The 144,179-nt window shown below is 45.9% G+C and overlaps 2 protein-coding genes across 3 annotated transcripts in view; one reads left to right on the top strand and one right to left on the bottom strand.

Annotated features, from left to right (window-relative positions):
* The window catches only part of SLC9A1 (solute carrier family 9 member A1), a gene marked incomplete at both ends in the record, with an annotated part of 47,099 nt that extends 16,255 nt beyond the window's left edge, over positions 1–30,844 (bottom strand). The window contains one exon of the mRNA XM_082832995.1: positions 30,493–30,844. Coding sequence (XP_082689121.1) covers positions 30,493–30,844 — 352 coding nt within the window. The remainder of the gene's footprint in view (positions 1–30,492) is intronic.
* Positions 30,845–71,534: 40,690 nt separating this feature from the next.
* WDTC1 (WD and tetratricopeptide repeats 1) lies at positions 71,535–143,113 on the top strand. Of its 2 annotated transcripts, XM_082832539.1 has the most exons (16): positions 71,535–71,832; positions 90,317–90,464; positions 91,859–91,942; positions 123,377–123,423; positions 123,864–123,975; positions 126,743–126,930; positions 129,376–129,558; positions 130,725–130,819; positions 131,152–131,267; positions 132,580–132,655; positions 133,243–133,351; positions 134,150–134,323; positions 137,407–137,642; positions 139,075–139,255; positions 140,196–140,388; positions 141,813–143,113. In XM_082832539.1, exons 2-16 carry the CDS (start codon positions 90,417–90,419, stop codon positions 142,008–142,010), a joined length of 2,040 nt encoding a protein of 679 aa, XP_082688665.1. In that variant the 5' UTR covers positions 71,535–71,832; positions 90,317–90,416; the 3' UTR covers positions 142,011–143,113. The 2 variants fall into 2 exon arrangements, with proteins under 2 accessions (XP_082688665.1, XP_082688666.1); XM_082832540.1 differs by lacking the exon at positions 71,535–71,832 and having other exon boundaries at positions 90,402–90,464; positions 140,254–140,388; positions 141,813–141,979.
* The last annotated feature ends 1,066 nt before the right edge of the window (positions 143,114–144,179 follow it).

Raw genomic sequence — 144,179 nt, 5'->3', positions numbered from 1 at the left:
CAGTCTGGCTCCAGTCTCTGTTCTTAGCCACTCCCTACGTTATCCCTGGTTTTATTCTTATTTTGTTTCTAAGGGGAGCGTCAGAACCCAGGACTGAAGAGCCCCAAAGTGGTTCCCAGGGTGCCAGAGGTGTTTCTTCCCAGGAGCTCTTCTCCAGGGAAGTCGCGCCACTGCTCCTCTTCCACTCTAGAGGCCAAGGAAAGACCTTGGGGAATCCTTCCCATCTTTTAAGCCTGCCGCCTCACTCCCCAGTTAACTCAGCCAGAAGGGGTCAGTCTTCTCCTGAACTCCTAGGGTAGGAGGAGGGAATTGTCAGCCCCTGCCTGCCTGGTCTGTATTCAGCTCCGGTCTCCACTGGGGCCGAAGGGTTCTTTGGGGTAGGAGGGGCTCTGATTGTTCTTGAGTCAGATTCCTCTCCGTGTTGATTCTTCCCACCATCAACGTCAGCTCTGAGGACCAGGGAGAAAGATAAACCAGATGCAGTTGGCGGCGCCTCAGTAGGTTTGCAGCCAGACCGGCAGAGACAAAGATGTGTGGCGCTCGCCCCTCTGCCCTTGGTTCCAATCAGGGTGTAGCCACTGACTAGCTTGGTGGCCTTGAGCAAGTTACATCTCCTAACCTCAGTCTCCCCATCTGTGTAAAAGCCTATTTCAGAAGGTTTCTGGAGCACAAGAGGACATAATCAGGGCAAAGGATGCCAAACAATGCTAGCACTCAATGCTGGCAAAAAGCGGTGAGTGCTATTATTATTAGAATCTTCAAAACCCAGGTATAGCACGAATCACTCTACGTTATCATGACCTGCTGGTGCGCACCTGTCCATCACTTAGGTGTTAAGCTCCCTAAGGGTGGGAACTTTCTAGAGTCAGCTGGGTCTCCAGCTGCCAGCATAGAGTAGGCATAGTAACTATTTGTGAATTGAGATAAAACTGACTTTCAGATGTGAAGCGTGGGAAAAAGGAAGGGGGCTCTGAAATTTCAAGAGTAGGTGATGCTCCCAGAGCAGGGACCATCTGAATTGGGCTTTGAAGTTTACCAGAGAGAGAAGCAGGAAAAAAGGCCTTCTAGGGTCTGTATCCTTTAAAGACCCCAGCATAAGTACCCTGCACATAGCAAATGGATGTATGGGTAATGAATGAATGAAAAACAAGGAAAGAAAAAGACAAACAGGAAGGCTTGACTTCGCCAAGACTTTGCCAATATCCAAATAGGAGTGTTGCTGAAAAGAGTAAATGAGATGGCGTATGTCAAACACTTAGCACAATACCTGTTACATTTCTCTTTGAGTCTTGGTTCCTCCTCTGTCGCTGGGGTGATGACTGACCTGGTCACCCAGTGACCAGGGTGGCTGTGTCACTGAGATCATTTATTTAGAGCTCCTGGCCCACAGGAGTCACCCAATGAGCGACAATTTTAAAAAAATGTAAACCAACAGTGCCCACTCAGTAAGACTATATTTGATCATGATTCACTTTAAGATACAATCTCCAGCACAGAGAAGGAGAAAAACACTTACTGGACACTTAGAGTGTCTGATGCAAGGCTTTTACATAGCTCCTCTCATTTCATCTCATATCCTGACCCCCATTTGACAGATGAAGAAACTGAGGCTCAGAGAGGTGAAGTGACTTGCCCAAGGCTACCTAGCTGGGAAGTGGCAGAGTCAGAATTAGAACCCAGGTCTCCTAATTGCCAGTTCTTTGTGCCAGGTTGCATCAATGAAAACTAAACGTGTGATCACCAACAGGAAGAGAATTCAAGTCTGCAATATGCCTCCTCTGCAAAACAGCCAAAAATAAATCTGTTCCAAGTACCTGGAGAAGAACTCTTCCCCATGCTGGTGGAGTCTGTCTCTCTCTGTGCCTTTTCCCATCATTCTTCCAAATGGTACCTCTATCCCTTGCCTGTTTCAATCCACATCTCAGGGAGACAGGGTCCCACCCTCTGGGAACATCGAGTCTGGGTGGGAAATTAGCTAATAAGCTAGCTGAGAACACAACAGCATACGCTGGGCCACCTGAGGCATGGGGAAAAGACGACTGAGCCAGGAGGTCAAAACCTGGGTTTGAGGCCCAGCTCTGCCCTTTAGTAACCAGGAGGCTTGGGCAAATCACCACAGACGACCTCAGTTTCCTCAGGGGTAGACAAGTGAGAATCAAGGGACTGGATACAGAAGCACCTGTACATTGTGATGTGGCAGACAAACTTCAGAGATGATTGATAAAGGGGAGGTAAGGACAGAAATGCCACATGGGCCGGAGGGCAGGGGGGACAAGGAGACGCGAAAGCAGTAAGCAGAGTGATGCTGTGACTTGCCGGGCCCTCTCGGAGACCTGGCAGGAGAAGCTGTGATCAGGATTCCAGGTTCGTTAACCCTTACCACTTAACCTCCCATCCCTATCAACCCCTGTCCTCCAGTTGCTAGAAGTCCCCAAACCCCATCTCTGTGCACACAGAGGGAAATCCTTCACCTTGAACTTCTACCCACCTTTCAAAACCCAGCGCAGGTGTCACCTCCTCTGGGAAGACTTCCCTGAACCCCCAGGCTGAGTCAGGTGCTCCTGCAAACTGAGGAGTGAGAGCTCTGTAGCTGGTATTCTAGCCAACTTGGCAGCCCAGCACGCGGGGCTGGCACTAATCTTGTCGAATGGATCTGAGGTGGCTTTCCAAATATCCTGAGCCCCATGAAAATAATGCTCAGGATGAGTGGGTTCAGGGAATGATGGAAGCTTCCTAAAGGATGTGGAATTGAAGTTGGGTCTGGAGGGCAGGGGGCTGATGGGGGAAGAGTGAATAAATGCACAGAGAGGGCGTCTCAAAAGCCTTCCAAGGACCCTGAGGCCTCCAGCCAGCCTGGAAATGAGACTGGAAGTGAGGAAGGTGCTGGCACACAGCTGGAGGAGGCAGGCATGCGAGGACCTAAGTCAAGGGGCCCGAGCTGATGCTGCGGGCCTTAAAAGGGCCCCTGACCTTCAGGTCTGGCCCTTGAGCCAGGTTCTATTCCTGTCCTGCCTTTCACTCCCACCAGACTTCTCCCTGGGTCTCAAGTCCCATTTCAGTACCCCCTACTCCCCCTCACCTCACCCTGAGCTGGAACAGCAACTCTAGGTACCTAGTCCAGCCTCCCCAATCACCCAAGCTCTCCATAAACATTTGCTGAATGAATTTCACTCCCGCAGATTCTCCCCACCCCCCACAGCATAGATGCTGGATGGAGTCCCCATGCGGTGAGGTGGAGGATGACTCACGGAGGGGCGGGGAGGTAGGGACAGGGACAGGGACAGGCAGTAAACAGCCTGTGCGTGTTGACAAGATACAGAGCCCCAGCAGGCAACGGCAGGCAGCAGAGGTCTCCGCGCAGCTAGAAAGGGCAGCAGCTCAGGGGGGTGGGTAGGACCTCAGGCTCCAAAGACTCTCGTGGCTGGTTTGCGTCCCTGGCGGGGGACCATGGGATACACACTGGTTTCTTCTGATTTTTTTCAAAATGGAAATATATTACTTTGGTGATTTAAATGAAATCATGGTCATTTAAAACTTTTTCCCAAAAGTATATGAGTTCATTAAGTCAAAGGAGAATAATCCGCCGGTGATTCTCCGTTTCCTACACCCATTCGACGATCCCCCAACCCCCGAAACAGACTGATATATAAACTTCGAAGCTTTTCTGTATCTGTAAGTTTAAAATTTTTGTGTAAATGGTGTAAGCTACACACTGTGCTGTGACTGCTTCTATGGGGCAGAGACTGCACTAAACATTTCACTGCAGCATCTTGTTCAATTCTCTCAACAGCCCTACTGCAGTAGGTACTATTATTGTCTCCATTTTAAGGTGGGTAAAGAGAAGGTCAGAGGGACGACCACTTACGTGCCCCAAGGTCAGAGAGCCAGGGTTACTGAGCAGTGTTTCAGACCCAGGCTGACCCCACGCCCCCAGCCCCCCACCCCTGCCCCCTGTGAAGCAACCTCACTGTGTGTACGGCCTTGCCTGTGCCGTCATGTATTGGATGGTCCCTCCAAGATGGCATTAGGCTGAAGCCTGCTTCCTTATACTCTGAGATCCTCCACTAAGAGTTCCAGGGAGGCCTCACCTCTGCGGCTGGCAGGGAGACCAGAGGGCCTCGGCTTCTGCTTTCTCCTGACCCTGTGGTGCCACTGGTATCAGAAAAATCTAAATCACATCCCTTTCAAAGGAGGCCTTTCTGCGCTCCCCAGATTTCAACCACAGAGTGTGGAGGAGAGGAAAGCACAGAGTGCTTGAGCTGGGAAAGAACCTGGCATCAGTCTGGTTTCAAGCCACCATCCCCTTCCTTTCCTGGTGCCCCAGGTGTGCCACTCCCTAGCTCGGGCTCTGCCCTCCCTGCCCATCCCCAGCCCCAGCCCTGTCGTGGCTCCTGCCAGACTGCTCTCAGGACTTACAGACAGCAGCAGGAGCTCCAAGCACCAGTCTGCCCCACACCTGGGGTGGGGAAGAAACAAGAGGTTCAATAATAGAGGTTCTATTTCCAGAAACCTTAGAGCCCTGGGAAAGCTGGGTTTTTCTTTTCCTTTTGGTGGGGGTAGTGTGTAGTGTTTGCAAAATCCAAATTTAAGAGAAAACTGAAATTGAGTATACCAAATACCTGCTGTTCTTAATGTCCCAGCTGAAAGTCACTTAGCTTAGAAGCACAACAATGAACTAAATTCATTAGATATAACTTGAACGTGCTCACGATATCATCGTACTCAGATATAGAGAGGTGGAGTACAGAGAGGTGGCCGTAGGAAAGCAACACAAAGAGAAATTCTACCATTTCCAGGACAACAGCTGTGCAGAAAGCAAGTCCTGGCGCCCCATTTTCAGCTGCCGCAGAGGAGGGAGGGGGAGCTGCAAAGAGAGAACAGGACTTAGGTGGTGCTGGCTGGGCGGGGAAGAGGGAACAGCGCCCTGGGGAGGCATCCGGGGCCCCTTCTACCCCTCCCAGCTCAATTGGCTACAGAGTCTACTATGTGCTTCACAGCATCTGGGGGTGGTGATGAAGAAGGGGTGCCTGGCAACCCTCAACTAGGTTTTGGTGACCACTGAGAAAGGCCAGAAAGACACTGATGAAAGAAAATAACTCTCAGAGGACAGAGCTTGGAGTGAGCCTGAGAAGATGGGGAGGCTTCCGGTGGGATGGGCGTGGGGTGACCCTGAGGCTGGTGTGTCTGGGTGTGCACAGGGTGGACCTGCAGAGTAGCAAGGGCACAGGAGCTGAACTCTCACTTCCCCACCCCCAAACCTGCTCCTCCTCCCACGGTCCCTGTCTCCCCAGCATCACTCAGTTGCTCAGGCCCCAAACCCTGGGATCATCCTGACTCCTTTCTTTCTTTCACAACCCATAACCCAGTCCAGTGGCAAACACCGGATCTGGCTCCACTCACTCCCTTCTGGAGCTACTGGCCTCCTTGCTTTGCCCTGGATGCAAATATGATTCCACCCCAGGGCCTTTGCATTTGTTGGCTCCTCTGCCTGAAACGTTCTACACGGAATACGTGGACGTGGACAGCAGATTCCCTCCCTTCTTACGGGTCCCTCCTCAGGGAGGCCTTCCCGTACCCTCCTATCCGCCTACCCTGCTTTATCATTCTTAAGAGCACTTATCACTTCCTGTTTGTGCTCACTGACGGTTCCCCTGACCCAGAATGCAAACTCCATCAAGGCAGACTGTCCCAGTCGCTGTCGTGTCCCTAGCACCTAGAGCTGTGCCTGGCACACAGTAGGCTTGCAATCAGTATTTGCTTAGTGGATGATCGTCTCCTGCCTCAGTGGCCTAACAAGGTTGTTGTGAGGACCACATGAGACCCAGACATGGGAGCACTGAGCAGACCCAAAGAGTCTGCTCACACCGTGTGGCTGGTTGGCCGTCTCCCGTCCAGATTGCTCAAGGGCAGGGACCCTGTCTTACTCACCGCTGACTCTCCAGCACTTAGCACAGAGCCTGGCACAGGGCAAGGGTAAAACTTGTTTGTTGAGTCTGCATGACTATTTGAGGGCAGAATTCCTGTCCTAATTTAACCTAATCTCCAGTGTTTGGCACTAAGCTTGTGTGCACTAAACACTAGCTGAACTGGCCTGAGTCTGAAGGAAGGGCTGGGGTTAGGGAGACACGGGGAAGGTCTTCCAAGCAAAGCCCCAGCGTCCGAAAAGGCAGGACAGGCGGAACGAGTGTGGTGTAGGCAGAGGACTTCTACTGGGCGTAAATGACAGTGAAGGCTGAAGAGGAAACCATCACTCGGATGGTCATAAAGCAGCCTTTTCTCTGGTCCTCACTAAAACCCAAGGCCGTAGACAACAGATGAGGAAACAGAAGCTCAGAGAGACCCAGACATGCACCCAGGATCACGGGTAACAGCAGAGCCAGGTCACAAAGCTGAGACCACTGACCCAGTCCAGGGCTCACCCAGGGCCAGACTGTGAAAAGGCCTTAAGCAGCCTGGAGAGAGAATTCTGGGTCAACCTGGTGAACCAGGCAGAACTGCTGGAGGGCTCTGACAGAGGAGGCGAAAAAGTCCTGCCTGCAAGCACCCTGGGGACGGAGTCAGGGAGATGGTGCTACCCCCAGGCTCAGCACCCTGGGGTGGAGCAGGCCTCTCCAACTGCCTAGCCATCAAGTCTAGGATCCAGGGGCAGCCGGCACTGCTTCCTGCAGATTCCAGCAGGTGGACCAGCCCAGCCTCCATCTCACCTCCAAATGCCTGCAGAGACCAGGAAGCAACACTGGGAGAGGAAAAGGGCCTGAGCCAAGCCCAGGGTGGGGCTCAGGAGATCCGGATTCCAGTCTAGATCCTGCCACCACCTCACTAGGTGCTTTGAACAAGCCCTTGCCTTTCTCTGGCCTCAGCTTCCCCATCCTCAGAGGCATGCTGAGAGCCTTTCCAGCTCTGACATCTGACCGATGAGGCCCGCTCGTGGACAAAGCTGGGGCTCTGTAATACCGTCTCTGTCCATGCCAACAAGCATGATGTCTGGGCTCAGAACAGTCTTCATGCAGAGCAAGACTGCACAAGCAGCATGGGGCAGTGTACAGAGTCCTGGTCTGCCAACAAGGGAGCTGGCTTCTGTTCTAAACTTGAACTTCGCTGTGATCTCTGGCAAATCACGGTACTGCCCTGAACCCCACTTCCTTCCCCTCTAGCATGGGGATAAAGCAATACCGTGGCACAGGGTGGCTGTGAGAAAGAGGAGGGAATGGAAGTAAAAAGACTGAGAGGAAAATAAAACAAACACCCAGAGAGCTGCGGCAATCACCGTGACGACTCCGCTTTCAAGGAAGGTGCAGAGGGAAAGGACACATCTTGGAGGGAGGGGTGGGATGGCAAGGGGCCTCTCTGCTCCTGGGGAGCAGGGCATGTCTGCACTCCAGGGCTCAGCCTATTGTGTGGCCCAGCGTGGCTGCCACCTGACTTGGGTTCCACAAGAGCACAGCAGGAATATGGTGACACCAGAGGTGCTGGGCCCTCCGCGGGAGTAGAGACTCACTCTGAAGCCTTGGCCCAGCCAGGCAGCCAGGCCCTAGTGAGAGGAGGAACCCCGGTCAGGCGGCAGTCTGCACTAGAGGCAGCTTCTCTTGGGGGCCCGGCACAGCCCTCTGGAGGACTGAGGCAGAGGGGCTGGTCCCGTGCTTGTAGGAGGGCTGGGCCAGGGGAGGCAGTCCAGGTGCAGGCTGGGAGCAAGATGGCTGGGAAGGGAGACACTGAAAAAACACACCGGGGTGTCGCCTCAGAATTCTGTCCCAAGTTTCAACTCAAGCTCAGTTACCAGAGGAGGCAGGGAGGCTGGTCTTTAGAACCCAGCAGCCTGGTTTCCTGGCTCTGCCACCTACTAGCAGGCACTTAACCACTGAGTCCCCATTTCTTCATCTGAAAAGTGGGGCTCATAATCATTTCTATGTCAAAGGGCTGTCCTGAGGGTCCGAGGAGGTGATGTATCTGGAGCAAAGGGCTGCCAAAGAAAGTGCTCAGCAAAGGGCGTGGTCCCATCGCTGCCTCCCCAGTCCCAGGCCAGAGAGGGCCCGCTGGCACCAGAGCACGGCTGCCAGGGATGCAGCTGTCAGGAGACCAGGGCACCTTCTGAGGCAGAGCTTGGTGCCCTGTCCCTGCCATCACTGGTTCCAGGCTGAGTCTGGCTGGCAGGAGTTTCTAGAGGTGCTGAGAGAAGACAGAGGGGACGCTGAAGAGAGGCAGAAGCCCCACTGAACCTGCTTCTCGTCCCCCATAAGACCTGTAAGGCTTTCTCCCAGGGCACCTGAGTACAGATCTTGAGAGCTGTGGGTGTGGCTGGGGCCCTGCAGATGCAGGTGCCCTGAAACCTCGGCAGCAGAGTCCCTGCGGTTAAGCTGCTGGAGCTTCCCCCTAAGCAGGTGTCCGAGGCATCCATCTCGGGTCTGCCCTGAAAGTCTCCACACACTTCTCCTGAAAACAGCCCAGTCGGCCGAGCGTTGCGAAGCGTTGGGGGCGGGGGGGGGGGGGCGGACACAGAGGGAGCATTGGCGGGCCTCTCCCCGCCTCCTCTCCCTGTCCACTGGGGACAGTTTGCCACCTCAGGCCTCTGGGAGCCAGGAGATATGCGGAGGAGATGGGAGAGCTGAGCATGCTCAGAGGAGGCTGCCCTTTAGAGGACACTGCAGAGATGAGGACACAGCCGGCTGCAGGCCTTGGTCCTGGTGCCAGGAAGGCCTGGGGCTCCAGAAACATCAAAGGGAAGTTGGACCTCTCCTGGCGAAGAAGATGGGCAGCAAAAAGCCACAGGAGGTTAGAAGAGGCAGGGCGTCCCCAGACCATTTCAATCTGACCCCTCCACTTCACAGATGCAAAGAATGAAGCCCAGAGACAGGCAGGGACTTGGCCAAGGTCACACTGCAAAGTGGTGGCAGAGCCAGGATTCACACCCAGGACTCAATATTCCAAAGCCAGTCCTCACGTGGGACACAATACCACCCCTCATGCTACTCCCACCTTTTTTCAAAGAACCACCTTTTTTCTAGCACTTCACTGTGACGCTTTGTACACATTAACTACATGGTTCTCCTGAAAGTTCTCTGACACAGGTATTGTCATCCTCATTCTGCAGCTAAGAAAACGGAGGCAGAGAGAGGTGAAGGGACGTAGCCCAGGCCCTACAGCTGGTCTTTTTGACTCCAGAGCCACGGCTCAGCTCGGCTGCCTCCATCTCTGAGCCCTGGCTTTCTGTCCTGCTGGCTGGGAGCAGAAGCCTCAGTTTACTTCCAGCTCTGTCACTCCCTTGCTGTGTGACCTTGGAGGTAAGCCACCCACCCACTCTAAACCTCTGATTCCCTCTAGGTAACCCCTAGCAGTACCCACGTGCCCTGGTTCTGCGTGTGCTTTGCTTGCAGAACCAGGAGCCATCTGGTACCCTAGTGAAGACGAATGGAACTCTTGCAGAGGTACCTCCCAGGCCTGGGTGGGGCCTGTGCGCACTGCCTGAAGGGGCACAGCGTAGCCCTCCAGCTGCCCACCAGCATAGGAAGGGAGAGTCACACCAAGCCTGTGCTTTCCCATTTCGCCTTAGTAACGCCATGAGATAGGCAGTGTTTCCATTTTCGGAGGAGAAACTGAGGCTCAGAGCCTACAGAACTTGCACACAGCAAGCAACACAACTTGCTCGCTGTATTTGATCCCAGGACCACCTGATCCCCGAAGACAAGCTCTGCCCTCAAGCCAGGCTGCTCAGTAGGAAACGACCTGCAACAGCTTCCTACTGTCTATCACTCTCGTCCTCAGGGCACAGGTTCCAGAGTCCGGCTCAGATTGTGCGGGGAGAGCCTGGCTGGAGGCTGGGAGCCCATCAGTGAAGAGCCAGGCATGGAGGGGCAAGGTCCCAGGCAGGCTGAGAGGCTGCCCACCTGCCTACTTGCCTGCCACCAGCCCGCCCCATAGAAGGCAGTGCCCCGTGCCCAGGGAGGAGTAAAGAAAGTCTCCATGAACACCTGCTTCCCCCTGGGCAGGGCCCATCGTATGATCCTTCACATGGTACAGAAGTGGGGATACCTGTGGCAGCAGAAGCCGGGAAAGTAACCCCTGCAGGGCAGGGCACGAAGGGCCTGGAACTCCGGCTGGAGCCCCAGTTCTAATCAGCTAGCTCAGTGGCCAGCTTCCGCCTGAGATGGGGATGTTAATGATGACAGCCTCGCTGAGGGCTCCTTAGTCCTCACAACTACCCAGCGCGGGCGGCCCTATCATACCCACATCACAGATGGGGAACCTGAGGCTCAGAGAGGCTGGGTTACTTGCCCAAGGCATCCTAGCCGGTAAGTGGCAGGGCCAAACGGGACTCCAGCCCGGGAAGCTGACTCCAGAGCTGACAGGTACTCATCCTCCAGGGCGTTTCTCAGCCAGGTTCCTCATCTGAGCCACAGAGAAAATGATCTGGATACCATTTTCTCAATTCTCTGAAGGATGGACCTAACTAGAACTGTCTCAGAATGTTCAAAGGACCAGGCTGGGGGCCTCAGTATGAAATAACTATTGTTGTTATCAGTGAAAAGGAAAGAACACTGTCCCTGAATGCCAGTCCCCACACCGTCCTAACTATGGGTCTCGGGTTTGCTCCCCTGTGAGCGGAGGGGACCAGGGAACCTCCAATGGGTCTTTCACTCTGGCTTCCCAGGATTCAAGGTCACTCAGTTCTTCCACTTTCTGGTGCGTGTGACCCTGGGTAAGCTAGTTAACCTCTCCAGACCACAGGGTCCTCATTTATAAATGGGGACACTTCCACCCACCTCACAGGGTCAGGTGAGCCCCACTGTGTTGCTGAAGGCAAAGGGCCCGTGAGGTAAGGCTCAAGCACCAGGTGGTGGTGCCCCCTATTCTTTGAGCAGGACTCCCGTGACGTCACCACTCACCGCCTCTAGAACACATGTCGCTCCACAACCTCACCCTGAAAGCAGATACCAGGGCTCAGAGCCCCTCCCCAAGCCCCACCCTGGACCAACAAGGCACTCCCAGGCAGGGCCTTGCGAGCTCCCTGATATCACTGCCCTGGTGCTTTCATAATGAGCTGCGGCTCCTAGACGGATGGGGGCCAGAGCACAGGAGCCATTTCCGCCGCTGTGTGCCTAGCACCACATGCGGTGGCTAAACTCTGAGGAAAGTGGGGCCCTCCTGGGCTGGTACCGTGCAAATCTTATCATGCCAAATTCTTCCCGGGAAGGGGTGGGTAGTGAGGCAAAGGCCCAGCCCATGCTGGTCAGGGTTTTGTTTCCGGATTCTTGACCTCAGCCTAGGCTGTAATCTCACAGGCCTGGATGATCCCCCTCTACCCTCTCGTAGAAGTTGTGAGGGTGAAGCCTCAGGAGACCTGAACACTGAGCTGGAAGCTGTCTGAGCGACTACTCAGATCCAGGCCTTTGTCTACCTGAGGACAGGGGCAGCGGTGCTACCTTGGTTTCTTAGGAGGAGGAAGTGAGCTCCATGGGGCTGGGGGACTCACACAGCCCCAGGTTTGGGGGTCCTAGACCAGGGCTGCATCTCCTATCCATCCAAGTCCCATCCAAGTCCCCGCTCCTCTGCCCCACCTCCCTGCTTCTCTGCTTTCTTGGACCAGGGGAGGGTGGGGACAGATCAGTGCCTGGAAGATCTAGTCCCCAGTGGCCTCAGTCAGTAACCAGGGGGAGAGCACCCTTCCTGCCTAGCAGGGAGTCCCCACAGATAGGAGGTGGACCGGTTAGAGCCAAGCTCTGGTCCAGAGAGAGTGGGAACGGTGGGCAGGGGGCGGCGGCGGCAGGCGGGGGTGAAGTGGGGTGCTCTGTGAAGCTGTAGCTCCTACGCCTCCCTTGGTTCAGGTCTGGCTCCATCACTTGCTGACTCTGTGACCTTCCCGAAGCCACTGTTTCCTCAGATGGTGGGCTGAGTTAGATTCTCAGAGGCCTCCTTTAGCTCTGACAGCCCCTGAGTTTACATAATAACCAGCTCACACGCATCACTTTCCATTTTGCTTTGTACTTTCGCATACTTCATCTCATTTAAACCTCATGGCATGCTTCAGAGGCAAGTATGGGTTCTCCCAGGTTAAAGATGAAAAAACCAAAGCTCAGGGCATTTAAGCCCAAGAACACATCCAGATAGGGCGCAACAGAGCCAGAACTTGCACCCTGGGCTCCACATTGAGGAAAGCTGAAGGCAGTCCAGCCAGGCCAGGGTGAAAGGCCCGAGAGAGCCTGTCTCTCTCAAAGCTGCTCCACTGACACAGAGAAGGGGACTCTTTCAAAAGATCAGATTTAATGACAAAAGTAAGTTGCAAAGGATTACGGACAGCATGATTATTATTGTGACGCTGTTTTCATTAAAAAGAACTTCATACAACTGTAGGGAAAAGTCCAGGCAGACACACTGAACTGTGAAGACTGATCAGCTCTGAGGAGCAGCTGGGGTGAAAGGTATGATTTGCATTTTTTTCTTTAAATACTTATGTAGTGTTTGTTGGTTGTTTTGTTTTTTTTTTTTTTTTTTCCTTTTTACAAACGACAACAACAAAAATCTTGGGGGGAATTTTCTGGGCAGCAGCTCTAAGTCAAAACTCAGCATTAAACATGTTACTGTAATAGATTATCTCACTGAATTTTCAAAAACCCTATGGAGGATAAGAATATTCATAGCAGCTTTATTCATAATTGTCAGAAAAGGGAACCAACCCAAATGCCCACCAACAGGAGAATGAACCAACTGCAGCTTACTCACACGAGGCGATGCCGCAAAGCTATGGAAAGAACAAACCTCTGGGACATGCAAAGATAAAGGGAAACCTCCCAGAAATGCTGAGCAAAAGAAGCCAGAAACGAGAGTACCTGTGTCTGACTGTGGGTGTCTATGGAGTTGAAGGACAGGTACAACCAAGTGACAATGACGGAAGACAAAATGGTGGTTCCCACAGGGGAGAGTTGGGGTACAGATTGGGAAGGGCAGAGGGGACTTTGGTGGGGTGCGCAGGTGTCCTTTATCTCCATCTGGATGTGAACATTTGTAAATAATCAGCGAGCTATCTGTACACTTTAAGATCAGCGTACTCTACTGCGTGTATGTAATTCCTCGATTAAATGAACAGAGGGAAAAAGGTTTAAAAAAAACAGGCAGGCGAGGTACTTCCCTGGTGGCACAGCGGTTAAGAATCCGCCTGCCAATGCAGGGGACGTAGGTTCGATCCCTGGTCTGGGAAGATCCCACATGCCGCACAGCAACTAAGCCTGTGCGCCACAACTACTGAGCCTGCGCTCTAGAGCCAGTGAGTCACAACTACTGAAGCCCATGAGCCTAGAGCCCGTGCTCCGCAACAAGAGAAGCCACTGCAATAAGAAGCCCATGTGCTGCAACAAAGGGTAGCCCCCGCGAGCCACAACTAGAGAAACCCTGCACACAGCAACAAAGACCTAACGCAGCCAATAAATAAATAAATGAATAAAATAAAATTTTAAACAACAACAACAACAACATGCAGGCGAGAATTATTTCCAGATAAAAATGATGCTGATGGGTCAGGCACTCAGCCCCAGGTTATACAGCTGGCCGGTAGTAGAGCTGGGATTCAAAGCCAGGTTCGTTAGATTCTGAAGACCTTAAGCTGCCAGGCTATACTGACCCCTGACTGCCCCGAAGGATGCCCTGAATCTCCCAATGGGTCCCTGTGTCACTGCAAAGGCAGCCTTGCCCCTGGGTTCAAGACCGTCTACGGCCATCTGGCTCTTCACTGTTATCCCTGTGGTTCAGTCACCTGCTCACACCAGGTGGATGGAGCCTGGCTCCCCGGAAGGCTCGGCACACTGAGGGCTGCGCTTTAACCGGTGAGGCCAAAAAGGAGCAGAGGCCACACCCACAGCTAAAGTCTTGGGCCCACTGGGAGCTGGGATGCGAGGAGTGCTCTGTGCCAGAAGGGGGTGCCTGGTACACACCCACTTACCATAACAGGCCCTGGCCCACAGTGATGGAATTTCAGATGTGTAAGGATAGCTAAGCAGCAGTGCCGGGCCTGGGCTTGGCTCTGATACCCAGCCCAGCGCTCCAGCCGCGAGGCTTCACTGCCTCACATTCTCCCATTAGGACCCCAGCTCCTGTTGACCCAGAAAAGCCAGACCCTGCCAGTCGATCTCACCCTTCTTCCCCACCAGGGACCAGGAACAGTGGAGCTCTGAGGAACTTGGCTTCCCCAGAGCCACCACATTCTGCTTTAAACTTCCAGCCTGCCCAGGTTCCCCCTCCCCCTCGAAAGGGAGCCACCTCCTGCTGCTTGGCATGGATCTCCCTCTCCCGCTACATCCTCTCCACTCTCTCCCCAACTCCTACACAATCCTTGTCCCAAATCACTTCCTGCAGCTTCCCATCTGATCAGTTTCTTAGGAAGCATAATTAGCCAGGGAGGGAGAAGGTGGAAAATTCCCAGAGCCAAGAACACTGGGGAAAAGTTCATCCAGTTCATTCTCCACCTGCCAGGAGAGCCTCTGTCCTAAACACAAGCCAGTCAGTCATGGTCACACCTCCCTCCTAAACCTCCGCAGTTCCCGCCACTACACTACAGTCCTCGCTGCTCTGCAGTGAATCAGAAGCCCTTCTGATCTGGCCCAACATCGGTGCGGGCCTCGTCACCACTACGTTCTAAGTGACGGCGCCAGAACTGAGACCGTCTGCCACCAGGGCCCACGCTGCACTGTGCCGCCTCCCTGTGTCACTTCAGCCTGCCTTGTATTGAAGCTGTTTACACGTCTATCTCCCACACAGCCCTGCCATTGCGTAGTAGGTGCTCAGACGCAAGCTGAGGAGAAGGTGGGATGCCCAGGGCCAGCCACCTCACGCCTGCAGAAGGGCCAGAGGACTGTTCCAGAGGAACAGTGAAGGAAGGAAGGAGGGAAGGGCCACTCACTCCATCACAGAAGAGCTCCGGACCGGGAGCTGAAGACCTGCACTAGCCCAGCTCTGCCACTGCGCCCTGTGGCCTGTGGGCAAGTCATTTCCTCTCTGGCCTTCTGCTTCCTCCTCTGCTAGATGAGGAGGCCTCGCCGCTGCTCGGTGCTCTGCACGGCACTGTCACCGAACCGCCACATCTCTGCCCTCAGTCACCACACAGCTGCAAGGACAGGAGCCTGGATTCGAGTCCAGGCCTTTTAACCTCCAACGCCCTTATCTTTTTCAATTACACCTCCTGGACTCCTAACTCCGTCTCTAGCATCCCTCCCAACAATCAAGTCCAATTATCTGATTCCAGGCCTGCCCTTTCTGGGCCTGATAACTCCCTAGGCCACATGGGACCGTAAGGTTCAGGCGGTAAGAGGCATGTTAGGGCCCTGGCGCTCGGCGGTGCCACGCCTCCCACATGACAGGTCTGGTGACATCCTGCCTAGAGGTGCTGGGGCTGGGCAGGGGAGGGGCAGGAGTCCAGCAGAGCCTGGCACCTCACTCAGCCCCTCCCCTCGCCACGTGCTCGCGCCGCCCCCCTCCTGCTCTGCCCCGCTCCCTATCCACTCCTCCCTGGGCACGGCTCTCCATCCCGCCCCTGGCCTGGCCAGAGGTGCCTGTTGGGAAGCTTCGCTCTTGCTCTCACAGACCTGGCTGAGTAGCCCTGGGCCAGGGTCCTGCTTTGCTTGGCTCGCTGTGGCCCAAAGCCAGAGCCGACCCTGGGAGCCGTCTCTTGGCCCCTAGGCTGCTCTGCACATCCGTCCCCAGCTCAGTGGCACTGCACGCACCTAGAATCCAATCCGATGCCTAACCCAAGGCCCACGGGCCAAGCAGGGTCTGGCCCCCACCTTCCTCTCCGTCCTCACACTGCACCTCCCTCTTATTCCACCCCAGCTTCCTCAAAGACGCTCTCCTCAGGGGCCCTGATCTTTGCAAGGTGGGCGCCTTCTTGTCATTGGCTCAGCTCAAAAGCCAGCTCCTTAGAGAGGTCTTCGGTGACCATCCAAAGTAGCACATCTTTCTCATATTTATTTTCTTCCGGACACTTATCACTGCCTGACGTTGCGTCCACTGTGCAACGCCCCACACTGGCCTGTGAGCCCCCTGACATCGGGAGCCTCCTCATCTTGCTCCCGGCTGTGTCCTCAGCACCCAGAAGACTGTCTGACGTGGGCTGGGGCGGAGGGTGGTGAGGCGTGGGCTACCTATTAGACTAGGTGGCCAGGGAGGCCTCTCTGAAGAGACAGCATCTGACCCAGAGCATGAATAAGGCAGCCGGCCTGTGGCCATCTCCAGGCAGTCTTCCAGGTTGGGGAAAGCAAGCGCCACGGCCCTACGGAAGGGGAAGGGGTATGGCAGGGCTTGGTGTGTTTGAGGAACCCAGGAAGGTTGGTGTGAGTGGTGGGAAGAGAGCAGCAGGGAGTGAAGGAGAGAGAGGAATAGGCCACACCTCTCCTGGATTTTATCCCAGGTTCATCAGGAAGCAACTGAAAGGTTTTAGCAGGGGAACACCACATTGTGAGTCACGTTTCTAAACGACCCCACTGGCTGCTCTGTGGAGAGCTGATTACAGGCAGAGCGGAGTGGGGCCAGGAGGCCACTGGAGTCATCCGGGTTAGAGATGCTTGTGGCTTAGATAGGGAGAGCAGAAGTGGAAATGCAGGGAAGGAAAGCGTTCGATCCGTGGAGCCATCTGGCCACCGGCCTGAGAGGCCTGGCCGACTCTACACCCCTCTGGCTGGAGTTCTAGACGCCTGGGAATCCAGCCCAGCCCACCTACCCAATCTTATTTCTCAGTGAACCCCAGCCCAGACTTTCCCCCCAGCTGGCTGGGCCTCCTCTCAGCTGCCCAGTCACACCTGCAGCAGGTGCTGCAACCCTCACTTGACCTGCCACCTGCCCTCCCCTTATGAGGGTCTAGTGAAGGCACCTGCGCAAAGGCCCCTGCTCCCTGCTCATTCCAGCCACATTTCTCCCCTCTCTGAAGTCCTCCTGGGCTTTGAGGCAGTGCCACAGCAATCATCAAGCACTTAATTATTCCCTCTTCCACTTTCCCGAGGTAGCTGTAAGCTGGATGAAGGCAAATACCAGGACTCGCACCCTTCGGGGTTGTCGTGACACTCGGACAGTGATGCGCTGTGTGGAGCCCTCAGTACAAGGCCAGGCACTCAGTAGGTCTCACTCAATGGTAGCTTCCTCCTTATCGCCTGCATATGAGGACACCCATCCCTGGTGTTCACTGTCCCACAGGGAAGCTCAGCTTCTCTGCCCAGCCAGGCACGTGGGTTAAGTGCGTTTGGGGGTGAGTGAGGTGGAGGGGATGCAGAACGCCCCAATGGGCTTCAAAAGCAAAACTCAACGGCTCTGCACTATCTATGCTCTGCATTATCCACATCTCGTCTTTCTCCAGCTCCTCCCTCCATGTGAAATGAGCAAACTCCTGCTTAACCTTCAAGCTCTGGGAAGCCTTCCCGAGCCGCCCACCACCCAACTCCTCCCGTGCACCCACAGTCCTGTGGGCCCCTGCTGTGGCAGTTCACAGCACACGGCAAGTGCCAGTTTCCATGTCAGCCACTCCCATGAGGCTGGGATTATATTTATTCATCTTTCCATCTTCAGCACAGCATTTATCACGCGCAAATCAGTGTTTACTGAGGGTGTGTCTCCCCCTCTTCCAACTGAAGGCCAAACTCAGACACTTCAACTCACAGTCTCATTTTATGCCCACCCCATTCCTGGTGACATTCAGCCCTACCCCAATGTCCTCCAGCCCCCTTACCTAAAACCATCCTCCATTGCTAGTCTTCACTCTCATCTCATCTGCCTTTTTTTATTACTTTTTATTTATTTATTTTTGGCTGTGCTGCGCAGCTTGTGGGATCTTAGTTCCCCAACGAGGGATTGAACCCGCACCCTTGGCAGTGAGAGCGTGGAGTTCCAACCACTGGACTGCCAGGGAATTCCCTCCTTTTCCTTTGATGTTACAGGACAGTGGTGACTCCCATTTCTGAGAGCTTATGATGTGCTCGGGGCTTTACAGACATTACCGCATTTGACTGGGAAGACTGAGGCTCACAGGGTGGGGTGGTTACGAAGTGGCAGAATCTTCTGCCCTTAACGCTGGCACAGATCACCTGGCACCTCATCACAGCTGGGCCTATTTTAAAAATCCTCATCTGGGGGCTTCCCTGGTGGTGCAGTGGTTAAGAACCCGCCTGCCAGTGCAGGGGACACAGGTTCAAGCCCTGGTCCGGGAAGATCCCACAAGCCGCGGAGCAACTAAGCCCGTTCACCACAACTACTGAGCCTGTGCTCTAGAGCCCATGAGCCACAACTACTGAAGCCCACACGCCTAGAGCCCATGCTCTGCAACAAGAGAAGCCACCGCAATGAGAAGCCCGCGCACCACCACGAAGAGTAGCCCCCGCTCGCCGCAACTAGAGAAAAGCCCACACGCAGCAACGAAGACCCAACACAGCCAAAATAAAATAAATTTATTTTAAAAAAAAAAATAATAAATTTTATTTACCTGGAGCCACCTGCCCCCTGTGTTTAGCACAGCACTGGATGCCCAGCAGGGCATCAGTAAATCTTGCTGAGTGATTTTTCAGTTGCTGGGAGATTCAAGACTCACAGAAAACAAGCTGGTATTTCTCCTCCTCCTGATCCTAGAAGGACTCCTAAGTGCCACCATTTATCATATGTTCAGAATGTGTCAAGCCTGTGCCATGTATCTTACAAGGGTGCTCTCCCTGAGTCCTCCCAACATCCCTGCCAGGTGTTACCCCATGCTGGGGGTGATCAAAATGAGACACAAACAGGGTAAAATGACTTGCCCATAGTCAAGGTGCTACAGTGGTAGAGCTTAGATTTGAACCCAGGTCTGTCAAGTTGCAAAGCCTGTGTTCCTAACCACCATGTTTCCAAAGGAAACTGCTCTGGGACACTCCTCTGCAATCCAAAGTCCTGCCTCAGGTAGAAGCTTCTGGCTGTGCCCAGTGAGCCCTGATTCACTCGAGCATCTCATCTAAATCCTACCTATTCTTTAAGACCTAGTTCACCAGTCACCTCCATAAAGCCTCCCTGATCCTCCCAAGCAGGAAGGTCTTTCTGCCTTCTCTAAACCCTCAAAAACTTCCATCTTCACCTCGACTCGCACCCACTTTCTACTGCCTGACTCCCCTGCAACTATACTGAACTTCTCAGACCAGTCCTTGAGCTCCTTGAGAGAAGCAGTTCTTGGGCATCTTTGTTTGTTCCACCAGCCAGGCAGGCCCAGAAGGGTGTGGTAGGGTGCCAGCTCCCCTCCCCCACTGAGCTGTAATCTGAGTCTTGGGCTGGGCTCAGTGAGGTGAGCTGGCCCTGCCTCCACACTGGCATCCTGCCTACCTGGTACTGCATCCAGATTCCTGTGGGCCCTGGCCCCAGGAGATAAGATCTCATTCCCTGGTTTGAGGGCAAAGATGCTATAAAAAGCAGAGCACCCAGGCTCAATATTGGTTTGTGAAGGAGTACAAAAGCCTGAAGAATTTGATGGGTGAGGGCAGAAGCTTCTGGGTCCCAAGGCTTGCACTTGGTTCTCCTGCAAAGACCTGTATGACCAAAGCCAAGTGGCTTCTCGGCCAGGAACAGCTCTTCTGATGCACAGTCCAGCACGAAGCTGCCGTTCCTTGGGCTTTTAGGGCCCACTAGAGAGGTACCAATGCTTAGATACCAACATCAAGGCCAAAGACCACAGCCCCTCCTCTTGGTCCAGCTCTTACTGCCTAGAGACCCCTGAGTTAGTTAACAGAGCAGGGAAAGCCCTCCCTGCCCTGCCGTTAATTCACTTGTGAATATGGGCACATCCTCTCTCGGCCTTAATGGGGAGATGAGAGGACTGGATCAAAACATCTCCATCTCTCCTTTGGGCCCTGGGGCCACAGGCTATGATAAGGTTCTTTCTACCTCTAATATTCTACAGGTAGAATAATATTGTCTACTTTCACTCCTGGAAACAGAGTCAGAGCAGGAGATGGGGGTCCTCAATCCAAGAAACAGCAGAGGCCAATCGGGGCTGCCTAGTATTGTGCCCTCAAAGCCTGTCCCCTTAAAAGGCAATGCCTTGTTTCTGCTGCCTCCAAGGTAGCTGCTTCCCGTAACAGAGTCTCAGAGGACGGTCTGGGCCCTGGCCACTTTAGGAAAAAGGGCAGGAGGACTGAGTTACCTCCCAGGGTGTCAGCTGAGCTCACCTTGGAAACCCACCAGAACCAGGGGGCAGAATGAACCCAGTACTTGCCCTGTCTACACTGGGCAGGGGAAGCCTGCTTCATCTGCTTTGATCCCCAATCCGGAAAAGTTTTTCTCTGCTTTACAGAATCATCTTCCCTCCTCTTCTCCTGGGACACAGCTTGTTCATTCTGACTGGATTCATTCCCCTTGTCTAGAAGGAGTTCTGCAGTTCCCTGGGCCAACCCCTCTCATCCCAGAGGTAAGTACCACTTCGTCCAAGGAAAGCCCTTTACCCTTCTTCAGATTCCCACAGGACAAGGGCCAAAGCTCTTAACCTTTGGCCGGGGGGGGGTGGGGGGGGTGGGGGCACAAATCCTGCTGAGAATCTATGGCTACTATGGGCTTTCTTCCTCTGATACAAACACACAAATGTCTGCAGATATTTGGAGGAGGATGGTCCATGGGTCCCCTGAACTCCATCAAGAACTCAGAAAGAATCTCAGAAACCTAGATCTAGATCCTAGAAGAACAGCAGGTCCCCAAGTCCATTCTCCCACCTAAGCCAGGATCCCTTCTAACAGCAAGTCCCCCTGAGAGATGTTCCTCTTCTCCACCTGGCCCACTGCTCAAGATCACCTCCTTCAGGGAGCCTTCCCTTGTCTCTCCCCCTCCTCTCTGAGCCCCTCTGCATCCTAGCCAGAGCCACACAACTTCCCACCCGTGCTTTCTCCCCTGTGTGTTGTCTTACTTCCCCTGCAAGTGAGCTGGCTCTCTGCCGACCCATTCATTTAACCCCATAACCCTGAGCTAGAGTTGGAGATGACCATTACCATGAACTTGAGAATTCTGTGCTTTGAAGCCAGTGCTCATGATAGCAGTGGCCCATTCCCCCAAAGGATGGGGCTGTGGAGATCTCCTTCCGAGGGTCTCAGGCTGCCCAGGCCTCACCAGAGGAGGGGCTCCTCTGGGACCACTGCCTTTCCTGCTGGAAAGTCCCGGAGAGTCTTTCAACAACTGAAATCAACAGACAGGGAAACTAAGACCCAGGGAGGCAAAATGACAATATTCAAGAAAGAGGCAGAGCTAGGACTAGGATCCAGGTCTCTGATTCCCAGCCTGGAGCTCTTTTCCTTACACAAGTGGCTTTATAAAAACTAAATCCAGTTACAATAGCCAGGACATGGAAGCAACCTAAGAGTCCATCAACTGATGAATGGATAAAGAAGATGTGGCACATATATACAATGGAATATTACTCAGCCATAAAAAGAAACGAAATTGAGTTATTTGTAGTGAGGTGGATGGACCTCGAGTCTGTCATACAGCCTGAAGTAAGTCAGAAAGAGAAAAATACTATATGCTAACACATATATATGAAATCTAAAAAAAAAAAATATGGTTCTCACGAACCTAGGGGCAGGACAGCAATAAAGACGCAGACGTAGAGAATGGACTTGAGGACACGGAGAGGGGGAAGGGTAAGCTGGGATGAAGTGAGAGAGTGGCATGGACTTACATACACTACCAAATGTAAAATAGATAGCTAGTGGGAAGCAGCCACATAGCACAGGGAGATGAGCTCAGTGCTTTGTGACCACCTAGAGGGGTGGGATAGGGAGGGTGGGAGGGAGACACAGAGGGAGGGGATATGGGGATATATGTATATGTATAGCTGATTCACTTTGTTATAAAGCAGAAACTAACACATCATTGTAAATTATACTCCAATAAAGATGTTAAGATTAAAAAACAACAAAATCCGGAATTCCCTGGCGATCCAGTGGTTAGGACTCCACGCCTTCACTGCTGAGGGCATGGGTTCAATCCCTGGTCAGGGAACTAAGATCCTGCAAGCCTCGCAGCCACAAAAAAAAAAAAAAAAAAAAAGATTAAAAACTAAAATCTGCCCTCACACTCTCACACTCATATATGCACAGAAGATTTCTGAAAAGATGCAGGAGAAAGTTAACAGTGGTAACCTCTGGGGAGTACGACAGTGCAGGTAGTCAGAGAAGTGAGGAGGAAAACTTTTACTTTTTACCTTAATACCCCTCTCTACTGTTGAACATGTTTTATTTATTCATATTATAAAAATAAACCTGCCACAGAAAGGAGATTCTGGCCCCAGCCCACTCCCAACACACACACAAAAACAAAGAGAAGACATAAGTCAACGTGTCTAGGTACAACTATAAATTTGCAAGACTGCCTTTTTGCATGGTTTATGGCACTGGTCTCATTAATTCACAGTCACAGTGCGGTTGATGACTCGATGAATCTTCCTAGGAAAAGCTTAATTCAATTAGGGCTCTCGGCAGTTCCCTGACGAAGCTCTGGTATCTTGCTTTTACTTATACAAATTGAGGGTAAACCAAACAGATGCAGACTTTCCCAGAGAGACCCCAGCCAGCCCAGAGAGGATGCCCTAGAAGACCCTCCATTAGAGCCAGGCCGAGGGAGGCAGAGGGGGAGGAAGGCGGCTGTGGCAGCAGCACTTACACAGGTGCTGGCTGACGCCGAGAGCATCACTCTGTGTCAAGCTGGTTTCTTGTCTTCCTCAAAGGCTTCACGTGGACACTACCTCTACACGGAAGTCAGTCATGCACTTATTTGTCCCCCAAGTATTTAGGAGCCCTTCCCCTGTGCCAGGCACAGAGAAGAAAGCAAACAAAGGCTCTGCACTCAAGGGGCTTCCATTCTTGTAGGAGTCCTGTCCTAAGAACAGCTCTCCCTGTCCTGCCTGCTTGCCTAATTCCTCTCCATCTTCAAGACTGGCTCAAATTCCACCTCTTCCGAGAAGCCTTCCCTAACCACCTGTGCCCTCGGGGACTGCTTGTTCCCTCTGAACTCTGCCTCTGCCAGGAGTCTGCCGAGACCTCAGCACAGATGGACCATTTTCTCCAAACAGACTGGAAGCTCCTGGTGAGCCAGGCCTGGGTCTCACTCTTCTTGGTTCCCCGATGTGCCACAAGCTCAGAGCCCGCTGGCTGGTTTCAGCTGACCTGCCTCTACGACCCCACCTCGGACAGATGAATTGATTAGCTGCTCTCAGTCCTGGCTGGCCAGCCCAAAGCCAGAGCCTCTGTGAGTCTGCCTGGCACACAGCAAGTGCTACGTAAGTGTTAGCTACTTATTATTTTGGTGAGCTCATAGATTCTGCCTGACACAGCTGTGATGCCACCTCTCTGTTTTTCAGTGGCCTGGTCTCAGATAGGCCCAGCGCTGTGGAAGGGCCAGTCTGGGCTTAGGGGTAAGTGTCCCCCAAGGGACTGGGAAGGGGACTTGGGAAGGAATAGGAATTCTCATCCTGAATCTCACTCAGAGCTGCTTAAGGCTATATGTTTTCAGGAAAGAACTTGCCTGGGTAATTTGGGGAAACTCCAGGTTCTCAGCAAGTCAGTGTCAGAACTCAGGGGTCATGTATGACCTAACAGACCCCAAAACTGGCCCCGCATGTTTAAAGAGCTTTCAGGGGAAGGCAATGAAGTCAGCACGATTCCAGGGAAGGGGGGCAGCCCACTGATCCCGGCCCAACTCAAAACTTAGTTCAGTTAAAATTAGATTAGCCTGTAAGATTAAAAATACCCACATAGGGCTTCCCTGGTGGCGCAGTGGTTGACAGTCCGCCTGCCGATGCAGGGGACACGGGTTCGTGCCCCGGTCTGGGAAGATCCCACATGCCGTGGAGCGGCTGGGCCCGTGAGCCATGGCCGCTGAGCCTGCGCGTCCGGAGCCTGTGCTCCGCAACGGGAGAGGCTACGACAGTGAGAGGCCCGCGTATCGAAAAAAAAAAAAAAAAAAAAAAAACCCACATATAATCACGGCCTGCCTTAAGTATCAGTTGATGTTTGTTGGCATCTAAAGAGATGGTTGGGCCCAGCGCAGTGTGTGCAGACAATCTTGGGGAGACGTGTCTGACTCAGACGTTTACAGGGGGAGCGAGTGCTGCAGCAGGAGGTCCACACAGGCAATGCATGACTCAGGAATAACCCAGGTCCTGGGTTTGCTTAGTGAGCCTTCTCTCCCCACCACGGAAGGAAAGGGGGGGCAGGTGGGGGAGGGTGACAGGAGGAGGGAGGGAGGGAGGGAGGCAGGCAGGCCCGCCAGCTGTGGACAGGCTGGCATTCCCGAAGGGAGCCCAGGGCTATTGAGCTCCAATGTCCTGTCCCTCCTGTGTTTCTGAATGCCACCACCTCTGAGAAGGGCTACTTGCTTCACAGTAAGACTTGGAGTGGGGGGGGGTCACTGGTTTCCCCCCCAAACCAAGAAATGATCCACAGAGAGCAGCCAAGACTTGAAATGCCTTTAATCCTTCCCTGTTCAAAATGATCATGGGAAAAATAAAACTTTTGAACCGAAAGGGAATCAGGGCATGATGATGAAAAGAACAAGAGCTCCAAAGTCAGACAGATCTGGGCTGCAGCCCCACTGTTTTCTAGCTGTGCGAGTACCTGACACAGCCTCTGAAACAGGAGCTGAATAAGTGACAGCTAATATAGTTAACAAATATTTAACATAAATACTACAAATTAGGAAACGAGGGCTCAGAGAAGTAGTGCCTTGCCTAAGGTCACACAGCTAGGCAGCAAAAACCTAGCACCATACCATATCTCAGGGTCTCTTGACCCCTTCCCTCTCCTGCCCCATTCAGCATGTGTTCTGTTGTAATTCACTTCTCTGCCTCTCCTTTCTCCTCCCAGAGGGCCTACAACACATCAAGGGAAAGGAAAAGTTTCCATTTCAAAAGTCTGCTGCTCCACAGACTGTGAGAATGACAGGTCCCAAGGCTGAGTCAGCCTTCACACTCTCACACACTTTCTTCATACAAATACAGGCATGCTTGAGGGGTTAAGAACTTGGAGTTAAGTTGGCCTGGGCTCCAGACCAACCCAAACCACCACGCTCCTTTAGCCCCTCGCTCCTCCAGGAGGAAACAGTGTCTCTCCTGTCAACCACTCAAGTTACCAACGTGGATGTGCCTGGTCATTTACTCTAGTTAAAGACCCTTGGAACCTCTGGTCGCCCTTGATCTTCACAACGACCTGGCCAGGCAGGAAAGAGGACACGGCCTTGGGTTAGAAATCCAGGGATTGTGTCCTTTGCCACTTACTTGCTAAGTGACCTCAGGCAGGTCACAACCTGGGGCTCGGTTTCCTTAGATGTAAAATGGTTACATCAATACCACCTGCTATTCTAACCCACAGGACCATTGAGAAGATCGGAATTAAATACTGTACACGCAAGTGCTTTGGAAACAAGTTACAATACTAATGAGAATTATTACTAAACTCCACTTGCCTTACAGGGCTAAAGAGAGTTGTGCCATCTGCTTCCAGCACAGAGGCTGCCTCTCAGGGGATCCTGCTGGGCCCCAAGGGTAACCAAAAGCAGCCCAGTACCCTTCCAGCCCAGAAGCAGGAGATGGTAATCACAAGGTTAGCCATCCCCTGCTGGGCAAAGGAAACTACTCTTTAAGTGGCATTCCCCTGCCCAAGCAGGGAAGAAACAAGCTCAGTCAGACACTGAGAGAGCAAAGAGACAGCAGGCAGGGTCACTAGCAGAGGATAAGGGATAGGCCCAGCCTGGCTGCGGGATTCAGGTACACATATGTGGACTCACAGGGACAGAGGATGGGCCCAAAGCCGGCACAGAACCCCTACAGCTTTCTCAGGGCAGGGAGAGGGCTTCCACCATCAACAAGTGTCAGCCCCCAGAGGGAGTCCTAAAATCCCGGAAGGCAGGTGCAGTGAGCTGGGCACCCACCCCGTGCAGGGGCCCGGGCATCTGCTGAGGAGGACGTGAGGGGCAGGAGATGCAGCTGCACCCTGAGAGGAGACTGTGCCAAGGCTCAAACAGAAGATAAATGGCAATGCAGCATCACAGCAGATAACCCTTTGGGCTGTTTCCTCATCTGTGAGACAGAGAGCCTTTATCTCATAGGATGATAGTAGGAATTAAATGAGATTACTTTTATAAAGTGCCTGACACCACTCTGTAGATACTCAATAAATGGTAATTCTTACTAAAACACACAACCCCCCCCCCCCCAACAGAAGAGATGTCACAGGGCAGGCTAGGCCTAATGCCAAAGTTGTGGATAAACAATAAGGGATACGGTTTTAGGGGAGAAATGAAAGCAACGGCTGTGGGCTGGAGTGGGCTGGGAAGACCGCCCAAAGTGGAGGAATCTGAACAGGCCCCGAAAGCTGCCACAGCACGTTGGGCTCTGTGCTAGCATTCCCACGTCTGGTCTCTACATCGATCCTGGAAGGCAGAGATGGCATCCTTACCTTCCCGATGAGGCAAGTCAGGTTCAGAGAAACCAGGGGCCTGGTCACACAGGTACCGAGGGGCAGGGGCAGAGCCCAGGCTTTTGTGACAACATCTGTCCTTCCCACCTGAGCTGGAGGGGCTAGGTGGGGCGGGAAGGAGAGGCAGGGTGCACCTCATGGGTGTTCAGCTGAAGGAAGTCCAGGCGATATGACCAACAGAGGCCCTCTAAGTGTCCTGGAGCCTCAGGACACACATGTCCTACCTGAAGCTTCTTCCCAGTCCCCAGATGACCTCCCCTCCCACTATCCTGAAGTCATTCAGCTGTTTTCCCAAAGAGGAAAAGGTCACCTTTTTCTTTTTGGAGAGTTCCATCTGGGCTTCTAGAGACAGTTTCAAGGTGACCTTTAAGTTGTTCCTCTCTCCTTCTGAGAAGGGAGAGAGGGAAGTTCTAGTCTTACACAGGAAACCAGTTGCTGGGTCTGATATCCACGCACGTGAAGTGGGCAATAATGATCCCCATCTCCCCTCCTCACGGGCTTGCTCTAAGGAGGAAATGGCAGAACACTCCTTGCAAACACCAAAACCAGCAAAAGCTATAAGATGTGAAGGGACAAAGGAAGGTTTTTTTGGTCTCTGATGAATACCTGCTTCATAGGCTGCCAGGAGTTCCGGATCCGGGATATGCGTAAACAAACGCACGGGGTGCCAGTGGTGAGCTGGGTTACAGTGAGGTTCTCCCTTGAAACAGGCACTGGACTGGGAGCCAGGTAAACAGAGACAACACGGAATTCATGCCGGGTCCAAACCACAATGGGAGGCGGAGGTGGGGGAGGGGAATGGGCCTACCTAAGGCTTGGAGTCATTCTCAGAGTTCTCCCAATAGTCTAACCCCAACTCACGTCACGAGCCCCTCCTCACCAAGGAAAAGGCAAGAATCCCTGGCTGTCAGAGAGAGAAAAAAGGCCCAGAGACCGGAAGTGACTTGCCTAATGTGACCCACTGAGTCACTTAGAAAAGAATCCATTAGCATCTACTCTAGAACTTCAGCTCTAACCCCACCCTTCCCACACGCATCTCCGACAGTATCTACCTGAGGCTCTGCTCAACGATTAGGACAGGAGTGAGAACTGCGCACAGCACCTTCTATTTTTAAAGGAGGGGTAACTTGCAAGGGAAGCAGCTGCCCCAGATGACAGAATGAGGCCTCCAACATGGCTCCTACCCATGCTGGGGTCTGAGAGAATAGATAAGACCCCAAAATGAACTCCTAGGCTCCTGGGTAACTGATAGTACAGAGGGGGAGCATGGCCTCGGCACACACCCCATCCCCCAAGTCGGTTGGTGCCATGTCCCCTCCCCACAGGACCTGCTCTGGAGGCAGCTTAAGGGAAGGAAGAACAAAGTCAGTAGGACTGATTTTCAGTCCTTCCTGAAACCTTAGGGAGGGACTGCTGGTGGCAGCCTAGGTTGAGAGATTTGTAATCCTCCAGCCTCAGAGGAAGACTGTAGGAGGGGCTGAGGCAGGGATGCATTTACCTTAGGTGGTTAAAATACCAACAGGAGCAGCTGCAACTCACTGAGTGCTTTCTATAGGTACAAAGCCAGCTTTACGTGCGTTGATTTATGTCATCATCACGCCAGCAGCATTATAGCTAGATACTATTGTTTCCCCCTTTTTATATTTGAGGAAACTGAGGCTCAGAGAGGGTGTGTGGCAGAGTGGTGCCAACCTCAATCCAACACTGCAAAGGGGAAGCTCCCCGGTGGCCTAGTGGTTAGGATTCGGGGTTTTCAACTGCCGCAGCCCAGGTTCAATCCCTGGTTGGGGAACTGAGGTCCCGCAGGCGGTGTAGCCAAAACAAAAAAACAAAACAAAACAAAAACACTCCAAGGTAAAGGGAAAAATGGGCTTTCACTTTTTGCCACCTGAACTGGGACCCTTAAGATCTTTTGGCCATCTTTCTCTCTACCCTCTTCCCAGGATGGCCAGATGCTAGGGCACTCCTGTTTTCAGAGGCAGAAAATTGCCCTATCAAGCCAGAGACACAGTCTCTTGGAACTACAAATGCCCTCGGAGATCATATCCAGCCTCCTCACTTTACGATGAGAAAACTGTGGCCCAAGGGTGAGTGACTTGCCAGGGTTACCCAAGTCAGTGGAATGGCAGAAATGTCAGACCTGCAAGAGGCCACAAAGATCAACTGACAAGTGGAGAGGCATGACTGGCCCAAGGTCACAGAGGGAGGTGGCATAAGAGGCCAAGTTTCCTAACTTCTAGACTGATACCCTTGCCATGGCACCACCTCTGCCAGCGGCCCAGGGTCCCGGGCACAGTTCTGGTGGGGACAAAGCAGGCCAAGCCTGACCCCATCAGGATTAGAGGTAATCAGGCCTGCAGAGACACACTCCTGACTCTCCAGAGCAGGGTCTTCATGGTCATGCTGTCGACCCACCAGAAGGCACTGAGACCCACGGTGTGTGCACTAGCCTCGAACGCCCTAACGCAATGCCAGGTGAGGGGGTGGAAAGAGGAGGGCAATGTATAAATAGTGCTTATGAGGCCTCTTCCTGGTCTCACACAGGCAAATGACACATCAGTCACTTCAGCTTCTCACCAACAAATTAAGACACAGGGTTTCACGATTCAATTGAGACGCTTGCCAGTTTCACAGGTGGGCGAGACCTGCAGAAAAAGGCCCCAGCTTGTTCAAGGTCATGTATTTGTCAGAATCAGTACACATGGCTCCCCTTGCCCAGGCCTCGATTTTTTTTCCGGGAAGCTGGCTGCCATCAGGGGATAGGTGCTGGTGGCCCAGCTCCATGTGCAGGCCTGCTACCGTCACAGCACCAAAGCCCCGTATCAGGAAGCCAGCTCCTGAATCAAAACAGAAGCACGAGTGCCCTCCTGCAGCATGTCCCAGAGCCTGCCTCATACCAGCCTGGCATCGCCACTGAGCTCCTGCATGTCCTTGGGAAAGCTGCAAGGCTTCCTGCCAAGAGTCACAAACTCTCCAAACCCAAACCAGCAGAGTTCCAGGCCCCCGTGCCTTCCACAGCTAGCTGGGGGCTAGAAAAGCAACCCCCCCCACCCCCTGCCCCCCGGACACCACCTCAAGGGGCTTCTAGGCTGTGCAGGCTCTGGTGAGCTCCGTCAATCACCCAGCAGAACAGAGTGCTCGGGCCTAGCAGGGTGATAATCCTCCGGAAGGGAACAACTTTTCTGCTTCCTTCTCCCAAAAAGAACGTTTCAAAGTCTCTTCAGATCAGAACATGCTGAGCTCCTCCACCTGTCCCTCTCCCTCTTGGATGAGCAGCAGGCAGGCCAACATGACAGCACCTTGAGACACAGCTGGGCGCAACCTGGAGATGAGCTGGGGCCAGACCAAGCCTGACCCTCCTCCACTCTCCCTCCACCCCCAAACCAGACTTCAGGAATTCCCAAGGCCCCCGTCCCATAAACTGTATAAGGAATGGTATTCCCAGGCAGGAAACTGACTCAGGGGCTCCTGACCAGCCTGGGCAGGCAAAGCTGACAGATAACACTCTGGGGATGAAGGAAGGTGAGGATATGGGGATGCCTCATCTTCCACCACACCTGTAAGTCTCCAGCACACAGGTCCCCCACTACACTCAAACTCCTTAGACAAACCAAGTAGAAACAGCCTTCATCCTGGAACACCCTCCCATGAAGCATGTAATTACGCTGGTCGCTGTGGACAGAGCGGACTGTGCCACTTGCTGAAGACACTCCTGTCTCACACAGCTGGGTGCCTGGCTCCCCTCGGGGTCTGTCCCAGCCAGAGGAGACTTGCCAGGCCTGGAAGCCTCGCTGAAGGTACCTAGTACCTGAAGCATCCCATCCTCTGGTCCTGCTCTCTCCCATGAACAACGCTGGCTCCCATCTTAGGAGGCCTCAGACCACAGAGGCCACGGAGCTCCAGTTTGAGAAGGACCACGATGATGGGATAGAGGCTGCCTACTTTACAGCAGTAGTCCAGACCTTTATTCCTAGGCAGCCTCAAGTGGTAAGGATGGTTCAAGAAGCTCATTAGTTTGGTGGCGGCGGAAGCGTCGGGGGCGAACTGCACTTACCTATCTTCATAAGGCAGGCCAGCAGGATCCAGAGGGAGATTTCGAAGGGTGTGCGCACGTGTGTGTAGTCGATGCCCAGGACTGGAAAGACCTTTCGAGATTTCAGGCTGTGTTCAGTGAAGGAATGGTTAACAGGGCGGCTCTCGGGGGCGAGCTCCGGCGGGGCGGTGGTGACCTCCCCAATGGAGCGTTCCCGTGGCGGCTCTGAGCCTCTGATGGTGCTGGCAGTAGGGCTGGGCTGGAGGCCATGGCTTCTAAGAACGGGTAGCAGCCCCACCAAGGCTACTGCCACAAGCAGCGAAGGGAAGATTCGAGGCGGAGAGAGGCCACAGACACCAGACCAGAGAAGCATCCTGCTGCCACCCTCGACCCTTAGCAGAGTGAGAGTAAGACCTGGGACATAGGTGGCAGGGGGTCAGCAGTGGGGAAGAGAGACTGGGGGAGTCTCTAAGCAAAGTTCATGTTTTAGAGATGTGTTTTTGTGGAAGCAGTCCTCTGGAAGTGGAGGAAGGCTGGGTTCACGATCTAGAACTCCAAACTGGAGAAGAGGGACAAGGACTCAGGACCGTAAGAGAAGACCAAAAGGTCTGGAACTCCAGGCCTGGGAAAGGGGGTGGGGGAGGGGAGAGACTGCACCCTAGGGACAGAGGAAAGGACAGGATGGGTTGGATCCCAGGCAAGGAAAAGGAAAAGGGAGGGTGGGGACCCTCGGCTGCGGAAAGTGACTGATGAGCTGGGACTCGGCTAAGGTAAGGGGCAGGGAGCCTGAGCTAAAGGAAGGGGATCGAAGGGGGTGAGACCCAGTCCAGGAGAAGAAGAGAGGGGGCTGAGAGCCCAGGCTGCAAGGAAGTGAAGCCAGAAAGCGGCAGGGAGTTTCCCCACCCAAAGAAGGACCGGGTGCAGGCGCGCCGGGCTGAGATTCCGGGGAAATGGAGGGAGGCGGAAGGCGGAGGCAGGCGGCCTGGCGAGAGGGCGCCTTGGCGCGCGCTGAGGGCGGCTCGCGGTGGGCCAGCAGCGAAACGCCCCTCCTTGCGGCCCCGGCGCGGTGCTGCGCTGCGCCCTGGCCCAGCTTCTGGTCCTCCGCGTCCAGCTCCACTTCCAGTTGCAGCCCCGGCCCCAGCCCCGGCGGCGGCGGACTGCTGCCTCTCCGAGCCCGGCGCTGCCACTTATAGGCACCAGCGAGCAGCCGGTGCAGCGGGCTAGAAGGACCTGTCAGCGCCCGCTCAACGCAGCGACCCCTGTCGCCGAGGAAAGGAAGTATCGCGTCGAAAGAGGAGGGAGAGTCAGGGATGGCAAAAAAAAAAGTCTGGAATCTACAGAGATTCTGACTAACATGAGTAAAATGCTCTACTATTTACAAAGAGCCTTCATATCCACATCCACATCCACATCCACAGTCTCTTGGAGACTCCCCAATAATCTTGTGAAGGATGTATTATTATCTTATACATTTAGTTACCATGTGATCTTGAGCAAATTACTTAACCTCTCTGTTGCACAGTTTTCTCATCTGAAAAAGTGGGGATAATGGGAGTACCTATATCTGCTGATCTGCTGTAGTATAGTATATGTGATGACTAAATGAGATAATCTATGTAAAGTGTTTAGAATGGAGCCCAGCCTATAGAACAATTATTATGGTTCCACTTTTGCAGATGAGGAAACAGGTAAAGAGAGTTCCTTAACTAGTATGTAAATAGTTATATCGGTTTGCTAGGGTTACTGTAACAAAGTACCACAAACTGGGTGGCTTAAAGAACAGAAATTTACTGTCTCATATCCTGGAGGCTAGAAGTCTGAAGTCAAGGTGTCAGCAGAGTTGGTTCCTTCTGAGGGCTGTGAGGAAGAATCTGTTCCATGCGTCTCTCCTAGCTTCTGGTGGTTTACCAACAATCTTTGGTGTTCCTTGATAACTCCAGTCTTCACGTGGTGATCTCCCTGTGTCTCTGTCTCTGGGTCCAGATTTCCCCTTTTTATAAGGTTTCCAGTCACACTGGATTAGGGGCCCACCCCAATGACCTCATCTTAACTTGATCATTTTCAATAACCCTATTTCCAAATAAGTCCACATTCACAGGTGCTGGGGGTTAGAACTTCAACATCTTTGTGGAGGACACAATTCAACCCACAGCAGCAGTGGAACTGAGATTTGAACATATAGTGTTGGTTGAAATTTGTAAGATTTGAGAGATCCTGACCATACACTGGAATCCTTGGAAAGCTTTTAAACACTACCATTGCCTGAGACCTTCAGAGGTTTGTATCCACTTCCTCCAGGGTAGTGCCCAAGCAAGATGGATAGTTTTTCAAAAGTTCCCCCAGGTGATTCTCAACTAGGGTTGAGAGTTATTGAGATTACTGAAATGCCACCCTTGTTTTGCAGAAGAGTGAATCAAGGCAGAGGAAGTCCAAGTGACTAGCTTGAGATCATAAATGATGTCAAAGGGCTTAGTTCAGTTTAGCAACTATTTATGGGCCTCTTGACAAGGCTTTGTGATGGGCTTTGGCAACACAGACATAGACATGGGGAGGAAGGAGGTGGCAGTGGTTAGGAGGGGGCACAAAGTGGACACAACAAGGGCTTCTAGGGTGCTGATAATGTTCTCTTTCTTTACTGGGTGGTGGTTACAAAGGTTACACAGATGTAGTTGTTCTGTGATAACTCATTGAGCACTCATGATCTGTGTACTTTTCATGAGATATGCTCTCCCTTCACATAAAAGTATATTCAAACGCTACTAGAGTGATGTGATTGTGACTGAAGGTGCCGACATTAAACTGAATTCTCTGTACTTCACATTCTCCTGGCACAGGTCCAGCCATTTGGGAGATGACAGAAGAGCCTAGAAAAGCCTTCAGAGAAATCCAAGGGCCTTGTGTCACCTGGAGCAGATGAAAGGAGAACATCAGCTATAATGGAAATAACCAAAGAGAGGAAAAGCATTTAGGACAAGGAACAGAACAACGACAATATGCCTCACATGGTTCAGTCCTTTATAGTTTACAACCAGGTGCCCCAGGTTTATCAATGATCCAAGTCCTGGTGCTCAATAAATAGTAGCTATTATTCTCATTTCCATTTCACAGATGAAAAAACTGAGGACTCAGAGACATAAAGCCATTTGGCCAAGATCACACAGCTATTAGGTAACAGATCCAGGACTTAAGTCAGTTTTCTAACTTCTTAATCCAGAGCTCTTTCAAAACACCACAGGTTCAGTGTAGAAAAAAGGAGGCAAAGGTGGGGCTAGTGGAGGGACTTTATGCAGGTGACATGGGCCAGAACCCTGAGACCTACAGTCCTTTCCAGTCTTCTTTTTTTTTTTTTGCCATGCCACGTGGCTTGTGGGATCTCAGTTCCCAGGGATTGAACCCAGGCCACGGCAGTGAAAGTGTCAAATTCTAACCACTAGACCATCATGGAACTCCCAGTCCTTTCCAGTCTTGAGATCAACATTCACCCATGCACTCTGATCCTCCTCACTCTCTGACTCTCCCTCATTCTGGTCCTCAGTCAGTCCTTGGGTGCCAGCCTTGGAGGTAGCAGATCCCATGAGAACCAGGACATAGCAGCCCTAAGATCCTCCACAGCCTGGAGAAGGTTGTATCAACATGACAGTGCCAGGAAAGAGCCCTTGGGACAAACCACCTGGGACAGCCCGTGGCCAAGGCCCGGCCTAGACCAGGCAGTATAGCATAAGAATTAAGACTAAGAATCTAGCCAGATTGTCTAGGTTCAGATCCCCACACCACCACTCACTAGTTAGAAGACCTTGGGTAAATCAGTCAACCTCCCTGATTCACTGTTTCTTCCCCCATCACATGGAAACAGTAATGCCAATCTCATGGGGCTGTTCTAAGGGTCTTAGCCAATGTACATATAGAACTCAGGGCAGCAGCCAGCAAGTACCACATATATTTACCATCTTTATCTTTATTTACATGTACTGAGGGCCTCAAATGTAGACTTTCTGTGTTAGGGCCACATGAAGTTATACATTCAGACACAGAAACACAGGCTAGAAAGAAGTCCCTCACATCTGTGAAACTGGTCCCATCATCAGACTACTCCCCCTGTGGTACGCTATGAATTTAATAATTTTATATAAATTATACTGCTGTGTATTCTGCATGTTTTTTAAATTTTATTATTTATTTTATTTTATTTATTTTTGGCTGCGTTGGGTCTTCGTTGCTGTGTGAGGGCTTTCTCTAGTTGCAGTGAGCAGGGGCTACTCTTCTTTGCGGTGTGCAGGCTTCTCACTGCGGTGGCTTCACTTGTTGCGGAGCATGGGCTCTAGGCGTGCGGGCTTCAGTAGTTGTGGCACACGGGCTCAGTAGTTGTGGCTCATGGGCTTAGTTGCTCAGCGACATGTGGGATCTTCCCGGACCAGGGCTCGAACCCATGTCCCCTGCATTGGCAGGTGGATCCTTAACCACTGCGCCACCAGGGAAGTCCCTCTGCATGTTAAAAGCATGATCTTGTTGAAGGTAATCAGTTAAAATATGCTGCAATATTTGTAACCCTGTTTTAGCAAGTCCTCTTTCCCCCGCCCCCCCACCGGCCACCCCATGCGGCATGTGGAATTACCTGGACCAGGGATTGACCAGGGATCGAGCCCATGCTCCCTACAGTGGAAGCACGGAGTCTTAACCAATGGACCACTGGGGAAGTCTAGCAAGTCCTCATTTTTTAACCATTGCAGGCCCACATTGCTCTTGACTCAGAGGGGCCATATATCTGCAGACTCTTCTTCCTGCAGATCCAGAACAGTCTCAGGATGCCTGGGCCTGGGGGGTTAGGCCATGTCTGCTTAGGCCATGTCTGCTCCTCAGTCCCCCTCATTGAATCCTTTTGCTAAAAGTAATGGGAATTTTATGGAATGGCTCTAGCTATGACAGATACATAGCAAACAATGTGTGGTGCTTGGGAAGGATCCTCTGGGCCACTTACTAGCTGTACATCATGAGTGAGTCATATTTTGTTTATGTCACTCAGTTTATTCATGTGTAAAAAAAGTGGGTGAGGTCAGAACACCTGCCTTCAAGGTTAGTGCAAGGATTAAATGGCTGACGTATGTCAAGCTCAGTTCCTTACACAGTTCATTTCCTTATTTCCTCTGTTATACAACATCACAGCCCTGCAAGGCCCTCTTCCTTTTTTTTAATAGTCTTTTTTTTAATATTTATGTATGTATGTATGTATGTATGTATTTTGGCTGCGCCGGGTCTCCGTTGCAGCACGCGGGATCTCCGTTGCAGCATGTTTAGTTGTGGCATGTGGGATCTTCAGTTGCAGCATGCAAACTTCTTAGCTGCGGAATGCATGTGGGATCTAGTTTCTCGACCAGGGATCGAACCCAGGCCTCCCGCATTGTGAGTGCGGAGTCTTACCCACTGGACCACCAGGGAAGTCCCAAGGCCCTCTTCTTTCAGCCTCCCCTTCACTCACTTCACTCCAACCACACTGCCTCCTTGCTATTTCTCAAATACTGACAGCCACACTTCTACCTCAGGGCCTTAGCACTTGCTGTTCCTTCTGCCTGGAACACTCTTCTCCAGATATCCACTTGGCCTACTCCATCACATCCCTCAAGCCTTTCCACAAATCTTCCTTCTCACCACTACTATGTGGTGACTCCTGATACTTCCCCTACCTGACCACTACTACCACTACCACTCAGGCCCAGCCACCTTCTCACATATGATATAATAAACCTATTTACTGTGTTTATTGTTTACTGCCATTCCCCCCCCATAAGATGTGAGCTCCAGGAGAGCAAGAGAGCCCTAATGAATGAATGAATGACAGGGTATATTACTTGCGCATGAGAAAACTAAGATTCCAAGGAGAGAGTCAGTTGTGGCCACAGAGCTGGGAAGAAGGGGAGCCAGGTGAGAATCCAAGTCTGTCTGACTCTGAAATCCAAGCTTTTCCCACTTCTCTGGGCTGAGAGCCAGCATGAAAAAACATGCACGTCCTCGGCAACTAGGATAGAGTTGGTAAGGAGGTAGAATTTGTGATCCAGTGAATGGCTTTTAAGCTAAAGTCATAATTCACTCAATAAACATTTAGCACCTACTGTGTGCAAGTCCCTGTGCTTCCTGCCGTGGGAAACTTGACTATGAATCTGATCGACATCCACTGGTGAACTTGAAACTCTTCTATCTACTCACAGACTGGAAGTCCTGTGGGCACCTCCATCTCCACAGGTACTAAACGCAGCCCCCCACCTTCCCCTGAACTTGCTACCACTCCACCTTCTCAGGTACAGATTGCTTGGCCCTGTTGGAAACATTAGGATTTAGTAGGCTGGAGGGGAAAGGCCCAGGGTTTGAATTTTATTGAGTGCCCTTGGGAGATTTTGATGCAGATGGTCCTGTCTACACTTTGGAAAACTCTGGCCTGGACTATTAAAGTAAACCTTTTATTGTTCCCACATCCAGTCTGTGCTATACACAGCTTTCAGGGAGAACATTCTGAGCCATGGTCCCCCTGTTTAGACAGCTGCAGACCCCATTCCTGACATGGCACTCAAGGGCCTTCACACATTCAGGGCCACAAACTTTTTTTGCCCTCTAATTATTTATAAAGACATTTGAAAGTATAAATATAATATAACAAACATCAAACTTTTTACCTTTCTGAATTATCAGCTGTTACAGTTTGTTCTATTTGCCTTCAATTTTTTTTTACAGATATCTGCACTATTTTATCAAATTTTAAAGTCTCTTTGAACCTTCACTGACATCAGCCTCTATCAAGAATGTAATGTAGGACTTCCCTGATGGTCCAGTGGTTAAGACCCTGCCCTTTCAATGCAGGGGGTGAGGGTTCGATCCCTGGTCGGGGAACTGAGATCCCACATGCTACACGGCCAAAAAAAAAAAAGTAATGTACATCAACATCTACCAACGACAGGGCAACCTCTATCATGAGCGTAATGCTTTATTTTTTTAAATTTTTAAAAATTTTTTTAATTTTTCTTGCGGTACGCGGGCCTCTCACTGTTGTGGCCTCTCCTGTTGCGGAGCACAGGCTCCGGACGCACAGGCTCAGCGGCCATGGCCCACAGGCCCAGCCGCCCTGCGGCATGCGGGATCCTCCTGGACTGGGTCACGAACCTGCATCCCCTGCACTGGCAGGCGGACTCCCAACCACTGCGCCACCAAGGAAGCCCGCTTTATTTTTTAATTAAATTTATTTTATTTTTGGCTGCTTTGGGTCTTTGTTGCTGCGCATGGGCTTTCTCTAGTTGCAGTGAGTGGGGGCTACTCTTCGTTGCTTTGCGTGGGCTTCTCATTGTGGTGGCTTCTCTTGTTGTGGAGCACGGGCTCTAGGCGTTCAGGCTTCAGTAGTTGTGGCACGTGGGCTCAGTAGTTGTGGCTCGCAGGCTTAGTTGCTCCGCGGCATGTGGGATCTTCCCAGACCAGGGATTGAACACATGTCCCCCGCATTGGCAGGCGGATTCTTAACCACCGTGCCACCAGGGTAGCCCGCATTATTCTGACACCTTAACACACATCTCTTCACCCCACACTCCCTTCCAGCTATTGCCAAAAACTTGAGAGAATTGTCTGTACTGCCTGCGTCGTTTCTCTCCTCCCAGACTCTCAAATCTGATCGTTAGGTTTTCACCCCCATATGCTGTACCTAAAACCACTCTTGTCAATGTCACTAATGACTTCTGTAGGAGAATGAAAATCTCTTCCTCTGCCCATCTTAGCTTCTCCAGCTGGGGCTGCGTAAATTATACTAGCAAAAGACAGATTAACAAGAGAAGAACAAACAGAAGTTCATAAACATGTGCATCATACACCCAGAGATGAGTGACTCAAAGATTAGTTAGAACTTGGGCTGATATAGCATCTTAGCAAAGGAATGATAAACTTCTAGAGAAGTGACAAGAGAAAGGAAAAGGATCTGACTCTAGGGGCAGCAAATCGTGGGAAGGCAAATCAAGGGAAATGATGGTAGATAAAGGTTAGTTAGTAAAGTTTATATATAGATTCCTCCAGAGCTGTCTCTAGGCTGATAAGGGTCTAAAGTTGTCTCTGGTGATTGACTTCTATCCTTCCTGGTAGAGACAGGAGGAGGGACACCTTTATAGATGTGTGTCCTGCTTTTATGCAAATAAGGGTAGGGTAGAGAAGCCTCTCCTTCTTCTCAATTGCCTCTACCTCCAAATAATCCTTATTTGACGTGAGTTGCAAAAAATAGTAATAATAATAATCCTTATGCCAAAGTGGCATATTTTGGGATGGCACATTCTGCCACCCTGTACCTCCATGTTGCTTGATCAAATGGTCATTTCTCAGTCCTCATCTTTCTTTACCCATCAGCAGCCTTCAACACTTTTGATCGCCTGATCCTTCTTGGATCACTTTCTTCAATTAGCTGGCTCTCTCTCCTGGCTTTGCCCTGGCTTTTCTCCTGCCTCACTGGCTGCTCCTTCTCAGTCTCCTGTTGCTGAATTTGGCCCCTTCTCCCTTTCCTCCTCCTCAGCTGCAAACTCTGAATGTTGGGGCCCCAGGATTCAGTTCTCACATTTTCACTGCTCTATATCTGTATTCATTTCTGTGGTGATCTCATCCTTTCTTGTGGTTTCAAATAAGATCTATATGCAGACGATGCATAGATTTTCATCTCCTCTGCTCAAAACTCTAGACTTTTACGTCCAACTGAACGCTCAACGTGTCCACCTGGTTGTCCAACAGAAATCTCAAACTCAGCATGTTCAAAAAGAAACCCCAGGCCTTTCCACCCCGTCCCCAAACCTGCTTCTCCCAATGTCTTCCCCATCCAGGAAACAATCACTCTGTCTTCCCCATCCAGGAATCAATCACTCTGTCTTCCCACTTACACAGGCCAAAAACCTGAGTCATCCTTGACTCCTTTCCTGAATCCAATCAGTTCTTTCCACCTCCACTGCTACCACTCCAGTCCAAGCAACCACCCATTTCTTGCCCAGATTATTACAATCGCCTCTGGGCAATCTCGCTTCAACGAAGAAGTCTAAGCCCTGTAAAGCTTAAGTCAGATACTGTCACCCCCTGCTCAGACCCCTCCAAGGTCCACATGACGTATAAGGACCCACCCAATCTAGCTCCCACCTCTCTCTAGCCTCATCTCTTTTCCCCTTATTTGCCCTTATTCCCTCTGCTTTAGCCACCCTGGCTTCCTTGCTATTTATTTTTCAAACACTCCAGGTTTACACCTTCCCAGAGCCTTTGACCTTGTTATTTCCTCTGCCTGGAATGCAGTTACCCTCAGGTATCGGCATGGTTTCCTCCTTCGCTTCCTTGGGGTCTCACTCAGATGTTATCTCTCAGTGGGGCCATCCGTGACCACCACACCCCACACCCTATCTCATACTCCCCCTTTCCTTCCCTTCTTTTTTCTTTTTTTTGGCCGCGCCGACTACTTGCAGGTCTTAATTCCCCGACCAGATTGAACCCAGGCACTCAGCAGTGAAAGTGCGGAGTCCTAACCGCTGGACCACCAGGGAATTCCCTCCTTCCCTTCTTTATTTTTTTCCATAGCTCTTTCACTGTCTGACTTACCACACATTTTTATGGTCTGTCTTGCCTTCACTAGAATGTAAGCTCCATGACAGCGGGGGATTTGAGGCAGAGAGCATGATGGTTGGTAGGAAAGACTTGGAGCCATTAAGCCAGGATTTGATTGCTGTCTCTACCACTGTCCAGCTGTGTGACCCTAGAAAGTTACTTAACTTCATTGCCCCTCAGTGTCTTCATAAGTTGGGGGTAATAACAGACCCTGTGTCATAAGGTTACTATGAGAATTAAATGAGTTAATGCATGTAAAGCGCTTAGAATTTTACCTCTATAATAGTAACTATAACTATAGCATAACTATATAGTAAATGCTACATCAGTGTCTGCTATTATTATTATTGTTATTATTATTGCTACTATTATTACAGAATGCTTGGCTCTTATTAAGTCCTATACAGTTGTTAGCCCTTATTCACTGCTATATCCTCAGAACTGAGAATAGCACTTGGCACATAATAAGGTATTCAAGAAAGATGTTAGGGAATTCCCTGGCAGTCCAGTGGTTAGGACTCAGCGCTCTCACTGCCAGAGCAGATCTAACCCCGGGGCGGGTTAGATCCCTGGTCAGGGAACTAAGATCCCACAAGCTGCATGGCACAGCCAAAAAAAAATCTGTTAGATGAATGAATTAGGATACATGTATACATAAACAATATAAAGTATTTTTGTGTGTCTTTTAAATTTATATCAATGGTATCATATCATATATATCCTTCTTCATCTTTACTTTTTCACTCAATATTTGTAACATCTAGCCATATTGATATATAGAGATCTCATTCTTTCCTTTTAGCTGCTGTATAGTAAATATTCCACCACATTTATATATCTCAATTTTTATATCTGTTCGCCTATTGATAGACATTCAAGTTGCTCCAATTTTGTGTTATCGTGGACAATTTGTATCAAATGCCTTTATAAATATCTCTTGGTGTCCATGTGTAAGAATTCTTCTCTCTATATACTTGAAAATGGAATTTCTGGATTGCAGGGTTTGTACATTCACTGCTTTCCTAGACTAAATTGTTTTCCTAAAGTACCTTTGGACCTTCTGCCTGCAAGTATGAGAGAACCATTTTTCCCATATCCTCCTGGTTTATTTGAGTCAGACTTTTTATTCTTTGTTAATTTCATGGGTAGAAAATAGTATCTCATCATTTTTTTATAGATAGGATTTTTTATTTATTTAATTTATTTTATTTTTTATTTTTGGCTGTGTTGGGTCTTCATTGCTGCGCGCGGGCTTTCTCTAGTTGCGGCGAGTGGGGGCTATTCTTCGTTGCGGTGCGTGGGCTTCTCACTGTGGTGGCATCTCTTGTTGCGGAGCACGGGCTCTAGGCGCGCGGGCTTCAGTAGTTGTGGCGCACAGGCTTCAGTAATTGTGGCACGTGGGCTTAGTAGTTGTGGCTCACGGGCTCTAGAGCGCAGTCTCAGTAGTTGTGGCGCATGGGCTTAGTTGCTCTGCGACATGTGGAATCTTTCTGGGCCAGGGCTCGAGCCCATGTCCCCTGCACTGGCAGGTGGATTCTTAACCACTGTGCCACCAGGGAAGCTCCCTGAAGTACCTTTCTTATCACACCCTATAGGAGGTCACATGCTACCCACATGACATTACTGGTGATGTTATTACCTTTCATCACTTGGTTTAGTTGGTGTTTCTCCACTGTAAAGTTACTATTTTCCCCCTTTCCCTACTCTATTCTTTGGAAGTGATATCTAATCATTCTCATTTGCATTTCCCTCTGCAGTTGGGAGTTCCTGGGAGAATTACCTCTTCATCCTTTGCTTATGTTTCAACTTGTTTGCTTGTCTTTACTTCTCACCGGCTTCTAGGTGTTATTTATATATAAATTGCAATTATCTTTTTCCAGAGAGTCATTTAGTATTTTAATTTTGTTCATAATGTCTTCTGCCATTTTTAAGTTTTTAATTTTAATTTAATCATATTTACAAATGGTTTCCTTTAATCTTTGTGCTTTCTGAACTAGCTTTTGAACACCCAGCCATGACTCAGCAATCCCTAAAAAATCGTTGGTTCTCCTGACTTGATTCATGTTGCCCTTTTGCCTCGAATGCACTTTCTCCTTTTCACTGCCAAACAAGCTCCTACTTATCTTCAATGCCACAAACCAAATAAAACCTTCTGTGGGAAGCCCCTCCCAATTCCCCCAGGTAGAATTGGTTGCTCTCTCCACAATGCTCTCACAACTTGTCCACACCTTTATTAAAGTACATATTGCGGACTTCTCTGATAGTGCAGTGGTTAAGAATCCACTTGCCAATGCAGGGGACACGGGTTCAAGCCCTGGTCCAGGAAGATCCCACATGCTGCGGAGCAGCTAAGCCCATGCACCACAACTACTGAGACTGCGCTCTGGAGCCTGCGAGCCACAACTACTGAAGCCTGCGTGCCACAACTACTGAAGCCCGCGCACCTAGAGCCAGTGCTCCACAACAAGAGGAGCCACCGCAATGAGAGAAGCCACTGCAATGAAAAGCCAGTGCACTGCAACGAAGAGTAGCCCCCGCTCGCCGCAACTAGAGAAAGCCCACACGCAGCAACGAAGACGCAACACAGCCAAAATTAATAATTTAAAAATATAATAAAGTACCTCATATAAATGGAATCATACTTTTTCTGTCCTTTTGTGACTGGCTTATTTCACTTTAGCATAACATCTTCAAGGTTCATTCATGTTGCAGCATGTTTCAGAATTTTTTTTTAAGACTGAATAATATTTTATTGTATGAATATACTACATTTTGGTAAACCGTTCAACAGTTGATGGACACTTTGGTTGCTTCCATGTTTTAGCTATTACGAATAATGCTGCTGTGAACATGGGTGTACACAGTAGTGTGTCTTCAAGACCCTACTTCCAATTTTTTTGAGTATATACCAAGAAGTGGAATTGCTGGGTCATAGGTTAATTCTGTTTAATTTTTTTGAGGAAACTCCATACTATTTCCCACAGCTTCTACATCATTTTGCATTCCTACCAACAGTGCACAAGTGTCCCAATTGTTCCACATCCTTGCCAACACTTGTTTTTTGTGTTTTTTAACATCTTTATTGGAGTATAATTGCTTTACAATGGTGTGTTAGTTTCTACTTTATAACAAAGTGAATCAGTTATACATATACATATGTCCCCATATCTCTTCCCTTGCGTCTCCCTCCCTCCCACCCTCCCTATCCCACCCCTCTAGGTGGTCACAAAGCACCGAGCTGATCTCCCTGTGCTATGTGGCTGCTTCCCACTAGCTATCTATTTTACATTTGGTCGTGTATATATGTCCATGGCACTCTCACTTTGTCCCAACTTACCCTTCCTCCTCCCTGTATCCTCAAGTCCATTCTGTAGTAAGTCTGCATCTTTAATCCCATCTTGCCCCTAGGTTCTTCATGACCTTTTTTTTTTTTTTAGATTCCATATATATGTGTTAGCATACCGTATTTGTTTTTCTCTTTCTGACTTACTTCACTCTGTATGACAGTCTCTAGGTCCATCCACTTCGCTACAAATAACTCAGTTTCATTCCTTTTTATGGCTGAGTAATATTCCATTGTATATATGTACCACATCTTCTTTATCCATTCATCAGTTGATGGACACTTAGGTTGCTTCCATGTCCTGGCTATTGTAAAAAGAGCTGCAATGAACATTTTGGTACATGACTCTTTTTGAATTATGGTTTTCTCAGGGTATATGTCCATTAGTGGGGTTGCTGGGTTGTACGGGAGTTCTATTTTTAGTTTTTTAAGGAACCTCCATACTGTTCTCCATAGTGGTTGTATCAATTTACATTCTCACCAACATTGCAAGAAGGTTCCCTTTTCTCCACACCCTCTCCAGCATTTATTGTTTTTTGTATTTTTGATAGTAACCATCCTAATGGGTGTGAGGTGGCCAACTAATTCATCTTTGTAACCGAACACTGGGCATGATGCAGTCAATGTTTATTGAATGAATGAATGAGGCTATAACCTGGATCAGTGGTCTTCAGACCTTTTGCTCTTGTGCCCCCTTAAAGAATTTTTTTTAATTCCGCATTTGTGAGGATTCCAACAGGAAACAATGCACTCAAAGTAAGACAATTCAAGAAGGTCATATATGCAAAGAAGCTAATGTAGGAGGTGTGGTCAAGGTGTAGGGAAATGACAAGGGATTATGCAGGAAGCTGGGAAGGGCAGCAGCCAGGCTGTTACCACCTGAGGTCTAAAGGGCAATTTCTCTTCCTTAAGAGGAGCACTAACTTTCTGTCCAGGGACAGGGCCAGACTGACTAGATGTCCAGAGGTGGGAACAAGGGGAATAGAGACCCTAATCTCACTCTCTTCCCTCCTTCCTGTCTCCTGCCAGGACTTCCCATTGACCAAATCCAAGCCAAGGCTAGAAGGCATAGAGCCGTTGATGACCTCCATCCAAGTCAGCCAACCAGGGGAGAGGAAGGAAGGAGTAGGTCAAAGAATGGACCTGCTGGTCCACATGCAGGCTATCTGGCACGTTTTAAAATTGACAACTGAAACATTCATCTTAGGGACCTCCCTGGTGGCACAGTGGTTAAGAATCCGCCTGCCGATGCAGGGGACACAAGTTCGAGCCCTGATCCAGGAAGATACCACATGCCGCGGAGCAACTAAGCCTGTGCGCCACAACTACTGAGCCACGTGTTGCAAATACTGAAGCCCGCATACCTAGAGCCCGTGCTCCGCAAGAGAAGCCACCACAATGAGAAACCCGCGCACCGCAACGAGCACTAAAGGCAGCCAAAAAATAAATAAATAAAATTAAAGATATACAGTTTTAAAAAAATGAAAATAAAATGAAGGAATGGATATAGATCAAACTTTTTAAAAAATAATAAAATATTCATCTTAAATGTAAGGCATTGCAAAGGATATACTTGCTAGCATATTGAAAATATTTTAAATAAAACTGTTCCATCATCAGTTGAATGTAAGTATCATCATGGTTCGCTACTCACTATTATTCATGTCAAGAAAATATCAGAACAAGCTGTACATTAGCAGGCAGAAATGCTACATCATTATTTGTTTTCTTCTTCAATGTATAGTTACATTTTGCTTCCTCTCACAGAATGTTCTCCTAGGGTAATATATTTTCTGCTGGAAAGTCTGTTATTGATTACCTAATTCATACTCCCAACAGAAATTTATATATATGATTGCACTTTAAGAAATTTTGAAATTTAAATAATTTCCTTTGACTCTAAAGCTCTACGTTTTAAAATTTCTTCTGGATTGAAATATCACTTTTTATTGTATTAGTACACAATTGATCAAAGCAACATAACATATATCTTTTGAAAAATGATTATTAAACAAAGAGTAAAACGATATTGGAAATGTGTCTCTTACTGAAATAGATTTTTTTCAATTAGTTTATGTATTTATGAATAAATGTTACTTATTGCTGGAATGAAGCTGGGTTCAGCATCAACTTTATATCTATTTTTAACTTTTATAAATAGAAACTCTGAGAAACCTTGTTCAAATAAATAAGTAGCTGAAAGCGGAGGGAGTTCTGTTACAATAATATCACTTAATTATTTGAATTCTTGGTGTTACAAGCCAAAAAATTACATAGTGACCTATCATCAAAAGTTATTTTTAATGACAAGAAAGTCAGAATCTCCTTCAACTCTATTGAAAGCAAAGTACCAGCAACTGTCCCACTTACAAAATTCCTTATTATCCAGTCATCACAGTTCTTCACCTTTGGTTGGTGCCCTGAAGGTGTTTAACCCCCCACCCCAACCCCCTGGGGTAAGGTTGTGGGTGAAAATCAGGGCTGAGAGCCTTTTGTAAAGTATGAGCAGGGTGGGTGGGAAAGAAAAAGGTGGACTTGGACTTCAGAGTATCTTCTCCAGAAAATGTGTCTTAGGAAAGAGCATGAATAGAGTTTGAGGATCTGCAGGTCAGTTCTTCAAAGTATCTGTGCCACACACCCTTGCCTTCAACGTACTTCCAATCTAGTAGGGGAGAGAAGTTAGCAAATTGCCAAAGTACAAAATGCACTGAGGGGTTGGTGAGTAGTGATGGAGGTATTCAGGGAGTTTACTTCCCGCTATGGGAAAGGCTTCATGGGTGAGGTGGCATGTCAGCTGCTTTTCAGGTCGGGTAGGATTTTGACAGAAGAGATAGTGGAGAGGACATTCCAAATGGACCGCACTGGATAAACAAAGGCTCAGAGAGAAGCCATAGGGAAAAAAAAAAAAAAGGAAGCCATAGGGCATGTTTGGGGAATAAGCAGAGTGTAGACAGAGGCAAAGAGTGGGAGAAAAGGCAGAGACATAGAATCAAAAACTCTCAAGCCTAAAATCTTAAGAATCACCTAATCCAACCTCCACAATTACCACCAGCACTGCACCAAAATCCACTCAGTGCTCCAAAACATCTAGTCACCAGGAGCTCTCTCCTTATAGAATACCCCGTCCAGTGGAAATATAAGGCGAGCCACATATATAATTTAAATTCTTCTGGTAACTACCAAAGGGGAAAAAAAAAGAAACAGGTGAAATTAAATTTTTTTGTCTTCTCAGACTTTTTAAATCCCCATTATTGATTTACATGCAATAAAATTAACCAATTTTAAATGTATAAGTTTTGTCACATGTACAGGGGCAATTAATTTTAATAATGTTTTATTTAACTCAACACATCCAAAATATTATCCTTTCAACAAGCAATCAATATAAAAAACTGTTAATGAGATATTTTACATTCTTTTTTTCTGTACTAAATCATCCCAATTCAGACCAGCCACATTTCATGTGCTCATTTGCCCCATGTGTCTAGGGAATGAAGCACAGATCTAGAGGGAAACCATTGTATCCTTGGACCACTCTTGGTGGTTAGAAATTTTCCCTTGGATGGTAGAATAATGCTGGCTTGGTTTCTTTTTTAAACATCTGCATCTTCAACTTGTTTACCATAGACATGTGTTAGTATAGAATTAGCATAGGAATAAGTACTAGGTGTTATGGTTGCTCATGTGAGGGGCACCCCATCCTGGCCTTGTAGGTCAGGGGAAGGTTTCAAGAGGAAGATACACAGGAATGGACATAATTAATGCTAAAAAACAGATTTGATTATATTCAGCTTATAATTATTCTTTAACCCATACTTATATGTTTGATGTACTCTTCTGTATATTGTACATTTCACAATTTGAAAACATAGGTCTACTCCCCAGTAGCAATGAGCAATGATCCAGCGTCCAGAGTTTGTCTTCTAAAAACCATTCTCCGATAGAAAGAACCAGGGATCTTTGGAGAAGCAGATGATTTTAGGGCTGGGGTAGAGAAAAGGCAAGATGAGCTTAGAGCATCTTGCAGTGCCAGAAAGTAAGGAAGTGTTCAAACACCAAAGGTTGGGGGGACATGGCAAACGCTCGGGAGTCAACCTGACAACCTGAAAGAGCTCCCAATGGGCAAAGCTGGACAATTTGAAAAACAAAAGAAGTGACATAGTATTGGATTATAACCCAAAGTGTAAAATCAATGTCACAGAGTCCCTACTGATAAAACTAAATGATTGAATAAATAAATAAATAGGGGAGAAGAGACAAATCTTCTTTAAAGAAGTATTCCAAAGAATTTATGTAGGTGCTTCCCCTTCTAGGAGGTGGAACTTAATCCCACTCTCTACCTGTTGAGTGTCAGCTGGATTTAGTGACTTGCTAAAGAATAGAAAGGTAGGGGTGGGGGTTAGGGAGTGGATGCAGTAACTTTACAGTGGAGAGGCCTGGTCAATATCACCAAGTGATGGTGGTTAACATCACCAGTAATAAGTCATGTGGGTAGCATGCAATCCATGACAGGGTGTGATGAGAAGGGCACTTCATCTCTGGGCTATTTTTTCCCCCAAACCCAAAACTTCAGTCTAGTCATGAGGAAAACATCAAGTAAGTCCAAATTAAGGGACATTCTGCAAAATACCTAACCAGTGTTCCTCAAGACTGACAAGGTCATAGGAACAAGGAAAAACTGGTAAGTTGTCACAGACAGGAGCAGACTAAGGAGACAGGAGGACGAAATGCAGTGTGGTATCCTGGATGGGATCCTGGAACAGAAAAAGTACATTGGTGAAATCTGATTAAAGTCTGGTGTTTAGCTATTGATAATACGTATATCAATGTTGACTCCTTAGTTTTGACAAATACACCTTGGTAACATAAGATGTTAATGTTAGGGAACTGTTGACTGAAACCATCTGCCTTGGCCAGGCCTGGTTGCTTGAGTTGTCTCACAACAGGGGTCCCAATAAGGAACATGGTGCCGCCGCTGAAAACTAACCGGGAGAATTCGAGAAGGGCCGAAAGGAGGGAGGAGACGATATGTCCTGCCCTAACCCCCCAGAAACCCTCACTCTGGAATCCATCTTGGCTGAGAGATGCATGAGCCACCAGGAAGGACCCTGAGTCACCAGATATGGGCCAAGCAAGATGATTGGCCAGAGACAACCCGGAAACTAACCCCATTACCATAAAACCCAAGACTGTGAGCCACGTGGCAGAGCAGTTCTCCTGGGTTCCCTTACCCTGCTGTTCTCTGCCCACGTGCCCCTTTCCAATAAAGTCTCTTGCTTTGTCAGCACATGTGTCTCCTCAGACAATTCATTTCCGAGTGTTAGACAAGAGCCCACTCTTGAGCCCTGGAATGGGTCCCCCTTCCTGTAACATTACTATTAGGGGAAACTGGTTGAGGGGTATACGGGAAGCCTTTTGACTATCTTTGCAACTTTTCTGTAAATCTAAAATTATTCTAAAGAAAAGGTTTAATTTTTAAAATATATCACATATATATGATATGTATATATGTATATCATATATGAAAGCAGGGGGAGAAAGGAGAAAGAAAGAAAGAGAGAGAGAGAAAGAAAGAAAGGAAGGAAGGGAGGAAGGAAGGAAGGAAGGGAAGCAAGGAAGGAAGGAAGAAAGAAGAAAGGAAGGAAGGTGGAGTAGCAGGTCCAGTGGTTACTATAAGTTGGGTCAGGGTTAAGCCTTTGGGACTTTATCCCGTGGCAGTGGGAACCATTGAAGGTTACTGAGCAAGGGTGTGGCTGATTATAGAATGACTCAGCCAAAGTCACACAGTTTCAGCTTCCCCAGGCCCCTTCCTTCCACGTGCTCTTTATTCTTTGCCTGCAGAAGCCAAGCTCTGGCAGGAATCTAAGTCACTAGCACAGAGATGATCACCTCCACTGCTCACCCTCCCGCCCCCACCCTATCCTGGTTCAGTGGTCTTTAGAGGCTCAACATTGCCACACCTGGTAAGGACCAGAGCCACCTTTCAACCTACCCAGCAGAGACCCCTGGGCAGGGAGGTGCAGGGCAGGGCCTCCTGTAAAAATCCCACAAGCTCTAGGTGGAGTCATTTCTACCATACCCTCCTTGCTCTCTCTCCTCTCTCCTCCCATAGTGAAAGGAAACTAGTCCAGCAGTGGGGGAAGGGAGCTCAAGGGCAGAAGAAGAGGCAGCTTCAAGACTGAACCTTCAAGACCCACACCAGGAAAATTGTCTGTTATCAGTCTTTCTTCCATGGCCTGCTTGGAAACACAAATATGTCCAGGTCAGAAGCTGGGGGGGAAGAAAAGAGGAGAGGAAAATTGTCAGTGTACAGTCTGCCCTCCATATCCACGGATTCAACCAACTGCAGATTGAAAATTTCAGAAAAAGAAAACTCCAGAAAGTTCCAAAAAGCAAAACTTGAATTCGTTGAGCACTGGCAATGATTTACATCGTATTTACAACTATTTACATAGCATTTACATTGTATTAGGTATCATAAGTAACCTAGAGATGATTTAAATCTTGTTTTATGGTAGATTTATGTTTTTATGCAGATTCACTCTTTTTTTAAAATTTATTTATTTATTTATTTTTGGCTGTGTTGGGTCTTCGTTGCTGCACGCGGGCTTTCTCTAGTTGCGGTGAGCGGGGTCTACTCTTTTGTTGCAGTGCGTGGGCTTCTCATTGTGGTGCCCTCTCTTGTTGCAGAGCACGGGCTCTAGGTGTGCGGGCTTCAGTAGTTGTGGCACACGGGCTTCAGTAGTTGTGGCGCACGGGCTCAGTAGTTGTGGCTCACTGGCTTAGTTGCTCCACGGCATGTGGGATCTTCCCGGACCAGGGCTCAAACCTGTGTCCCCTGCAATGGCAGGCAGATTCTTAACCACTGCATCACCAGGGAAGCCCCTAGAGATGATTTAAAGCAGGGGTCCCCAACCCCTGCCCCCCCCGCCCCCCACCGTCTGTAGAACAATTGTCTTCCACGAAACCAGTCCCTGGTGCCAAAAAGGTTGGGGACCACTGATTTAAAGTATACAGGCGGAGGGTGGGCTGAGGGTACGGGTAGGTTATATGCAAATACTATGCCATTTTATAAGGGAGTTGAGGATCCGCAGATTTTGGTATCGGCAGGAGGTCCTAGAACCAATCCCTCACAGATACTGAGGGATGACTTGTACACTTTTCCTGCCAGCAGTTGTAGCAGTGAGAGTTCAATGCTAGAATTTATCAGATTTCCACACATCAATTAAGCCAGTTTGGACTTCCCTGGTGGTGCAGTGGTTAAGAATCTGCCTGCCAATGCAGGAGGCAGGGGTTAGAGCCCTGGTCCGGGAAGATCCCACATGCCGCAGAGCGCCTAAACCCATGGACCACAACTACTGAGCCTGCGCTCTACAGCCTGCAAGCCACAACTACTGAAGCCCGAGTGCCACAACTACTGAAGCTTGCATGCCTAGAGCCCATGCTTTGCAACAAGAGAAACCATTGCAATGAGAAGCCCATGCACGGCAATGAAGAGTAGCCCCCACTCACCGCAACTAAAGAAAGCCCACATGCAACAATGAAGACCCAATGCAGCCAAAATAAATAAATTAATTAATTTTTAAAAATTAAGCCAGTTTTCTCATCCTTTATCTTTTATCCCTCCATGGAAAAAAAGAAAACAAAAGGCTAACATTATTCAGCAACCTGTTCTGTGCTAGGCACTATGCATAACTTCATTCGGTCCTCACGACAACTCTATTAGTATACCCATTTTATTTATTTATTTATTTTTAAATGTTATTTTATTTTTATTTATTTATTTTTAGCTGCATTGGGTCTTCGTTGCTGCTCGTGGGCTTTCTCTAGTTGCGGCAAGTGAGGGCTACTCTTCATTTTGGTGCGTGGGCTTCTCATTGCGGTGACTTCTCTTGTTGCTGAGCATGGGCTCTAGGCACACGGGTTTCAGTAGTTGTAGCATGTGGGCTCAGTAGTTGTGGCTCACGAGCTCTAGAGCGCAGGCTCAACAGTTGTGGCGCACAGGCTTAGTTGCTCTGTGGCACGTGGGATCTTCCCGAACCAGGGTTTGAACCTGTGTCACCTGAATTGGCAGGCAGATTCTTAACCACTGTGCCACCAGGGAAGTCCCAGTATACCCATTTTATAGGTGAGAAAGCTGAGGCTCAGAGAAGGTAAGTGACATGCCCAAGGTTATGCAGCTAATCAGTGGCAGAGCTGGAAGAGAGCAAAACCAGTTCAAGTCTTCAGAAGCACGGGCCTGAAAATGATCTTGGGGAATTTTACCTTTCAGGGTAGAGGAAATGGTTTTATGGAAAAATCCAAATTTCTTGCAGGATACCTAGCCCCATTTCTTTCTCTTTTTTGTTGTTGTTGTTTTTAATACATTTATTTATTTTATTTTTGGCTGCATTGGGTCTTTGTTGCTGCACACGGGCTTTCTCTAGTTGCAGGGAGTGGGGGCTACTCTTCGTTGCGGTGCGCGGGCTTCTCACTGAGGTGGCTTCTCTTGTTGAGGAGCACGGGCTCTAGGCATGCGGGTTTCAGTAGTTGTGGTACACCGGCTTAGTTGTTCCACGGCATGTGGGATCTTCCCGGACCAGGGCTCGAACCCACATCCCCTGCATTGGCAGGCGGATTCTTAACCACTGCACCACCAGGGAAGCCCATCATTTTTCACTTATTAATACCATGCCTCCAATTATGTACTCTTGCTCCTGTGTGGTAGCCTGCTGTTTACGTGCAGAGGCCAACTGGGATCATGTCTCTTACAGCTCTTCTGCATCCCCTAGAGTTCAGAGATCAGTGCCTAGCTAACAAAAGGTGTATTTTATTACTTATGACTGTGATTGTAACCAGCTACCATTTATTAGCCAGCTACGCCTATTATGCACTAAATACTCTATATTTTATTTCTCAGAACTACCTTAGAGATAGGTATTTTTATCTCCACTATGCAAACTGAGGCTCAGAAAAATTAAATAACTTGTCCAAGGTCACAGAGCTGTTAGGACCACGGGGGCAGGAGCCTTGAGAGTCTGGCACTGTCGCCAGACTGATGTTAAGGGGCTTGTGGCTTTTCACCTACTTGCTCTTCCCTTGACCATCAGCTGAGCTGTGTCTGGAGAAAGAGAAAAAAATATCAAACTAGAGGCTTGTCAGAGGAGGTGGCTGCCATGTCATGGACCAGACACAGGGACAGAAGATTTCTGACAAGTAAGTTAGGTACGACTGCACCAAAAGCAATCACAAAGTCTTGTTCCTGTGGATGCAGGGGGTGAGAAGTGGTCAGGAAAAACCCTGGGACATCTAGGAGTGTCAGCACTGGACAGCTGCCCACATCTACGTGCGGAGAGTAGAGAGTGGGATCTGATGGCCAAATCACTCACATCGAGGGGGTGATCAACTCACGAGGGTTTCCATCTTCCCTGTCCAAGAATTTGATCCAAGAGGAGGAAATGCAGGGTTCATAGTGCACCACTAGGTGGCACTGTGTGAGGAGGGCACAAAAATTATCCAATTACAACTTTTCAACATGAATAATTAGAAGGGATTTTACAGCAAGCAAACCATAAAGTAAACATTTCCTTTCACAGAAGGCATGTGAGATCCAGAGAAGTTATCTATGTTTCCCAGCTTTGTGGCTGAGCCAGTACCAGAGACCCAAGTCTGCCTCTTTCTAAGTTCAATGTATTTCATCTTTAACGCTCATCAAAACACATCTAGATGTCCATCTACTCATGTTGTGATCTTACTCAAGTCACTGATGTTTTTCTGAGTCTCAGTCGTCTGTGCATAGAATAGAGTATTAGTCTAGATCCATGATGTCAATAGCCACACGTGGCTATTTGAATTTAAATTAATTAAAACTTAAAATTCAGTTCTTAGTCACACTAGTCATATTTCAAGTGCTCAATAGACAATGTGGATAGTGGCTATCATATTGGACAGCGTAGATATAGAATATTTCCATTATTGCAGATAGTTCTAATAGACAGCATTGGCTGGTATTTAAGGTCCTTCCAGATTTAGTAACCTATGGATTCTCTGTGAGAGCATTGGAGGGTATAGGAGTAAATGCATAAGGTTTCCCAGCTCTCAGTCTGAGTTTTTATTTATTTATTAAATTTATCTATTTATTTATTATTTACTTTTGGCTGTGTTGGGTCTTCGCTGCTGCGCGCGGGCTTTCTCTAGTTGCGGTGAGCGGGGGCTACTCTTCTTTGCGGTGAGTGGGATTCTCATTGTGGTGGCTCAAACCCATGTCCCCTGCATTGGCAGGCGGATTCTTAACCACCGCACCACCAGGGAAGTCCAGCCTGAGATCTTTTTTTTTTTTTTTTTTTTTTTCCTGTACGCGGGCCTCTCACTGTTGCGGCCTCTCCCATTGCGGAGCATAGGCTCCGGATGCGCAGGCTCAGCTGCCATGGCTCACAGGTCTAGCCGCTCCGCGGCATGTGGGATCTTCCCAGACCAGGGCACGAACCCGTGTCCCCTGCATCGGCAGGCGGACTCTCAACCACTGCGCCACCAGGGAAGCCCCAGTTGAGTATTTTTTTAATGACTCCATTTTATCTCCATTGTTGGTTTATTAGTTATACCTCTTTAAAAAATTTAGTGGTTACTCCAGGATTTATAATATATATATTCAATTCATCACAGTTTACCTCCAAATAATATTCTACCATTTCTCTTATACAGTAAGAACCTTACAACAGTAAACTTCCAGCTCCTTCTGAGCACCTTTTATGCTGTTATCGTCATGTATTTTACTTTTAAATATGCTGTGAATGCCATTATTGACTATTTTTGCTTTAGTCAGCCAATTTTTAAGAAAATTTTATTTATTTATTTATTTATTTATTTGGCTGTGTCGGGTCTTAGTTGCAGCACATGGGATCTTCATGGCAGTATGTGGGATCTTTCATTGTGGTGCACGGGCTTCTCTAGTTGCAGCACACAGGATTCTCTCTAGTTGTGGCACGCGGGCTCAGTAGTTGCGGCGGCGGGCTTAGCTGCCCAGTGGCATGTGGGATCTTAGTTCCCCGACCAGGGATGGAACCCACGTCCCCTGCATTGGAAGGCGGATTCTTAACAACTGGACCACCAGGGAAGTCCTGCAATTATTTTTTAAAGGGATTGAAAATAAGGAAAATGTCTTTTCTGTTTATTTTTACCATTTTCTTTTTTTTTTTTTTACCATTTTCAATACTCCTCATTTCTTTGTGAAGATCCAGTTTCTCTCTGGTATCATACTCTTCCTGCCTGAAGAACTTCCATTATCTTTTCTCATTGTTAGGTCTGCTGACTGTGGATTTCTCCAGCTTCTGTTTGATGCCCCCTCAGCTTTCAGCCACCCCTGCACCCCTGCAACGGGGGGTTCTTCTCCATGCTCTCACCCCTCTCCTTGTGGCAGCCTGCTGGTGCTTGTTACTTGATGCTATGCTGATCGTGGTGGCAAGACGTGGTGTGGGTTTCTCTGTTGTCCTGATCCATCCTCAGTCTTAGGCAAGCTCTATGCATCTGGGCCTCAGGCTGGAGACTTCTCACCATCCCTGTCCCTCCTCCTTGTGGCACTCAAATTCTGCCTTGTGTTTTTGGTTGGTCTGCAGTGTCAGCAGACCTCAGATTGGTATTGCTGGTAGGATCCTGAGCCTGAGCTGGTTTCTAGCCCCTCCTGGAAAGATAGAGGGTTTCTGCTTCTACTCTTCCCCCAGCTGCAGTGGGGCCTTGCTTGTGTCATGGAGTGAGAGTGTTTCCTACATCCCCACCACTCCAGGCAGATGGGCTTTGCTGCTACTCCTCCTGCAGAAGCAATAGATCTTTGCTGGGAGAAATACGGGCATGAGAGGTCTGCTTCCCCTACCCCAGAGGCTTAAGGATTTGCTTTATTGAAAAGAAGGAAGTGTCTGGAAAACTGGGAGGGACTTTATGACCATCCTTCAGCAGCAGCCGATTACCTCCTACACACCTACGCAATGAGGGGACTCTCTGGTCTCCTGCTATGCCTCCAATCTTTCTTGTGAGCACCCACTGGAGGACCGTGGAAAAGAACCTAGAGTGAGTGCAAACTCCTCTTGTGTCTGGGCCCCAATCCATACCACACTGATATACTAGCCCACATATGGTCTTTAAAAATTTGCCAAAATTTTAGCTAATTTCTTCTTACCAGCTTCTCTGGCAGCCACCTCTTTCTCTTGTGCTTTGACAAAGGTGACACACTCTCTGTGTCCTAGCTCACCTTTGAGAGGCTTCTCGCTCTTTGGAATTCAGTTGACTTGGTTACTTTACAGCCTGAGCTCTCTGATGGGCTGGAGAAAAATCATGACATTGTAGATTACCTGCCTTTTTCTCCTTATTAAGGTGAGAGTGATGTTCTTTGCCACGTTCTTCATCCAAAGTAGAAGTAAAAGCCTGTGGAATTGGGCTTCCCTGGTGGCGCAGTTGTTGAGAGTCTGCCTGCCGATGCAGGGGACACGAGTTCGTGCCCCAGTCTGGGAAGATTCCGCGTGCGGCGGAGAGGCTGGGCCCGTGGGCCATGGCCGTTGAGCCTTCGCGTCCGGAGCCTGTGCTCCGCAACGGGAGAGGCCCGCGTACCACAAAAAAAAAAATGCCTGTGGAATTTCTTGAAACTTACCTTTTGTTACTGAACAACACTGGCAACAGTAAAGGATTTACGTAGTAAATCAAGACTACTCTGGTGACAATGCAGTACCCCACACAGGAATGTTGCCAAAATTAATTCCCAAACCCTTAAGGGTGGGTCCATCTTTGCTGCATGCCCAGTGTTTGTGCCAGGCACTGTGGAGCAAAATATCTGTTGATTCATTCAATAAGTATTTACTGAGAGCATCCTGTGGACAGGTATCCACTAGGCTACTTAACGGAGATTCGGCAGAATCCTGGTCCTGGCCTTCATAGGGCTCACAGTATAGTGAAAGTCGATACTGAAAAAAAATCATGGCAGGTGTGGTAAGTGCCACAAAAGAGGAAGTAGAGGGTGCTATGGGAGATCATGACCAGTGATCTAACCTAGTCCTGTCCAGGGAAGCATTTCAGATGAGGGCTGGAGGGGCAGTAGAAGTTAGCCAGGCAAAGAGAGGAGGTATTCTAGTTACTGTGGGTGCGTATCAGTTCCCCCAGATCTTATTGGCATTTATTATGATCACAAGTTCCCTGTGTCAGGAGTTCAGACAAGGCACCATAGGATGGCCTGTCTCTACACCGGTATCTGGGGCTTCAGTTGGAAGACTTAAAGGCTGAGGCCTGTAATCACCTAAAAGTTTGATTACTCACTTGTCTGGTGGTGGATGCAGGCTATAGGCCAGAGGCCTCAGCTCCCCTCCACATGGGCCTCATCAAGTGGTCTCTCCACATGGGCCAGTTTGGGCTTCCTCAGGTTCCAGGGGCAAACATCCCAAGAAAGAGAGCCAGGCAAAAGCAACACCATCTTTTATGATCCAACTTCAGAAGTCACTCAGCATCACTTCTACTATGTTTTATTTGTTGAAGCGGTCAAAAAAATCCCACTCCACTTCAAGGGAAGGGGAAATAGACTCCCATTTCTTGATGGGGGATGGCAAAGTTCTAGAAGAGCATGTGGGACAAGAAATATTGCTATGGACATTTTTGAAAAACACAGTCTGCCCTGGTGGGAAGAGTGCTTCACTTGAGAGAATCCTTGAACAAAAATCTTCCGGTGGGAGGGGCTTCCCTGGTGGTGCAGTGGTTGGGAGTCCGCCTGCCAATGCTAGGGGACGCGGGTTTGTGCCCCGGTCCGGGAGGATCCCGCGTGCCGCGGCCTATGGGCCTGCGTGTCCGGAGCCTGTGCTCTGCAACGGGAGAGGCCGCAGCGGTGAGAGGCCCGTGTACAGGAAAAAAAAAATCTTCCGGTGGGAGAAGGCAGAGCCCATCTGAGGACAAAAAAAGCCTGGCATGTAGCCAAGAGAAGGAGGCTAGTATGAGGTCTAAGCAGTCAAAAACCAAACTCCTCATCCTTGCCCTTGAGGAGTTTGTCATCTTAACAACCATAGTGCCTCCCTTCTGTTCAGTGCTCTACAATCAACAAAGCAGCACCTCAGTTATTTCCTCATTTGTTTCAATCAACCATCCTGTGAGGGATATATTATTAGCCCTATTGTACAGATGGAGAAACTAAGCATCAGTTGAGGTGAAGTGGAAGGCAACACAGGAGGGTCAGGGATACTCAGTGATTTTAGTTGACATGGATAAACATTTTAGATGTTAGTAGCTAACATCCATTTTCATAGAAAAATATGTCTAAGACATCAAACTCACCATTTCACTGATATAGCTTGGGACAAATTAAAGAAGGGAATTGATTTAAAGTGGATTTAAGGGAAACTTTTAAATGAATAACAGTATAGAAGGTTTGTGAATATGGTAATAACGATAAAGATGGAAGGTAAATGAGGAGAGTTTGAGAAATACCAGCAAAGGAGTAGGTGTGTTGGATCTGTCTGGAGTCAGATCAAATCCTGGCCAACTCCAAGAGCAAAAAAAAAAAAGTCCCAAGAGAGAGCCGGGTGAATTATGTAGCGTCCCTGTGCCTCAGTTTTCTCATTTTAAAAATGAAAATAATCGTATGACTTCTCTTCATAAGAATGTCATGAAGAGTAAATTAGTTAATATTTGTAAAGTGCTTAGAAGAATTCCTGGCATTTAGTAAGTGCTATATGAGTAATTATTAAATAACTAAATTAAATCAACTTATTTAAGCATAAAAGGGAATGTATTGGCTCTTGTAACCAAAGAGTTCTTTGGTGTCTGTTTGTCTTCAGTCTGGATCCAGGGGCTCAAAGTGTATCATTAGTTCTCTCTCTCGCTCGCTCCCTCTCTCTCTTTCTCCCTCTCCCTCCCTTACTCCTCCCTCTTGCTCCACATCTCAGCTCTACTGTGCTCTGTCTTGACTCATCTCCGGATGACCTCCCACCCAGTTTTGGCAAGGTAACCACCGGCAGCTCCAGGGTTAGAGGAGCCTGACATAGCTAACAGCTACCAGTCCAGAGGAAAGAGCCACCTCCTTTCCGCTGCTGTAGGAAAAGCCCCTTTATTAGTTCTGATTGGTCCTACTTGGGTCACATGACCACACCTCAACTGATCACTGTGGCCCATAGGGAGGACTACTTGGGCCAGTTTAATTACAAATGCAGCCCTGACCCCAAGAGATGGAGCGAGTTTCCCCAAAACCTTGGACTAAATGTGTGGGAGGGGTGGTTCTCTAAGGAAAATCCAGTGTTCTTCAGAGAAGAGAAAGGATTAGATACTGGAAGGGCAAACAAGCAAACAAAAAGTCTTCCATACTAAGTTAGCTTGTAAATTAAAGTTGCCAGGCCTCAGTTTCCATGTATGTCAAATGAGTACAATATAAGACACTGCCCACTGGGAATTCCCTGGCAGTCCAGTGGTTAGGACTCAGCACTTTCACTGCCGGGCTTGGGTTCAATCCCTGGTCGGGGAACTAAGATCCCACAAGCCTCGCAGCACAGCAATTAAAAAAAAAAAAAATCCCTCAGAATAAAGTCATGGTAAGGATTAAATGACATAAACGTTTAATAAAGCTTAGCACCATACTAGTCATACAGTAAGCCCTCAATAAATATTAGTTATTATTAATAATACCCATGTCACAGAGTTAGTAATGATAGAGCTGGGAATTACACCTATATTTTCTGATTTTAAAGGCTACTGATCTTTATACATTTCAATCAGTTTTTTATAACAGCAAACCCTCTTATCTCTGTAGTATTTTACAGTATACAAAGAGACTTCACCTACATTTTTCTTACTTGATCGTCACAATAACCTGTTTGCCCTGTACAGATGTTTCATAGTTGGAGAACTGGAAGCTTGAAGAACAACACATCACTCCATTCACTTCCTCAGCAAATATTAAGTGTACACCACGTTCTGTTGAGAGGGACCTCTCCTAATGCTCTAGCTTTCTTCTGTATTTACAAGGAAGAGAAGTGTTTTTCAAGTTGTAGCTCATTATCCGTTAGTGGGTCATGAAATCAATTTAGTGAACTGTTACCAGCATTTTAATTTTTAAAGTGAAATAGAAAACACTGAGCGCATCCCAAAGAGTGAGCCAGAGTTTGTGAAACTCTCATTCAATTACACATCTGCATATATATGTGGATAATGGACTATGATGAAAAGTGGAGTTTCCTCTGTGAGACCTTGTTTAAAAAGTTTGAAAGCCATTGACCAACAGAGGATCTCAAACTTTTTGATCCTGGGACTCCTTTACAACCTTAAAAATTATTGAGAACCTCAGAAAAATTTTGTTTTTGTAGGTTATATCTATTGATATTTACCATATTAGAAAATAAAACTGAGAAAAATATAAATCACAGGAATACACAGTGGAAAAGGCAGGTAAATTTTTTGCACTGTTATGGATATTGTTTTGAATTTGCAGACCCCCTGAAAGGGTCATGAGGACTGGTCTACAAGATATATGTTTAAAGGTTTCTGCCAAATTCTAACTCACCCTTTCCAAAACACACTCATTGTTTAATCAATAGATCTTCCCAGGGTGACTGTTTAGTCATTGGCACTACTCTCTTTCAGTGATCCAGGATTCAAACTAAAGATTCTGGTTTTGGGGGGTTTGTTGTTTTTTTTTGTTTGTTTGTTCTTGCCATGCCTCGTGGCTTGTGGGATTTTAGTTCCCGGACCAGCCATCAAACCCCGGCTCTCGACAGTGAAAGCGTGGAGTCCTAACCATTGGACCACCAGGGAGCTCCTTAAGGATTCTGTTTGAGCTCTGTTTTCTTCATCCATCAGACATCTACTTCTCTTCTCTCTTCCAGGTGAACCTGGAATTATTATTTGGGAGGTAGTGTAATGATTAAGATCACAGGTTGCAGTTACACAGACCTTGCTGTAGAACTTTGGGCAAGTTACTCACGCATGTGCAAAATTCAGAATTACTAAAAGATAGAGAATAAAAAGTAAACCTCCTTCCCTCCCCTGTCCCAGAGCCATCTTCTCCCTCACCTTGGAGGTAGCCACTGCTTGAATATCAGCTCTCAGAGTTTCTAATTTCATGTCATCCCTTAATTTTTCTGTCTGTCAAATTCCAGGCTCACCTTGAACCCCTCCTTGACACTCCCCCAACAAAACAAAATTGGAAGGAGCTTTCCTGTTGGCAAACTCTGCATAAACCTCTACAAACTTACCAAATGTATTGCTTTGAACATAGACACATTTATCTTTCTCACTGTATTTTGAGTGAATAGAACAATCCCTTTTGCCTTTGTAAGCCTGATGTCTACCCAGTTCAATGCTTAATGCAGTATGAGTGTTCAGTGAATCTCTGATGACTTAGTGTATTTCCCCTGATCAAGAATTTTCAAAGACTCCGCAGTGCCTGTGGGGATGTAGGCTAACCTCCTCATATGGACTTTCCAATTTTCTCCATTAGATCTCGACTTCCCTATCCAAACTTGTCCCCTAGGAAATGTGGCTGTAGCCAAGACAGTCTCCTAATTAGAGCCAGTCTGTCCTACTGCCAGGGCTTTGTTTGTGCTGTTGACCATCAGCTGAAATTCTGAAATCAAATATGTATTTTCTAGGAACAAGAAATATATCTAGGGCTTCCCTGGTGGCACAGTGGTTGGGAATCCTCCTGCCAATGCACGGGACATGGGTTCGGGCCCTGGTCCGGGAAGATCCCACATGCCGTGGAACAACTAAGCCCATGTGCCACAACTACTGAGACTGCACTCTGGAGCCCACAAGCTATAACTACTGAAGCCCACGCACCTAGAGCCCATGCTCCGCAACAAGAGAAGCCACCAAAATGAGAGGCCTGTGCACTGCAATGAAGAGTAGCCCCCGCTGGCTGCAACTATAGAGGGCCCGTGTGCAGCAACGAAGACCCAATACACCCAAAAATAAATAAATAAAATAAATTAATTAATTAAAAAAAAGAAATGTATCTATTTACTTACTCAAAATGTAAATGTTTAATATTTCTCACAAGAAATTGTCTCGTTTGGAAAGTTGCATGGTATCAGTCTTATTGCAGCATTGTTTAAAAACAGCAAAAGTATCCCCCTCCTGGGAGAAAACCATGATCTGAAAGGACTCCAATGTTTATTGCATCGCTGTTTACAATAGACAAGGCATGGAAGCACCCTAAATGTCCATCAACAGATGAATGGATAAAGAAAATGTACATATATACAATGGAATATTACTCAGCCATTCAAAAGAATGAAATAATGCCATTTTCAGCAACATGGATGGACCTGGAGATTAGCACACTAAGTGAAGTAAGTCAGACAAAGACAAATATCATGTGATATCACTTATATGTGGAATCTAAAAAAAATGATATAAATGAACTTATTTACAAAACAGACTCACAGACATAGAAAACAAACTTATGGTTACCAAAGGGGAAAGGTGGGAGGGAGGGATAAATTGGGAGTTTGGGACTGACATATACACACTACTATATTTAAAATTGATAACCAACAAGGACCTACTATTAGCACATGGAACTCAGCTCAATATTTTGTAATAACCTAAATGGGAAAAGAATTTGAAAAAGAATAGGTACATGCATATGTATAACTGAATCACTTTGCTGTACACCTGAAAGTAACACAACATTGTAAATCAACTATAGTCCAATATAACATAAAAAAATTTTTAAAGAATTTTTAAAAATTTAAAAAAACAGCAAAAGACATTGGAAATACCCTAAATGTTTATCAATATAGGAATGGTTACTCAGTGACATATACAGCTGTTAAATGAGCTAGATCTAGACATGTTCATCTGAATAAATTTTAGATAGAATCTTACTGCATGCCAGGTTTCTTTCTACAGTGTTATGTTCCTGACGTTCATCTAGGTTGTTGCTTATGGCAGTAGTTTGCTCCTTCTCCTTGCTATATAGTATTCCACTGTATGAATACATACATTTTACTATTGATGACTGGGTTGTTTCCATTTTTCCATTGCTATGATTTTGTTGGCTGTTATGAGTGTTCTTGAGCATAACTTATGCACATATGTTCACAATCCACCCAGCGTGGAGGATATGCATGTATGTTCAGCTTTACTCAATACTGTCAAATCGATTTCCAAAGTGGTTGTACCATTTTACATTCCTACCAATAATGAATAAACCTTCCAGCTGATTCACACCCTCACCAAAACTTGGTAATGTTGGGAATTCCCTGGCTGTCCAGTGGTTAGGACTCCGCCCTTCCACTGCAGGGGGCGTGGGTTTGATCCCTGGTCCGGAACTAAGATCCCACAAGTGGTGTGGTGCAACAAAAAATAAATAAATAAAATAAAATAAAATTTGTTAAGAAGTAAAAAACCTTGGTAATGTCAGTATTTTAAGTTTTAACCATTTTTGTAGGTAAGTAGTGAGATCTCATGAAGTTTTTATTTTCATTTCCCTGATGACTGAGGTTCAGCAACTTTTCATGTTTAATGGTCATGTGAGTTTTCTCTTTCAGTATGCATCTCTTCAACCATCTTGTTTTTTGCTTTTTTTTTAACTATGCCACATGGCTGTGGCCCCTGCTGTGGAAGCGCAGAGTCCTAACCACTGGACCTCCAGGGTAGTCCCACATCTTGTCTATTTTTACCTTACCCATTATTTTAAAGGTCATCTGTCCTTTCTTATTAGTTTATAATAATTTTTTATATATCTGAACCAAGCCCTTTTCATTTATATATGTTGCATATATCTTCTCCCTCTTTGTAGTTTGCCATTTAATTTTAGTAGTATGTGACTTTGCCCATGCTTCCCCACCTTTGGCAGCATCAAAATGCAATTTGAAAAAAACACAAACTTTTGCCCAAAGGTATCTCATTGTTATTTTTTAATAAATGGACTTTATTTTTTAGAGCAGTTTTAGGTTTATAGAAAATTGAGCAGATAGTACAGAGAGGCCCATAAACCCCATTAACATCCCCCCCATTCGCCTATTATTAATATCTTGCATTAGTGTAGTACATTTGTTACAAATGAACCAATATTGATACATTAACTAAAGCCCATAGTTTACATAAGATGCATTCTTTGTGTTGTATAGCAATAGGGGTTTTGATAAATACATAATGTCAGACTTCCCTGGTGACGCAGTGGCTAAGAATCTGCCTGCCAATGCAGGGGACAAGGGTTCGAGTCCTGGTCCTGGAAGATCCCACATGCCACGGAGCAACTAAGCCCACTGGCCACAACTACCGAGCCTGCGCTCTAGAGCCCGCGAGCCACAACTACTGAAGCCTGTGCGCCTAGAGACTGTGCTCCACAACGAGAGAAGCCACCACAATGAGAAGACCGTGCACCGCAACAAAGAGTAGCCCCCACAATTAGAGAAACCCCACGTGCAGCAACAAAGACCCAATGCAGCCAAAAATAAATAAATTACATTTTAAAAAATACATAATGTCATATATTCATATTTACAGTATCATATAGAATGGTTTCACTGCTCTACAAACCCTATTTCATCCCTCCCTTCCTCCTTCCTCCTCAAATTCCTGCTAACAACTGATCTTTTTATTGTTGCTGTAGTTTTGCTTCTTCTAGCATATCATATAGTTGGAATCATATAATATGTAGCCTGGCTTCTTTCACTAAGTAATATGCATTTAAGTTTCCTTCATGTATTTTTGTGGCTTGATAGTTCCTTTCTTTTATCACTGAGTAATATTCCATTGTACGGATTTACCACAGCTTGTTTATCCACTCACCTGTTGTATTTATTTACTTATTTTTTTAATAAATTTATTTATTTTTGGCTGCGTTGGGTCTTCGTTGTGGTGCACAGGCTTCTCATTGTGGTGGCTTCTCTTGTTGTGGAGCACAGTCTCTAGGCGCACAGGCTTCAGTAGTTGTGGCTCGCGGGCTCTAGAGCGCAGGCTCGGTAGTTGTGGCACATGGGTTTAGGTGCTCCGCGGCATGTGGGATCTTCCCAGACCAAGGCTTGAACCCCTGTCCCCTGCATTGGCAGGTGGATTCTTAACCACTGTACCACCAGGGAAGTTCCTTTACTCACCTTTTGAAGGACATCTTAGTTACTTCTAGTTCTTGGCAATTATGAATTAAATTGCTGTAAATATCTGTGTGCAGGTTTTTGTGTGGACATACGTTTTCAACTCATTTAGGTGAATACCTAGGAGTACAGTCACAGGATCATATGGTAAGACAGTTTAGCTTTGTAAGAAACCACCAGACTGTCTTCCAAAGTGGCTGCGCCATTTTACATTCCCATCAACAATGAATGAGAGTTACTGTTGCTCCATCCATATCCTTACCAGCATTTGGTACTGTTAGTTTTTTGGATTTTAGCCATTCTAATAGGTACGTAGCGGTATCTTGTTGTTTTAAGTTGCATTTATCTAATAACATCTAATTATTACTTGAGCATCTTTTCATATAGTTCTTTGATACCTGTATATCTTCCTTGGCAAGATGTCCAGGTCTTTGTCCTTTTTTTTTTTTTTTGTGGTACACGGGCCTCTCACTGTTGTGGCCTCTCCCGTTGCGGAGCACAGGCTCCGGACACGCAGGCTCAGCAGCCATAGCTCACGGGCCCAGCCGCTCTGTGGCATGTGGGATCTTCCCGGACCGGGGCACGAACCCGTATCCCCTGCGTCGGCAGGCGGACTCTCAACCACTGCGCCACCAGGGAAGCCCACACCAGATGGTTTTAATGAAGTCCAGGTTACCAATTTTTTCTTTCATGGATCTGAAAACTCATCACCCAATTCAGGGTCACCTAAATTTTCTCTTTTGTTATCTTCTAGAAGTTTTATAGTTTCATGTTTTATATTTAGGCCTATGATCCATTATAAGTTAATATTTATGAAAGATGTAAGGGCAGTGTCTAGATTTTTTTTTATGTGGATGTCCAGCTATTCCAGCAAGATATATTGAAAATATTACCTTTTCTCCATTGAATAGTCTTTACTCCTTTGTCAACGATCAGTCGACTATATTTGTGCAGGTCTATTTCTGAGTTCTCTATTTTGTTCCATTGATCTATTTGTCTCTTCTTTCATTAATACCACACTGTTTTGATTATTGTAGCTTTATAATAAATCTTGAAGTTTGGTAGCATCAATCCTCTGATTCATTGGAGTTAAAATTTTTTTTTTACTTTTTACATTTCCATTTTATTTCTTTTACTTGAAGTATAATTGACTTATAATATTATATTAGTTTTAGGTGTACAATTTAGTAATTAAATATTTTCATACATTACAAAATGATCACCACTTTTGGTGTTTAAAATTTGAATTTCATAATTTCAATGTATTCCACATGTATACTGTTAAGTTCAACTTGAAACTCTTGTCAAGTAGATGGTAGCATTTCATATACTCTATTTACAGAGGCATAAAGAGCCTAAGTAACCTGTTCATCCAACAGGTCACACAGCCTTGGCTTTTCAGTGCCTGGGTGCACTAACCTGCTCCCTGGGGGAAAAAACCTTCTCTACTCTCTACAAGGTTAACAACTACTCCTCGTTATACATTAAAACACTGGAATTCTATTTGACCTGTCTTTTGTGAGTTTGATTAGCAAAAGTCATCGCCCTAATTTTGACTGATACCAGGCACCCTGGCACCACTGAGAGTCTAACTGTATAGAACTGGGCTTGGCCCCTGGACTCTGAGTTCTGCCCAAAACTATCACCTTGAAAGTTTCTACAGCAGATTCTCCTGGCTGACTAGCCCAAAATCCATTCATTAATCTCTTTTTCTTTGCCTCTTCTTGCAATACAGAGACTGGACATGCTAAATAATTGTCTTCTGGAATTTTCCAAACCTACCTTGTAGGTAGTCATAAGACATAGTTCTGGCAAGTGAGATATAAGCAGAAATCGTTTGGGAGCTTCTAAAAAGCTTTTGCTTTTTTAATAAAAGACAGTCAGTGCTGTTTCCTTTTCCCCTATTCCTCTTGCCTTGAACATAGATATGATGCTTGGTGCTGCAGCAGCCATTTTGTTACTACATTGAAAAACTAAAACCGAGGATGTTGGAGCAGAAAAAATAGAAATAAATTATGTTGAACAGCTGAACTAATTACAGCAGTCACCTACCTCAGGACTTCTTGTTATGTGAGAAAACTCTACTTCATGTGTTAAAGCCACTGCTGGTCAAGTTATTTATTACTGGCTGCTAAAACAGTCTCAATCAATCTGCTAACTATTCTTGTGGGGTCATCATTGCCTGTACATTTCTTTTGGATGCTTCTTTTGGAAATGTCATAGGATTCTTTGACATAGTCTCTTGAATGTCCCCTTTAGTGGCAATCTCTGTCCCTTTTTTTGCTGGATTAGAAAAAAATGGAGAGATCTCATTTATGAAAGTGGGGATATGAGAGCTGTATTCATTATCTAAAGCTTTTTTAAGAGCAAAAGAGATCATTTTGACGGTCACTCCTGCTCTTATCAAATTGACCCAAGCCTTTACAATTTACACAAGTATCACCTCATTTAATACACAAAATCTATGTTGCCACAGAGAACAGAATTGAGACAAGTAAGTGGAAGTAAGAACTTTATTACAAAGAAGAACTTTCTAATGATCAGAATAATGCAAACAAGGAAATGTGTTGCCCTGTGAGAGGGAGAATTGCTCTCCTGGGAAGGGCTGAGCAGAAAGCTGAGGATGCTGAGCAGGGAAGCAAATTAGGGCTCTCTTGACTCTAAGATTCAGACACAAACTTGGGGCATAAGATTGGCTAATTCTTTCTTAGTCTAGCTAAGCAGGGTTTTAAAGAAGGAACAGAAGATCAATAAGATAAATGGGAGAAGAATGATTCCAAGCGGAAGGAATAGTTTGAACACAGGTGCAGTGTGCTCAAGACGAGTTGGGATAGTCTTTTTTTTTTTTTTTTTTTTTGGCTACGTTGGGTCTTCATTGCTGCGTGCGGGCTTTCTCGAGTTGCGGCAAACAGGTTACTCTTCGTTGCGATCCGTGGGCTTCTCATTGTGGTGGCTTCTTTTGTTGCAGAGCACGGGCTCTAGGCATGCTGGCTTCAGTAGTTGTGGCACACGGGCTCAGTAGTTGTGGCTCACGGGCTTAGTTGCTCCTTGGCATGTGGGATCTTCCCGGACCAGGGCTCAAACCCGTGTCCCCTGTATTGGAAGGCAGATTCCCTAAGAGTCGGGATACTCTTGATGAACCAGTTGGACAGGAGTGGACAGTTTGGGCCCTTGAGGATTTGTGACTTTAGGCAAGTCACCAGACTGTTCTAAACCAGTTTTCTCTTTGGTAAAATGAAGGGACTAACTAAAATCAGTTGGTCTCAACTTTTCTCACAGTGAACTAGAGTGTACTCCCAAAGGCTTTGCGACCACAAGTCCTAAAGAAAATACAGTGAGGGAATACATTTTAAAAAAAATATTTAATTACAAACTACTTCAAACCTTCCAAAAAGTATGATAATAATATAACCACGAAGATAAAAGTGATGTTTAATATTTTGCTATGTTTACTATTGATCTCTTTTTAAAGAACTATGTTACCACTATAACTAAAACCCCATCACTCATCTCTTTTTTCTTCCTTTTTCTCAGAGGTAACCACTTTCCCAAATTGCTATGTGTTTTTCCCATTTAAGTTTTTGTACTTTTATTTCATATAAAAGCATTTATAATATGTGGTATTTTTCTGTTGTTTTACATCAATATCATACTGAATAGATCATTTTTCAACTTCCTTTTTTCCACTTCTTATTATGTTTTTAAGATTTATCTATCTCGATAGCATGTAAATCACTGAATTGGTTGTGTAGTACTTCATGGTACAAACAAACCACAATTCACCCATCCATTCCCCTACAGAGGACAGTTGGGTTGTTCTGACTCTTTTTGCTATTGTGACAAGAGTTGGAAGACATACCCTTGCCCATGTTTTCTTGTGCACATGGGCAACAGTTCCTCTAAAATATCAGGAGTTAAGTTTCTGGGTTGTAAAACATGAGCATCTTCAATTTCAGCTCGAATATACCCCCTTCTGTCCAGGAGTCCAATCAGGAGGTGAAAATAGTGGGGTCAGTGAGTACCTCTGTAGAGCTGATCAGCTGGAGCATCAACTGATGCTTTTAGGAGAGGGGGGAAAAAAAAGCTGCATTCACTGCCACAAGACTTATTTGAATAATCTTTGTCTACTTCCGAAACCCAAATCAGAGAATATTAGAATTGGTCACTTAATTAAATATCTATATAATACAATAATTTCTTCTAGAGTGTCCTGGACAGATGATTATACATCCTATACATGAACACTACCAAAGACAGAGAGCTCAAAACTTCCCAAGTAGCTCAGCTTTAATGGTTAGAAAGTTCTCTCTTGAACTGATCTGAAAACACCTATGGCTGGGAGGGAGTCTCATTCTGAATTAAACCCCTTGTGATTCTCTGTTTCTTCTATGTAAAACAAGAGTAAGAATAATACTTATCTCATAAGGTAGCGGTGAGAATCAAATAAGTTGGTGTGTGTTTGAATGTATATATGTGTGTGTACACAGAAAAATGCATATATATGTACACATATATGTATGCATATACATACGTGTACATAGATATATGCATGTATACATATGCAATATATAAACATGCCATATATACATATATATTCATAGATGTAGAAAAGAAAAAGAGTACATGAGAGAACAAGTGAGCTCCTTGTAGAAAATAATAACTAATAGATGTAGCTATTATTAATATTCTTCTTCTTGCTGTCATCCACTCTCTACCAACAAAATTTCTTTCTGACAACAAATACTTACCGAGTGTCTGCTGTGTGCCAAAGACTGTGCTAAGAGTCACAGAAACATCAACCACACTTCCCTGTCAGTATTTCTAAGATCATCTATGATATTGCCAGCATAGAACAAAGGTTTAAAATGGGGATTCTGGATTCAAATAATCTGGGTTTTAATCCCAACTGTACTAGCTATGTGATTTGTGAGAGTATTGCTTACTTCACTGATAAGCACTTATCTCCCATGGTAAATGTTCAATAAATGTTAGCAATTATTCAGTTGAATTGACCCAATGTTTCAGCCTGAACCTGGGGAGCCATGGATAGATGATCTCAAAGTTTTCTTCCAGTCCCAAAGTTTATAGTTTTTTAAATTTGGTGGAACATATATCTGTAGGAGAGAGATCAGGAGAAATAAACCATAACATTTTTAGGAGAAAGGCATTTCACAAAGCTGAATTTACAAGTGTAGGCCCTAACTCCTCCAAATGGGGAGAAATCACACGTAGGGAGCTTACACACTAATTCAACTCTTTTTTTTAAAAATAAGATTGTGTTTTGTTTTCTTTATAAATTTACTTATTTATTTTTGGCTGCATTGGGTCTTCGTTGCTGCCTGTGGGGGTCACTCTTTGTTGCGGTGCATGGGCTTCTCATTGCGGTGGCTTCTCTTGTTGTGGAGCACAGGCTCTAGGCGTATGAGCTTCAGTAGTTGTGGCACACGGGCTTAGTTGCTCCGTGGCATGTGGGATCTTCCCTGACCAGGGATTGAACCCGTGTCCCCTGCACTGGCAGACAGATTCTTAACCACTGTGCCACCAGGGAAGTCCCACTAATTCAACTCTTGATGTAAGCAGAAGCAGGAAAAAACAAGCAACTCATGGAGTGATAAACATGGGACAAACACTATAAATGCTAAGTATGTGTATACAGTTCTTCCTGAGGGCAGGTGCTGCCTGGTTCTCACTGGAGGGACAGGTAATGTTCAAAAGCTCAGACTCTAGGGCTACCCTGGTGGCGCAGTGGTTGAGAGTCCGCCTGCCGATGCAGGGGACACAGGTTCGTGCCCCGGTCCGGGAAGATCCCACATGTCGCGGAGCGGCTAGGCCCGTGAGCCATGGCCGCTGAGCCTGCGCGTCCGGAGCCTGCGTGTCCGGCCCCCGTACCGCAAAAAGAAAAGAAAAGAAAAGAAAAGCTCAGACTCTAGAGTCAGGCAGATGTGGGTTTGAATCTCAAATTGGCTGCTTATCAGCTATGTGACCCTGGGCAAGGTGCTTTTTAACTCTTTCATGCCTCAGCTTCCTCTACAGCAAAAATAGACATAGTAATATTAGAGTGCCTATCTAAGGAACTGTACTCAGTACAGTGCTGACATAGTAAGTACACGCTCAACAAAAGCAAATTATGATTATCTGACGGATGACACCCTGTGGGGGAGCGACAAGTTCCCATTCTCAAAAGATGACCATGTCTTCCTTTTCTGACTCAAGGCTCCTCATGGGTGGGGCCTGGTCTCTACCTACAGAAGTTAGGCATGATAACTCCCTTGTGACCTTGGGAACTTCCTTAGAGAGGAATTGTTTCCTGCATCAGACTTGGGACTGCACAAGGCTGGAACGGCCTCTCTTTTTCAGAGGTGGGACCAGCAGTCTCAGATGGAACTTTCTCCCAACAAACTGAGTGTTCCCAGAGTGTGTGTGTGGCTGGCTCCCCTCCAGGCCACCGGTGTAGACTGATTATCTTTTATGCTCTTCCTTCAGGCCGGGAAGCCAAGAGTGAGGAATGTACCACTTCAGCAGCCCCCCAGAGCAGGAAGAAGTAAGGTGAGACTTGGCTCTGTGGTGACCCTGGGGCCCCAGCCTGAAGAGTCCCCCAATTAAGGGGCTCTGAGGGAGTCTTGAGGAGGCTCTTAGGAGACTGTGTCGGGCTCTGGGGGCAATGGGTGAGGGGAGTGTCCCAGAAGCGACAGGAGGGAGCATTTTACGCTCATATAGGGTGGAAGGTGCGTCCGGGTAACTAATGGCAACTGGGCGGGGTGAGCCCGCGCTGCGGGAGCTCTTCGACGGAGAAAAACTACGACTCCCAGGTTGCTCCAGGCTTAGCCCGGCTTTTCCGCCCGCCCACTGGCTGCCGGTCTGGCGAGCAGCGAAGCGGATTGGCCGCGGCCATGCGGGGCTCCCCAACTAGCAGGTTAGTAGGCGCCACCGGCAGCAGACGTTGACCAGGAGCGAGGGGTGGAGGGGCCCCTGATCGCCATTCTGGAAACGGCCGGGCGCTGTCTCTGTAGCGTAGCCGCTGGCTGTGAGGCGCGGGGCGGGGGCGGAGACTGCGTGGCGCAGGCGCGGTGCTGGGCTTCTCCTGGGTCCCCAGACAGCTGGAGGAGATAAACAGAGGAGGAGGAGGGAGGGGAGTGCGTGTGTGAGAGCGCGCGAGGGAGTGTGAGTGTGTGTGAGCGCGGGTGTGAGGCGGTGCGCAGGGGCGGGCGGAGGCGCTGTCCGGCCCCGGCCAGGCGCCAGGCGGGGAGCATGGGAAGGGGCTAGAGCTGCCCGGGCCCTCCAGCCCCCTCCCCGGGATCCGCGCCCCCCCTCCGGGGAGAGGGGCCGGGCCCCCCGGACGGACATGGGCTCCTGAAGTTGCGCCGCCACCGGTCCTGGGAAGAGGCCTGACAGGTACGGGTAGCCGCCGCCCCCTGCTCTCCGCGGGCGCCGAGGCGAGGACCGGCTCCGGCAGCCTCGGCACACGGGCCGCCAGCTCTGGGCCGGCCCCAGCCCTGCCGGCCCGGGGGCCTGGACCCGTCCGCCTGAGGGCTCCGGGGTGTCCCGAGAAGGGGCAGGCCTCGCCGGGTCGGAGGGCAGAGTGGGCCGGGGGCGGGGTGGGGACGGAGGGCTGGCAGGGACGTGGAGGGAAGGCTCTGGGAGTTTGGGGAGGCTCTTCCGCGGGAGAGGTGGAAGTCGTCCCATCACGGGACTTTTTTGCGGAGTTTTTGTTTGACATCTGATCTGGCGCGGGTCTCAGGAAGAAGGGGGCAGGTGGAAGTGTCGGGAGGGCAACGTTGACCTGACCTGCTCTCTCTTAGTTTCCATCTGTGTGTGTGTGTGTGTCCGTCCCCGTGTCCAGTCCAGGCTTCTGGCAGCCGCAGATGCCTTCAGTGGCCCATCCTGGCACCAAACTGAACTCTGCCGAGGTGTTTCCACCAGGCGACTGTAGCGCCCGTACAAAGGGCCTTTACTTGGGAACTGGCTATTCAGTACCCACTTAAAAGGGCAAATGGGAAGTGTGGAGTAGGAGAGAGACTGCGACCCAGCAGGATCCAATTCTCGTTGCTGAAAGCTGCAGTGAGACGCCCCCTTGCCAGCCAGGTTGAATTCGCATAGTGCCCTCTGGCTCTCTCTTCTGCAGGTGTACTACTAGGGTCTCTAGAAAAGAGGCATCGGGATTTATGACTAATGTCTAACTACCTAATTTGACTATTTCCTCCAAAGGCCTTTCCTTCTATGACTTTCTTTAACTTCCTGAGGTAGTGGTAAAGCAGCTTTAAGAAGTTTTCCTCTCAAGTTAGTGAGTTTAAAAGCATGGTAGGGTGGATGTAGCTTCCCCATTCTTCCCAAAGATGGGGTAGATGATCAGGGCAAAGTGGCAGTTAAGTCTTCCCTTTTAAGAAAGCCTGAAACAGTTTTGAGAAGAAGATTATTATTCTGAGGTCACCTCCTGACTCAAAGGCATTATGAAATCCCCACCTAGGGCACAGGTATGCCCCGTGGCCTCACTAAGCTTTTCTGTACATTGCAGTCCTCCTTGAGTGGCCAGTCTGTGTTCACTAAGTTGAAGGAACTACTAAAGGATATTTTTGGTTTGAATTCTGGCTGCTGCTTCTTTGTAATTATATTTTTAAAGGGATTGAATTGAATCTTGGCTATTGAGCATAGTGATAACCAGATCCTCTATCACAGGCCAAGGAGTAATTAGTAGGGCTCCTTTGGGCCGAGTCTAAGACTAACAATGGATTTTTTCATTGCAGTTTGTTGTATTTCATCGGCAGGTGGGAAACAACCTTTTCTGCCATAGTTTGTGATCATGCTGCTTAATTCTGGAGTCCAGCTGTCCTTCCCTCTTAACCTCTTTGGGGACACTTATGTTCAGGTCACATCCCACTTTGTAGAAGCAGTGCTTTGGGTCAACTCTGAAGAGTAACTGAACAACAATTCATATTTCTGCCTGGGACTCCTTCCCTTGGGGTCACTGAAGGAAAGAGAATATGTGTAGTGATTGTGGTGATGGTGTTAACATTGATGATTTGCCAGTTTTGAGTTTTAAAGTTGTGAAACAGCTGACAGTTTTTCTAGCTGGTAAGAACTCATGGGACATCCTATGGAGGGTATTTTCACGCATGTGGGCTTCAGAATCTGGAAGGATACAACTGAAGAAGCCCTCTGCTAAAATCTGTGGCTTTTGAGGGGCCAACTGCTGGGAAGACCCAAAAGTGTGACTTTAATTATTCTTCAATTATTTTTATTTTTCTTCTCTCCTTTTTGAATTAAGGAGTATAGCCCACGTGTGCAGTCCTGGGTCTCAGAGAGGGAGTCATAGACAACGTGTAATGTGGTGATACTTAACCTTTTCATTTGGGCCACTGGTTTAATGATCCATTCTGTTTCCTTTCTTCTTTTATCCTCACCTTTCCAGATTCTCCACTGCATCTTTGGGCTGCCAAACCCATATAATTCTTAGGCTGTGCTTTCTTCTCAGCTGTCTAATAAGCTCTTCAAAAACCCAAGCCCTGACAATTGCCATCAGAAACCAGTCCCTTGGTGTTACGTTTAATTCTGGCTGATTTACTTTGAGGGATATTTACTAACTGGAATACATCCTAAAAAGTGACTGACATTTATTGAGGGCCTGGTATATGTCACGCTCTGTGCTAGGTAGTGTTCTTACTTTATCTAATTTAACCTTCATGACTACCGTGCGAAGTGAAAGTTTTTCCTATTATACATATGAAGACACAGGTTCAGAGAGGTAAAATAACTTGCTTAAGGTCACACAGCTAGTAAGTGAAAGGATCAGAATTCAGACCCAGGTCTGTCTCCTCAGGGACTGTGACACTTGAGCAAGGGCTGAAAGGACCAAAACTAAGAGCCTGGGGGAACACATACTTGAAGAACTGTCTTTGGAAAAGGAACTGGACTTTCTCTTTGTGATTCTGCAAGGCAGCACTAGGATCAAAGGATGGAAATTCCAAGAGGGTAGATGTTGGCTTGACAGGAGAGAATTTGGCTTTCTAAAAACACAATGGGCTGCCTTGTGGGGGAGTGAGTTACCCATCATTGGAGGTATTCAAGCAGAGGCTTTGCCACTTCTTATCAAGGATATGGTAGAGGAGTTCATGCTTATGTAGTTAAATTGGACTGAGTTTTTTTTCAGTATTTTAAACTCTGTTATTATATCAAATTCCTGTCATTTTGATCTGTAAAAATCTAATATGTATTGAATACTTACTTTGTGCCTGGCACTTGCTGAACACTTTTCCTACAATATTTCATTTAATCTTCAGAAGTCCCCTGAGGTAAGTATTATCACTATTTCCACTTTACAAATGAGGAAACTGAGGGTCCAGAAAGTTGAAAAATATGCTGGAGGTTACACAGCTAGTAGTAGTAGGGCTGATATTTGAACCTATGTCTGCACCTTCTTAGCTGTGTAACCTAGAGTAAAGCACATGTTCTCTCTGAGCTATACTTTCCTCATATGTGAAATGAGCACCTACATTACAGTGGGTATATAAGGACTAAATGATGTAATACATGCTTTTCACTAGATCTCATCTTTTGCCCCCAAGAGCCTGGGTTTGGGGGTAAAGGGCTGCCACTTTGGTTTCTTCAGGTTGAATTCAGGCCTGACTGAAACCCTGAGAGTCCTGGGGTTCATTCTTGGTGCTATTAGTAACAGCTGCTGACTCCACAAAGGGCTTTGTGGCATTAGTAACTAATACCTTAAAAACTTGAGGCCTGAATAAGAGGAGTATTCAGCCAACAGGTTGGAGTATTGGAGGCAGTGTCAGAAGCTGTGTGGAAAGAAAATTCTCACCCTATTGTAGAATCAGATTCAGGGATCACTGTTTGCATTTTTATATTTAATGTCTTATTTTAGGGTGAACAAGGTCACAACTGCTAGAGCTGTGACAGAGCGGGATGCCAAGAATAATAACCCTTAATCCTCCCTGTAGCCATCTGGGGAGGTATTAACCCCATTTTCTTGGGGAAGGGAGCAGAGCAGGATCAGTCCTTGCCCAGGTAGCTATCTACAAGCTCTCTAGAGACAGTGTTAGGGTCAGGACCTTGGTAAAATTTTGTCCTTGTTCATAACCCCCAGATTCTGTTTTCAGAAAGCATAAAACTGTGCTTATTCCTGAACCTTTTAGAGAGCCTTTATCAGAATGGGAGGCAGGCGTTTCTGGTCAGGGAGCTTCATCAGTTGAGGCCTGAGTGTTTGGGTGCCAGTGGCTTACCTGGTTCCCTCTTGAGTCAGACATCTGGATGTAACACAGCTGCAAATGAATCAGAAAGGAAGCATTTCCAAATTGATTGGCTTAGTTTTCCTTGACCTTTCTGCTAGGAGTAAAGTTAGGGGGCAAAACTTGAAAGGCTCCCCTGTGAAAAGGTACTTTGAGTTGTGGCAGGATTTGGAAAGATGCAAGTTAAAGGCAAAATGCAAGGCTGTGGATGCTCTTGAATACAATGAGAAAGGCTAGCATTATCAGAATATGCTTCCATTTCTCTTTCTGTTCCCTTCCATTACCTTAAGGTAGTTGTGGCCCTAGGAGAAGGCAGATAAATTATCTATGATCACTGAAAAGCAAAGCTCTGAAAACATCAGGAAAATTTTTCACAAAACCCAAATCGCGATACAGAACCATACAGGCAGAGAAGACATCCAGGTGAGTTTTCATCCAGAGCCTTCCACAAGTGAAACATTTCTTAGGATGGCCTTCCACAGAGAAAGCTTCAGTCAGCCCCATATGGAATCATTTAAGCCAGGAGCCTCAAAGATGGCAGAGAACTTTTCCAAAGATGCTTTGCCGATGGGCTTGTCCTACCATCTACACCTTTCTCAGATGATGTCCTTGTGCCAACTTAGTCCATGACCCTGAAATGCAATCTTTAAATTTGTGTTTAAGACCAGCAGAGTCAAGGTGATTTTGATTCCTTAGCCTAACCCTGAGAAACGGTAAGAGACAAAGTTTCTATTGGGGAAGACTGCTTGGATGTGGTCTGATTAAAGGTAATAGTAGTAACTCTTTTTTAGTGGCCAACAGCCTGGGTCCTGGAGTTACGCTATCTAGTTTGACTCTTCATTTAATTACTGTAACTTTGGGCAAGTTAACTTCTCCATGCCTCAGATCCTTTATCTATAAAATGAGGATAATAGTAGTACCTGTCTCACAGGGCTGTTACGAGGAGTCTGTCAGATAACACTTGTAAAATGTTTAGAATGTTCAATAAATATTATTTACTATGCTCAGTGTCAGGCATTTTACATATGTGGCTCTTCCATTCCTCATCAGTCTGTGAAGGTAGGCTTTATCATCCCTGGTTGTTTTTTTTTTCGGTACAAGGGCCTCTCACTGTTGTGGCCTCTCCCGTTGCGGAGCACAGGCTCCGGATGCGCAGGCTCAGCGGCCATGGCTCAGGGGCCCAGCGGCTCCACGGCATGTGGGATTTTCCCGGACCGGGGCACGAACCCGTGTCCCCTGCATCGGCAGGTGGACTCTCAACCACTGCACCACCAGGGAAGCCCAATCCCTGTTTTTCTTTTAATTTATTTATTTATTTATTTATTTTTGGCTGCTCCAGGTCTTAGTTGTGGCGTGCGAGATCTTCGTTGCAGCATGTTTAGTTGAGGCATGCGGGATCTTTAGTTCTGGCATGCAGACTCTTAGTTGAGGCATACATGTGGGATCTAGTTCCCCGACCAGGGATCAAACCTGGGCCCCCTGCATTGGCAGCATGGAGTCTTACCCACTGGACCACCAGGGAAGTCCCATCATCTCTGTTTTATAGATTGGAAGACTGAGGTTTAGAAATGCTGTCACACAGAAAGTAGGTGGCAGAACTGGATTGAACTTTAGGTCTGTCGGACTCCACAGCCCAACTCTTTTTATTTTATTATACTAGTTCCAATTACCTTTATGCATTGGAAGTGCTTTTTTTTTTTCCTATAGGATTGCTTCAGTAGGAAAACCATCGCAAATAGAGTGAAAGGAAACTTGCATACATCTTTTGCATAATTCAGAATGTTGAAAGGGGGTCAGCTGTCACTCAATGGGAGCACCTCTCTGCAGTGGTAGGCAGCAAGTCCAGAGGAAAGAGAATACAGATGACTTGGGTTCCATCTCCACTCTACTGCTACCTAGCAGTGTGTCCTTAGAATTATGGGATAAGGGCATTGGAACGGGTTTTGCAGCTCATCTCAGAGTCTACCTCTCATTTTACAGATGGGTAAATAGGCTGAGGGAATGAAATGTCATACTCAGAGTCACACAGCCAGTTAGAGGCAGATCTTGGCCTGGAGCACAAGACCCTAATCCCGGTTTAGTGCTTCTTCCTCAGTACCACATAGCATTGTGCTTCAGTTCTCCTTTGTTAAATGGGGATGATAATAACTTTCTAGCTTCCTCACAAGATTGTTGTGAGGTTCAAATGAAAAGCATGAACAAAAGCATTCTGATAGGTATAAAATACTGTTTGTATGCAAGGTAGTCATGCTGTTATTCATTCAGCAAGTATTTATTGGTACCTGCTAAGCCCACATCACTCCTTGGGGACCCAGGAGGATCAATAGGTGAATCAGATAAAGAGCTGGCCCTCAGGATGCTTTTAGTCTTTTAAGGAAGAGAAGCCACATAAATAACTACTGTTCAAGTTAGGAGACAGATGAAGGAAAGGGTGAGAACTAAATTTTCTTTTCATAAGTTGTCATTTTGAGGTAGAGAAAAGAAGAAAGTGTTTTGGGACTTTTCCTCCTTTACAATTGAGATATAATTTACTTACCATAAAACCTACCCTCTTAATGTGTGCAAATCTGCGCTTTTTAATATATTCACAAAGTTGTGCAACCATCACCAATATCTAATTCTGGAACATTTTCATCACCCCCCAAAAGAAACCCATACCCTTTAGCTATCACTCCCTACCCCCAATCATCCCATCTTCTCCCTCAACACTAGACAACCACTAATCTACTTTCTGTCTCTATAGCTTTTTCTATTCTTGACATTTCATATAAATGGATTCATACAATATGTGGCCTTTTGGGACTGGCTTCTTTCCCTTAACACAGTGTTTTCAAGTTTCATCCATGTTATGGATGAATCAGTACTTCATTCCTTTTTATGGAAGAATAATATTCCGTATATGGATATACCACATTTTATTTATCCATTGATGGATATTTCGGTTGTTTCTACTTTGGGGATATTATAAACAATGCTGCTATGAGTGTTCATGTACAAGTTTTCATGTGGACATAGGTTTTCATTTCTCTTGGAGTAGATACCTAGGAGTAAAATTTCTGGGTCATATGGTCACTCTAAGTTTAACTTTTTGAGAGGAGGCTTTTCTTAAACGATTTTTTCTTATTGAAAATAATACTGTCACTCACACTTAGTATTTACAGTGTGCCAGTTATCCCATGTAATCCTCACAACAGCCCTGAGGTAGGTACAATCATTATCTCTGTGTAACAGTTGAAAAAACAGCCAGTGTTTCTTGAATTATCACATGCCAGGTATTGTGCTAAGTGTTTTACAATGCATTACCTCATTAATGCTCCCAGTAACCCTGTGAGATAGATATTATTACATATACCTGTATAGCAGGTAAAACCAAAAATAAAACAAAAAACCCAGGAGCTTAAAAGTAAACAGTTTTGGGGGCTTCCCTGGTGGCGCAGTGGTTGAGAGTCTGCCTGCCGATGCAGGGGACACGGGTTCGTGCCCCGGTCTGGGAAGATCCCACATGCCGCAGAGCGGCTGGGCCCGTGAGCCATGGCCGCTGAGCCTGCGCATCCGGAGCCTGTGCTCCGCAACGGGAGAGGCCACAACAGTGAGAGGCCCGCGTACCGCAAAAAAAAAAAAAAAGTAAACAGTTTTGCCCAAGAACGCAACCTAGTTTGTGGTAGAGCCAGATTCAAACTCAAGTTTCTTTCCATCCAAAGCTAGTTTCTAATGCTATTTCCACATTAACACAAAACAATAAAAGTTAACAGTAGAATACTTGGAAAATACATAGGAACAGAAAGAAAAATATATCGCCTGTTGTCCTACCAGAGACATGACCACTGGCTAACAATTTTGGTGCATATCCTTCTTGTTATAGCATTACATATGTACATTTTTTGGTTTGTATTTTTTCCCCCAAGGCTGGGATAGCTATATATATGTCTTAAACCTAATTTTTAAACTAAAATGATTAATGGTTTTTCCATTTCATTAAGCAGTCTTCCATGTTTTGAATGACTCTATAATAGGAAAAAAAGTGGGTTTTTTGGGGGTTTTTTGCCGCATCATGAGGCTCGTGGAAACTTCGTTCCCCAATCAGGAATCGAACCCGGTGCCCCGGCAGTAGAAGCGCGGAATTCTAACCACTGGATGGCCAGGGAATTCCCAGAAAGAAAGATTTTTAAAGGGCTTTATTAGAGAGAATTCCAAATGTATACAAAGTAGAAGAGTATAATAAACCGCCATGTACTCATCATCCTATCTCAATAACTGTCAACATCCTGCCATTCTTTTTTTTTTTTTTTTTTTTTTTTTGCAGTACGAGGGCCTCTCACTGTTGTGGCCTCTCCCGTTGCGGAGCACAGGCTCCGGACGCGCAGGCTCAGCGGCCATGGCTTACGGGCCCAGCCACTCCACGGCATGTGGGATCTTCCCGGACCGGGGCACGAACCCGTTGTCCCTTGAATCGGCAGGCGGACCCTCAACCACTGCGCCACCGGGGAAGCCCCCCATCCTGCCATTCTTGTTTCACCTATACCTCCCCTGCTTTCCACCCACTCATTCTATTTTTTAGGTGAAATTTAGAAACATGAAAACACACTAATCTTGATTGTATAATTTTAACAAATGGATATACCCATGTGAACATACCTCCAATATCCGTGAAATCATACTCCCATCAATATATAGAGAGCCTTCTGTCACTCTAGAAAGTTCTCTGGTGTCCTTTTCTTGCCAATCTCCACACACCCAGGCAACATTTCTGATTTTTTTTAACTATACTTTGCCTGTTTTAGAATTTCATATAGATGGAATCATACAGTATGTACTTTACGTCTGGCTTCTGTTGCTCAGAATCTAAGAGATTCTTCCATGTTGTTGCCTGTATTAGTAGTTCCTTTTTTTTTTTTTTTTTCTGTACGCGGGCGTCTCACTGTTGTGGCCTCTCCCGTTGCGGAGCACAGGCTCCGGACGCGCAGGCTCAGTGGCCATGGCTCACGGACCTAGCCGCTCCGCGGCGTGTGGAATCTTCCCGGACCGGGGCATGAACCCGTGTCCCCTGCATCGGCAGGCGGGCTGTCAACCACTGCGCCACCAGGGAATCCCTCCTTTTTTCTTTTGTATAATAACTTTGTTGGGATATAATCCATATGCCATATAATTCATGCATTTAAAGTATACAATTCATTGGTTTTTAGTAGACTCACAGATGTGCAACAATCACCACAGTCAATTTTAGAACATACTTATCACCTCAAGAAGAAACTCCAAACCACAGTGAAATACCACTTCACATCCACGAAGATGGCTATAATTAAAAAAAAAAAAAAAGTGTTGGTGAGGGTGTGGAGAAAGTGGGACCCTTATACATTGGCTGGTGAGACTGTAAAATGGTGCAGCTACTATGGAAAACAGTTTGGCGATTCCTCAGATAGTTAAACATAGAATTACCATATGACCCAGCAATTCCACTCCTAGGTATATACCCCAAAGAATTGCAAACAAGTACTCAAACAGAGACTTGTACATGAATGTTTATAGCAGCACTATTCACAGTGGATGAATGGATAAACACAATGTGGCATAACAGTGCAATGGAATAGTACTCAGCCATAAAAAGGAACGAAGTACTGATACGTGCTGCAACATGGATGAACCTCAAAACATTATAATACGTGAAAGAGGCCAGACACAAAAAGGCCACAAATTGTAGGATTCCATTTATATGAAAAACCTAGAATAGATAAATCCATAGATACAGAAAGTAAATTAGTAGTTGCCAGGTGCTGGGGGGAGGAGGGAATAGGAAATGACTGCTTAATGGGTATGAGGTTTTCTTTTGGGTTGATGGAAATGTTTTGGAATTAGCTAGAGGGGGTGGTCCCACAACATTGTGAATGTACTAGATACCACTGAATTGTACACTTTAAATGATTAATTTTATGTTACATGAGTTTCAATTCAATTTAAAAAAAAGGAAACATATCCTTTAGTTATCACCCCTCTACCTCCTGTCCCCTCCAGCCCCAAGAAATCACAAATGTACTTTCTATTTCTATAGATTTGCCTATTCTGGACTTTTTATATAAATGGACTTATATGATATGTGGGCTTCTTTCACTTAGCATAATGTCTTCAAGTTTCATCCATGTTGTAGACATGTCTCAGTACTTCATTCCTTTTTCTGGCCAAATAACTTTCGATTGTATGGATAAACCACCTTTTGTTTATCCATTGATCAGTTGATGGACATTTCGGTGGTTTCTACCTGTTACCTATTGTGAATAATGTTACTATGTGCATTCTTGTACACGTTTTCTTATGGAGTTTCTTTGTTTTGTTTTGTTTTTTTTACTGGTACGCGGACCTCTCACTGTTGTGGCCTCTCCCGTTGCGGAGCACAGGCTCCGGACGCGCAGGCTCAGCAGCCACAGCTCACGGGCCCATCCGCTCCGTGGCATGTGGGATCTTCCCAGACGGGGGTATGAACCCGTGTGCCCTGCATCGGCAGGCGGACTCTCAACCACTGCGCCACCAGGGATGCCCGAGTTTCTTTGTTTTTAACAAAGTCACTTTTTTTTCCTCCTGACCTTGCATTTCAAAGCTAGCAGAGGTAATAAAGACATCCTATTCTCTGTGCCCCACCATCTGCAGTGGAATCCTCAGTGTCAGCTTTGTTTCTCTGGTAGGGAATGAAATATGGAAGAAATGTTGTAACCATGCCAGTGAGTATAGATAACAGGAGTTATCAGGTCTTAGTAGAATTCAGGTTTGGTGGAAGTCTATTAAGCACCTACCACGATCCAGGTATATATTTTGTACTTTCATATATATTTCATCATTTATTCCTCACAAAGATCCATTGAAGTAGGTTAGTATCCCTATTTTACAAATGAGGAAATTGAAACTCAGAAACATTAAGTAACTTGCACAACTACGGGGCTGAAATTCAGGCCCAGGTGCCTAAGTATTTCAAGTCTGCTTCTCTTTCTGCTGCGCTAACCAGAGCCTAAACAAGGACTATGGCACACCTGAAATGGGTGGTTCCTCATGTTTGTTTGGATATTACCAATTCAATCCTTGGTTCCAGATGAGTAATCTTCTCCAGATGTACTTTCTTCTAGGGTTTGGTAACCTTAGGCTCTTATATTACTGGTACCCTTTTCATTTTGAAGTGCGAGATTAATTCCTCCACATTTAACTGTTAGTTGAATTTTATTAGCTTCCTTTGTAACTATACAAAGATGTGCCCATTGAAGAAAGTTTCCCAGTAGCCTAAGTTTGTGGTTAATCATTAGAGAAATGCAAATTAAAACTACAATGAGATATCATCTCACACCGGTCAGAATGGCCATCATAAAAAAATCTAGAAACAATAAATTATGAAGAGGGTGTGGAGAAAAGGGAACATTCTTGCACTGTTGGTGGGAATGTAAATTGAATGGAGAACAGTATGGAGGTTCCTTAAAAAACTAAAAATAGAACTACCATACGACCCAGCAATCCCACTACTGGGCATATGCCCTGAGAAAACCATAATTCAAAGAGTCGTGTACCAAAATGTTCATTGCAGCTCTGTTTACAGTAGCCAGGACATGGAAGCAACCTAAGTGTCCATCAACAGATGAATGGATAAAGAAGATGTGGCACATATATACAATGGAATATTACTCAGCCATAAAAAGAAATGAAATTGAGTTATCTGTAGTGAGATGGATGGACCTAGAGTCTGTCATACAGAGTGAAGTAAGTCAGAAAGAGAAAAACTACTGTATGCTAACACATATATATGGAATCTAAGAAAGAAAGAAAAAAAATGGTCATGAAGAACCTAGCGGCAAGATGGGAATAAAGACACAGACCTACTAGAGAATGGACTTGAGGATATGGGGAGGGGGAAGGGTGGGCTGTGACAAAGTGAGAGAGTGGCATGGACATATATACACAACTAAAATAGATAGTTCGTGGGAGGTAGCCGCATAGCACAGGGAGATCAGCTCGGTGCTTTGTGACCACCTGGAGGGGTGGGATAGGGAGGGTGGGAGGGAGGGAGACGCAAGAGGGAAGAGATATGGGAACATATGTATAACTGATTCACTTTGTTATAAAGCAGAAACTAACACACCATTGTAAAGCAATTATACTCCAATAAAGATGTTAAAAAAAAAAGTTTGTGGAAGGGATGGTGTTAAGTTCTAGGCATTTTAGAGCTCTGGGAATAGAATACCTTTTAGAAGGTGTAACATCTGCATAGCAGCTCATATTTTCTTTATAACATTAAATCAGGGCTTCCCTGGTGGTGCAGTGGTTGAGAGTGCGCCTGCCGATGCAGGGGGCACGGGTTCATGCCCCGGTCTGGGAAGATCCCACATGCCGCGGAGCGGCCGGGCCCGTGAGCCATGGCCGCTGAGCCTGCGCGTCCGGAGCCTGTGCTCTGCAAAACATTAAATCATATCTTTTCCTTTGTGCCTTAGGTATTTTTATATTTCTCATATTCCTGACTCCTAGAAGCTGGCTTCCTTCTTCCTCTTTTCCATTTAATATCAGCTAGAGTTTGCCTGCAATATCCTGAATTACAAGTAAATGCCATTCCTAAACCTTTGTATTCTAGCTGGAGGAAGTTTTTATTGAGCTTTCACGTTCTGCCAACAAATTAGCCCTCAGTGTTATTAGAGCTTTAAGTGTGAAAATCAGGGTTTATTCATTAACTGTGCTATCCTTAGGATGAAGAAGATACATTAAAAGTTGCTTGTTGTCTGGGAATTCCCTGGTGCTCCAGTGGTTAGGACTCGGCACTTTCACTGTGGTGGCCAGGGTTCAATTCCTGGTTGGGAAACTAAGATCCCGCAAGCCATGTGGCTCAGCCAAAAAAAAAAGTTGCTTGTGGTCTGTTAAAGTCCTTATTCTTCATTATTGATTTCCCAGTTGTCTGTCTAGCTCTACTGTTATATGTTTAGTTTGTTTCCCCTACTGTCATTTTTGTGCTCTCTTCTAAGATGTGTGAATAAATGAGTATAAATAAAATTTAATTTATTATTCCATGTTGTTCCTTCTTAATTTACTGTCCTAGCTATTCATTTTGGTCATTTGGTTAAATTAGCCTTTTTCAGTCCCTCTTTGGAGCTCTGATTAAAGTAGCCTTGGTGCCATTGATATACAATTAATGACAACTATATTGTGTGCTCTTGAAGAGACGGGTCTGTGTTCGGCTTGTTCTTTGCTGTATTTTCAAAGTTTAGCGTAGTGCCTGGCAAAATAGGCATTGAAATTTTTACCTTATGGATTCCTTTTTTTTTTTTTTAATTTGGCTGCATCAGGTCTTAGTTGAGGCATGCGAACTCTTCCTTGTGGCATGCGAACTTTCAGTTGCGGCATGTGGGATCCAGTTCCCTGACCAGGGATTGAACCCGGGCCCCCCGCATTGGGAGCACAGAGTCTTGGCCACTGGACCACCAGGGAAGTCCCCACCTTATGGATTCTTGAAGTCACTTATTTCCGTCTTTTTGCCCCTCAGAAGAACTGAGCATTACGTAATTTGCATACTGCACCAGAGATAGAAATCCCCTTGATGTAGTCTTTTCTAGAGTTTAATCATATATAAAATATATAACTTCCTTTTGCCAATTTCAGTCTTTCATTCGTATCATTTCATATTTATGAGTTCTTTATAGAATTGACTATTTCCTAACCTTCCTTAAAATAATGCGTCTAAAATTTGACCATGGGGCTTCCCTGGTGGCGCAGTGGTTGAGAGTCCGCCTGCCGATGCAGGGGACATGGGTTCGTGCCCCCGTCCGGGAGGATCCCACATGCCGCGGAGCAGTTGGGCCTGTGAGCCATGGCTGCTGAGCCTGTGCGTCCACAGCCTCTGCTCCGCAGAGGGAGAGGCCACAACGGTAAGAGGCCCAAGTACCACAAAAAAAAAAAAATTTTTTTGACCATGATTAAATCTCCTAATATTCAAATAACTTTAATTTATTGCTCTGATCATTTGTATTTGAGAGACTTTGGACTGAAGTATGAAACTAGTTATGCCCCCTGTATATTTGAGCATATTTCTCTCCTGAGGTGAGCCTTTATATAATCTCTGCTTAGAAGTGTTTCCAGTTATGCTTGTCTGCCTCTAAAAGTTTGTGGAAAGGCACTGTTGCCCTTAAGAGAGGAGAGGGTGGGCTGTGCTCCAGAATGAGCTATCTGCCAGTGTGCTATCATTTCTTCTCAGGATGGGAATGAAAATGTTTACCAAAATACCAACTGAGCAGTAGTTGTGTTAAATTTGACATTTTGGGTTTTAAACCTCTGCCTACCAGTCTGATATTGTTTTAAATCCCAGTTTCCATTTTATCATTTACTTGAATTGTAGTGGTTTTTGCTTGCCTGGTTTCTCTGCTTTTACCTCCCTTGTTCCTTTTAGTATTTCCAAGCCACACACCAATATTAGCTAAAGTCCCTTGCCTTTGTTTTTTTATTTTTTTCTTTTTTGTTTGGCCTCTCCATGTGGCTTGTGGGATCTTAGTCCCCCCACCAGGGATTGAACCCGTGCCCTCGGCAGTGAAAGCGCCGAGTCCTAACCGCTGGACTGCCAAGGAATTCCCTAAAGTCCCTTGCCTTTGATTCTTTGCTTTCTTAGTATAGGTACTATATCTTTCATCTCATTATTCCCTTGTGTCAAGCACAGTGCTTGGTGCTTGCTAAAAACTCAGTTTATGTTTTAAGAAAAATAATGAATGAGTAGTGACAAATTAGTTGGCTCTTTTGGGGATTCTCGTAGTGATCATTACTCTAGGAAATTACATACTGTAGTAATTTATTCATATATACTTAGTAATTAAGAGTATCCATACAGTTCTAGGTTTGAGTCCCAGCTCCACCTCCAGTTTACTAGCTGTGTGACATTGTGAAAATTGTCTCACATCTATGACTCTGTTTCTTCATCTATAAAATGATAGTAGCATCTACCATACAAGCTTTTTGAACTAATCTTAGCACTAGTTGTCTCTCTCCTCAGAAGTGTATCCCCCTAGTTCTTTGCTATTTCTTGTCATTCACGGTTCAGCTTAAATGTCATCTTCTCAGAGGGCCCCTCTGTATCAGGCAGGATTTGTAGTTGTAAGCAACAGAAACCAATTCTAGCTGATTCTTGAAAGGATATTAGGGAAACTCACAAAATATCAGGGAAGGCCGCAGAGCAGGCTTGAAGAATGGGCTGGAACAAGGGAAACTGGTTAGCATCCAGGACCCACAGCCAGAATCATTCACGGAACCAGTCCATGAGGTCACTGCTGCCACTTATATAGCTTACACCACCGCCAGCTGACTGGACCTTAATGGCAATTATAGCACCTCTTCCTGCCAGCATGGACTTTCCATGATCCTCTGATTCGTTGACAGCAGATCCCAATTAAAGTCTGGGGCTCATGTGTCTGTTGGCATAGCCTGGGCCATATGCACACACTGTAGGTGTAAGGGAGCCTCAGAAGGAGAATCTTGACTCCACCATTCTCACTTCATAGTGAGAGGGCGCTCTGCCTCCCGCCAGACTCGTTAGATGGGGAGTTCCCAAAATACAGGAAGGGAGTTCACATGCTGAGCAGCCAGAAAACTCCAAAATACACTATATCTTCTTTGACCTCAAGTCTAAAAGTAGCCCATCAGTCACTCTCTGATCAACTTGTTTTATTTTCATTATAGCTCTTTTCACTACCGGATATCTTCTTATTTTATTTGTATTATTATTTGTTATCTATACCCTCCTGCTAGAATATAGGTACCATGAGAGTAAGGAACTTGCCTATTTTGTAAACTGCTGTATCTCCTGGGCCCGGAATATAGTAGGCCTGGCATATAGTAGAAGCTTCTTGTGTTCACCTGTTAAATGAATAAGTTAATGAATGAATAAATATAAAGCACTTAGCACAATTCCTGGTACATAGTAAGTACATAATATTTGGCAACTTACTATTTCTTAGCAGATAAAAGTATTTATATTCTTTTCAAAATAAAGTTAAAGAAAAAACTTTATACTTACATTATTTTATTTGACCTTCCCAGTAATCTTCCAAGGAAAAGGTGTTGGGAGTAAAAAATGAGCCTTTTTCTGGTGAAGCATGCATGGCCCATTCAGTGTTTGTACCAATGCTTCCTGTGTCTGTGAGTCACAGGAATGAGGGCCTACTTAGAGAGATTAAGAGACTTGACCAAGGCCACATCACTGGCCTTACTTTTTTTTTTTTTTTTTTGCCGTACGCGGGCCTCTCACTGTTGTGGCCTCTCCCGTTGCGCAGCACAGGCTCCAGATGCGCAGGCCCAGCGGCCATGGCTCATGGGCCCAGCCACTCCGTGGCATGTGGGATCTTCCCGGACCGGGGCACGAACCCGTGTCCCCTGCATCGGCAGGCGGACTCTCAACCACTGCGCCACCAGGGAAGCCCACTGGTCTTACTTTTATATCAGATACACTCACTGACTTTGGTGTTTTCCATTGTAATAAGCCTCACCCCATATTATTGGTGATTGTGGGGCAATTACTGTTATTGTTTTGGCTTTGACCATTATATCACAAATCAGAGCCATAAACACAGTTGCAGGCCAACGCTTAATTTATGTCAGTTTGTTCAAATTCATAATTTTAATTTGATGGCCAAGGGCCCCTGGAAAAGCTATTGTGGAATTGTAGTTTTCAGATGGCATCCCTGGATGTTCTTGGTGCTTGCAGGTTTTGTGAGCCTAAGTAGTGCCAGTGACTTCCATATATCCCTGTTAATGCTCTCTAAGATGCAATGCTAGGTGACTTCCACACTGTAAGGGAAGGTTCTTGCCCTTTTAAGAGCTTTTAATCCCAAAATAGGCCATGGAGGCATAAGCCCCAAAGAACTCAAGCTGAATGGGAACATCTAATCAGGCAGCAAGTTTTTATAGTCCCACTGTGTGCCTAGCACTAAAGGAAAAAAAAAATCAGCGATAACATAGTGTTTATAAATAGAGTCTCCTTTTGTGGTTAAATGCCAAAAGGAAAGGAAGGAGTCTGCTCACAGCTCAGGTGGAGAAGGTTTGGTTTTCGGAGGGTGTGCTAGGAATCTGCAGGAGGCCAGCTGGAGGAAAGCCAGGGCCAGGAGATCCAGAAGTGGCCTCGGGAGGTCCTGTTGACTTGGGAGGGTTAGCAGAGAGGCCTGGTGAGCCTTACGAGCCATCATTAGAGGGCCATCATGGAGAAGGAAGACTAGACCTCCTGTGTGACGTCAGAGATAGAAACAGGACCAAAAGGTGGACATAACAGGAAGCAGAACTTTCTTTTAAAACATAGTGGTTTAAAAAAAAAAAAAACAACAACAAAAAAAAAACATAGTGGTTTAAAATGTAAAATAGATAGCTAGTGGGAAGCAGCCGCATAGTACAGGGAGATCAGCGGTGCTTTGTGACCACCTAGAGGGATAGGGAGGGTGGGAGGGAGGGAGACGCAAGAGGGAAGAGATATGGGGATATATGTATATGTATAACTGATTCACTTTGTTATAAAGCAGAAACTAACACACCATTGTAAAGCAATTATACTCCAATAAAGATGTTCAAAAAACAACCCCAAAAACAGTGGTTTATTTTTTTCTCTAGTGGTTTTTTTTCTGATTGTAAAATAAAATTAATGTGCTTTTATAGAAAAAATTTGAAAACATCAAAAAGTAGAAGAAAAAAATCAGTCATACTATTTATTATCCAAAGATGGCAATTGTTATTTTTTATATTTCCTTTTTTAAACATAGCTGTGACAATAGTGTTTACTGCAAAAGCAAAATATAAACATTTGACATGATGTAAGCATTTTTCCTTCATAAGTAGCATTTCTAATGCTACATAATATCATATAGCTGTACATTATTTAGCCATTCCTCTATCATTGGAAACTTGGGTGGTTTTATTTTTTTTGCTTTTACAAACTCGGTGATGAATATGTTTCAGTATGGAACTTTTTTATTTCTCATATTTTGTGCTTTCTTATGGCAAATTATCAGAAATGAGATGACTAGGTCTTTCTAACAGAGTTGTATAATAAAGGAATAGTTTGCTTAAGAAGTTCGGAGTCTGAAAGCCTACATATCAGGGTATTGAAGAAGGATTTCTTTATGTTGGACATGGTCACCATTACATTTCCTGTCTGCTCTTTGATTCTGTGGATCTGTTAGAGGGTTGAATGTTCTGTTTGTGATACTGATTTGGCTTTGGGGAGAGCCAGGCTGAAGGTCAAGGATTTTGAAGCATAATTAAAAGTTTCAGACTGGTTGCCACAGATGCATACTGAGCAAGTGAAACTTGACATCTTTCTTGCTGTACGCCTTGTTCTTACTTTGGGATGTGCTTCCATCTTCCTTCATACTCATATCCACACACACACACCCATTTTCTAGAGAAGCACACATGACTGACTCCTTCAGTGTTTGTTCCAGTACTTCCTGTGGCTATGAATCCTTGTCTCTCCACCCCCCAACCCCCTTCACCCTCCAGAGGTTCTTCAACACTATGGAGCAGTGCCAGCACACCATGTCATAAATCACAGGCAATAGCCAGTTTACTGGGTGGGCTGGTGGGCTATTTTAGGGGTGGAATCAGGACCCTGAAGCCACCTTACTCCATCCTCCAAGGTTTGATTATTTTTTTTCCCCCAGGTAATTAAATGTGTGTCTTGTGGACCTGGGCTTGGCTGGAATGCTCAAGGGTCCTGAAGATCCTTCTATAGCTTCCTTCTTTTGAATCCATTAAGAGAAGATGGCAAAAGTCAACATAACTAGAGACCTCATCTGTAGGCAGATAAAGGTAAGCAACCCAGACCTATGAACCAGAGCATGAGGTCCTTTTTCCCCACAGATTCATGTTATAGCTGAATAAACTGAGGACTAGAGTCTGTGACTTGCCATTAACTAATTAATGGCAGACACAGGACTAGAACCAAGGTCTCTTGACTCTGGTCTTCTTTTATCCAAGAACATGGAATCATGGAGACTCCTCTATCCAAGCACTTGTACCTGGGCTGCTGAGATTGATGGAGTCTGGTGGAGGAGGGGAGCATGTATGTGCACACCTGTGGAGGAGGCGGGGTGTGCAGCAGAAGTAAATAGAGCTTCTTCACGTTGCTCTGGCTGCTCAGCTGTACATATAACAGAACCTGGGGGAGTCTTAATCCCAGTTTAGCTTAGACTCTTTCTTCTCTTCTTCGAGGGTCTCCTATACCAAAGCCTGCACCTTTTCTCTGCAGTTTGTACCTGGAAGACACTCCAATACTGTGAGATGAATAGATGACTGGGCAGTCAAGCTCATTTAGCGAGGTAGCCCAGGCTTTGTCAGGGAAGCCCTCAGTAAAGGAGCACGGGGGTTTAATGGAGGAGATTCAACCAAGACAAGATGTGCTTTTGAAGCAAGAAGCCCAGGCTGGGGTCAGGGGCTTAATCTCACCACTGCCCTAATTAACTACCTATAAGACTTTAGTCACTTTGCCTTTCTGTGCCTCAGTTTTCTGTTGTTAAATGATAATAATGTCTGTCTGCCTGCAGGCTGATCTTGAGAATGAAATCCGAAAGAACCTGAGAAAGTTCTTTGTAAAGGTTAAGCGCCAAAAATCTTTTAAAAATTAAGTGGCGTGCAGCATAAGCTGTGGTCACCATCCAGAAGGATTGATGACACTTATGCCTTTACATGAGCCGTGTACCTGGTGCACGTTAGTCTGTGTTTTGTATATTTTCCCCTGCATCCCTGAATCCTTTTGCAGCTTTGTCCATTTGTGGGGGGTTTGTGTGTGATTTCATTAGACTGGGTGGCCCCAAGGGCAAGGACCAATTCCTAGAGGCACAGAATCATAGAATTGGAGGGACCACGCAAGTTATCTTTCTCCTTTATATATACCCCACAATATGTGTCCTAAAGATGATGCCCACCTTCTCTAACCTAAGTATGGAAACATTCCCTATTTGTTTTTTCAATTTTTTTTTTTTTGGTAACCCAACAATTACAACTTAGTGCTTAATTATATCCTCTCTTCTATCGATACTATTCTCTAATCCCTGCCCAAGTATACTGTAAGCTCCTGCAGGCCAATTTCTTGTTCTCTTTTCTAGCTCCTGTGGGGCCCAGCACAATGCTGCATATGTAATAGGAACATAGTAAATCATGTTAAATCGAATCAATGAATCTATGAGTTTGTTTCTGTTCCCCAGGAGCGGGGTGCCCTGAGCTTTGAGCGGCGCTACCATGTCACTGACCCCTTTATCAGACGGCTGGGCCTGGAAGCAGAGCTGCAGGTAAGAGATCCAATTTGCACCCTAGATGCAGATGACTGGCTCTCCATTCTCTGCCTGCAGAGAATCCTCTTTGCACTATTCAAGGCATAAACAGTTTTTCTCTGCAGGTCATACCTGAAGGTTACTTCTCCTTTACAGCGGTTTTATTAGGCACATAAATCTGAATCAAGATTAGTGATTGACATGGTCACACAGAAATTGTTTTATCGTCATATTATTTCCTTTGTGCTTGGAAAAAGACTATTGAATTTCATACCACTGTTTTTACTATTGGCTTGGACAGTAAAGATTCTTACCTTTGTATAGGAATTTAGAGTTTACAAAGTGTTTTCACACACACACACACACACACACACACACTTGCATTTTAGCTTCAAAGAAATGCTGTGGGTGGTATACAGGAAATAGGTATTTAAAAAAAGGTTTAGAAAAACCAAGCACCTTGTCCAATGTTGTCCTGTCCAATCCAGGGGGAGTCAGGCCTACAGTCCAGATGTTCAGCTTTTTAGTTCTGTCTGACACAGAAATACTCCCCAATGTTAGCTCCATTCCCTTTCCTTCCTCAGAACTGTGTTTTGAATCCAACTTTTAGCTGTCCTCTCCAACTAAGTGTCATCTGCAGGTTGAATAAGAATTCTCTTTGGTTCCTTCACGTTAATGTTTGTAAGTAATTGTGTTGATCTTAGAAAAAGACTAGAAAGAAATTCATTGCCTACTAACCGTGTTATCGCGAGTTAATGAAATTATAGATGATTGTTATTGCTTTCTTTTCATTGTAAACTTTTATCCGTTATAAAATATAATTACATTAATAGTAATATGGAAAAGATAAGTAAAAATTACTTATTCCCCCCTCCCTTGTATAATTACTATGTATATACTTCCTTTTATCTTTTGCATATTTTTACATAATTGTAATCATACTTTACATTGAATTTTGTATCTTTTTTATAATAATCCTCTTCTCCATGTTACCAAGTGGTATTCACAACTTCCACTTAAATTTTTTTTCTGATTATATAAGTAGTAAATATCATAGTAGAAAATATGGAATCAACAGAAAAATATAGAGAAGAAAACAAAATCACTTTTAATTCTACCATCCAGAGATAAACATTGTTAATGTTTGGTATATTACTTTCATGTATTATGAAGCAGAATGCTAGTTAAGAGATGGGCATTAGAGCTGAATAAATTTAGTTTCAAGACCTATCTTCTCTACAGCTATATAGCCTTGTTCAAGTTACCCTTAGTTTCCTGATCTGTAAAATGGATTAATAACTGAGAATTGTTGTGATGATTAAACGAGATGATTTTTGAAGTGCTTATTAATACAATGCCTGGATCATATAAGCTAGTTCAGTAAATAACAATTATTATTATGTCTTCCAGTTTTTTTCATGCTTATGTAATTTTTTTCTGCAAAGCGGAGCTCATACCATTTACACAGTTTGCTAAACCCTTTTATATTTTTATGTCATTATTGTTTCCCCATACCTCTAAAAAGTCTTTGAAAACATGATTTTGTAAATATATTGTATTATTTATCCTTTACTCTATTTTTTTGAATTTCTTTCCATATTTCCTTGAAACATAAAGTACATCCCTTTAGTGCAGTTGGAGGTGGGGCATGGAAGGTTTTACCTCCAAGGGGACATTTGGCAATGTCCAAACAGTTTTGGCTATGAAAACTGAAAGGGTACTACTGGCATATAATGCATAGAGTATAGGGATGCTGCTAAACATTCTACAGTCATAGTACAACAAAGAATGTGCAACAAAGAATTATGCAGCGCCCAATGCCAATAACGCCGAGGTTGAGAAACCCTGCTCTGGTGGATGCTGAGTGGACAGGTGAAGGCTGGTCTTCTCCTTTTAGCTGTGCTTCCACCCAACCCATATTGTCTCTACTATCTCTTCCTGGTTTTATAACTTTGTCCACAACAGACTTGGAAACCTCTGTGAACACAAAACAGGATTCTAGCTATTATTTCCAAAGATTTGGCACTCAAATACAAAAATATGTTAAGGTGGATGCACTGTCTGAATTTGCACTTGGCTGAAGGCCACCTTAGCCGGGACCTATAGTAACAGTGCACAATATGAAGGAATGCCCACAGGTTTAGGTGTTAAAACAAAGACCTAGTTTGGACTTCCCTGGTGGCGCAGTGGTTAAGAATCCGCCTACCAATGCACAGGACCCAGGTTCGAGCCCTGGTCTAGGAAGATCCCACATGCCGTGGAGCATCTAAGCCCATGTGCCACAACTACTGAGCCTGTGTTTTAGAGCCCACGAGCCACAACTACTGAGCCCATGCACGTAGAGCCCACGCTCCGCAATAAGAGAAGCCACTGCATTGAGAAGCCCGCGCACCAGTATGAAGAGTAACCCCCACTCGCCACAACTAGAGAAAGCCCGCGTGCAGCAACAAAGACCCAACAGAGACCTAGTTTAAATCCCAGCTTTGCCACCTGTGAGGCTTAGAGAAGTGAGAGAAGATGGAAAGAAGACTGGGAGAAAAATAGGTTTGTGAGAGAATCGGGGTTGGACCTGTAAAGTTTGAAAGCCTGTTGGATAGCTTTGTGGAGATGTCAGGTGGGCAGTTGATGGTCCTAATCAGGGGAGAGCTCTGGACTATAGGGAGAAATCCGGAGACTTCAGCGATCCATGGAGCCTTAGAGAACAGGGTCCAAGACCTAGCTCTGGAGATCCAGCTTTCAGAAATTGATTACAAGCTAAGGAGATAAAAAAAAGTTAACCACGAAAGAGAGTCAGTGAAGTAGAACGGAAACAAAACCAGGAGAGTGTAAGGAGAGTATTTCAAGAAAGGAGTGGTCAGTTCTACTCAATGCTTCTGAAAGGTTGAATAAGTGAGGACAAAACAGTGACTGTGGTCTTGACTAGAGCAGTTTTATTGGAGTGGTGAGAATAGATACTAAATTGGAGGGGTTGAGAAGTGAATTGGAGGTGAAGGAGTACAACAGCAAGTAGACAACTCTCTATTTAAAAAAATTTTTTTAGAGAATTCCCTGGCAGTCCAGTGTTTAAGACTTGGCGCTTTCACTGCATGGGCCTGGGTTTGATCCCTGGTCGGGAAACTAAGATCCCACAAGCCACACGGTGCAGGAAAAAAATAAAAAATTTTTAAAGAGGGTGATGAAAATTTATTTATCTATTTAGTCAGTTATTACAAACTTTTCCCCTAGATGAAAGGAAAGATAGGATGTAAGCAGTAAAAAGGGTAAACTGTTGCAGGAAGGGGGACCCCTTTCCACGGCCCGAGATTGGGGTCTTATCTAACACTCAGGAATGAATTGTCCAAGGAGACACACATGCTGACAAAGCAAGAGACTTTGTATTGGGAAGGGGTGCCTGGGTGGAGAGCAGGAGGGTAAGGGAACCCAGGAGAACTGCTCTGCCACGTGGCTCACAGTCTCAGGTTTTATGGTGTTGGGTTAGTTTCCAGGTTGTCTCTGGCCAATTATTCTGACTCAGGGTCCTTCCTGGTGGTGTGAGCATCACTCAGCCAAGATGGGTTCCAGTGTGAAGGATTCTGGGAGGTTGGTAGGACATATGGACTGGCGTCTCCTCTCTCCTTTTGACTTCTCCTGAATTCTTCCGGTTGGTGGTAGCTTGTTCCATGTTCTTTACCAGGATCTCCTGCTGTAAGATAACTCATGCAGCTGGTTACTATTGCCCCTGGCCAGGGTGGGTGGTTTTGGTCAGTGATTCCCCTAACAAAACTGTAAAAGATACCTTCTCTTGCTTTTCTACATCTTCTTCTCACCTTTCTTCAGCTAACTACCTGGGCAGCTGACTTGCACAGATGTATCAATAGTCTCTCTTGTCATCTATCTTCTTGTTGGCTTTAACCAACGAGGAATCATTTCAGGAGATTGTAGGAAGAAGGACAGCTTTTTTTATTCCCCTCGCTGCCATCCTTCAGAATCACTTTATTTTGTTTTTGTTTTTGTTTTCCAGCTTTATTGAGTTGTGTAGACAGTTCTTGAAAGACCTCGTTTACAGAAGGAAGCAGAGAAATGGGGAAGTAGCTAGAGGGGCCTTCGGGATCAAAGGAGGGATTTGTAAGAATGGGAAGAGGGCTTCCCTGGTGGTGCAGTGGTTGAGAGTTCGCCTGCCAATGCAGGGGACACGGGTTCGTGCCCCGGTCCGGGAAGATCCCATATGCCGCAGCGGCTGGGCCCGTGAGTGGCCCGCGAGAGGCCCGCGTACCGCAAAAAAAAAAAAACAACGGGAAGAAATACTAGAGGTTGTTTGTATGTTGATGAGAGAGAAGGTGGTTGCTGATAAAGGATTAGGACAGAATAACTGAAGGAGCCACGTCCTAGGGAAGGTTGGAGGGGATAGGATTTAGAGTTGAAGCAGAGGGCTTGACCTTTGATAAGTGCGAAAACATTTCTATCGTTGTTACAGGGTCCAGTGGGTTTGGCAAAAAAAGAAGCATAGACTGGGATAAAAACTGGAAAGTCATTGTAATAGTCTATAGTAGCAGTTCTCAAAGTGTGGTCTGCAGACCCCTGGGGATCCCCATGACCTCTTCAAGGGAATTCATGAGGTCAAAACTACTTTCATAGTAATACTAAGACATTATTTGCAAAACAAAACTAAAAAAAAAAAACAACTAATTCATTTAAAAATTTGCAAAAAAAAAAAGTGGTAAAACTACTGTCATTTTAGCGTGAATCAAGGCAAGTAGCATCAAAGTCATTGAATTATTTACCCCATGCATTTGCAGTGACCCCCCCCCAAAAAAAGCCAGTCTTACTTAAAATGTCCTTGATTTTTACATCAATAAAATAATACAATAAAACTTATTAATTTAAAATTTCAACCCTTAAATACAGATCTCTTCAGTATTCTTTATTATGAGGTGGGAAGAATCCATAAAGTACTGCTGCTGCGTACTGAACTCTGGCGGTTGTCTTGAGGAAAAGCAGTTGTTCAATTGTTTTGAGTTGCAAGCTCAACTGGACATTTTTTTCATGGAGCACCATCTGAAAGAATGGCTAGCAGATGAAAACTGGTTATTCAATTATGGGTATTTGGCAGACATTTTCTTTGAAATGAATGAAGTAAACTATCACTTCAAGAAGAACAACTGACAGTATTTGTTGCCAAGGATAAAATTTGAGCTTTAAAGCAAAGGAAAAAAAAAAAAAGAATATAGGAAAACTTGTATCTGCCACCATGAGCTTGATAGCCTCTCAGTACTTCTTAAAAGTCTTTTTGATGAGATCTGTAGTGATATTAACAAATGTCAACTTTATTTTATTGTTCAAATTCAGTGAGTCCTTTTTTTAAAAAAAATTAATTTATTTATTTTTGGCCGCATTAGGTCTTCGTTGCTGCACGCGGGCTTTCTTTAGTTGCATCCAACGGGGGCTACTCTTCGCTGTAGTGCGTGGGCTTCTCATTGCAGTGGCTTCTCTTGTTGTGGAGCACAGGCTCTAGGTGCGTGGGCTTCAGTAGTTGTGGTACGCTGGCTCAGTAGTTGTGGCACACGGGCTTAGTTGCTCCGCAGCATGTGGGATCTTCCCGGACCAGGGCTCGAACCCGTGTCCCCTGCATTGGCAGCTGGCTTCTTAACCACTGTGCAACCAGGGAAGCCCCGTAGTCACTGTTTTGAAAACAAAGTCATACATCTGTAAAAGACCCAGGCCTAATGTAAAATCAACTAATGTTTGTTTTTTCTTTTTTTTTTAATTTTTGGCTACGTTGGGTCCTCGTTGCTGCACATTGCGGTGTTCAGGCTTCTCACTGCGGTGGCTTCTCTTGTTGCAGAGCACGGGCTCAAGGCACACGGGCTTCAGTAGTTGTGGCACATTTGCTCGGTAGTTGTGGCTCACGGGCTCTAGACCGCAGGCTCAGTAGTTGTGGCGCACAGGCTTAGTCGCTCCATGGCATGTGGGATCTTCCCGGACCAGGGCTCAAACCCATGTCCCCTGCATTAGCAGGCGGATTCTTAACCACTGCACCACCAGGGAAGTCCGCAACCAATGTGTTTTAATGTAGCAGGATACCAACAGCTCATTCATGTGGTTTCTGATTCCACATTGTAACATTAAGAAACCCTTATTTGTCCAGTTTTGGTGTAGTATCAAAGAAGGATACCTACAGTGATCTAAAAAGGCCGTTAAAATACTGCTCCCTAGTCCAACTATAATACTTATCTTTATGAGGGTGGATTTTCTTCATGTACTTCAACCAAAATAACATCTTGCAACAAACTGAATACTGAAAAGTAGATATGAGAACCCAGTCATCTTCCATTAAGCTAGACAAAAGAGTTTTGCAAAAATGTAAAGCAATGCCATTCTTCTCATTAAATTCTTTTGTCTTGGAAAATATAGTTAGTTTTTATTTAAAATGTGTTAGCTTATCTTTTTATTATTTTTTAAATGAAATTAATTTTATTTTCATTAAATTAAAGTTATAATTAATAATGTTAATTTTAAATGAAGTTAATATTTCAGTTTTTATTTCTAATATGGCAGATACTGATAACCTATATTAAAAAATTCTTTGGGATCCTCAGTAATTTTTTTTTTTTTTTTTTTTTTGTGGTACGCGGGCCTCTCCCTGTTGTGGCCTCTTCCGTTGCGGAGCACAGGCTCCGGACGCGCAGGCTCAGCGGCCATGGCTCACGGGCCCAGCCGCTCCGCGGCATGTGGGATCTTCCCGGACCGCGGCACGAACCCGTGTCGCCTGCATCGGCAGGCGGACTCTCAACCACTGCGCCACCAGGGAAGCCCCCTCAGTAATTTTTAAAAGTGTAAAGGGGTCTTGAGATTAAAGTTTGTGAACCAGTGGTCTATAGAGCCATGAAACTGGATGACTGGATAATATCACTGGGGAAAAAAGGAGGAGGAGAGAGAAGGCGGCCCAAGACCAAGAACCAAGGTGTTTCAGCATTTAGAGATTATCTGTTTCTTCTCTTCCTCTACCCAGAGGAGACAGAAAGAATAACATAGAGGTGGAAAAACATGGTATTATGGAAGCCAAGGAGGAGGAAAATTCAACGATACTGATTCCTTACAATCCTGATCTCAAAAGGCTATCTTATTTCCCTCTTTCCTAGTTGGAGGTTGGAGGGGATACCTTTTTTTGGACACCCTCACCCCCCCACTATAGTGATAAAAATGCCATTATAAGCCATATCACCATGGATAAGCCCTTTAACTTCTAGGATCCATTTTCTCATCTGTAAAATAATGTACACATCCTGTTTGTCTCTTAGTTTTAAGAGGAGGAATAAATAAGTTATTTTATGTATGTAAGGTACTTAGCATGGAGCTCAGTATATTGTAAAATTCATGGTACTCAAATATTAGCTACGGTTATTGTTGTTGTTATTTATAGAAAGCTTTTAAAGTTTCCTGAGATGCTGATTTGATGGCGTCCAGCTTTTTAAAATGCTTTACAGTCATTTTCTTCCCTTGTTTTATTTCCCACGCATTGTCACATATGGACCCCATTTCAGTTAACAAGAGCTGACTTTTGGAATTAAGACGAGGTGATATAATAAGGGTTGGGGGTGGGATAAAAGAGGTAAAATCAACAGTGAAAACTCCTGCCTTTTTGTGGTTATTGGTTATAATGTTTTCCTCTATATTATCTGGGGGAATTTTTTCCCTGGATTTCCTAATTTACTACTTTGTATAGTTTTGAAAAATGCAAAATGCAACTTAAAGAGAACTCCTAGAATATAGTACTGAACATTTAGTAGAGGCTCACTAAAAGCCTGTTGGTGTGATTGGCTTTTAAAATTTTCTATATTAAAGTTAGCTTAAAAGTTTAAAAAAGATTGTCTACTTTCCACTCTTTTTCCCAGCCACCAAATTCACTTTCCTGGAATCAACTAACATATTCAATTTCAGTATCCTTCCAGAGATATTTTATGCATTTTTATGCAAAATTTTGTGTAAAAATTCTCACCTTTTCTCACAAATGTTAGCCTAACATATTTACTGCTTTGTACCTTACTTTTGAATTTAAAAATATACTTTCATGATTTTACCACATCAGTACATAAAGATGTTTCTTTCGTCCTTCCTTCCTCTCTTTCTTTCTTTTCTTTCCTTTCTTTCTTTCCTTCTTTCTTTCCTGCGTCAGGTCTTCCTTGCTGCATGCTGGCTTTCTCTAGTTGCAGCGAGTGGGGGCTACTCCCGTTGCGGTGCGCGGGCTTCTCATTGCAGTGGCTTCTCTTGTTGTGGAGCACGGGTTCTAGGTGCGTGGGCTTCAGTAGTTGTGGCACACGGGCTCAGTAGTTGTGGCTCATGGGCTCTAGAGCGCAGGCTTAGTAGTTGTGGCGCACAGACTTAGTTGCTCCATGGCATGTGGGATCTTCCCGGACCAGGGCTCAAACCCGTGTCCCCTGCATTGGCAGGCGGATCCTTAACCACTGCACCTTCAGGGAAGCCCAAGATGTTTCTAATATCTAATTCTTTCATGGCTTCAGAGTATTGTGTTGTATGAGTGTACCATAATTTATTTAAATTTTCCCTGTTGATGGATATGTAGATTACTTACGGTCTTTTGTATGTACAGTGTTATTCCTTGCAACATCATTTGGCATATGTGGGTGTATATTTTTAGAATAAATACCTACAAATGGAATTAGTAGTCAGAGAGTATATCCATCTGTGATTTTAATAAATATTAACAAAATTGTCTTTCATGGAGTTTGTACCAATTTATACTCTCATCACACTTCCTCAATCTTAAACATAGTGTTCAATAAACATTTGTTCTCTCCCCAGCCCCAACCTCTTCTCCCTCACATGTCCATCATTATTCTGAGAAATTTCACAAATGAGTGAAACATAATGTGCCAGAGAGATCTCAACTTGGCTTCCTAAGAGAAATGTAGTCTAGGCTGATACCTGAAAGATGGATGGGAGGAGCTAGGTAGATTTGGGGGAGATAGGGAGAGAAAAAAATCCTAGGCTGGGGGAATAGCATATGAGTGATGCAAGAGAGAGTAGAGGGTACTTGGTTCAAGAGAACAGATGGTCCCAGGATACAAGTGGAAGAAGGATGGTAAGTGAGGTTGATGAGGTTGGGATGTTCATAATGAAGGATATTGTAAGCTGTGTTGAAGACTGTTGATTTTATCCTAAGGGCAGTGGAGAGCTATCAAGTGGTCTTTACCATGTGAGCAATATGATCACAGTTAAGGTTTTTGTTTTTGTTTTTTTAATTAAAATTGGCTTCAAAATGAAGATTGCAGAAGTTTAAAATGTGGACAGCTAGACCACTTAAGAGATGGTGTCAGTGATTCCGGAAGAGGTGATTGGTTACTTGAACCTAGATAATGGTAATTTGGATGGAGAGAAGTCAGTGAATTTGAAAGACATTTAAGAGGTAGGATTAACAGAATTCTTAGTGACTGAATGTGGAAAGTTAGGAAAAGAGAGGAGTCAAGGATGAAAGTTAAGTTTCTATTTGGCAGGGCAAATGGTAGTATCACTCACAGAGTTAGGGAGCGCTGGAGAAGGAATAAGTTTGAAGGAAAAGACGATACGCTTGGTTATGGATGTCCTGGAGCCATAGGCCCATGCGTTGTCTAGTGCTTTCTAGGCAGGTAGTTGGAATACTTGGGTCTGAGCTTAGGAATGAGGTACACACTGGAGATGTTGATTTGGGAGCAGTGAGCAGCATATACATTGGAACAATGAAAGTGAGTTGTGATTGCCTTCGAGGAGTGTGTATAGTAGAAAGAAAGCCTCGGATAGAGCCATAAGGAACAACAGTATAAGGGCCAGGTGGACAAAGAGTTTGCAAAGGGTATCAAGAAAGAGCAACTAGAGGAGTAGGAAGGAAAACAGAGAGGGTGATGCCACAGAACCCAGAAGAAGAAAGTTTCATTGAAGACGAAGTGGTCAGCACTATCAAATACCGCTGGGGACCAAGTAAGATAAGGACTGAGAAGTGTCCCTTTGATTTAGAGCAAGGAAGCCATCATGGTCACCTTGGCAAGGGCCATTTTTGTGGTATAGATAGAAGTGGGTTGAGGAATTATTGGGAAGTGAGGAAGTAAAAATACCCAATATAGACTACTCTTTCAGTATGGCTATGAAGGGGAAGAGAACTGGAAGGCCACGGCTAGATGTGGATTTGGCATCAAGGGAGGACTTTTTAGATTAGAGAAACTTGAGCATGTTTAATCCCAAGGGGAAAGAATCAGTAGAGAAAGGGAAAGTTGAAGATACAGGAAAGCTAAAAGGTCACGTGGGGTTCGGATTTTGTCAGATGAAGGTTGCAAGAGAATGAGTGTAGTAATGAATCATGGATTTTTAGGTGGATGAGAAGGAAGTAAAGACATGAGGTAGCCATGTAAGGAGAGAACAGAGTGACTGACTGGACTTGGAGGACTTGTTGAGGATAAGAATCATTGAGGAATGATATATATTCTCTTTTTTCACTTAACTAATATATCTTGAAAATCACTCATCAGTTCATAGAGTTCCTTTTTTTTTTTTTTTGGCCTCACTGCACAGCTTGTGGGATCTTAGTTCCCTGACCAGGGATAGAACCCAGGCCCACAGCAGTGAAAGCGCTGAGTCCTAACCACTGGACCGCCAGGGAATTCTCCACAGAGTTCTTTTTCACAGCTGCATAGTAGTCTCGTGTGTTAATAAAACAAGATTAATCAGTGAATTTCCCATGTATGGGCTCTTAGAGTTATTTCTAATAGTTTGTAATTACAATGTCATAATGAATAACCTTGTACATATGTATTTTAGTATTGCTAGAGATATATCTTCAGCGTAAAAACCTAGAAGTGGGAGTGCTGGCCAAAGAGTAAATGCATATATGTGGTTTTGTTAGATATTGCCAAATTTCCCTCTGTGGGAGTTGCACCATTTTGCCTTCCTGGTAGCAATGCCTGAGAGTGCCTGTTTCTCCACAGCTCACCGACAGACTAGGGGGTTAAGCTTTTGAATTTTTTTACCATTCTAAAAGATGAAAAATGGTATCTCAGTAGAGTTTTAAATTACATTTCTCTTATGAGTGAAATAGAATATCTTTTTCATATATTTAAGGGCTGTTTTAATATAATTTTGCCAAGTTTGGTGTAACAAAGGAGGGAGAGTAAGGATTTTTATATGTACCTGCATATTTTTACAAACACAAGCATAGTATGGATAAGCAGAAACTAATGAAGTTGGTCACCTCTAGGGGACGGAAGGCATAAAGTGGAGAGGTAAAGAAAAGGGAATAACCCTTCTGGACCTTTTTGTAGAGTTTTTAATTTTATAACCACTTTGAGGTTTTACACATTCAAAAAGTAAAATTAAGTCAGCAGAGATGGGGAAAGGGCTGCCAACTAACTCAAGTAATTTTCGACACAGTACTTTGACTATAAATATTCTTTGTATGTATTTTTTTTTTTTTTTTTTTTTTTTTTTTGCGATTCACGGGCCTCTCACTGTTGTGGCCTCTCCCGTTGTGGAGCACAGGCTCCGGACGCACAGGCTCAGCGGCCATGGCTCACAGGCCAAGCCGCTCCGCAGCATGTGGAATCTTCCCAGACCGGGGCACGAACCTGTGTCCCTTGCATCGGCAAGCGGACTCTCAACCACTGCGCCACCAGGGAAGCCCCTCTTTGTATGTATTTTAAAGACAAGCTAAAGAAATCTTGATTGAACTCTAGTTAGTAAATTTGTCATTTGTAGAGGTATTCCTATAGCAATTCTGTAACTATCAGTATTTTGTGTGTATTGTAGGATTGAGCAAATGAGTAAATATATCAGTGTTGTTGGGATAAATTTATCAGTTAATATATAATAAATATATTTATAATATTGATATAATATACCAATGATGTTCCCTTCTAACTATGGGAGAAGGGAAATTCAAATATGGAATAGGCAACAGAAGAACTCTGAGGTATTGGATTGGAATTAGCAGTATCTCTGTGAATTCATGGTTGTTTGTTTGTTTTGGCTGTGCCACGTGGCTTGTAGGATCTTAGTTCCCCGACCAGGGATTGAACATGGGCCCCAGCAGTGAAAGCGCTGAGTCCTAACCAATGGACCGCCAGGGGATTCCTGAATTCATGGTTTAAAAATACATATATTTTAATATAAATTTATATATTATTTCCAGCTCTGTCTTCTGAAAGGGTCCAGAAGCAATGATACCTCAATAGCCATGAGTTACTGGTTTCTAAATACCATTCCCCACTAGAAAGAACAGGGGTCCTTGGAGGAATAACTGATTCAGGTCTGGGACAGCGAGTGTACGAGATGAGCCTACAACATCTTGTGGCAGAAGATCAACAGAAAGTAAAGAAAGAAAAATGACAGGAACATATCATAAGGACACAGAAGCCAGCTTGAAAGGCATGCTACTGGCCAAACCCATGGCAATTTGAGCATCAGGATGAATAATGACAATAATGAATTAAAACCCACTGAATTAAAAAATACCTGATTTTGCACTGGTAAGAAAGAGAGGGAGAGAAAGAAGGGGTGGGGAGAGAGAAAAGCACTTCATTCTAGTAGATTGCTGACCACTAAATGAAGAAATGATAAAGTTGGAAAAAATCACCATTTTATAACTGTCACACCACATCATACCAGTAATTGATTCAGGCAAGAGTAATCAATGAATGATTGAACCATTGGGTGAAAACTTGATGGTGGACAGGATGTTTGCACAATGTAGAAGTATTTCCTCACAGATAGCAAAGGGGAAAATAGTAACATTAGAGTGGAGAAACCTGGTAGATACCACCTTAACATCAGGTGACACTGATAGTGTGCACTGAGGAGGACACAAAATCACCTAGGTGGTATTTCTGTCAAAATGCATTATCTAAAACTAATCACGAGGAAATAATCAGACAAATCCAAACTGAGAGACATTTCTCCAGAACAGCTGACATATTCTTGAGAAATGTCAATGTCGTAAAAAACAAAGGACTGAGGAACTGTTCCAGATTAAAGGAGACTAAAAAGAAAATGGCAGCTAAATGCAGTGTGCGATCCTGGATTGGATCCTAGATCAGCAAAATCAAAGGGATAATATTGGGACAGTTGGTGAAATGTGAATATAGACTGTATATTGAATAATAATTGTGTCAGTGTCAAATTTCCTGACACTGAAATTTAAGTATGTAAAGGTTCTTGAGGTCTGTAACTTATTCTCAAATGGTTCAAGAAAAAAGTGTGTGTGTGTGTGTGTGTGTGTGTGTGTGTGTGTGTGGAGAGAGAGAGAGAGAGAAAGAGGAGAGGGGGGAGAGAAAGAAATGTTAGCAGTTAATGAAATAGGGGAAAGGTATATATGGGTGTTTTTGTACTATTCTTGTACCTTTTTATATGTTTGAAATTGTTTCAAAATAGAGAGTTAAAAATGTTCATTAAGAAAATATAAAGAAGTGTTGTAGTGGCAGCAACTGAGTAAGAGGGCCTGAAGGGAGGTTGAGATTAGAGGATTTAAGTTTAATGTTGATTAGGGTAATTCTAAGGTGTTCTGGTATATAGACCAAACCACTTCTCTGTATTCCTTGGACATCTTTGCTGAGCATTTCACATCCCCTTTAGTTATATGCGCTAGCTCATCTTGTCTCAGTGAGTTTTATTGTCATAACCAGACAGGAGCCAAATATCCTGGGATTTCAGTTTGTGGCCTGCAGTCCTCACTTCGGAGGCAGGTGGTACTTGCTTTCAACATCCCTAGGGTTTTCAAAGTCCACCTTAAAGTTCTAATCTCACTTTGATCCATTCTATTTCTTCCACTTGTGGATTTCTTGGCATAGTGTTAGGCATTAACACTGAGAGGTAGAGAGAGGGAGAGGAAAGTAACCTCACTTTACAAATAAGGAGAGTAAAACAGCACTTGCAAGGTCACATAAGTGGTAGAAATAAGATTAATAAGATTTATTTCAGGGGGGACTTCCCTGGTGGCGCAATGGTTGAGAGTCCGCCTGCTGATGCAGGGGACACGGGTTCGTGCCCCGGTCCAGGAAGATCCCACATGCTGCGGAGCGGCTGGGCCCGTGAGCCATGGCCTCTGAGCCTGCGCGTCTGGAGCCTGTGCTCCGCAGCAGGAGAGGCCACAACAGTGAGAAGCCCGCGTACTGCAAAAAAGAAAAGAAAAGAAAAGAAAAAAGGTTTATTTCAGGCCTGTCTGGCTTTAGAGTTCACATTCTTTCCACCTCAACCATGTGTCTACTTTTTTAAAGGGCTTAACAAATAGTTCTTGGCTTGGTGGGTTTATTCTCTTGCCTTATTAGTTTTCTTAATATTGTCCTTAAACAAGTTGAAAACATTATATGTCCCACCTTCACAACTGGCTTGATGGCTTTTTTGTTTCTTGTATAATTTGAGCATAAATTCACTAGAAACAAGTCATATCAAACTAGATTGGTTTTCTTTTTTAATATAATTAGTATGGTAGACCAGGGCAGTTTCATAGTGTAACCTGATTCTAACAAAGACTTGTCGGAGTTTTATTACAATATCAGTTGAGAGAAGTAAATTAGATAACAAGTTCATCAAATAGCCTGTAAGAAACAGATGGAGCAGAGATCTGACTTTGTGAGAGATTTCAAGAACTATCCTTTAGATCAGGGGTCAGCAAATTATGACTTGCAGGCCAAATCCAGCTTGCCACCTGTTTGTTGACTTAGTTTTTTAAGATCATTTTTATTTTATGTAAGTGTGCAATTCAGCATTTTTTTGTTTTTTGTTTTGTTTTAGTATATTCACAAAGTTGTACAACTATCACCATTACCTAACTCCTGACATTTTCATCACCCCAAAATTGAAACCCTTTTAGCAGTTACTCCCCATCCCCTACCCCTGGCTCCACCCCTGGCAACCACTAATCTATTTTCTGTCTCTATGGATTTTCCTATTCTGGACATTTCATATAAATGGAATCATACAATATGTAGCTTTTTGTATCTGACTTCCTTCACTTAGTATGATAATTTCAAGATTTATCTATGTTGTAGCATGAATCATACTTCATTCCTTTTTATGGCCAAATAACATTCCATTCTATAGCTATACCACATTTTGTTTATCCACTCATCAGTTAGTGGACATTTTGCTTGTTTCCACTTTTTGGCTATTATGAATACTGCTGCTATGAACAATTTGTGTAAAAAATTTTGTATGGACATATGTTGTCAGTTCTCTTAGTTATATACTTAAGAGTGGAATTGCTGTGTCATATGGCAACTCTAGGTTTAATTTTTTGAGGAACTGCCACACTGTTTTTCAAAGTGGCACCACCATTTTACATTCCCACCAGAAATGTACAAGGGTTCCAGTTTCTCCATACCCTTACCAATACTTATTATCTGTCTTTTTTTATTATAGTCATCCTAGTGGGTGTGATGTGGTATTTCATTGTGGTCTTGATTTGCATTTCCCTAATGACTAATGATGTTGAGCTTCTTTTCATGTGCTTATTGGCCAATTTGTATATCTTCTTCTCTGGAGGAATGTATTCAGATCCTTTGCCCATTTTTAAATTGTTACTTATCATTTTATCATTGAGTCATAAGAGTTCTTTGTATGTTCTAGATAATAAACACTTATCAGATATGTGATTTGAAATTTTCTCTCTCATTCTCTGGGTTTTTTTCAGTTTCTTGAGAGTGCTTTTGACACACAAATTTTTAATTTTCATGAAGTTCAAATTATTTTTTTTCTTTTGTCACTTATGCTTTTGGTGTCATATTTAAGAAACCATTGCCTAATACAAGGTCACAAAAATTTACACCTGTGTTTTCTTCTAAAAGTTTTATAGTTTTAGATCTTATGTGTACATCTTTGATCCATTTTGGGTTAATTTTTATATATGGTGTCATGTAGAGGCCCAGCTTCATTCTTTTGCATGTGCATATTGTTATTACAGCACCATTTGTTGAAAAGACTATTCTTTCTTTCATTGAATTGTCTTGGCACTCTTGTCGGAAATCAGTTAACCTTATATAAATGTAAGGGTTTATTTGTGAACTCGTTACTCTATCCCATTGATCTAAATTTCTGTCCTTTATGTCAGTACCACATTGTTTTGATTACTGTAGCTTTGTAGTAATTTTTGAAATTGGGAAGTGAGTTTTCTAACTCTGTTTTCTTTTTCAAGATTGTTTTGGCTATTTTGGGTCCCTTGTATTTACATATGAGGTTTATGTTCAGCTTGTGAATTTCTTCAGAGAAGGCAGATGGGATTTTGATAGGGATTGGGTTGAATCTGTAGCCGCTTATTTTTATAAATAAAATTTTATTGGAACACAGCCACACTCATTCATTTATGTATTGTCTATGGCTGCCTTAGTAATTCAACAGCAGAATTGAGTATTTATAACAGAGACCATATGGCCTGCAAAACCCAAAATATTTACTGTCTGGCTCTTTACAGAAAAAGTGCCAACCTCTGTTTGAGATGATGGAGTAAACTTATGCTCTGAAGCACCAGAGGGCAGAACCTGGGAGTCATTCATTAATTCAGTCATATGTTCAAGCGTATATTGAGTGCCTACAATATGCCAGAAATGTTCTAGACTCTGGGAGATGAATATAGCAGAAAATAAGACAACACATTTCCTGGCCTCATGAAGCTTCTTGCTATGGCCTGTATGACACCCTTAGAATATTGCCTCTAGTCACCTCCCTGAGCTTATCTTGCCTTACTCTGTCCCTTTTATCACTATGTTCTAGCCACACTGACCTTCATTCTGTATCTACAGCATACCAAGCCCATTCCTACCTTTGTACTTTTTCTTTCCTGTGCCTGGCATGCTTTTCCTTCTCAGCATTAAAATTTCTCCTCAAACATAGCTATATCAGAGAGGCTTTCCCTGAAAGCCTCTAAAGTATATCTAAAGTATAACCTGTCACCATGTTTTATTTTCTACATAGCGTTTATCACTATCTGAACTCATTTTATTGATTCCTGTGCTTATTTTTTTTCTCTCCCCCACCACTAGAGTTCTCTATCTTATTTAGCACTGTAGCCTTTGCATGTATAAGAGTGCCTAGCACATAAAAAATAAAAATAAGATCAATCAATCAAATAAAAAGATTGAATGAATAAAGAGAATTTGCAGGGATAGACCGCAGATATAGGTCAGCATAAGGAAAAACTTTCTGACATGAGTTATGGTTGTTGACTTGCCCCACTATATTTATACTTAGATTTTTAGCTAGAACATATAGAAGTTGAAATATATTTTAAATCATTCCTTTTCATGACTTCTAGGAGGATTTTTCCTTCCCCAGTAATTATAGTTCACATCAGGCTATACTATAAGTCTTGAATTATCATGGTGCAAGGGAAAGAACATACTTGGATTTGATTTCCAGTTTTGCTACTCAGCTATCACAGTGCTTTATGACTATTGAATTGGTTCCCACAACAACCCTATGAGGTTATGTATATTATCTCCTTTTTTAGAGATATAAAACCTGAAGCACAGAGAGGTTAAAGAACTTGCTCAAGGAAACACAGCTTGTGAACATGAAAACACATTAACTGTCCTTTATGGACAGTTTAATGGATTTTGAAGGGTAATTATGTGAAGCAATTAGGACAGGGCCTGACACATAGTAAGCTAAGTTTTAGTTATTCTTGTTACTCTTACTGCTCCATTTAGTAATTCTGAGGCACACTAAAATTTGAGAAACCATTGAACTAAGTTAAAGAAGCAACAAAAGGATGTTATGGAGATGTCTGGGTAGTCTGATCATTCTGCCTTTAAGATAACTATCAAATCATTAAGTGAATGGAGAGCAAGTGAAGAATTGTCGAGTTTTATTTGCCTTCAGGACTCACTCCATTCTGTCGTATTACAACTATGTAATCTCAATACATGCTAATAAACACGTGTATTGTGAAGTTTAAATGAATTGATATACGCAACAGCTTAGCACTTACCCTGGCATTTAGTAGATGCTTAATTAATGTTTGCTGGATTTTCATCTAAATCTTCCTTGCTCAGACTCATATTCACACTGTCAAGGAGTTATAGAGAAGCACATGGCCATCTGTTTCCTCTCTTTCCGAGTTGGCATTTCCTGTGGAGGGTCCACTGAACATCTCTAACTCTCATGCTCTTTGGCATTGATCTTTTCAGTGGAACTTCATTATACAAACGTTTAGGTCTGAAGTCAGTGGGTATGTTAAACATGTATGTGGTTTGGGTTGCAGTTAAGAGAGGGCCCTTACATGTATCCATGCAAACTGGGCCACAGTTATCTCCAAGCTAGACTATGTCCTCAAAGATCGTTTAAGCTTGCTCTTAAAGCCTGATGCTCCTGTCTTCTGGGTTTTTTTGGTACCTCTCTCCTTCTTCTTTTATTGTAGACCTTAGTCTCATGTCACCATAGACATGGACCTGTCCTTGTTTATTCTACTGTCTATTCCCTTTTCTCCCAGTGCCTTATACCTAATGGGTGTGGAATAAATGAATTGTCCGTTTGGTCAGAGCTTAGGGTAACAATTTAATAGCTGCAGAAATAACCCTTTAGAAAAAGTTAGTAAATAGGAAGGAGTCCAGTTGTTCAAGATGTATACCCTTTGTGAGTATTCTGGCCATGTGGAGGGGTCTTTGAGAGTCGGATCTGGAAGAACACACAGAGGTTGGCAAGAGAAGATACCTGAAGCTGAGTTCCACGAATGGGAGCCAGCATTTACCAAAGTGTGCTATAGGCACCTTGCATATATTACATCATTTGATCTCCACAGTGATCTTGTCCGGATGACATTATCATCATCTCCATTTCCCAGTGAAGTATCTGAGGCTCTGGGAATCTTAAGTGACTGCCCATATACCTAGAAAGAGGCCAAGCTAGAGCTGAACCCAGACCGTTCTTTCACTTTACAATTCTGCCTCATATGTGTGACCCAGCTTCCTCTTGTAAAAGAATTGCTGTTACAATTCTGCCTCATATGCCTCATATGTGTGACCCAGCTTCCTCTTGTAAAAGAATAAATCTGGACAAAAGGATCTCCAGTCCTTTGGGTTATGCCAGGATACACATTGGTTGGCAGACTTCCTAGCTCTTTGCTTCTCTTTTCTTATTCCCTTAATGCAATGTGTCCCAACTTTTTCCCCTATCAAGAATGACCTTTATTATTTTTTTCCCTGTAGGTCCTACATTTTGATAGATTGTTGTCTCCTAAATTGTATTAATTAATAACGTTTCTTATTTTAATATACTTCTCCACACCGTGACTGCTCAGCAGAGCTCCTGAGTAGCATTGGCTATACCTAACGTTACAACACAGATTGTATATATTTCCAGTCAAATGCAAAAAATCATGACTTTGTGCCTAGTCTGGGTTGCCCAGTCACCTGTAAATGGTCTTTTCCCACTGGACTTTCTTTTCTTGTGTGTGTGGTACGCGGGCCTCTCAGTGTTGTGGCCTCTCCCTTTGCGGAGCACAGGCTCCGGACGCACAGGCTCAGCGGCCACGGCTCATGGGCGCAGCCGCTCCGCGGCATGTGGGATCTTCCCGGACTGGGGCACGAACCCGTGTTCCCTGCATCGGCAGGCGGACTCTCAACCACTGCACCACCAGGGAAGCCCCCACTGGACTTTTAAAATACGTCAACTCGGGACTTTCCTGGCGGTCCAGTGGTTAAGAATCTGCACTTCCAATGCAAGGGGCACGGGTTCGATCTCTGGTCAAGAAACTAAGATCCCACATACTGCATGGCACAGCCAATAAATTAATTAATTAATTAATTAATTAAAATACATCAACTCACCAAAATTGGAACTGATCTAAGTGTACAATACTAAGGTAGAGATGAATATAGTTTAAACTTTGGAGGAATATTCTATAACCATTTGAAGTGATGCTTATGAGATCATAATAACATGGGGAAAGGCTAATGTTATAAGTTTGGAGAAGAGGAGGAGAAAACAAAACCTCATCAGCTCCTCCAGAGGACAGGAGATGTGTCTGTCTGACTCAGTTATATCTCTCTGTTCCAGTACAGTACTGGCAGACACATAGCAGGCGTTTAAGTTTTGAGGGAAATACCCCGAAATTTAAAAAGCCAAAATGGAGCTTCCCTGGTGGCGCAGTGGTTAAGGATCCGCCTGCCAATGCAGGGAACATGGGTTCGAGCCCTGGTCCAGGAAGATCCCACATGCGCCACAACTACTTAGCCTGTGCTCTAGAGCCCATGTGCCACAACTACTGAAGCCTGCACGCCTAGAGCCCATGCTCTGCAAAATAGAAGCCACCACAATGAGAAGCCCACGCACTGCAACGAAGAATAGCCCCTGCTCGCCACAACCAGAGAAAGCCCGCGCAGCAATGAAGACCCAACAATGCAGCCAAAAATAAAAATGAATAAATAAATAAATTTTTTAAAGTAGATTGTAAAATAATATTTTAAAATTAATTAATTAAAAAGGCAATATGACACCATGGTTAAGAGCCAAGCTCTGGAATCTGTCAGACATGAATTCACATTCTTACTATACTGTTTATACAGTATGGGGTATTAACCTTTTCCTCATCTGAAAAATGAGAATAGTAGTGGTGTTTCCATCACAAGGTAGTTGTAAAGTTTAACTCAAAGCATAAATGAAGGGCACAGTATTGTTCCTGGTAAATGGTGAGATAGCGCTTATTATATATCAGCTACCACTATCACTATTATTAGTACTACCTTGTTTCTTCCCTCTCTTTATTGAGGTATGATTTACATAAAAATAAAGTGCATAGGTCTCAAGTGTTGAGTTAGATGAGTTTTGGCACTTGAGTAACTACCACCCACGACAAGATAGAGAATACTTCCATCACCCTGGAAGTTCCCATGGTGCCCTTTCCAGTCAACACTCCTACCTCAGAGCAACCACATTTTGGCTTCTGTCTCCATAGATTAGTTTTGCCTGTTCATATACTTTCTGTAAATGGAATTATATAGTATACATATTTTTGTGTTTGGCTTCTTTTGCTTATCATGACGTTTTTTGAGTTTCATCCATGTGGTTGCATGTATCTATGGGTAGTTCCTTCTTGTTTCTGAGTAGGATTACACTGTATGAATACACTACTTTTGTGTATTCATTCTCCTGTTGATGATCATTTGGGTTATTTCCAGTGTAGGGCTTTAAAAATTAAAGCATCTATGGATATTCTTATACCAGTCTTTAGATGGACAAATGTTTTCATTTCCCTTAAGTAAATACCTAAGGAATGGTATTGCTGGGTCATAGGGTGGATATAAGCTTAACTTTATATCAGACTGACAAACAGTTCTCTAAAGTGATGGCAGCAGTGAGATCTCTTTTTAATACAGGTGGGAATAAGGGTGACATTTGAGGTAATCCAGCACAGCCAGAGAAATACTTTGGAGTCATATGGACCTGCGTTCCTATCCGGGCTCTGGTGTTTACAATTTGTGTGACCCTGGCTAAGTTATTTAATATCTCTGAGACTTGGTCTCACCTGTAAAAAGGGAGTGGTAATGAGATCAGGTATATTAATAGCTAGTATTCTACCTAGCAGTGGCATGCCAAATTGGGGGCAGTAGTGCAGGCTTGTAAGGGGGTGCATTGTCTGTAAGGAATTTAAAAGCAGTAAGAAAACCACCTAAAAGTCCATTTGCTTTTTATCATTATGCACCTACAATTCTAAGCAGTGTCAGTGGTAAAACGCTTCTCCCTGCCTCCTTTTCCTCCTGTATACCATGCTACCTAGAAATTTATAGGAACTTGTAATAAATAGTAATTATAATCAATATTTAATAAAGTTAAGCAGGAAGTAAGGGGTTGTAATTTTTAACTTAAGTGAGATTTGTAGCTTTTATTCCAGGTACTTTCTCTGTGCACTTTCTGTTTTCTCCAGATCCCTGGTGTGGAAGGCTCACCCTAAGTAGAAACATTTCCTGGGTTCCAGGGAGGCACACAGAGGTCTATTCCTCTTTAGGAGCCATCTGTAAACAGTCCCTCCTCTCTGTTCCTTTAAAGTTTGAGGTTTTCTCCCCTTTTTACCCAGTGTTTAATTCTGATATGTCATAGGCATATTTTCTTCCATTGTATTTGTCAACGTAATTATAGATCGTGTACCTAATCTAAGCCAGCCTTATTTATCAAGTCCAGAACAAATCCTCTTAAACAGGCTGTGCCTTGTAAATTAGCTTCCCAAACATACATTCTAACTTATGGGGCCCTTTATTAATGTTTTTTGTCAATAGTTACTTTGTATTTATGTAGAATCTGGTTTGGGCTTTCTCTCTACACTTTCTCCAACTTACCTGCCTCTGAGCTATTTTTTACTATGTAAAAATGAATCATAAGTATCATATTTGTCTACCGTGGCCTGTCTTCTATACTTTGGATGGGCTACTGATTTGAGGACAAATACAGTAATTCTGGAAGCATTAATACATTTCAGACAGTGCTTAAGAGCCTGAGCTCTTGAGTTAAAATGCTTCCTGATACCACTACTAGCTGTGCCACATTAGCCATGTCTAACGTGGGGGGGGGGGGTTGTTTGTTTGTTTACACCACCAAGCAACTCTCTGCTACCAGCTGGGTTCCCTATGATGTAACTCAATTCTGACAGAATCTACCTGGAGATAGCATCAGATCCCACAGGTTAAGGGTTCAGTCTTACAAGACTGCCCTGCTGTTCCCTACCCCCAACACCTACTTCAGATGGCAGTGGCAAATCCAGGTTGTCACCTGTGCTTTGGACCAACTGGCTATAGATTAGAGGTTCCAAACACCTTCTCCTTTGGTTCAATTAATTTGCTAAAGTGACTCACAGAACTCAGAAACATTTTACTTACTAGATTACCGATTTATTATAAAAGGATATAATTGAGGAACAGCCAGATAAAAGAGCTGCATAGGGCAAGGTATATGCCGCTCTCCCCAAATCTTCACATGTGTACCAACACAGAAATTCTCTGAACCCTGTCCTTTTTGCTTTTTCTTCACATTGGCATGGTTGATTAAATCATTGACCATTGGTGATCAGTTCAACCTCCAGTCCCTCTCCCCTCCCTGGAAGTCAGGGAGGTGGGACTGAAAGTTCCCGCTCTCCAATCATATGTTTGGTTCTCCATCCTTGGGTGCTTTCCAAAAATCACTTCATTAACATAAACCTCAGGTGTTAGTTGAAAGAGGTTTGTTATGAATATCACGAAACCTTTATCACTCTTATTACTTAGGAAATTCCAAGGGTTTTAGGAACTCTGTGCCAGAAGTAAGAATGAAGACTAAATATATCTTTCTTAAGTATAAATATATATATAAATCACAGTATCGCAGCAGATTACCTAACCTCTCTGAGCATTGTTTTTCTTATCCATGAAATAAGTAATGATACCTGTTTCTTTTTTTTTTTTGACATTCACATTGTATTTCTAGAATATAGATGATCATTCAAGTTAGAAGTTAGTTAATTTTTTAATTTAATTTAATTTTTTTATACAGCAGGTCCTTATTAGTCATCCATTTTATACACATTAGTGTATACATGTCAACCAATCGCCCAATTCAGCACACCACCACCACCACCCCCTGCCGCTTTCCCCCCTTGGTGTCCATATGTTTGTTCTCCCAATTCATCACTCCACCTCCCCGCCATTTTCTCCTGTTGGTGGCCATACGTTTGTTCTCTACATCTGTGTGTCTATTTCTGCCCTGCAAACCAGTTCATCTGTACCATTTTTCTAGGTTCCACATATATGTGTTAATATACGATATTTGTTTTTCTCCTCTGGCTTACTTCACTCTGTATGACAGTCTCTAGATCCATCCATGTCTCTACAAATGACCCAATTTCGTTCCTTTTTATGGCCGGGTAATATTCCATTGTATATATGTACCACATCTTTTTTATCCATTTGTCTGTCGATGGGCATTTAGGTTGCTTCCATGACCTGGCTATTGTAAGTAGTGCTGCAATGAACATTGGGATGCATGTGTCTTTTTGAATTATGGTTTTCTCTGGGTATATGCCAGGTAGTGGGATTTCTGGGTCACATGTAATTCTATTTTTAGTTTTTTAAGGAACCTCCAAACTGTTCTCCATAGTGGCTGTATTAATTTACATTCCCACCAACAGTGCGAGAGGGTTCCCTTTTCTCCACACCCTCTCCAGCATTTGTTGTTTGTACATTTTCTGATGATGCCCATCCTAACTGGTGTGAGGTGATACCTCATTGTAGTTCCGATTTGCATTTCTCTAATAATTAGTGATGTTGAGCAGCTTTTCATGTGCTTCTTGTCCACCTGTATGTCTTCTTTGGAGAAATATCTATTTAGGTTTTAATATTGAGCTGCATGAGCTGTTTACATATTTTGGAGATTAATCCTTTGTCTGTTGATTTGTTTGCAAATATTTTCTCCCATTTTGAGGGTTCTCTTTTCGTCTTGTTTATGTTTTCCTTTGCTGTGCAAAAGCTTTTAAGTTTCATTAGATCCCATTGTTTATTTTCGTTTTTATTTCCATTATTCTAGGCGGTGTATCAAAAAAGATCTTGCTGTGATTTATGTGAAAGAGTGTTCTTCCTAAGTTTTCCTCTAAGAGTTTTATAGTGTCCAGTCTTACATTTAGGTCTCTAATCCATTTTAAGTTTATTTTTGAGTATGGTGTTAGGGAGTGTTCTAATTTCATTCTTTTACATGTAGCTGTCCAGTTTTCCCAGCGCCAGTTATTGAAGAGACTGTCTTTTCTCCATTGTATATCCTTGCCTCCTTTGTCATAGATTAGTTGACCATAGGTGCGTGGGTTTATCTCTGGGCTTTCTATCTTGTTCCATTGATCTATATTTCTAGTTTTGTGTCAGTACCATATTGTCTTGATTATTGTAGCTTTGTAGTATAGTCTGAAGTCAGGGAGTCTGATTCCTCCAGCTCTGTTTTTTTCCCTCTAGACTGCTTTGGCTATTTGGAGTCTTTTGTGTCTCCATACAAATTTTAAGATTTTTTGTTCCAGTTCTGTGAAAAATGCTATTAATAATTTGATAGGGATTGCATTGAATCTGTAGATTGCTTTGGTTAGTATAGTCATTTTCACAATATTGATTCTTCCAATCCAAGAATATGGTATATCTCTCCATCTGTTGGTATCATCTTTAATTTCTTTCATCAGTGTTATAGTTTTCTGCATACAGGTCTTTTGTCTCCTTAGGTAGGTTTATTCCTAGGTATTTTATTCTTTTTGTTGCAGTGGTAAATGGGAGTGTTTCCTTAATTTCTCTTTCAGATTTTTCATCATTAGTGTATAGGAATGCAAGAGATTTCTGTGCATTAATTTTGTATCCTGCAACTTTACAAAATTCATTGATTAGCTCTAGTAGTTTTCTGGTGACATCTTGAGGATTCTCTATGTATAGTATCATGTCATCTGCAAACAGTGACAGTTTTACTTCTTCTTTTCCAATTTGAATTCCTTTTATTTCTTTTTCTTCTCTGATTGCCATGGCTAGGACTTCCAAAACTATGTTGAATAATAGTGGTGAGAGTGGACACCCTGTCTTGTTCCTGATCTTAGAGGAAATGCTTTCAGTTTTTCACCATTGAGAATAATGTTTGCTGTGGGTTTGTCGTATATGGCCTTTATTATGTTGAGATAGGTTCCCTCTATGCCCACTTTCTGGAGAGTTTTTATTATAAATGGGTGTTGAATTTTGTCAAAAGTTTTTTTCTGCATCTATTGAGATGATCATGTGGTTTTTATTCTTCAATTTGTTAATATGGTGTATCACATTGATTGATTTGCATATATTGAAGAATCCTTGCGTCCCTGGGATAAATCCCACCTGATCATGGTGTATGATCCTTTTAATGTGTTGTTGGATTCTGTTTGCTAGTATTTTGTTGAGGATTTTTGCATCTATATTCATCAGTGATATTGGTCTGTAATTTTCTTTTTTTGCAGTATCTTTGTCTGGTTTTGTTATCGGGGTGATGGTGGCCTCATAGAATGAGTTTGGGAGTGTTCCTTCCTCTGCAATTTTTTGGAAGAGCTTGAGAAGGATGGGTGTTAGCTCTTCTCTAAATGTTTGATAGAATTCACCTGTGAAGCCATCTGGTCCTGGACTTTTGTTTGTTGGAAGATTTTTAATGACAGTTGCAATTTCATTACTTGTGATTGGTCTGTTCATATTTTCTATTTCTTCCTGGTTCAGTCTTGGAAGGTTATACCTTTCTAAGAATTTGTCCATTTCTTCCAGGTTGTCCATTTTATTGGCATAGAGTTGCCTGTAGTAGTCTCTTAGGATGCTTTGTATTTCTGTGGTGTCTGTTGTAACTTCTCCTTTTTCATTTCTGATTTTATTGATTTGAGTCCTCTCCCTCTTTTTCTTGTTGAGTCTGGCTAATGGTTTATCAATTTTGCTTATCTTCTCAACGAACCAGCTCTTAGTTTTATTGATCTTTGCTATTGTTTCTATTTCATTTATTTCTGCTCTGATCTTGATAATTTCTTTCCTTCTGCTAACTTTGGGTTTTGTTTGTTCTTTCTCTAGTTCCTTTAGGTGTAAGGTTAGATTGTTTATTTGAGATGTTTCTTGTTTCTTGAGGTAGGCTTGTATAGCTATAAACTTCCCTCTTAGAACTGCTTTTGCCATATCCTATAGGTTTTGGATTGTCCTGTTTTCATTGTCATTTGTCTCCAGGTATTTTCTGATTTCCTCTTTTATTTCTTCAGTGATCTCTTGGTTATTTAGTAATATATTGTTTAGCCTCCATGTGTTTGTGTTTTTTACTTTTTTTCCCCCTGAAATTGATTTCTAATCTCATAGCATTGTGGTCAGAAAAGATGCTTGATATGATTTCAATTTTCTTAAATTTACTGAGGCTTGATTTGTGACTCAAGATGTGATCTCTCCTGGAGAATGTTCCGTGCGCACTTGAGAAGAAAGTGTAATCTTCTGTTTTTGGATGGAATGTCCTATAAATATCAATTAAATCTATCTGGTCTATTGTGTCATTTAAAGCTTGTGTTTCCTTATTAATTTTCTGTCTGGATGATCTGTCCATTGGTGTAAGCGAGGTGTTAAAGTCCCCCACTATTATTGTGTTACTGTCAATTTCCTCTTTTTTTTTTTTTTTTTTGCGGTACGCGGGCCTCTCACTGCCATGGCCTCTCCCGTTGCGGAGCACAGGCTCCAGACGCGCAGGCCCAGCGGCCATGGCTCACGGGCACAGCCGCTCCGCGGCATGTGGGATCCCCCCAGACTGAGGCACGAACCTGCATCTCGCACATCGGCAGGCAGACTCTCAACCACTGAGCCACCAGGGAAGCCCCAATTTCCTCTTTTATAGCTATGGAAGCCCCAATTTCCTCTTTTATAGCTATTAGCAGTTACCTTATGTATTGAGGTGCTCCTATGTTGGGTGCATATATATTTATAATTATTATATCTTCTTCTTGGATTGATCCCTTGATCATTGTGTACTGTCCTTCCTTGTCTCTTGTAACATTCTTTGTTTTAAAGTCTATTTTATCTGATATGAGTATTGCTACTCCAGCTTTCTTTTGATTTCCATTTGCATGGACTATCTTTTTCCATACCCTCACTTTCAGTCTGTATGTGTGCCTAGGTCTGAAGTGGGTCTCTTGTAGATAGCACATATATGGGTCTTGTTTTTGTACCCATTCAGCAAGCCTGTATCTTTTGGTTGGAGCATTTGATCCATTCATGTTTAAGGTAATTATCAATATGTATGTTCCTATTATCATTTTCTTAATTGTTTTGGGTTTGTTTTTGTAGTTCCTTTTCTTCTCTCATGTTTCCCACTTAGAGAAGTTCCTTTAGCATTTGTTATAGAGCTGGTTTGGTGGTGCTGAATTCTCTTAACTTTTGCTTGTCTGTAAAGCGTTTGATTTCTCCATCGAATCTGAATGAGATCCTTGCTGGGTAGAGTAATCTTGGTTGTAGGTTCTTCCCTTTCATCACTTTAAGTATATCATGCCACTCCCTTCTGGCTTGTAGAGTTTCTGCTGAGAAATCAGCTGTTATCCTTATGGGAGTTCCCTTGGGAACTCCTAGGAGAGTCGTTTTTTCCCTTGCTGCTTTCAATAATTTTTCTTTTTCTTTAATTTTTGCCAATTTGATTACTATGTGTCTCCTTGGGTTTATCCTGCCTGGGACTCTGCACTTCCTGGACTTGCGTGGCTATTTCCTTTCCTATGTTAGGGAAGTTTTCGATTATAATCTCTTCCAATATTTTCTATGGTCCTTTCTGTCTCTCTTCTCCTTCTGAGACCCCTATAATGCGAGTGTTGTTGCATTTAATGTTGTCCCAGAGGTCTCTTAGGCTGTCTTCATTTCTTTTCATTCTTTTTTCTTTACTCTGTTCCACAGCAGTGAATTCCACCATTCTGTCTTCCAGGTCACTTATCTGTTCTTCTGCCTCAGTTATTCTGGTATTGATTCCTTCTAGTGTGTTTTTCATTTCAATTATTGTATTGTTCATCTCTGTTTGTTTGTTCTTTAATTCTTCTGGATCTTTGTTGAACATTTCTTGCATCTTCTCGATCTTTGCCTCCATTCTTTTCCCGAGGTCCTGGATCATCTTCACTATCATTATTCTGAATTCTTTTTCTGGAAGGTTGCCTATCTCCACTTCATTTAGTTGTTTTTCTGGGGTTTTATCTTGTTCCTTCATCTGGTACATAGCCCTCTGCCTTTTGATCTTGTCTATCTTTCTGTGAATCGATACCTGTTTCTTAAGATAATGGATGTAGAATGCTGTATTGGTTTTCTATTGCTACCACAACAAATTACCACAAACTTAGTGGCTTAAAACAACACACATTTATTATCTTACAGTTCTGTAGGCTGGAAGTCTGCCGTGGGTCTCACCAGGCTAAACTCTTGACAGGGCTATTCTCCTTCTGGAGGCTATAGAGTAGATCCGTTTTCTTGCAATTCCCGCTTTCTAGAGATTGCTGTATTTCTTCACTCGTGACCCCCTTCTTCCATCTTCAGAACTGGCAATAGCAGGTCAAGTCCCTTTCACACCTACATCTCTCTACTCTCTGCAGCCAGGAGAGGTTCACTGATTTTTTTTTTTTTTTTTTGATGTGGACCATTTTTAAAGTCTTTATTGAATTTGTTACAATATTGCTTCTGTTTTATGTTTTGCTTTTTTGGCCCCGAGGTATGTGGGATCTTAGCTCCCTGACCGAGGATCGAACCTGTACCCCCTGCATTGGAAGGCGAAGTCTTAACCACTGGGATGCCAGGGAAGTCCCAACGTTCACTGATTTTAAGGACTCGTGTGATTATATCGGGCTCACCTGGATAATCTAGGCTAATTTCCCACCTCGAGGATTTTAACCTTAATCATATCTGCAAAGTCCCTTTTGCCACCTACCATAACATATTCATGGGTTCCAGAGGATCAGGACATGGTCGTTTGTAGGGGGGCCGTTGTTCTCCCTACCACAAGTGCAAGGTACTGTGCCTCGCTCTTTGTAAACCCTCAGTAAGTGGCGCTCGTTCAAGGCCCTCGGTACTCTGGGAAGTTGCAAACTGAAGACTGAGCCCTGGGCACAAGTAATTTAAAGCCTGGTAGGAAAATGAGAGGCGTGAGGACAGAAATGATTCTGATCCAGAAAGAGTGACCAGAGTCATGTGTGGGGTGTCCACCAAGTGCTGTGGGAAAGTGAGAAGCCTCAGGTCAGTAAGTGGTCTGGCGAGTTTGAACAGAATGAATGTGTCAATAATGTGTTTAAGTGCAGAACCCAGAAAGAAATGAGGATCAACTCAAATGAGAATCTTTATGGGACAACGGGTAAGAAGGAAGGAGAAGGCAGAGGAAAAGCCTCTTCTGCCTAGAGAGTCAGGGAATTAGATTTGTTCATGTCTCTTGATTCTTCCCACTAGTCCCCCTGGACTCACTTGTTCATTATGCAGCAGATATGTGCCAGGCACTGTACCTGGCCTAGAGGATACAGTGAACACAGTACACAGAGGCCACTTCCCTGCAGCTCAGTGTGGTGAAGCAAAATAACCATGTCAACACAGAGCCATGATACAGTGTGGCAGTAGGAGCCCACAGGAAGGATGTGCCTCCTTCCCAGATTTACAGGGTGGGAAAGGCATCTTGAGGGAAGTGCTGATAAACTGCGGCCTGAAGAATGAGTTAATCAGGATGCTCTGGGCCACAGGTAACAGCCCAACTCAAGTAACCTTAAACAATAATGACTGGAAGCCCAGGAGTAGGGTAGGCATCAGGGTTGGTTACTCTGGTCACTTTGGCTCCATTTTTCTGTGATTCCCTTGGCTGGGCTTTCCTCTCTCTGTTTATTTCACTCTCAGGCTGGCTACCCTCGTGGTCCCAAGTCCCGGAGTCACATTAGGACACCCAGCATCCAGAGGAAGAAAGGCATCCCTTTCATAGACTCTCTCCTGAAAATGAGAAAACTCCTTTTCCACACACTCCCAGCAGCTGGTCCCCTTGCATCCGATTGGGGTCACAGGCTCATTTCTGAGCCAGTACCTGTGTCCAAGTGAATGCCGTGTCCAATTTGGCTTAGATCTAAGTTCCTGAACCTATCACTGTGGAAAGGACAGTGAACTTACACATGGTCTGATTTGGGCTGGGCAGATAATGAAATGAAAATCAAGGTGCCATTAGGAATGAGGGAGGGTGAGGGAAAGAAAGAACAGAGTGTAGGAATGGAAGTGACTTGTTCTCTCCTTCTCCCATGTAAGACTAGTTTCTGCCACTTCATACCTTCTGCTTTCCATGGATTCTGTTTCCTCTTATTTCTAGCTTTGCCATGACTTCTCTCCGCACATGCTTTCAACTTCAGCATCTGTCATTAACTGCCTCACTTCTCCATGTCTCTCAATTCAAATCCCCAAGCTTAATTTACCTCACTATACCAGGCTCCACCTACTTGGAAGTAAGCTGCAGAAGATCTAAATACAAGATTTATTTTGTATACTGATCTGCCCCCAGCATCTGAACAGTACCTGGCATGCAGTAAGTGCTCGATGAATTAAATATGTGCCAAATGAATGGAAGATCAGCCTTCTAGCTAATCGGCTGCCTTTCAGTCAGTTGCCCTCTGCCAGATTTTCTGTGGCTGAGGGGGTGTCCCTTGAAGGGACTGTTGACATGTCCCCTCTAGTGGTAGGAGCAGAAATTTGTTTGGATATAACTTCTACTACTATTATCTGAACTTCAGTTTACTTTTCTGCAAAATAGGATCAATGAAATCTGCCCTTTATGGCTCAGAGGGGTTCAGTATCAAGTGAGATCATGAATATGAAGGTACTTTATATATTGTAAAATGCCAGGCAGTTTAATTCAATCCTGGTCACTCACATACGCCTGGAAAACACTGATGACAGAAAGGCTGTTTTACCTGTTCACTTCCACTTCTTGATGTTGAGTGATCCAGGAGAACCTCTAATTGACTCTCTTCTTGTCCCTCTCCATTTGCTCCCCCAGGGTCACTCAGGATGTGTCAACTGTCTGGAGTGGAATGAGAAAGGAGAGTAAGTGTGAGCTCTGACACCTAGGGGGTGCTGGAGAATGGTATGGGGAGGTTGGGAGAAGGGGACTTTCCTTCCTCTTTGTAGATCTAAGGAAAAGAATGGACCCAAGAGTGGAGACTGCTGCTCTGTGCTATGTACTTAAGTTTAGTTCATCATTATCAATACACAGTTAAACAATGAATTACAGATAGATGGAAAGTTGAATGACCTTCCAAACCCTGTTTTTTTGATAAGCTATTGTATTTAAGGAATGATGAGAAATTCTCAGGACAAAATAGAAGAGAATCAATCACTGTTTACAAGATAACCTTATATTCTGTGACATCTACTGTTCTTCAAGTTCTGTGTAGCCTAAGTCCTTATCAACTGGGAAACATGGGATAGAGGAAGTGGGGGCAGGAACTTGAGAGGTCAGAACTGTTCTTTCTCTCTACTTGCAGCTTGCTGGCCTCTGGTTCTGATGACCAGCACACGATTGTGTGGGACCCGCTGCACCACAAGAAGCTGCTTTCCATGCACACAGGACACACTGCAAATATCTTTTCTGTCAAGGTGAGCAGGATAAGCCACAAAGCAAGTGGACAGTGTGACTGGGCTGTGCACGTGGTTGTGTTTGCATGTGTGTGTCCCATGTATACCCTGGGGTCACAGACATCTTTGTGATCTGAGCATCTGCTGGTGATTCCTGAAATTCCGTCTCTTTTCCATGCTCTGCTTCTTCTCTTAGAGCCAAGAGGCCAGCTCCAAATAAATTTATACTTATGTGAGTGGTGATGATGGGAGGTATGGTTCTGAGCATGAACTTCAGTAGCAGGCAGACCTGTGTTTGACTCCCTCGTCTGCTCCTTGGAAGCTGTGTGAACTGGGAAAATCACCTGACCCCTCTGGGCCTGTTTACCCATCTGTAAAAAGGAAGTAGCTAAGGAAAATCCCCCACGTTAATGAATAAATGAGTAAATAAATAATTTAACTAAAAAAGGAAGTAGCAATCCACAGCGCTGATGTTACAGTTCAATGAGATGATTGATTTAAAAAGCACCTGTCACAGGTGATTTTAGCTGTTCTACTTTTCATAGGAAATGAGTCTCTGATTGTTGGTCTAGGGGAGTTGAGCTGAGAAGAGGGGAGGCAGGGGACTTAAAGGACTTCAGACCTCTGAAGACCTGTTACGTGGAAGTGACATGAAACTTGTGCCTCTCGGTCCCAGAAAACAGACCTAGGAATAGTGACTTAAGTTTTCAGAAGCCAGTGTAGGCCTGATGAAGGAAAGGATTGTCTAATGCTTAGAGATATTTGAAAAAGGTAAAATGGGCCTTCTGAGGATGTAGTAAATGTCCTAGCACTGAGGTATTCCTCACTGGGCACTTCCATCTGCTAGGTTGAAGGCTGAAGGAAATGACCTTTAAGTCTTTCCAGCTCTGAAATTCTGTAATGGATGTATGTGAGAGTGAGGCTGTCCTTTGGAAAGCCTCACTAATCTAAGAAATGTTTTCCTAATTAATATCAAGATGAATTACAAGATACCTGAAGAAGAAGATTCAAGAGCTCAAAACCAACTTATTTCACTCATCAGAGCTTCTTTCCTATGCTCTGATTCTCATCTCCTGTTCCAGGGACCAATCCTAGATGAATTTCTGTGATTTGAGAGACAGAACAATGCTGATTCACCTCTTGCATGATGAACAGAGACTGCTTTCCTCCCCTGAAAAGTGTTAGGTCCAGTTTAAATCTGTGGGGTCAGATCTGGGGAAGGGACCTAAGCTATCAGTTTGGCATCATAGAAAACAAAATGTTGAGTTCAGAGACCAGAATTGGACAATGACCTTGATACTCCCTAATAGTAAGACCTTGGGCAAGGCACTTATATTCACAGACTCTCAGCCTTCTCTTCTGTTATAAAAAGGTATAGAAAAGGGTTCCTCTCTCTTCTGGTAATAAAACACCACAGATCTATTTATTTAACCGACGAGCTCCCCCTGGTGGCATCTATAGTGTGGAACGAGTATGGCAGTGGCCACAAGCTCTTCCCAAGGGTTCTCCTGTTTATTTCTATTGCGCGTGGGGTATATGTTGTCTCCAGCCAGGATTAAAGACTACTAGTTGTCCCTAAAAATGATCAAATTCCATCTGTGTCATCTAGCCCTTATGCTGGTGAGCTATTAGAGAAGTGCATGTGGAAAGAGTGAATTGTTAAAGTCAAGTGGGGCTTTAGCTACTTAAATGCAGGAAAATGTCAACACCCTCTCCCCCACCCCCCCAGACCCCAGCACCCATTCAGCCTTGTTGTGGGCTGGGAGAAACTTTTCAACTAAGAAAAAAAGATAATTCAATCTTTCAAACTTAAGAAAGAAGAGAATAACTCAACTAACACCACACCCGAGTATTTTTCTTCCTCAGCACTAGGTGATAGAACTGTATACGTTTTAAAAATTATTAATCAAAGTTATGTTTGTGGCTATTTTGACCTTGCCATATGTGATCTGGAATATTTTGTTCTCAACTTCACCAGAATGATGGGGTTGTCCTTTTGAATAATGGCCACATAAAGATGTATTCTTCTGATGCTCAGCCCTTCCCCAAGTTCTGACTTTTGAGCCATTTCCAGCACTTGCCATTATAAGGAGCGCTACTTGCAGCATTTCTGCATAGGCCCCTTTTTTCTTTTAGAATTATTTCTCAGAAGTGGAGGTTTTAGGTCAAAAGATAGAAATAGTTTTTATGTTTCTTACCTATTGCCAGATAGTTCTCCAGAAATATTTGAACCAATTTAAAACACCCACTCCCTTATAATACTGAAAGTCCTTTTCATTTCAAGACTAATTTATTTCTTAACCCCCAGGTTATTAAGTAGCCATCATGAGGCATATAGGAGTCAGACAGACTTGAGTTTGAATTGACAGTCCTCCTGAATGCTAGTACCGAACCTCAATTTTTAATGGGGTTATTGTAAGTATTAACAAGATAAATTACCTGCTCGATGTCTAGCACATGGTAAATGCTTAGTAAGTGGTAACAGCTATGATTATCATCCATTCAGCTCTTACCTGGGGAAGAATCAGAGGAAGAGGGTTCCTTAGGTAGTCCAGCTTGGCATAGGTCAGGACCGCTCTGGCGAAATAAAGGTGTACATCCTGATTTTGACCTTTGGGCCTACAGGCTGATGCTCGAGATCCAAAGTTTTCTTGGCGGATTGTCTTGGATGGGCTCGTTTTCTTATCTGATGTGGAGAGGGAAAAAAAGGTGCTAACATCCAGGCTGGTCTCCTTCCGTGGCCTAGCCCCACCACCTGCCAACCTCTTCTTCAATCTCTCCCAAGCAGTTCCTGCCTCACGCTGGGGACCGCATCTTGATCACAGGGGCAGCTGACTCCAAGGTGCATGTCCACGACCTGACAGTAAAGGAGACGATCCACATGTTTGGAGACCACACAAACCGGGTGAAACGCATCGCCACGGCGCCCATGTGGCCCAACACATTCTGGAGCGCTGCTGAGGATGGGCTTATCCGGTGAGGGCCTGAGGCAGGGAGTGGGGCCTGTGCCTCCCCGGCTCCCACTCCATGTCGGTTCCCCCATCCTATCTGCCCTACTGCTTCCTTCCACAGGCCTGGCTCCTTCCCTCCAACAGAGTTCCAGACTCATTTGTCTGCCCAGCACAGCTAGCAGTGAACAAACTCCACTGATTTACTTACCCTATCCTTCACCTTCCCCACTTCTTACCCTCTCCTGAGCAACATTCAAGCCCACTGGCTTTCTCACCATCTCAGATGCACCGTCTGCCTCCTCTGGGCCTTCATACTTGCTGTTCCCTCTAACTGGTTTTCTCAGTCCCAGCTCTTTCTCAACTCTTTCTTACCCTAAGGAGACAGCTTAAGGGTCACCTCCCGAGAAGCACCTGCTCTGACCATCCTATCTAAAATAGATCCCCCACCATTGTTCTTTGTCTCCGTGCCCTAATTGTATCCTCTATAACTCTAATCACCCTCTATAGTTCTTTTATTTTATTTACTTGATGGTTTACTTTTTTGTCTGTGTCCCTCACCGAGTAGTAAACTCCCTCAGCGTTTTGTCTGTCTTGTCCATCTTGTCCATGTCTTTCTTGTCCTTGGTTGTGTTCCTAGAGCCCAGCACAATACCTGGCACATAGAGGCACTTGATACATTTCCCTTGAACAGTCGCTCAATGGGCATATTCCTGGGAGGGGCATAGCCAGCCAGAAATGGTTAAGTGGACTCTCCCCCTTTTCACTGGCCTATATCGTCACACCTTTGCCTCTACTTCCCTTCTTCTTAAAATGGTCTCATTGCCTTTCTTTAGCTCCTTTCTTCACATATAACCTTAGAACTTTTTCCTTATCTCCACAATCTGCTTTAATATCCTTCCTTGAGATGCTATGGGACTTTGTGCCCTCTTCCCTGTTACAGAGGAAGAGGGGTGTCTAAGTCATACATGAACTAGAACTGAGACAGATCAAGTCAAGTCCTCCCTCTGTCATTCAGTGTCTGGGGCAAATCACTTCACCCCCCGGACCTCAGTTTCCTCATCTATAAAATGGGAATTATCATAATATCTCTTCTGTTGGCCTGAGCATTAAAATTGAGATAGTGCCCGTAAAACTTTAGCCACAGTACATAGCAGACACAATGCATTTGGTCGGTGGCGGGTCCAACTCTCTGTTGCGCTGGTTGACCCTGACTGACTAGACTGTGCCAGGGCAGCAGGTAGAGGCTAAGAACCTAGGGCATGGGGCAGGAGCCTAAGCACTTAGGGGCAGGCACAGTCAGGGGAGGAGTCCTAGCAGAAGGTGAACACAAGCTGGCCTTCCAGAATAGACAGGATTTGGATGGGCAAGGAAAAGCAGAGTGGACTCCCCAGCTTGAGCAGAGTTTGTGAAGGCATGGGTAAATGTGCCACATACAGGACACAGTTCTGAGGCTGTAACTGACCCACACTTAGAAAACTGAGGAGCAAGGTTGGAGAGGTATGTGAAATCATGTCTTGAAAACCAGACTGAGTAGTTTGATAGAAGTATACAAAGAGTAAACTCATGCTAAAAGTATTGAGGAATCTCTGCAATTTTTTGAGCAAGAAAGTGATGCAACAAAAACAATATTTTAGGAAGAGCAGTCTGGTGAGGATGGCTTAGAAAGATAAGTGAACAATGAAGAAATTATTGGAGATGTTTAGGCGGAGGTGGGTGAGCACATGAATGATGCCCTCGCCATTCTCTGGATGTGCCTGTGTCCCAGCATCAAAGCAGTTCCCCAGTAGGAGTGTGCTGACGCTGGGTGGATGTTTTGGCCTGACTTTACCACCCGGATGGGACTTGGGCTTGTCCTGGCAGTTGGTGTTTCTAGGTAGCTCTTAGATGATCTCCAGATTTTCTTTTCTGTCACCTCTATACTTCTTTCATCTCCTGCAAGAAACTAGGTTAAGAATAGAATTATTCTTAATCAAGGATCAGAGCAGAGGGGTTAAAATGCAGTCTTTCCAGCTCTGCACTATCTCAGTGCTGCACTTACTGCAGTGTCGTCCAGGCAAGTTATTTAGCTTCTTTGAACTTCTAGTTGTACCTAGGGATGGTGTGAGAATTTAATTAGATAATACATGTATAACACTTGGGAACAATACTGGACACAAAGCAATTTCTCACTAAGTGTTAGTAGTCAGTAGTAATAGTACTTAGTAACAATAATATTGATATCTGTTAAAAAAAAAAAAAGGGGGTTAGTAGTATCTACCTTAAAGAGTTATGTTAGAATAAAACAGAATGTGTGTGAAGCCTACTACAGGTGCCTGACACACAGTGGGCACTCAAGAAATGGGAGTAGTTTTTGACATTATTTACAAACAGGTTCAAAGCCACTCCCAATTCCTTTGCATTTGGGCCTTGGCTTCTCCCCTGCCTTCCACCCATGGACACAACCCCCAACCCCCTGTGTCCTCTCTCACAGCCAGTATGACCTTCGGGAGAACAGCAAACACTCGGAGGTGCTGATTGACCTGACAGAGTACTGTGGCCAGCTGGTAGAGGCCAAGTGCCTCACCGTCAACCCCCAGGACAACAACTGCCTGGCAGTGGGGGCCAGTGGGCCCTTTGTGAGGCTCTATGACATTCGCATGATCCATAACCACAGGTATGAATAGCGCGGCCTCCCGTGGGCAAAGGGACCCGGAACCTGCTGCCCCTTTCCCTCATTGCCATGCCCTCTTCTTTTTGAGGTGGGTTGTTTTTGCTTTTTATTTTACATTTTTCATTTCTTTAATGTTGTATCTAGTTTATTTATTTACTTGTGGCTGCATTGGGTCTTCGTCGCTGCGTGCGGGCTTTCTCTAGTTGCGACAAGCGGGGGCTACTCTTTGTTGCGGCACGCGGGCTTATTGCGGTGGCTTCTCTTGTTGCGGAGCACAGGCTCTAGGCGCGTGGGCTTCAGTAGTTGTGGCACGTGGGCTCAGTAGTTGCGGCTCGCGGGCTCTAGAGCACAGGCTCAGTAGTTGTGGCGCACGGGCTTAGTTGCTTCGCAGCATGTGGGTTCTTCCCGGACCAGGGCTCCAACCCATGTCCCCTGCATTGGCAGGCAGATTCTTAACCACTGTGCCACCAGGGAAGCCCTGAGGTGGGTTTTTGTAATTTTGTGATTCTTTTTTAAAAAATTTAATCCATGCTTATTTTGGAAAATATGAAAAGTATATTAAAGAAATTACCCATACTCCATTACCTGAAAGAAATCACTGTATATAGTATTTTCTGCTTGTTCTTTCACTATGAGTGTGTGTACAGAGTTATAATCTTATACATGTAATTCCTTTATTTGTACATATAATTCTACTTTATTCTTTTTTTTTTTTTAAACAAAAGTAGAATATACTCAGAATCTCCACAGAAGTCCCAGACCTGAGCGGCTCCGCCAGCCTGGGTTTTCAGTGGACTCCTAGGACAAGTGCAGAAACTTCTGGCCTGCATTACTTTCATTTGTGGATTTGGGTGACCACTATTGCTCTGCACACACTGCATGACTTAGGGCGGGCCTTGAGCTTTTAGCTTCCTCATCTGTAAAATGGGAGTAATAGGGTGGCCATGAACCAAGACAAGTAGGCGGGACCTACTTATAAAGCACTGTAATATATGTGTCCACAGCTGTCTAGTTGGTGGACCTTTGGGGGTGCTGAGATAAGGAAGAAAGGTACCTCCTCCTGTATCTCTCCAGGGATATACACTTGGGTTTTTCTCCAGGAAGTGTGGTATGGTCTAGCCAGGAGTACTGTTAGGCCTTATAACCTATCTGGTTTGCCTTCCCACCAGAAAGAGCATGAAGCAGAGCCCTTCAGCAGGTGTGCACACCTTCTGTGACCGGCAGAAGCCCCTTCCGGATGGTGCAGCCCAGTATTACGTAGCAGGTAGGGCTCAGCCCAACCCTGGCCCTAAACTCTTGGCAGGGTGCTGATTGTCTGTGGGGCAGTGCAAGGAGGCGGCATGGCATGGTGACCAAGAGCAAGGGGTTTAGAATCAGACAGACCTGGGCTTTGATGACTGTCAGTGACCAGCTATCCTACAACCTTTGGTAAATTACTTACCCTTGAGGAGTCTTAATTTCTTTTCTGTAAAATGGGGTTGTAATGACTCAATGAGATAAAGCATATAACACAGTTGGCCCAGTTCATATAGTAAGGGCTCAACATTGGGAGGGATTGGAAGCCTCACACTAGGGTAACAGGGCTGTTCCCTGCAGGTCACCTGCCAGTGAAGCTGCCCGACTACAACAACCGTCTGAGAGTGCTGGTCGCCACCTATGTGACCTTCAGCCCCAATGGCACAGAGCTGCTGGTCAACATGGGAGGAGAGCAGGTATGGATGGCTGCCCAACGTGGCCCTGCCCTTCCCCCTCCCACCCTCGTACCCAGCAGCCAGGGCTGTGTACCCCACACCCCCTACCATGAGGCAGACAAGAAGCCTCATTGTAAATGACGTTACTGTGAAATGTGGAAGTGCCATGACATCTTTGCAATATTCCCAGAGAGGCGTCAGGCTTAGAACTGACAGACTTGTCTCCAGATGCTGGCCTTTTGTTTACTAGCTGTGTACCGTGACTTTGAACAACTCTCTTCATTTTCCTGAACCTTGGTTTCCTCATCTTCTATCTTCCTAGGAGGAAATCCTGGGGCTCAGAGCATGCAGCCAGGCTGCAGTTTGGGGCCAGCTTTGGGAAGTGTTCTTTGATAACGGCAGGTTGCTAACCCTTCTGTTTACAATCTCTCAGTCAGGATATTTAGTAAGCCTTGCAAAAATTCATTTACTCTACAAAGTCACTGAGTACTTACTCTGGGGGTAGCATTATCGTGAACACGAGGGAAACAAACGTGAAATATGATCCATCCTAGGCTGATGGGAGCGACATGGCAAGTGAAACCGTTGATGACATTTAAAGTCAAGGTGTGACACAAGAGAAATGGGATGGAGACTAGGTGAGCCCTTGAGTTCAGAAGAGGGCTCTGGCTTCAGGTTGCTTAGCTGTCACCTGGCTTAAAGGTAGCATAAAGATGAGTTGGCGAGGCAGTCTAGCAGAGTGGTTCGGAGCCAGACAGACTCGGTTTTGGGTCCTGACTGTGCCACCTTCTGCTTTTATGGCCCTGGATAAATTAATTAAACACTGAGCCTACATTTCTTCATCTGTTCAGGGGGTGATGATAATAGTACCTTTTCGTGGGGCGGGGGGGCAGTTCTAGGATGAAATGAAAAAAAGCCATATAAAACACTTAGCAGAGGTCCTGGAGCAAAGTAAGAATTCAATAAATAGTAAGTAATAATAGCTAATATTTACTGAGGGAAGTAACTAGCAGTGTTACTTTGGGCAAATTGCTTCTCTGCTCTGAGGCTTCAGTTTTCCCATCTATAACATGAGACCTCTGAGGACCTTGTCGACCTAATAAACATGTGATTCGAAGTAATGACAGTATTTCAGGCCATCCACCCTAAGGGCCAGGAACTGGCGAGATTTTCCTGCCTGAGGTTTGCTCCGTAGAAACACCCCTTCTCCCTCACTTGATGGTTCCCTGCTCAACACTCAGCTGTGTTCCTGGGAGCCACCCAGGCCTCACTCACAGTCCAGCCACATTCTTGCCTCACAGTGTCCATTCTTTTCTTGACCCCTGCACTCTAGGTCTATTTGTTTGACCTGACTTACAAGCAGCGGCCGTACACCTTCCTCTTGCCTAGAAAATGCCACTCCTCAGGGGGTAAGTTCTCCCTTCGGGTATCCTTTAGGGCATCTCTGCTGGGGAGCATGAGTGTACAGTGCCTCTGCTGAGAAGCCTGCCACTTACCTTGTGCTGGCTGTGATCCTGCAAAAGGAGTAGATTCTCTGAAATAACCCTGTACAGTAAGAAGGAAGGTAATATTAGGTCAGAGAGGTCTGTCAAAGGGGTTTGCGTCACAGCCCTTTTCACTTCCCTCTGAAAAAGCAGGTTCTTTCCGTGGCTTGGCTCTTGAGGGCCTGAAGTAATTGTCTTTCCCTTCTCGTCCTGGACCAGTCTCCTCATTGATTTCTTCCTGGGGCCTACAGTTGTTTTAGGCACCTCCTCACCCCCCACTCCATCCCCACCCCCAGCTAATGCCAAGTTGAAGTTGTGTCCCGCTTCAGCCAGCAGAGGGCGCACAGGCTTTTCTTTATGTCCTTGCCTGCTTTCTGGGAATAGACCTACCCTGGGGGGATAGCCCCACAATGGAACCATCAGACCCTGTGGTGGAAGCTGGAGGGCTGCTGAGGAGAAATGAGAACCTCCTCCTAAGTTGTTGCTGTTCCTTTCTGCCCACCCCCTCCCAGAAGTTCAGAATGGCAAGATGTCCACCAATGGTGTGTCCAACGGTGTGTCCAATGGCCTGCACCTTCACAGCAACGGCTTCCGGCTGCCAGAGAGTAGAGGACATGTCAGGTGAGGCCAGCCTGACTTTCCCAACCTTCCCAGCCCCAGTTACACCCCACTGGACTGGAGGGAGGGCATGTCCTGTAAACCTTCCTCCTGACCCCCACCCAGGCATACACCCCAGAGTCAGGGGACTGGGGCAAAGAGGCTTCTGGACTGTGACTAGTGGTCCCAGTGCCACTTCTTCCTGGTAGGACTCCAGTCATGCTCAATCTGAAGCTCTGGTCCCTTGATACCAGTAGCTGGCGCCAGGACCCAGGGGCTAGCTCCTCGTAGCACTGGGCTCCCTCCTATAAAGGGGTCCCACACAGACGGGCCTCCCCCATTATATTTTCTCCATTCATAGCATCTTCTAGCCTCTGTTCACTTCCAGGCCCTGTGCTGGGCTTTGGATACAGAGGTGTCCAGATCCTCTAGCCCTTGAGAGAAACGTAATTATCTATAGAGAGATCCATGAGAGGCACTTGGATGGTAACGAGGTTCGGCTCAGCATGGAGGCTGTAGGTGTCAGCTACTTTCATGCCCAGGAGTTTGATTAAGAATTCCATTAAACCTGTCCAGGACAGCTTCATTTCTCCCTGTTTCCGCCCCGCCCCCCCCCCGCCACTGGCTCAGAGCATCTGGAATTGTGACCATTACCTATCACAATAACCCAGGCCAAGGATAGGAGTGGTACCCTCTTTTAGATGACAGTGCAGATCCCAGGGACCGGGAAAACCTGAGTGGCCTTCAGGCAGGGCTACAGACTTCCTGAGAGGCTCCTCTGGCCTCCCTTGGTTGGCCTGACTTGGCTCTGTTCCCTCACAGCCCCCAGGTAGAGCTGCCCCCATACCTGGAGCGTGTGAAACAGCAAGCCAATGAGGCTTTTGCCTGCCAGCAGTGGACCCAGGCCATCCAGCTTTACAGCAAGGCCGTGCAGAGGGCCCCTCACAACGCCATGCTCTACGGGAACCGAGCTGCTGCCTACATGAAGCGCAAGTGGTGAGTGGGCCTGATGGGAACAAGCTGCTGAGGCATCCATGGAAGGTAGCAGTGACATCCTGCTGCCTCTTAGGGCTTCTTAGGCCCAGGCTTCTCCTCCCCACCTCCAGGTTAGTGGTGGGCAAGTGCCTGACTCATTAATCAGGAAGCCTCAAACACCAAGAAAGCTCACAGTTAAGTGGAACATGTTCACAAGTAGCTTCAACATGGTGCTTTGTTAGGAAGTGCTGTGACCACTGGAAGTAGGAATTGGGAGAATGGTTAATCCCCACTCTTGGAGAATTGCGCCTTGAATTGGACTTTGAAGGAGCAGTAGAATCTTGCTAGATGGAAATAAGGCATTTGGTGAATTCAGTTGGTATCTGTTTGAAATGATTCTGCAGCTCCTTGACCTTGGGGCTTGCTTTCCTATGCTCTTGGACCGTTTGGACCAAACACGAACAAGATCCTAGACATCCAAAGCTGTCTGTGGGTCTTGCTGAGTTGTAGTGGCTGGTGGTAAGGGAGTAGTAGGTCCATATCCTGAAGAACCCTTTATCTTTGGAGACCACCAGGGCCCCTGGCCCTTCTGCCTGCAGCACCAGCAGGCAAGCAGGCAGGCAGACCCCATCCCCCAGCCAGGGCCAGGATGGGAGATGGATAAAGCTGGGCCCACAGCCATTTCTGCTCCGTCTGGCATCCCTTGGCTCTGCCCAGACAGACAGGCCAGCTGGTGTGCCATCGTCTGGCTGCAACTAGTCAGGCCAGAGAGGGAAGCTTAAGAAACCCACCCAAGTCAGCAGGATGGTGGATGGGGGTTCGGAACGATGCTGCCCCCACGGGCCTTAGCTCAGGCATCAGGAGCTTGCCAAGGGCTCAGATGGCAGCCAACCCCAGGAGACAACAGCTTTGGGGCCATCCTGAGGTGTGTTGCCCCTCTTTCCCAGCAGGTGGGTAGAATGCAGTGGTGTTCAATCAGGCTCTAGGCTAAGAGCTGCCTCATTCCTGCATTCTTGCTAAGAGAGACTGATGATTTCCCAATCCATGGGTATCCTCACCATGTTCTCTGAATTCCTACTATGCACTAGGAACTAGGGACACAAAGTTCTGTCACTCTGAGTTCTTGTGCTCCGGAGTGCCCAGTCTCTGGACAGGGGATAAAGATGTGGACATGCTTCATCACCAAAGAGGCAGGAAGCAGTAAGTCTTTGAATGATCAGGTGAAGTGCTGTGGGCATCAAGAAAAGTTAGGTCCTTTAACTGGGGATCAGGGAAGCACCAGGAAGATGTGATGTCTGAATGGGCTTTCCGTGTCAGCAGGCTTAGACGGAGACGCAAGGAGGAGGGGACTGTCGGGGAAGGACATTCCCAGGGAGATGAAACGGTGTGAACAAAGGCGTGGGGGTGGGGGGCTGACTGAAGAGCTTGTTTGCAGAACAACAAGTCCATTTGGCTGGAGCAGAGGGTTTGGGCTGGGACTGGCAGGAGATGAGTCTGTGAGGTAGCCTGGGGCCAGCCTGGGAAGGACTTGGAATGCAGAGCAGTGGCGTTTTGGCCTTGATTCTGTGGACGATGGGCAGCTTCTGAAGAGTTTTGAGCAGGAGAGGCTGTGCTGAGGGCTGTCTTTTCAGGGAGCTTGATCTGGCAGTAAGTCTGGGTGGGTGAGCCCTGGGCCCAGCCTGCTCTCTCCCCAGCCCCACATGCCTGCCAGTGACCCCCAGAATGTCACATTCTGTCCCGGGCCAGTCTCCCCAGGGCTGCCATCTGCTCCTGGATGCGGTGGGAGCGGTCACCCTCTGGCACCTGGCTGCTCTCTGGTCTGGCTCTCTCCAGGAGCTCTGGGGGCCACCTTGCAGGCAGTAATTGGCTTTCCAAACAGCGCCCGCTCCTCCGCCGCAGCCACCCGTCTGGCGCGGGCCGAGCCGTTGGAGCACTCTGTCTCCTGCCGGCCCCCACCCTGGCCGCGCTGCTTGCTCCTGGTCTGAGCATGGCCGCTCCAAGGACCGGCTGCTTCCTCTGAGCGCTGTAGGAGAAGGAGGGTCAGGAGGATAGCTCCCATGTTGGGCCTGCTCCGGCCTCGTGCAGGGGAGCTGTGAGCCGTGCCTTGGTGGAGGGAACGTCAGCTCTAGGGAGTGCTGCGTAGCACAGTTGGGTCCTAGGCCCACCTCAACCCAGCAGGAAAACAAAAAAAAACCCCACAGCTCCCAAAGGAGAGGTGGCTCCTGTGACCCGCCTGGCTCTCCAGATAAGAGGTGGGAACTGGTCTGTGGAGCTGGGGGAAGGTGTATTTTATATTCCGGCACAGGGTGGGAGAAGGGGGGGCTTTTTCTTTGGCCCCTCCCCACCCCCCCAAAACCATTCCCACTTCCCCGTATCCATGCTTCGGGAGTTTGGAGAAGTCAGTGTGGGTGATTTGGAGCTCCTGGTGTTTGCCCGCCCCCCACCCCACCCCCGCCATCAGCTTCCAGAGGACTGACTCTGCCAGACTGTCAGGCCCCATCCTCCAGCCCTGGGAGGTAGAGGCCACAGCTGCTGTGGATCAGTCAGCCAGGACAGAGGGGGGTCTGGCTGAGGGCTTGCTGCCTGCTGGTCAGACCCTGAGTCCCCAGCCTGGCCCTTCTGGCTTCCCCGGAGCACAGAACTGTCCTTGAGGGCCCCCCGCCTTGGACATGGCTTTGAAGGCCAGCCGGGGGCATTTGAGGAGGTGGATAGAGGAAGGGAGAAGGAGAGCTTGGGGAGCCTGAGGCGGGCAAGATGCCAGGCCTTCTGCTGCAGAGCTGCGGGTGCCTGGGGTGAGTGGGTGCGCAGTTGCACGCTGTGTCCAGCAGAGGGCAGCCGGACACTGGTTTTTGCCTCACACCCACCTCCCACCCTCTACCTACCCTGCCAAGACCTCGGGGCTCCTGGCTTGCCTTCTTAACGTAGTCTGTCTCCTGGGGAGCAAGGCCTGGGCTGAGCCAGGATTCTCTTCATCCCCAAGTACCCTTTCCCTGAGATCTCTCAAAGGTGGGCTGGGGTGGACGCAGGAAGCGCAGGAGACGGAATGGGGACTCCCTGCTTGCTGCGTGGCCCCACCTCCAAGCCACGTTCCCCTGCTTTCCCAGGGATGGTGACCACTACGATGCCCTGAGGGACTGCCTCAAGGCCATCTCCCTAAACCCATGCCACCTGAAGGCGCACTTCCGCCTGGCCCGATGCCTCTTTGAGCTCAAGTACGTGGCTGAGGCCCTGGAGTGCCTGGATGATTTCAAAGGGAAGTTCCCGGAGCAGGCCCATAGCAGCGCTTGTGATGCACTGGGACGCGACATCACGGCTGCCCTCTTCTCCAAAAATGATGGTGGTGAGTCGGCACTGAGGCGGGGTTGCTGTCACTCTATCTATTTGCGGTGCTACAATGACATTCTGGAGAGGACATAGTTCTGAGATAGGAGAGGCCTAGGCTTACGTACTGATTGAGAAGCCACATGACTTTGAGACAGTCACTTGGTCTCTTTGAGACAAGGATTAGCAATAACATGTTTAAGGCACCTGGTGTATTCCCCCTGGGACTCAGGATAGGAGTCAGCTGAGCCCAGTGTGCCTCGCAGGTCATTCTCTTCTGCTCACAGACAGGGCCTTGGCCATTCCATTGGGATCTGAGTTCGGGGTAACTGGCTGGGGTGCACTTGCTCCAGTTTGCCTGGGTGCAAAAGAAACAGCAGCACAGGGCAGCAGAAATGCCTTGGGCGCAGGTGTGGAGCCTCAGTTCCAATCTCAGCTCTGCCATGTGAAACCATGTGACCTTGGGCAAAGCACAGCCTCTCCGAACCTGCTGCCTATTTGCAGAGAGCATTCGAGGCCCTGCCCAGGTCACCTGGGTAGCACTGGAGAGTAAACTAGGTAGTTGTGTGGTCTACAAACACGAGAGGGGAGCTCACTGAGGGCAGACATGGATCCTCCCTGTCTCCTTTGCAGTTTACTAACCATGGGCTGATTCATTAGTCTGAACAGTGCCAGGCACTGTGCTGAGTCCTGGGAATATATCTGGCAACAAGTCAGATGGAATTTCTGTGTTCATGAGTCTGTAGCCTAGTGAAGGAACCAAGCAATGGAGGAATAAAGAATGCCCTGCGGCCCTGCTAGGATGCAGGTGTGGCGGGGAGGGCTTGGTGGCATCCTGGGGTTCTTGGGGAAGAGACGTTCAGGCTGAGACCTTGAGGATGCAGAGGAAGAGTTAACTAGATGCAGAGTGTAGCTGTGGGAGGTGAAGAGTTCCTGGCAGAGGGACCAGCACGTGCCAAGTCCCTGAAGCAGGCAGGAACAGGGCACTAAGAATACAGGTATGATTTTAACCGGTTAGTACCTCATTTGGATCCATGATAACTTGTCTGCGAGAGAGGGAGGGCTTGGGCCTTATGCCTTCAGAGCTATGGATCTATTTAGAAAAATCACCCCCTCGAGGCTCTCTTGGCAGTGCTTTACCCTCCCCTCCCTGCCTCTCACATCCACAGAAACAGACCTTGGGTCTGTGCATCCTTGGGGCTTCCAGACGTTATTCAGGGACCTAAGCCAAGGCCCTCTTGGCATCAGAGGTCTCCTCTTGAACACCCTCAAGGCCAGGATCCAAAGATGCTTCTTTCTCATAGTTGTTCCCAGTTTTCCAGGGAAGAGGTAGAGACGGGTAGCCCTACATTGCTTACTGCTTGGACCGAAAACCGGGTCAAGGGTGGGGAAAAAGTGGGGGAGGCGAGAGAGGGACAGGACTCTCACCTTTCCTTGTTCTCTGCCCTCAGACGAGAAGAAGGGAGCTGGTGGTGGTGGCAGCGGCCCCGTCCGCCTCCGCAGCACAAGCCGCAAGGACTCCATCTCAGAGGACGAGATGGTGCTGCGGGAGCGAAGCTACGACTATCAGTTCCGCTACTGTGGCCACTGCAATACCACCACAGACATCAAGGAAGCCAATTTCTTTGGCAGGTCTGAGGCCCTGAAGAGGAGGAGGGCACAGCCCAGTTGGCAGCAGGAGGTTGGGGTGGGGGTGGGGGGCATGGGGACACAATGCTTTCAGAAAAGGCTCACATCCCAGCTCTGCCTTTGTACCCTTGGGCAAATGGCTTCATCTCAGTGGGTCTCAGTTTCTTCACCTATGAAATGAAACCAGCCCTCCCCACTCAAGGGGCCATAACAAGGACTAATGAGGTGACCCAGGAAGCATCCAGTGCAGCACCTGGACTCTTCCTTACCCGCACCTCCTGCTCCCCGTGCGCCCACGTGCCAGAGCTTGGGTTCTTTATCTGGTTGCTTGGAGCCTTGGGAAGGCACCCTCATAGGCTGTCAGTCTTGGCAATCTTTTGTGCCTAGAACTGTGCCCCCAGTACTGAGGGACCTAGCCCATGTCTCAGACACCATCACCCCCAACCCTCCTTTGTAGATGCTGTACTTTCTTTGGGTAGGCGAGATACACGAATGTGAATTAAGAGTCTCCGTCAAGATCCCTTCTAAACGTCAATGGTGTATCAGGGGCAGATGTGCTGTAGGATTTCAGGGTCTGGATCCAGGAAGGCTAGGACTACTGAGGGAAGGCTTAGGCAGGAGTGTTCCCAGAGACCTAAGAGATGCACCATCTGGTCCTGGCATCCAGGGTGCTTATAATGTACTTCGGGGGAGAGTAAGTAGGAGAGACCTAGGCAGTCCCTGACCCTGAGTTTAAGAGAACAGTTGAGCTGTGACACCGCTCTGCAGTGTGGAGAGAATTACCGTGTGCATGGGAGTTCCGAGTCAGGTAAAGACCCCAGAGTTCGGGGGGCCGAGTGGCTCCAGACTTCCCTGCTCTCCCTTTCTCTAAGCCATGCAGCCTCTGCTTGAGGCCACAGGGCAGTACCCCACCTGACCTCCCTGCCCTTTGCCCCCCCGCCAGCAACGCTCAATACATCGTCAGTGGCTCTGATGACGGCTCCTTCTTCATCTGGGAAAAGGAGACCACCAACCTGGTCCGCGTGCTCCAGGGGGACGAGTCCATCGTCAACTGCCTGCAGCCGCACCCCAGCTACTGCTTCTTGGCCACCAGCGGCATCGACCCCGTTGTGCGGCTGTGGAACCCCCGGCCAGAGGTGAGGGTGCGGCAAGGTGGCAGATGCCAGACAGGGAGGAAGGTAGGGATGGACCCTACGTGAGGCCTCCAGCTGAGCCCATGAGGGTTGGGAAGGGCAGTGAGTCACACAGAGGCTAGGAGCTGCTAGGATGAGTGAGCTCTCACCCCAGGGCCCCAGGCTGCATCAGGGTGGGAGCCAGCAAGCTCTGAAAGCTCCATATGAAGTGGGCAATTCCAGGGGCAAGACTTGTCTCCTGCCTTCCAGGGGCATATCCTCGAGCCAGCTGGCACAGGTGAGACTCACATATGGGAAACAGCAACCGAGGACTGGGTGTGGGAGGGCAGGGAGGGAACCAGATCAGCTCCAACACCACTTGATGAGAACGGTACCTCAGAGGCTCCCTAGGTACCCTGCCCCTCGTATACCACTGCCTTGTGTCCCCCAGAAGCTGTGCGGAGGCCTGTCCCTCATCACACGAGAAGTACGTAGGTTTTAGAGTCTGATGGGCCTCAGTTTGAATCCTGGTCCCTCCACTTACTGCCTGAGGGACTCAACCGTCTCTGATCCAGGTTTTCACCATCTGTACATTGGAATGGGAATGACATTACCACCTCAGAAGGTTGCTCTGAGGATTAAAGAAGTGATGCCTGTGGTGTGTCCGGCCCACAGGGACACTTAGGATGGTGTGGTAGTCCGTGTGGGTAGTCAGGTGGCCTGGCCCCCTGCCCTCTGCCCCACCTCCTCCCCCTTCCCAGCTGGCAAAACAGAAGTCAAGAGCTGTGTCTAATTTTCTATGAATTTTAAAGAGAGAAACCCTATAGGACCCTTCCTTGGGGGGAGAGGAAAAGGAGGATAAAGGAATCCTCTTTGGGAGTGGGGTGGGGGGAGTTATATCTGTGCTCCCACCTCAGGTATAGAGTTTGTGTGCCCAGCATATCCTGGTGTGAATCCTCCCTCATTTATGTCCATGTATGCCACCCCCGTATATATAACCCTACGTGGTGTGCTCCCCGTATATGTCTTGATGTGGTATGTCCTCATCATTTTCCAGCGTGGGGTCTCCAGTGTATACCCTGCTATGTGTATTCCCCCCAGTTTATATCCCAGTGTGTTGTGTCTCCTCCAAGTGTATATTACCACGTGCCCCCCAACCCCAATATGTACAACCCCGTGTGGTGTGTCATCTCCCTCACATACAGCCTGGGGTGTGTGTGTGTGTGTGTGTGTGTGTGTGTGTGTGTGTGTGTGCGTAGGCACGTGTGTGTGTGTGTGTTTGTCCCATACATATCCCAGGATGCATTCCCCTCTATGCATGGACACACGTGGATATACCCATATACATCTCCTGGTATGTACATACCCTCTCCATACGTATAGCTCAGTCTGTGTGTGTGTCTCCCCTGCACATATATCCCAGTAGTATGTGTGCCTCCCCCCCACAGAGTGAAGACCTCACAGGCCGAGTTGTGGAGGACATGGAGGGTGCTTCCCAGGCCAACCAGCGGCGCATGAATGCGGACCCGCTGGAGGTGATGCTGCTCAACATGGGCTATCGGATCACAGGCCTGAGCAGTGCGGGTGCTGGGGCCTCTGACGATGAGGACAGCTCCGAGGGCCAGGTGCAGTGCCGGCCCAGCTAGGCCCTCCTAGCCCTGGTCCCCAGCCCCTGCTACCGGCTGGGTCCTCCGCCCCTGGGCAGGAGGTCAGGGGGTTCTGTTTTGGTTTGTCTTCCCCTTCCCCCCATTTTTTCCTTTTCCCTGTTTTGTTTGTTAGTTTGGCATTGGGGGTGGGGATTGCTACAACTTGCTGGCTTTTGGACTTTTGGGCAATTGCCCCTCGACTGGCCCCAGCCCTGAGCAGAAGAGCAGGAGGAGAAGCCCCTCCACATGCCCACCACCACCTTGCACTTCCGTGTCCCTGGAGGGCTCCGGCCTGCCTCGGGTGGGGAGGCAAGGGCTGAAGCTGTCTTCAAGGACTGCCCTACCCTTCAGTTAGCAGCAGAAAGGGGAGTGGAATTCCCAGTCCATAAGGGCTAGCCTTGACCTGTTACCATTCTCGCTTCCGGTAGGCAAGGCTAGCTCCCTCCTGGTCTTCAGGGAAGGTTCTGAAAAAGCATAGGGTGCCCCCTTCCTTGCAGAGCCACTCTGTCAGGGTGGAAACAGAAGTAAGGATGGGAGCCCTGGAGGGGCAAGGTCAAGCCACCGCTTCCTTGCAGTACAGCGTCCCTGCCCTCCTCCCAGGCACTGGCTCTGGGTCCTGCGCCTGCCCTCGCTGGCCACCCCGGGGGCTTAGCCTTTCCCAAGGGCCCTGGCAGTGTGGGGCGCCCCACCATTCCCCACCCATCCGTGCCAGCCCTTCTGCACCCTGGAGGCCACTCTTCCTTCGGGCGCTCTTCAGCCTCACTGTGACCTTCCTGCCAGAGCTCCCAGCCAGCCTCCTCTTGCTGAGATGGCACTCCCTGCTAGGAGCCTTCCAGGCCCTCCGTGCCCTCCCTCCCATCCCACATGCTGAGCCGCCACAAAGACCAAAGAAGTGATGGCTTTTCTCTGTCCCCTGCTGCTCCGGGGGGAGGGGGTGGGTCTCCTGAGCCACTCGGGTGGGGAAGTCCCTAACTCAGCCCCTCCCGCCTCAGCAGCCTGAGCTTTACACTGGATGCAGCGGTCACCCCACCACTCACCAGACCTCCCTCTTTGCCCCCTTGGCTCTCAGCTCAGGAGCTGCTCCCGCAGTTGGTTCATCCTTCCTCCCCTCTCCCTCTTCACTCCCCTCAGGGCTCACTTGGCTCCAGCCCTCCAGCTGCAGCCTCTGGGGAGAAGCAGCCTCCCTCGCTCCCTCCCTCCCTCCCCCCCTCCGCCCTGACTCTGCCAGGTGCCTCCTCTCGGCCAGGCTTCAGAAAAGCCCTGTAGACAGCAGGGCCACGTTAAAAGCTTTTTCACAGTTTTGAGAAGATGAGGGGTGGGAGTGGGGGGTGGTGAGGATAGTGGTGGGGGTCTGGCACCATCTCGTCATTGCTTTAATCCCAGCAACACAGGTGGCAGCCTCTCCCCCTTCCTCCCCCCCCCCCTCTTCCCACCCCTCTCTTCTAGCTTGGTAATGAAGTATATTTATTGGTGAAGGAAACAGCTGCTGCTGCTTCTCCTGCTGCTGGGACTTGCTCCCCTGTCTCTTCTCCACGACCTTTCTCCAGCCGGGAGGGGAGAGCGGGAGTACTGGGGCTGGGCCCTGGGGCCCAAGGACTAGCAGGGGCCCCTTTGCTTTCCTGTGTTCGAGCCACCCGCCATTTCCTCTGTCCCTGCCTCCTGCCTGCCCAGCCTGGGCCCTGCCGTGTGGAGAGACACATAAGCCTTACTGTCCTCTGGGGGCAGGAGCCGAGCCTTTTTGTTGCTCCGCTCCCAGGAGAGTGAGGGTGACGCAATTGATTAAAACCATTTTGTTCTAGGTGTGGCTGGTGGCATTTGTGGGGTGCAAATGCGTCTTGGGATCAAAGTGAGAGTATCTCACCTCTGTAGCTCTGTGACTTTGAGTAACCACACCTCTACTGGGTAGAATAGGGCCTGCCTTGGAGGGTCACCAGCCTAGCAGGGCCAAGTGCAGAGCCCGGCACTGGTGGCTGTGATTTGCAATAATAATCAGCTTTCACTCTCTGGGCTGTTTTCTCATCTGTAAAATAAGGAGGTTGAAGTCTCAGCGGTTTTTCAAACTTTTAAAATCACAACCCAAACAAGAAATACACATTTTACATTGTGACCCAAGACACCCACGCTAATTTGTATGTATATACTGAACATAAGTTTTACACAATAATACGC

Source organism: Leucopleurus acutus (genome assembly GCF_964270905.1).
Source record: "Leucopleurus acutus genome assembly, chromosome: 2".
Taxonomy (NCBI): Eukaryota; Metazoa; Chordata; class Mammalia; order Artiodactyla; family Delphinidae; genus Leucopleurus; species Leucopleurus acutus.
This window is presented reverse-complemented; position numbering and strand designations above follow the sequence as displayed.

Excerpts from the sequence above, each read along its gene's own strand:
- WDTC1 (XM_082832539.1), top strand. The coding sequence starts at position 90,417 with ATGGCAAAAGTCAACATAACTAGAGACCTCATCTGTAGGCAGATAAAG. Across the intron at positions 91,943-123,376 it reads GCCTGGAAGCAGAGCTGCAG|GGTCACTCAGGATGTGTCAA; the intron begins GTAAGAGATCCA and ends TTGCTCCCCCAG. Across the intron at positions 140,389-141,812 it reads TGTGGAACCCCCGGCCAGAG|AGTGAAGACCTCACAGGCCG; the intron begins GTGAGGGTGCGG and ends TCCCCCCCACAG.